At 39.4% G+C, this 144179-nt stretch overlaps 4 protein-coding genes across 4 annotated transcripts; 1 reads left to right on the top strand and 3 right to left on the bottom strand.

The window, feature by feature from the left end:
• Window positions 1-50843: 50843 nt before the first annotated feature.
• Window positions 50844-60197, bottom strand: LOC128541067 (legumain-like). Its single transcript, XM_053511169.1, has 14 exons — window positions 60185-60197; window positions 59546-59627; window positions 59329-59426; window positions 58058-58139; window positions 57901-57986; window positions 56772-56847; window positions 56570-56632; window positions 54791-54854; window positions 54574-54692; window positions 54052-54165; window positions 53536-53745; window positions 52854-53009; window positions 51137-51204; window positions 50844-51028 (listed from the first exon to the last, which is right to left on the bottom strand). Exons 2-14 carry the CDS (start codon window positions 59621-59623, stop codon window positions 50983-50985), a joined length of 1260 nt encoding a protein of 419 aa, XP_053367144.1. The 5' UTR covers window positions 59624-59627; window positions 60185-60197; the 3' UTR covers window positions 50844-50982.
• A 1316-nt stretch (window positions 60198-61513) lies between these two features.
• LOC128541071 (legumain-like) lies at window positions 61514-72441 on the top strand. The gene is made up of 14 exons (XM_053511172.1): window positions 61514-61577; window positions 64035-64116; window positions 64205-64302; window positions 64734-64815; window positions 64905-64990; window positions 66270-66345; window positions 66515-66577; window positions 67532-67595; window positions 67694-67812; window positions 67908-68021; window positions 68333-68542; window positions 69232-69387; window positions 72209-72276; window positions 72387-72441. The coding sequence occupies exons 2-14, from the start codon at window positions 64039-64041 to the stop codon at window positions 72430-72432; spliced, it is 1260 nt and encodes a 419-aa protein (XP_053367147.1). The 5' UTR covers window positions 61514-61577; window positions 64035-64038; the 3' UTR covers window positions 72433-72441.
• A 1300-nt stretch (window positions 72442-73741) lies between these two features.
• LOC128540868 (legumain-like) lies at window positions 73742-86121 on the bottom strand. The gene is made up of 10 exons (XM_053510853.1): window positions 86047-86121; window positions 85736-85833; window positions 80480-80561; window positions 80307-80392; window positions 77801-77876; window positions 77049-77111; window positions 76351-76417; window positions 76131-76249; window positions 75934-76035; window positions 73742-73879 (listed from the first exon to the last, which is right to left on the bottom strand). The coding sequence occupies exons 1-10, from the start codon at window positions 86119-86121 to the stop codon at window positions 73742-73744; spliced, it is 906 nt and encodes a 301-aa protein (XP_053366828.1).
• Window positions 86122-95170: 9049 nt separating this feature from the next.
• Window positions 95171-119139, bottom strand: LOC128541068 (legumain-like). Its single transcript, XM_053511170.1, has 12 exons — window positions 119063-119139; window positions 118064-118154; window positions 117768-117865; window positions 107569-107650; window positions 107388-107473; window positions 105719-105794; window positions 104876-104938; window positions 104467-104533; window positions 104247-104365; window positions 104041-104151; window positions 102426-102468; window positions 95171-97546 (listed from the first exon to the last, which is right to left on the bottom strand). Exons 2-12 carry the CDS (start codon window positions 118148-118150, stop codon window positions 97512-97514), a joined length of 867 nt encoding a protein of 288 aa, XP_053367145.1. The 5' UTR covers window positions 118151-118154; window positions 119063-119139; the 3' UTR covers window positions 95171-97511.
• Between the last annotated feature and the right edge of the window lie 25040 nt (window positions 119140-144179).

Genomic DNA, 144179 nt, shown 5'->3' with positions numbered 1-144179 from the left:
CTTAATTTACATTTTTCTCCTAATTATATGTCCACAAATACTTTGACAACATACACTTATCAACTTATCCACAAAGACTTATCAACACAAACTCTCAGTGCACGCACACACAATTTCTCCACGCAAAAACAACGCGAGTAGCCTATATACAGTACTGTACGTGTATTTGTCTTTGGTGCATTTCTGGCCGAGAATGTCTGCATTTTTATTGATAAATCGCGCGCGATTAGCAGCCTTTTGATCAAAACTCTGCCTTTTGTAAAGTGGAAGTACGAGCCGTTGGTTTCCACACAGCGATGAACAGCTTTATTTATAAGACATGTTGACATATTCACAAATCAGGACATTCGCATAGTTAACACTATCAGATTATAAGTTAGCCTACTATCAGGTGATTAAATTATTTAATTTAAGACCATTTAAACCGAGGCAATGCCATCTCTTTAATTGTTTTGTCCCTGTTAAGACATTACTATCACAAAAACAGCCTTTTTCCATCTTAGAAATACTACTTTAATCACTTTAATATTACTTCTGGTAATTCCCAGAATTTTAAAATCTACCAAAGGGGGCAGGGCATTTTCATATTTGGCTCCAAAGCTTTGGAATAGCCTTCCAGACACTCTTCAGGGAGCAGACACGGTTTCCCAATTCAAAAGTAGACTCAAGACGCATCTCTTTAATCTGGCATATGCGTAACTCATCCCATAACCTCATACTCCAGTACACCTATCCTGAATGGCAACTACGCTAATTCTCTTCATCTTTTCTGTATTTTTCTACCCATCCCGAGGCATCTGGAGATTGTGCCAGCTTTAGTAGACAAAGGCCAACCCTGCGAGGTTTCTAAGGCATCTTGAGAAGGACCTGCTCCAGCTAGATTCTGCTTTATGATGGCTGGAGCTACACATCCTGCTCCTGTGCTTCCAGTGATCCAGACCCCATCTGCCCTCTGCACCTACTGCTGAACTGAATCTACACAACTTCTGTTATATTGAACTTTCACCTGCACAACACACATGATGATATTTCTATCTGTTATCACCCAGATGAGGATGGGTTCCCTGTTGAGTCTGGTTCCTCTCAAGGTTTCTTCCTATTGCCATCTCACTGTCGCCGTCACCCTTGGCTTGCTCATCAGAGACATTTCATTCATCATTCATTCATTTCATTATTATCTAGACACATTTTTCTCACACATACACACTTCCAAATATTTTCTTTTCTTTTCTTTTCTAGAAAAAATAAAATAAAATTCTTAAATTTTTTTTTGTGAAGCTGCTTTGAGACAATGACCATTGTCAAAAGCGCTATATAAATAAAATTGAATTGAATTGAATTGAAAGACATTACAAAAACTACTACTGTACTTTTCAGCAGCTCATAAACCTTGTCTTGGGTGATGTTTCCAATTGTGCTGTCCTGGACGATGTCATTGTCTATTCCGATACCTGGGAACATCACCTGCAGACACTAGAATGTGTGTTTAGACGACTTTCAGAAGCTTTACTAGTTCTTAACTTGGATAAATGTAAATTTGGGAAAGGTGTGGTAACCTACCTTGGTAAGGTAGTTGGGAAGGGTGTAGTGAAACCTGTGGATGCTAAGGTCTAATCCATTAAGCAATTTTCCATCCCAAAGACGCGTCGTGAGTTGCGACGGTTCTTGGGTATGGCTGGATATTATTTTTGTTTCTGTAAAAAAATTTCTGATGTGGTCGTGCCTCTCACTAACCTACTCCGCAAGAATGTAATTTTTCAGAGTGTCAGTGTGCCTTTGACTTAGTCAAGCTCCTGCTATCCAGCTTTCCAGTGCTTGCTGCTCCTAATGTAAGTAAACCTTTTAAACTAGAAGTGGATGCTAGTGTTACTGGGGCTGGGGCAGTGTTACTTCAGGAGGATAATCATGGAATCGATCACCCAATTTGTTATTTCTCCAAGACGTTTTTAAAACATCAACTTAACTATAGCACATTCGAAAAAGAAGCACTAGCATTATTAATGGCTATACAGCACTTTGAAGTTTACATTGGTGATAGTTCAGGGGGTATTCCCGAAAGCTTGGTTAACTTACCATTTGGTTAATCTTAACCTCTGTGTTGATTAACCCCAAACCCGCATACCGTGAGTATGTTGGTTCCAAAACACCTGAGAAGAGTAAGTTTAATCAACCCTCTACTGGTTACCCAGAGTTAGTGTGCCTGCACGGTGCATTTATAAAGACATTTTCAATAGATCACCAATTTCACGAGTCAAAATGGAAAAAAAGAGCGGCATACTTTACAGAGGTTTTAATTCAGGCATGTGAGGAATTCAAGCCAATAATAATGAAAAAAAAGCAACACGGCTGCATCGGCTAAAGAAAGAGAGTCGGCTTGGCAAAAAATAATAAACAGAGTAAATGCAGAAACACAAAAACGTTCTGCAAAGAGGTAATATTTGATTACATAATCACTGAACTATTTATTAAACATGATTTAGTATATTCTTTTTGTCATGTAGATAATAGAAAGAAGGCCTGAGCCCATCTACAGTAACTGGCGGGGGCCCATCACCACCCCATCTGAGAAGCGGCTCTGTCCCTTAAAAAAGGGCGACCAGTGACACTAACATAAACAAGTTTACCACTATGATTTATTTTCATTATACGACTTAATAAATTACTATCTCTGTCACTTAAAGGCTTTTAAACATGCTTTATGTTTTTATGCAGGCTTACTTTATTTAACTGCATATGATGTTTGGGCTACTGTGATCTTAGTTGTATTACTTTGGCATGTTTTTTCCTGCATTATTGTTTTTTTCTTTGATAATCTTGAGAATTCTATGGGTTGTATTTTCTTATAGATACTAACTGGACGCTACAGAAAGAACAGTCTGGCACAGTTGTGTTTTGTTGTCAGGTACCTTTACTTGCATTTATTTATTTATTTATTTATTTTTTGCCAGATAACGCATACTTGCATATTTTCACTGAAGGATGAAGATGTAGAGACTACATCTGCTGTGACAGAAGTGGACAATGCTGTTAAATCCACTAAGGTAGGATGCATACTATTATAATGCAGCGCCCCCTTTTTACATTAGAGTAACAAACTGTCATTGTTCTTTCACTGTACATACCTGGGGATTTACCCACGGATGAAGGTCCTTTAACCTCAATGCACGATCTAATCAATGTAAGAATTTGTGTGCAGTTGTCCATATATTAATTTTATTGTCTGAGAGAATTTTATTTATTTAATTATATAATAAATCCTAGTTTCCTTCCTAGTTGCCAGCAAAGGAGCTGTATAAGATCCATCTTCAAAAACAAATAAGAAAAAATTACATGAAGATGGACCTTAAATGGAAGAGAAAAGGCTATCCATTAAAAAAGCAACATTAGAAATTGAATTCCTGGATTGTCGCCTTAAGGTGAAAACTTGTGCGTATATTAATCTATTGCGTGTTAAAAGTGTTGTGTTTTCATGTTTTTCAGGAAAAAAAATGAACTGTGCAGCAGACCAGTGCAAACAATTTATTAAAAGTAATTTTGACAAATCCTGTCTTCCATCTCTGTTGTGTGCAAAAATCTCTAGAGGTTCCTCTGGGCCATCTTCTTTTATACAAGGATGGTGGCTCTCTTCTCTTATAGTGGCAATGTGGTGAAGCACAACACAAGCCACTATGATGTCACATGCCCTCTCTGGACTGACCCGGGGCCCACGCAGACACTGAAACCTAGACTTGAGGATCCCTACGGTCATCTCCACCTCGGCCCGTGTTCGGCTGTGAGCCAGGTTAAAGCGTGTCTGTAGTCCAGGTTCAGGGTAGGGTGTCATTAAACAGGGCAGACAAGGGTATCCTCTGTCCCCCAGCAAGTAACCATTGTACTGTCCTGTAATGATTCAAGTGTACAATACTAATATATATTTAAAACATTGTATAGAGCAAAACATACCCTGCTGAAATGTCTGGCATAATGATGACTTGTGGAGAATTCTGGCATCATGCACAGATCCTGGCCATTTTGCATCATCATTAGTAATGATGTGAGTTGCCTAAAATATTAAAAAAAGTAATGAGTTTAATGATTTTAACAAGGCAAAAAATTAAGCACACAAAATTAGGTTGTTACCTGAACATTGCTACTATGAAAAGATTTCTAACATAGTCTCCCTCATTTATTGAAGAAGCTTTAATAGGAATGTGGGTGCCATCAATGCACCCAATTACATTTGGAAACCCTGGAATAGGTTACAACCCGCGACATGTTGGTCGCGCTGTGTGTGTGTGTGTGTGTGTGTGTGTGTTTATGCTTCTGTGCTTCGTAGTGTGTGTATATTGCAGTGGTTCTCAAACATTTTCTGTCGTTCCCCACTTAAGGCGGTGGGCGAATTTTCAAGCCCCACTTGTCAACAAAATGATAACGAAAACGGCCAAGTGTACTATTTATTAAAAAATCTATTTCTAAACCAGTAAGATCAAATAACACCAAGTTCAAAACAGATAAAATACACGTGCAATTGTTATAACAGACTTACCTTGTCACTTATCTAGAGCTTTCTTTTAAAGAAGTCGAGTGGCTTATTAACGTGACTGGGGTGTGTGTGTTGTCTCTAAGTGTCTTCCTACTTTGTCTCATGCTGTCTGCTGCCAGCGGTTTAAGACACAAAACACACACGGGTCTCTCCTCTGCCCTCACCATCCCCACCATGAATCCAAGTGCAACATAGGCTGCTTCATGTTTTCCTTTCAGCTGGATTTTTGGTTGATTAGGCTGTTGGTGCTAAATCACCTGCTTTTTTGTGGTCCATGTAACAATTGTATCCATTGATGTTATTACGCTCACTACAGTACGCTACTGTGTTATGGTCTAAAATGCCCCCCTCCCCCGATCCCCCCCCCCCGCCACAGATTGCTCCGCCACAGACATAATCTCTTCATCGCATAATCTTCATCGCAAAAAGCCGCACAGCAACAAAAAGCGTAGAACGATATTGATCTTCCCTTTTGTTCAGCGCCTGAAGGATCAAAAAGCAACACTGGTTTGCCACACTGGAAATTTGAAATGCCAGACTAGTACTGCCTAAAAAAAATTGAGAAACATCAGCATAAACATTGGAATAAATGAAATGACATATATAATACCGAATGTTTCCTTATATATTGTTCCTCTGCAATTAACATGCCGACGTTAAACCGTTATTGTTGCACTATGGTTCCACTTTTTCTCTGATGTTATTTTAATTTACTTGTATTAATGATCCATTTCTTTGTGTGTCATTATTTAGTTTCGAGTGTCCGATAAAGAAAATAAAGATTAAATAAATCAATAAAGAAAAGGATAAATTAGAATAGGTACTTTCCTATTATTTTCCACTAATTCCCTCCCGTTTATTGCGCCCCACCTGTCATGTCTGTATTCACCACTAGTGGGGCGCCACACACTTTGAGAACCACTGGTATATTGTGTCCAGGTTGCGCGCTGCTCCTAATTCCGCTCCAGGTATTCCGACTGCCACTACATCAGCGGCTGCCTGACCTTCTACACGTGCGCTTCCGCCCTGAATGACGTAATCAATGAGCGGACCACATGTACGCCGGAGAGAAAGGCGGGAACAGAGAGGCGTGTAGGCGAGGTGTTGATTGTTTGATTGTTGGAGAGAGAGAGAGAGAGAGTGAGTGAGTGAGTGTGTTTGTTTGTTTGTTTGTAATTTTTGCGTTTTTTTTTTTATTTTTATATATCAGCTTGTGTACCCTGGTTTTGACTTTATTGCAACCCTTTGACTTCGATTATTGCTGTGTCCCTTTTCGTTTGTTTGCTTGGTTTTTTTTGTATATATATATATATATTTTTGTAAATAATTTTACTTTATGATTGTGTATGCACCAGTAGTAGGAGTGTGGTCGCCATTTGTTTTGGGAAAAAGGGAATTTATCCACTGTTTTGGGTTTAGGGAGATAGGCGAGTTATCTGTATTTTTGTTTGTGTTTTGTTTAGGTAAACAAGCTTGTAAAATACAGATATCCTTTTTGTTTATTATTTTGGCCTGGGTCCACCCTGAAGCTGATTCTGGTGTTGTGTCAGTATTTTTGTTTGCTCTGTGTAAAGCCAGCTTTTGCCAGCTGAAGTGCCTGTCTATTTCTTTCTGGTATATTACACAATTCTATTCCACCTTTTTCACACAGTTTAAAATAGAACCCCCAACCTATCATTTGCTGTACGGCCCAACCCTAGACTGGGACGTAACAACCCGCATTCCACTGCCTTGGCATATAAAGATGGCACGTGCCATCTATAGTAACTTTTTAGATCACTTCGCAAGGTGACTGCTCCGCAAGTTTAAAATGAACACCGCATCATTTTATGAGAAGCAGTAGGAAGGTAGGAACAACTAATAACGTTGTCGCTAATTGATTAAACAATATTCTATCATTCTGTATAGTTCTATATTTTTACAATGTTTTAATCTCTGCACTATGTTTGATATTGTAGGAATCTTTGGAAAACAGCTCTGCACCCTCAACCATTAACAGAAAGGAAAAAAAGAAGAAAAGCTCCCGCTGCTGCCAAAAAGAAGTGCTTAGTGCAGAAAAAAGCGGTAACAGGCTTGCGAGTGTGAAACTGAGAAAATGACTAAAAGGTTTGGGGTTGTCCAGTTACTGTTACTATTAAGACTATTTTTATTTTTAAGATACTTAACCACACTCAGATTTGTATTAACACATACAGTATACTTTATCCTATTATAGGCAGCTACCCTGCATAGAGAAGCAGTTAAAAAAAACACAGACTGTGGTGGACTTAAGGCCTGAGCTGGAGAAGCGTGACGCTGAGATTGAGGCGTTCAAACAGCAGCTGCGTGTCTGCAAGGCAGCACATGTTCAACAGATACATGCCCTTCGGAGTGAATTTCGAGACTGCAAAGAGGCACATGCAGTTCTGCAAGCCACCCATAAACAACTTGTTGAGACCCACACTGGTGTCTTTAGTACACGGGTGAACTGTGCACACACCCCAACCCCAGACTTCCTTACACCGACCAGGAGTACTGCTAGTGGGTATGCAGAGAGCGGGGAAACGATGTCTCCAGCCACAGCTTCCATTACAGGCGACCACCCAGAACTTCCTTTTACTCCTCCCACTACGGAGCTTCTCGAGTCGCTGATGATTCAGAGTCAAAGGCGGCCAGATCGGCTTGGTTGCTTGTTGTTCCGCACTGTGGTACCGCAGGATGTCTATGAAAACTGGGTGTCCACAACAAACTGGGATAGTTCCAGAGGCAAACGTGGACTGCCAGTAAACTTGAGACATTTTCTGATGACGACAATGGCCTAGAAGTTTCCCTTCCTGACTAGTGGTGACAGCAAGTGGGTCAAGGACAGTTAACGAATTTTTATGCTCACCGAGGGTCTTTGTCGCACATAGACGTTTACACTACTAAACGCTTACACTACACTACTAAATTTAGCTTTAGCTATATTTTACCTCATTTCTTCATTTCTAACATTTTATTTTAACATGGTTGGTACTGTATGTGTGTAAAACAGATTTATTCTAATTTTTTATTCTAATGGTTTGCTCTATTTGTTTTTAGTTATTTCTATATTTAAATTTAAATGCCCTAAACTGTTAAAATTTAACTCTTGTAAAAAAACATTTTTATTATTTTTACAAATCCTTGTGTTGTTGTTTGTGCTGTTCTTTAATAATACCAATAATCAGATGCAAACGGAGTCTGTCTGAACGAAAATCAACCAGGGCTTTTTAACTCATCATTATGTGGATATTTTTCATGTTTGTTGGATAAAGCACGCAGATGTGGAAATTATCATCATGTGTAGTAATTATTTAATACAGCATATTATGACTTTATGCTCTACTTACAGTTAAATAAAATGCCTTAATTGTAGCTGCTTCGCAAAAGTTTGCAAAATGCCTATTTGCGCCACTTGGTGGGTATTTCACAAACTACATTGAAATGCAACAGATTTTTTTTTGTTCGCTGACGTTTGGCTGTGGCGGTGAGCGCGACAGTAATAACCATTTCGATTGAGTAACCACTAATTTACCTTATGCCGATGAAAATAAAATAACGATTAAGTACATTTAAATTTAACTGATAATATACTGAGACTCCTGTATATTAAAATTTGTATTCTAATGTATACTTTCTGTACATTTGTACAATAATTATTTCGAGCATATTTTTTAAAAAATATACCAAAAATACATTTAAAAAAAAGTTTAAATAAGTATACTTTGGAAACTAGACCAACATTTCACTTAAAGTATATTTTCTTATGATATATTTTTGGAAAGTGTACTATAATACAACTATTTTAATGTATATTTAAAGTTTAATTACAAAATTTGGTAAAAGCATGATGTTAGTATACTTTTTTATATATTAACTGATGGTACAACTTTTTGTTAGTATATGTGCAATGTATTATTGAAGATTTTAATATATTTGGAATCCACTAAAGTGTATTTTTTTCACTGGGCACATCACACTATATAGGGCTAATGTCAGTTTGGGCTCTAAATATTTGTTGAGTGCGTTAGTGTGTGGGGGGGAGGTGTGTGTGTGTGAGAGAGACGTGTGGATGTGTCAGTCTGTGTGTGTGCAAGCAGTGTGCAAGCAGTGTTGGGGGACTTTGCTTTTGTAAAGTAACTAATTACATTTCAAAATTGTCATAAAGTAATTCAATTCAATTTTATTTGTATAGCTCTTAACAACTGTAATTGTCACATAGCAAATTTAAACAATCAAAAGAATTACAGTATTGCAGTACAGTATATTTCTATTTTTGTACATCATATTTCTATTTTTATTTTTAGTTCTATTTTTCCTAGCACATTTCTATTTTTATTTTTAGTTCTATTTTTTTCTAGTTTAATTTAATTATTTTATTTAATTTCTATCGTATTTCTTTTATTCATATTTATTTCTTATTTGTAAACTTGAATTTTCTTTTAGGGTCAATGGCAGTCGTATAATGCATTTCACTACATTTCGTACTGTGTATGTTTGTGTATGTGACAAATAAAATTTGAATTTGAATTATTTAATCAGTTACATTACAGTGTTACTTTCTAATAAAAGTAACTAGTTTAAGTACTTTCCTGTTGCAGAAAATGAAAACTCCTTTGTGATTCCTCATGCATGTTGTTTTAGTCAAGACCTTTATAATTATTCTACCATCATCACTCAGTGAAGTTTGGCCCATAATCTGTTAACTACTAATACCCCCATCTCACCTACTGATACCCCTATCTCACCTACTAATACCCCTATCTCACCTACTAATCCCCCAATCTTACCTACTGATACCCCTGTCTTACCTACTGATACCCCATCTCACCTACTGATACCCCCATCTCACCTACTACTACCCCCATTTCACCTACTGATACCCCATCTCACCTACTAATACCCCCATTTCACCTACTAATACCCCCATCTCACCTACTAATACCCCCATCTCACCTACTAATACCCCCATCTCACCTACTGATCCCCCATCACACCTACTAATACCCCGATCTCACCTACTGGTACCCCATCACACCTACTGATCCCCCCATCTCACCTACTAATAGCCCTATCTCACCTACTAATACCCCCATCTCACCTACTAATACCCCTATCTCACCTACTAATCCCCCATCTCACCTACTAATACCCCATCTCACCTACTAATACCCCTATTTCACCTAATAATACCCCATCTCACCTACTAATACCCCCATCTCACCTACTGTTCCCCCCATCTCACCTACTTTTCCCCCCATCTCACCTACTGATACCCAATCTCACCTACTGATACCCCCATCTCACCTACTAATACCCCCATCTCACCTACTGATCCCCCATCTCACCTACTAATACCCCCATCTCACCTACTGTTCCCCCCATCTCACCTACTAATACCCCATCTCACCTACTGTTCCCCCATCTCACCTACTTATTCCCCCATCTTACCTACTAATACCCCGATCTCACCTACTAATACCCCCATCTCACCTACTAATACCCCCATCTCACCTACTGATCCCCCATATCACCTACTAATACCCCCATCTCACCTACTAATACCCCATCTCACCTACTGTTCCCCCATCTCACCTACTTATTCCCCCATCACACCTACTAATACCCCCATCTCACCTACTAATACCCCATTTCACCTACTAATACCCCGATCTCACCTACTGTTCCCCCCATCTCACCTACTAATACCCCTATCTCACCTACTAATACCCCCATCTCACCTACTAATACCCCATCTCACCTACTAATACCCCTATCTCACCTACTAATCCCCCATCTCACCTACTTATTCCCCCATCTCACCTACTAATACCCCGATCTCACCTACTAATACCCCCATCTCACCTACTGATCCCCCATATCACCTACTAATACCCCCATCTCACCTACTAATACCCCATCTCACCTACTGTTCCCCCATCTCATCTACTTATTCCCCCATCACACCTACTAATACCCCCATCTCACCTACTAATACCCCATTTCACCTACTAATACCCCGATCTCACCTACTGTTCCCCCCATCTCACCTACTAATACCCCTATCTCACCTACTAATACCCCCATCTCACCTACTAATACCCCATCTCACCTACTAATACCCCTATCTCACCTACTAATACCCCATCTCACCTACTAATACCCCTATTTCACCTACTAATACCCCATCTCACCTACTAATACCCCCATCTCACCTACTGTTCCCCCCATCTCACCTACTAATACCCCCATCTCACCTACTTTTCCCCCCATCTCACCTACTTTTCCCCCCATCTCACCTACTGATACCCAATCTCACCTACTGATACCCCCATCTCACCTACTAATACCCCCATCTCACCTACTAATACCCCCATCTCACCTACTGTTCCCCCCATCTCACCTACTAATACCCCCATCTCACCTACTGTTCCCCCATCTCACCTACTTATTCCCCCATCACACCTACTAATACCCCGATCTCACCTACTAATACCCCCATCTCACCTACTGATCCCCCATATCACCTACTAATACCCCCATCTCACCTACTAATACCCCATCTCACCTACTGTTCCCCCATCTCACCTACTTATTCCCCCATCACACCTACTAATACCCCCATCTCACCTACTAATACCCCATTTCACCTACTAATACCCCGATCTCACCTACTGTTCCCCCATCTCACCTACTAATACCCCCATCTCACCTACTAATACCCCATCTCACCTACTGTTCCCCCATCTCACCTACTTATTCCCCCATCACACCTACTAATACCCCCATCTCACCTACTAATACCCCATTTCACCTACTAATACCCCGATCTCACCTACTGTTCCCCCCATCTCACCTACTAATACCCCTATCTCACCTACTAATACCCCCATCTCACCTACTAATACCCCATCTCACCTACTAATACCCCCATCTCACCTACTAATACCCCCATCTCACCTACTAATACCCCCATCTCACCTACTGTTCCCCCCATCTCACCTACTAATACCCCATCTCACCTACTGTTCCCCCATCTCACCTACTTATTCCCCCATCTCACCTACTAATACCCCGATCTCACCTACTAATACCCCCATCTCACCTACTAATACCCCCATCTCATCTACTGATCCCCCATCTCACCTACTAATACCCCCATCTCACCTACTGTTCCCCCCATCTCACCTACTAATACCCCATCTCACCTACTGTTCCCCCATCTCACCTACTTATTCCACCATCTCACCTACTAATACCCCGATCTCACCTACTAATACCCCCATCTCACCTACTAATACCCCCATCTCACCTACTGATCCCCCATATCACCTACTAATACCCCCATCTCACCTACTAATACCCCATCTCACCTACTGTTCCCCCATCTCATCTACTTATTCCCCCATCACACCTACTAATACCCCCATCTCACCTACTAATACCCCATTTCACCTACTAATACCCCGATCTCACCTACTGTTCCCCCCATCTCACCTACTAATACCCCTATCTCACCTACTAATACCCCTATCTCACCTACTAATACCCCCATCTCACCTACTAATACCCCATCTCACCTACTAATACCCCGATCTCACCTACTAATCCCCCATCTCACCTACTTATTCCCCCATCTCACCTACTAATACCCCGATCTCACCTACTAATACCCCCATCTCACCTACTAATACCCCCATCTCACCTACTGATCCCCCATATCACCTACTAATACCCCCATCTCACCTACTAATACCCCATCTCACCTACTGTTCCCCCATCTCATCTACTTATTCCCCCATCACACCTACTAATACCCCCATCTCACCTACTAATACCCCATTTCACCTACTAATACCCCGATCTCACCTACTGTTCCCCCCATCTCACCTACTAATACCCCTATCTCACCTACTAATACCCCCATCTCACCTACTAATACCCCATCTCACCTACTAATACCCCTATCTCACCTACTAATACCCCATCTCACCTACTAATACCCCTATTTCACCTACTAATACCCCATCTCACCTACTAATACCCCCATCTCACCTACTGTTCCCCCCATCTCACCTACTAATACCCCCATCTCACCTACTTTTCCCCCCATCTCACCTACTTTTACCCCCATCTCACCTACTGATACCCAATCTCACCTACTGATACCCCCATCTCACCTACTAATACCCCCATCTCACCTACTAATACCCCCATCTCACCTACTGTTCCCCCCATCTCACCTACTAATACCCCATCTCACCTACTGTTCCCCCATCTCACCTACTTATTCCCCCATCACACCTACTAATACCCCGATCTCACCTACTAATACCCCCATCTCACCTACTGATCCCCCATATCACCTACTAATACCCCCATCTCACCTACTAATACCCCATCTCACCTACTGTTCCCCCATCTCACCTACTGTTCCCCCATCTCACCTACTTATTCCCCCATCACACCTACTAATACCCCCATCTCACCTACTAATACCCCATTTCACCTACTAATACCCCGATCTCACCTACTGTTCCCCCATCTCACCTACTAATACCCCCATCTCACCTACTAATACCCCATCTCACCTACTGTTCCCCCATCTCACCTACTTATTCCCCCATCACACCTACTAATACCCCCATCTCACCTACTAATACCCCATTTCACCTACTAATACCCCGATCTCACCTACTGTTCCCCCCATCTCACCTACTAATACCCCTATCTCACCTACTAATACCCCCATCTCACCTACTAATACCCCATCTCACCTACTAATACCCCCATCTCACCTACTAATACCCCCATCTCACCTACTAATACCCCCATCTCACCTACTGTTCCCCCCATCTCACCTACTAATACCCCATCTCACCTACTGTTCCCCCATCTCACCTACTTATTCCCCCATCTCACCTACTAATACCCCGATCTCACCTACTAATACCCCCATCTCACCTACTAATACCCCCATCTCACCTACTGATCCCCCATATCACCTACTAATACCCCCATCTCACCTACTAATACCCCATCTCACCTACTGTTCCCCCATCTCACCTACTTATTCCCCCATCACACCTACTAATACCCCCATCTCACCTACTAATACCCCATTTCACCTACTAATACCCCGATCTCACCTACTGTTCCCCCCATCTCACCTACTAATACCCCTATCTCACCTACTAATACCCCCATCTCACCTACTAATACCCCTATCTCACCTACTAATCCCCCATCTCACCTACTTATTCCCCCATCTCACCTACTAATACCCCGATCTCACCTACTAATACCCCCATCTCACCTACTAATACCCCCATCTCACCTACTGATCCCCCATATCACCTACTAATACCCCCATCTCACCTACTAATACCCCATCTCACCTACTGTTCCCCCATCTCATCTACTTATTCCCCCATCACACCTACTAATACCCCCATCTCACCTACTAATACCCCATTTCACCTACTAATACCCCGATCTCACCTACTGTTCCCCCCATCTCACCTACTAATACCCCTATCTCACCTACTAATACCCCCATCTCACCTACTAATACCCCATCTCACCTACTAATACCCCTATCTCACCTACTAATACCCCATTTCACCTACTAATACCCCTATTTCACCTACTAATACCCCTATTTCACCTACTAATACCCCATCTCACCTACTAATACCCCCATCTCACCTACTGTTCCCCCCATCTCACCTACTAATACCCCCATCTCACCTACTTTTCCCCCCATCTCACCTACTTTTCCCCCCATCTCACCTACTGATACCCAATCTCACCTACTGATACCCCCATCTCACCTACTAATACCCCCATCTCACCTACTAATACCCCCATCTCACCTACTGTTCCCCCCATCTCACCTACTAATACCCCATCTCACCTACTGTTCCCCCATCTCACCTACTTATTCCCCCATCACACCTACTAATACCCCGATCTCACCTACTAATACCCCCATCTCACCTACTGATCCCCCATATCACCTACTAATACCCCCATCTCACCTACTAATACCCCATCTCACCTACTGTTCCCCCATCTCACCTACTTATTCCCCCATCACACCTACTAATACCCCCATCTCACCTACTAATACCCCATTTCACCTACTTATACCCCGATCTCACCTACTGTTCCCCCATCTCACCTACTAATACCCCCATCTCACCTACTAATACCCCATCTCACCTACTGTTCCCCCATCTTACCTACTTATTCCCCCATCACACCTACTAATACCCCCATCTCACCTACTAATACCCCATTTCACCTACTAATACCCCGATCTCACCTACTGTTCCCCCCATCTCACCTACTAATACCCCTATCTCACCTACTAATACCCCCATCTCACCTACTAATACCCCATCTCACCTACTAATACCCCTATCTCACCTACTAATCCCCCATCTCACCTACTAATACCCCATCTCACCTACTAATACCCCTATTTCACCTACTAATACCCCATCTCACCTACTGTTCCCCCCATCTCACCTACTAATACCCCCATCTCACCTACTTTTCCCCCCATCTCACCTACTTTTCCCCCCATCTCACCTACTGATACCCCCATCTCACCTACTAATACCCCCATCTCACCTACTAATACCCCCATCTCACCTACTGTTCCCCCCATCTCACCTACTAATACCCCATCTCACCTACTGTTCCCCCATCTCACCTACTTATTCCCCCATCACACCTACTAATACCCCGATCTCACCTACTAATACCCCCATCTCACCTACTAATACCCCCATCTCACCTACTGATCCCCCATATCACCTACTAATACCCCCATCTCACCTACTAATACCCCCATCTCACCTACTGTTCCCCCCATCTCACCTACTAATACCCCATCTCACCTACTGTTCCCCCATCTCACCTACTTATTCCCCCATCACACCTACTAATACCCCCATCTCACCTACTAATACCCCATTTCACCTACTAATACCCCGATCTCACCTACTGTTCTCCCCATCTCACCTACTAATACCCCTATCTCACCTACTAATACCCCCATCTCACCTACTAATACCCCCATCTCACCTACACGGTTTTGCGCAGTGGCCGTAAATACGGTTCATCATGATTCACTGCGAGTTTGGGCGCTGGGATTAGGTTTCCATATTTCCGCGTGTCGGTCAAACCGCATAGGTGAGATAGGGGTATAACAGCAGGAATAACAGATGGGGGGGGTATCAGGGCGGGGCTTGTTGGACTACTTACATACACGCACACACACACACACACTAATGGATTGGGAATGACTGCTGTCTGGCTCACGGATCACATGAATTGTTTGAATAACGGATTACATTTTTGAAAAAGTAAATATATTTACTGAGTGTTGAATGGTGACCTAATGCGTTACCTCAACAAATTGTTAAAAACTTGTTAACGCACTTAACAAATATATATGATTTAATAACCAGGTTACACCAAAAAGGGGAACTTTAATCTAGCCTCTGGTGCTGCGCTAACCACTCTGAACAAGGAAAGACACCAATGGTAAACAGAAACCTGAAGTGTATTAAACAATAAATAAACAAAAGAGGTGCACCAAAACCAACAAAATTAATGATAATAATATTTACAAAATATATACAAAACAGCGATGGAGTGTTAGTGAGTGAAGTGATTGTCCAAAGTCCGGGTTATAGTAATGTATGTGAGTGTGCGGTGGGAGAGCTGGATCGGCCTCACCGGAAGTGTTGGTAAAAATCCGAGAGCACGAATCAGGACATTAGCATAGTTAACACTATCAGATCATAAGGTAGCCTACGTACTATCAGGTAATTAAATTAATTTAAGACCATTTAAACCGAGGCATTGCCATGTCTTTCATTGTTTTGTCCCTGTTAAGACATTACAAAAAACTATATAAGGAACTTACTATGAATTACAAAGCACGATTTTGGGGATTTCATTTCATCCTTATGAAAATAATATGAAGCACATATACACACATTCATCATGAAAGATATATTGTAAAACAAATTTATGTTTGCTTTTGCATTGGAAACAATATTGTTTTAGGCTAACTAATTATACACAATTCTTTGTTGTACTTGGTCTGGCTTTTAGATAAAGTCCTTCCATGCGCCATCTGGCGGATATTCAGTGAAGCACAACACATTTATTTAAATTCCCAAATGTTGCTTGCGGCAAAGCGCGGCACGCCGCGCCTAATTGCGGCATCTCGCAGGAAAACGCATGCAGTCTTAATGGCCAGGTCTGTATACTTCATATATACAGTTTTTCTCCACTGCTTTTAGTTATTTCTCACAACAGAACTGCATTTCTTAAAACTACTCGTTCCACCATCAGTTTTGTACATCAAATTGCAATTGCTTTCGGACAACATGCAAATGGTTCTGTACATCTGTCAGCTGTTTTTTTGCTGTGCAAAATAACTTGTCCTGGTTCTCAGCTGAAATGCCACCACCACCAAACCAATTAGTCTTTTTTTCAGGTTTGAAGTCTGTACTACCAAAATGAGTAAACATGTTCTCAGAATTGTATGACAGATTTCTACAAATTGTGAGTACATGTTTGTTAAGAAATATGTCCAGAATTGAGAAATTGAGCCAAAGAGCTACAACTCCAGTTTGTACAGGTATGTTGTATACCCACTATACAGTAAAAATAACTTCTACACATTTGATATTGGTGGAATTTCATAGATCTTTACATTTGATGTATAGTAGCTGTAAACAATGAAGACAAATACTGTAATTTATGCACACTGTGTTTTTTTTCCTGATATATAGCGCATAATGAAAATGGAATCAAGAGAACCACCTTACAACTTCATATACTTGGATGAGGCTGTCTTCAACCTGGCCAAAGGCAGAAGGTGTGGTAGAAATCTAATCGGCCAGAGAGCTACTGTTGATGTCCCATGTCAAACTTCAAATTCAAATTTTATTTGTCACATACACAAACATACACAGTATGAAATGTAGTGAAATGCATTATATGACTGCCATTGACCCTAAAAGAGAATTAAAGTTTACAAATAAAAAATAAATATGAATAAAAGAAATACGATAGAAATTAAATAAAAAAAATTAAATTAAACTAGGAAAAATAGAACTAAAATAAAAATAGAAATGTGCTAGGAAAGATAGAACTAAAAATAAAAATAGAAATATGATGTACAAAAATAGAAATATACTGTACAAATTGAAATATACTGTACCGGGTGTGCAAATATGCATAGAACAAAGTGTCTTTGTGCAGAGGTTATTAAAGTGTCTTTGTGCACTGGTCCAGGATGTAAACGTAAACATGTAGTGTAGTTGTGAAGGTAGGTGTGCAAAGTTATTAAAGTGTCTTTGTGCAATGGTCCAGGATGTAAACGTACAACATGTAGTGTAGATATGAAGGAAGGTGAGCGTGTAATTGTCCATAGTGTTCATGGATGTAAAAAGATTGATAGATTTGATCAATTATGAAAAGATTGTGTTAGTTCTGCATAGTGGTGTGGTTGTGGTTGAGAGACCTTATGAGAAGCTCCTCCTCAGTCTCTCTGTGTTGGCCTTCAAGGAGCGGAATCGCTTCCCAGACCGCAACAGAGTAAACAGTCCGTTATTGGGGTGGCTGAGGTCTTTCACGATCTTCCTGGCCTTGGTCAAGCACCGCTTGCTGTAGATCGAGTGCAGGTCAGGGAGCTCGATGCGGATGATGCGCTCAGCTGATCGCACCACCCTCTGTAGAGCTCGTCTGTCCTGCATGGTGCTGTTCCCGAACCAGGTCGTGATATTTCCCGTCAGGATGCTCTCTATGGTGCAGGAGTAGAAATTCCTGAGCACCTTGGAGGGCAGTCTAAAGTCTCTCAAGCGTCTAAGGTGGTAGAGACGCTGCCGGGCCTTTTTTACCACGGTGTTGATGTGACAGGACCATGCTAGGTCCTGCGTGATGTGAACACCGAGGTATCTGAAGCTGTCCACTCTCTCCACTGGGCTCTCGTTGATGACGGGGGTCTGGTAGTTCCTTACCTGCTTTGTACTGAAGTCCGCTATCAGCTCCTTTGTCTTACTGACGTTCAGGAGGAGATTGTTTCTCTGGCACCAGTTCTCCAGATTTCCAACCTCCTCCAGGTAGGCCGTCTCATTGTTGTTCGTGATCAGGCCCACCACAACAGTGTCGTCAGCAAACTTGATGATGGTGGTGGAGCTGGTAGTGGCCACGCAGTAGTGGGTGTACAGAGAGTACAGCAGGGGGCTCAGAACACAACCCTGGTGTTGTTGTGTGAGTGCCTCATGCAGCTCGCATAAGGCAGTGTCCGTGTCCGCTTGTGGTGGAATATAAACGGCGCTGATTATGACCGATGTAAACTCCCGAGGAAGGTAAAAAGGACGACACATGATGGACAGTAGTTCCAGATTTGGTGTGCAGGAGCGTGTGAGAGGAACAATGCTCACGCTGTTGCACCAGCTGCTGTTCACCATTAAACACACGGCGCCTCCCCTTGACTTCCCCGAGTCCCGCGTCCTGTCCATGCAGTGAACCAAGAACAACTCGGCCGGCTGGATGGCGTGGTCCGGCACCGCTGGGTTCAGCCATGTCTCGGTGAAGCAGAGGAGATTGCAGTCCGAATGTCTCTCTGGAACTTTATCCTGGCCCTGAGGTCATCGAGCTTGTTTTCCAGTGACTGGACGTTGGCGAGCAGGATGCTAGGCAGAGGTGTGCGGTGTGCACGGGCTCTCAGCCTGTTCCTGACGCCGGCTCGTTTCCCTCGGGGCCGCCGCTTCGCGTCGCGTCCTTTGTTGTCCCTCAGGATCTCACTCGGCCAGCTCGGATCCGGAGTTAAAAACGTTGAATTGTGCGTACATTGTACACCAATAGAAACAAGAGTGTCTCTATCATAACTAATGTACCCCATGGTGGTAATTTTGCCGGTTTTAAAACGCTGTAAACTAACTTAAAGAACAAAAACAAAGAAAAGGTGGTCGGAGCAGTCGTGACGGCAGCCGACCTCACCGGCGCCATCTTGATGTCCAACTTACATTGATCAGCAATATAAACAACACAACTATATGGCTAGACAATGGAATAAACTGTGTGGGAGCCAATAATGTCAAACATTTATCTGCTTGATAACTGAGGATGGGTTCCCTGATGAGTCTGGTTCTTCTCAGGGTTTCTTTCTATTACCATCTCAGGGAGGTTTTCCTTGCCACTGTCACCCTCGGCTTGCTTATCAGGGACAATCTGATCATTTTTTGCATTTCAGCTCAATTTTGTAAAGGCTGTGAATGAACATGTGCTTTCTCAATTTTTTTTAACTCATTTGCAAAAATCTCAAGTAAACTTTTTTCATGTTGTCATTATGGGGTGTTGTGTGTAGAAAAAAATAATTTAATCCATTTTAGAATAAGGTTGTGACATAACTAAATGTGAAAAAATTTAATACTTTCCGGATGCACCATACATACAGAAGACAGGAATAATTGGATATTGCTAATTTACTATTTTAATTTTCTGCTGTGTTTTTAGCCTCTGTTTACATCTCCCCATGAGCTAATTCCATGTTAGCATTAAGCAAACCTCACGATACCATTAGTGTGATAAAGAGGGTTCATCCAGATGCTGTTTTTATCCCTGCAGGTGTCACACACACCCGTTCCGCGACCGGCACTAGGACCCGGAAGTAGTACGGTCGCGAAACAGGAAGCATAAAAGGAGCCAAGATGGCGCCTCACACTCGCTCAGTCATTGAGTTTCGCCCATGTTGGTCCAGATTGTCCGTCAGCCAAATCGTGAGTACTCACTTTCTTGGGTTTGCTTTCTGATCCGAGTGTGTGTTTATAGGACGCGGGTTAAATTTGTGTTTTTCCCTTGCTCCCCTTGTGTGAGAGTCCTTAGATAAAATCGCGTGGTTATCCTGCCTATTCGCTTACTTCCGCGTTTGGGTTTACCATCCACGCTACAAAGGGCTAACTGCTAGTGCTAAAGTCTTCCGATCATCCAGGTTAGTTCGTGACAGAATGACTGAGCCACAAGCGGTAAACCCAGCGGATTATGCGCGCATCTGCGACGTGGTAGATCAGCACGCCGCGCTGATCAATCAGCTGAACGGAGAGCTGGCTACTCTGCGCCGGAGCGTCCAAGACGTCGCGGCCTTGCGCCGCGAGGTGGCGGAGCTTCGGCGGGAGAACGCAGCTCTTCGCGAGGCGGTTGCTAGCGCGGCTACCCGGCCTCCCGTCGCGGCGGCCGCAGCTCCGCCCCCCCCCCCTTCTCCACCCTCTGATGTTTTCCTTGCTTTACCGGACAAGTGGGATGGCACAGACGGGAGATGCAGTGTGTTTCTAACTGCCCTCGATCTCGTGTTTGAGTTTAATGCCACCAAATACTCCACGGATCGAATGCGCATTGCTCTCCTCGTCTCACTGCTATCAGGGCAGGCAGCTGAGTGGGCCACGGCAGTTCTTCGTTCCGATTCAGATACCGCCCATTCATACAATGAGTTCACTCGCCAGTTAAAGCTTACTTTTGAACACCCTGCGGGCGAGGTGGAGACCGACACGAAACTGTACCATCTGCGGCAGGGTGGATTGTCCGTGAGCCGTTACACCGCGGATTTCCGTACTCTGGCAATGCAAACCTCCTGGGGAGACGCCGCGCTCCGGACATCTTACTACGAGGGACTGGCTCATAGGATTAAAGACGAGCTAGCCGGACGAGAGCTCCCCGCCACACTGGAGGGATTGATTCAGCTCGCCCTCCGGATCGACCAGCGCCTACTCTCTCGCCCGAAGCCAGCCCCCAGAACCCTGCTGCCAACACCCACCTTCGCCCACGCCACTGCACGACCACCGACCACCTTCACTTACACCACCCACGGGGATGTCGGATCTCCACCTCCTGCCGTGGTTGACACCGGAGCCGGGGAACCCATGCAAGTAGGACGCGCCTCCCTAACCGTGGCCGAGCGTGAACGCCGTTTTCGGGAGGGACTGTGCGCCTATTGTGGGTCGGCGGCGCACCACCGAGCAATCTGTCCTCTTCGCCCGGGAAACGCGCAGGCCCGGTGAGGAGGGAGAAAGACTCACCGGGCCTCCTCCAACTCTCCTCCACGACCACTGACACCATCCCTCGTCTCACGGTTAAGGTAATCCTCCAATTTGGTCACAAACGGGTCAGAAGTACCGCGTTCATCGATTCTGGTGCCGCTGGTAACTTCATTGACTCTACTTATGCCAAAGAAATGGGGGTAAAGACCGAGGCGTTATCCCAGCCCGTTCGGATCACCTCCGTAGACGGTCGCCCCCTTTCCTCCAGTCCCATCACCACTCAGACTCAGCCTATCACCCTAATCATCGACCGACACCAGGAGCAAGTCCAGTTTCATCTCACCTCCATCTCGTCACCTCCTCTCATCCTCGGACACCCTTGGCTACTTCAACACGACCCCCTCATCTCCTGGACACAGAACCGGATCTTACAATGGGGGCCGACCTGCACCGAACTGTGCTTACAGGCATCGGCTGGGACATGTTCTAGGGAGTCCGAGGCCCCCGACGTCGACATCAACGCCATCCCCACCACCTACCGGGACCTGGCTGAAGTGTTCTGCAAGAAGCGCGCCACACACCTACCTCCTCACCGCTCCTACGACCTCGCCATAGACCTTCAGCCGGGCGCCGTTCCCCCCCGCGGCCATCTTTACTCTTTATCTTCCACCGAGACGCAGGCGATGGAGGAGTATGTAGCCAATGCACTGCGTCAGGGTACCATCCGACCCTCCTCCTCGCCTGCTGCCGCGGGTTTTTTCTTCGTGAAGAAAAAAGGCGGGGAACTTCGCCCCTGTGTCGACTATCGGGGGCTCAACAACATCACCATAAAGAATCGTTATCCCTTGCCTCTTACCAACTCAGCCCTGGACGCCCTCTCTGGTGCCACCATTTTCACTAAGTTGGACCTTCGGAGCGCCTACAACTTGGTGCGCATCAGAGAGGGTGATGAGTGGAAGACGGCCTTTATCACCCCCAACGGACACTACGAGAGCTTGGTGATCCCTTTCGGCCTCTGCAACGCCCCCGCCGCCTTCCAACACTTCATCAACGATGTCCTCCGGGACATGTTGGGGCGGTGGGTGTTTGTCTACTTGGATGACATCCTAATCTATTCACGCACCGTCGACGAGCACGTCCAACACGTCAGGGCAGTTCTTAAGAGATTGCTCGCTCACCAGCTGTACTGTAAGTTGGAGAAGTGCGCTTTTCACGAGCGCTCCACCACGTTCCTGGGTTTCGTCATCTCGCCCCAGGGTGTGGCCATGGACCCGCAGAAACTGGAGGCCGTGCGTCATTGGCCCCTACCCAAGACCCTCAAGCAGCTTCAACGGTTTCTCGGGTTTGCGAACTTCTACCGTCGCTTCATCCGGGACTACAGTACAGTTGCAGCACCCCTAACTGCCCTGACCCGTCCATCTTCCCATCACTTCACCCTCAACGCCACCGCCATCTCTGCTTTCCAGAAACTCTGCCACCGATTCACCACCGCACCAATTCTTCTCCATCCAGATGCCAGCCAACCCTTCGTTGTTGAGGTGGACGCCTCGGATGTGGGCGCCGGGGCTGTTCTCTCGCAGCGAGGTCCAGACCAGAAACTACACCCATGTAGTTTCTTCTCCAAAAAGTTTGACCCCACTCAGCAGCGATACGGGGTAGGGGACCGCGAGCTGTTGGCCATAAAGTGGGAAGGTGACAGTGTAATTTTTTTTTGTAATAAAATTATATAATTATGGCACCTTTCATGAGGACATTTCATCATAAGTAGAGTTATAATAAACTCCATAATAAAATTCAATAAAACATTATAGAATAAAATCTGTAGAATATTTCCTGTTACACAGAGAACAGTAGTTGACCAATTATAAAACACTATGCATAAAACCTGTGGAGACCAGAGGGTAAAATAACTCATTCTCACTCATTGGCAAACCGCTTTATTCTGTGTACAGGGTCACGGGGGGCTGGAGCCTACCCCAAGAGACTTAGGGCACGAGGCGGCGTACACCCAGGTCAGGTGCCAACACATCGTAGGGCACACATACACATACACACACTCACATTCTCATTTACACACTATAAGCAATTTGGGCCAGGCAATTAGCCTAATCTACCTGTCTTTTGGACTGTGGGAGGAAACCGGAGTACCCAGATGAAACCCACCAAGTACGGGGAGAACATGCAAAGTGGACGCACTCAGACCCAGAGGTGGGACTCGAACCCGGAACTTGGAGGTTCCGTTGTTAAAATATTTTAACATGACACAGACATTTTTGTGCAGTGAAATATACTTTATTTGTGTCTTCAACAAAACCTCAGTTTTTTCAGGCAAAACACATAGTGAACTATATAAAATATAACTGTTGTCTAAACAAAGACAGACATTTACAGTTATTACTGAAATATAGTATATGGATTTCAAACCTGTTGATGTCTATAGATATATGATTCTATATACTGATTATAATGCTTGAAATCTTTAAGGATACAGATGATAACCTGCATACAGATTAAGAGTTAATTAAACGCAATATAAGTTTAGAGATCAGGCAAGAATCAGGCGATCAACAAGGTTTAATCGACAAGGTGACAGCAAGATAAGAAAACCAGAACAGGACCAGAAGCAGGTAAACAAATTTAGGAATTCAGTTTTGCTAATGACTGGAAGCAAATTTATCCAGTTTACTTTCACATAACACTACAATTAACCTCACTCCCCAAAAGTGAAATTCCTACTCCTTTACTGCCCACAGTTAATCCAGTGCCTAGAAGCTTTAGTTCTGTTTTTTCAAGACTAAAACTGGCACCAGTATCAACTCCCAGGCCCAGCTTCACTCCAATTGGACCTGCTTCAGCTGACACACTTCCAACCTCAGCTCGAGCCATGGCTCCTGCTGTCAGAATGTTAGCTTCGGCTCCAGCAGAAACATTTGGACCTTTAGCTTCAGCTGAGAAGATGCTCCACTCCACTCCAGCTTGTCCTACGCCAGCCGCGGCTGTGGCTCCAGCTTTGGGAACACGCTTTCCGGGTTCGTCTTCAAAAGCATAAGCATAGGTATTTGTGCCGGCGTACAGTCCTTCGGTATATGCTTCTCCTGGTCTGTCATAGTTATCGATCACATCCAGAATACCTTGACCAGTAGGGAGTGGATTTAAAAATAAAAATCATAAATAAATAAAATTACTTTACATCACAATGAAGAATTTAACCGTATCTTTACCTTCACCCTTTTCCTAAGTAATTTTGAAAGAGGGAAAAAAAGACTGTTGTGGGGCCACATGTCTAGAATGTAAGTGAGAACATTTACATTTAGGCATTTAGCAGACGCTCTTATCCAGAGCGACTTACATTTTTTTTAAATCTCATTATACACCTGAGTAGTTGAGGGTTAAGGGCCTTGTATATATATATATATATATATTACCCCACTGTATATATTACCCCACTCAAATTATATTTTACTACAGTATATGCTATTGAGTAATTAATTAATATGTTTCTGTGATGTAATGTAATAATAATATAAAAATTCAAATACTGAAAGTATGCAATTCAGTGTAAATAAGATTCAATTGAATATTGTGTAAAAATACAATATTTTGGAAAAATAAATGTAGTATTAGTTTAGTTCTGTATCTTAACTTTATTGTATAAAAATCTTTACAGAAATTCTAATTATTTGAAAATAGGTTTTACTAATTATTTGAAAAAAAAATAATCAAGTTTACACTCACATAACATAACAATACATTTACCCTCATTCCCAACAACTTAAATTCCAATTTCTTTACTTTCAATGGCTCCTTCAGTGCTTAGAACATTTAATTCTACTTTGCCAAGATTAAAACTGATACCACTATCAGCTCCCAGGCCCAGCTTTACTCTGACTGAAACAGTAAAAGCTGATACAGTTCCAACCTTACCTTGAGCCACGACTCCTGCTTTTGGACCTCTATTTTTCTTTTCTAGGTCTGTCATAGTTATCGATCACGTCCAGGATGCCCTGTGGTGTAGGGAGTGGAGGTAAAAATCATGAATACATAAAATTTACATTTTACATTACAACGAAGAATTTATCCATGTCTCTAGTTTTTTCTAATCATAACAAACTATAATTTAAAAAGAGAAAACAAATCAAACAAACAAAAACAAACAAAAACAAACAAAAAAAACACTGGTGAGGGGTCGTGTGTCTAGAATGTAAGTAGGAACAGGAACTAACTTGTTTAATGGTCATTCCTAACATGAGAATGTAAATGTTAGCAAATGGTATATATCTATAATCTGGTAAAAGACACAATATATAATTTACTGGTAAAAGACACATATACACATCAGTTTTAAAACAGTATTGTAATGATGCGGGTCTCACGAGGGGGAAGATCCGCATGGAAATACTCTGCAAATATAAATAAAATTGAATTGAACCATTCCCATTTTTAAATACACTACCGTTTAAAAGTTTTAGATCAGTTGCAAATTTCTTTGTTTTTGTTTAGTGATTTATTTTCTACATTCTACAACAATACTGGGGATTTCAAAACTATAAAATAACACATATGAAATAAGAAATTACGTAACAACAAGAAAAACAACAGTTAGTTGTTATTTTAAGACACAAAGGTCAGCCTTTCTGTAACAATTCTTGCAAGAACAGTATTGTCAAGTGCATTCGCAAAATCCGTCGAGCACCATAATGAAACTGGCTCTCATGAAGGCCGTCCAAGGAGGGCGAGACCAAAACCTACCTCTGCCACAGACGAGAAGTTCATTTAGAGTTATCAGCCTGAAAAATGACCAATTAACAGCAGCTTAGATTAGAGGCGTTATGAAGTCTTTACAGAGCAGAAGTAGCAGAAACATCTCACCATTAACTGTTCAAAGGAGATTAATGCATTTTTTGGACGCCTTCAGCATTCCTTTACAATGTAGAAAGAAATAAACATCAGGAACCATCATGGAGTTAGAGTGTTCTAAAACTTTTGAACTGTAGTGTATATATTAATTTTCAGAAGCTTTTCTGTTATGTGGGTTAAACAACGTAATTGTACTATAATCCAGGCTATAATTACCACTAACTACAACTATTCACTTTTTCAGATTTAGTTATTAAAAAGTAATTATATATATTTTGCACAAAATAAATAATTAAACTGATTTTTAAAAACCTAATTGTTGTAGGTAGTAGCAGTAATACACCAGATATTAGATACTAAATATGCAATAGGATTTATACATGTATCTCACAAACAAAAAACTATTGAAAATTAATTATATATATACAATATATAAAAAATAATATATATAATAAAAAAGTATTAATTTAAAAAAGTGAATGGTTTACTTAGTTGTAACGATGCGGCTCGCGCAAAAGGCAGAGCCGCTCTTAAACTGTTCAGAACGGGCAGATTCGCAGGTTGCTACCATGCGGGGTTCTGAACAGGCAAAGACGCGGCCATTTATGCACACGGCTGCCAGGCAACGCCGCCGTCAGGCAATTAGCCTGAATGAGCCGCACCTGGCAGCATGTCTATATAAGGGCCCTGATACCTCCGCACTTCGTGCGAATATTCTGTTACGTGGTGCGGTATGGAGAGCCGCACCACGAGATGTTATATTGGGTTATAAGAGCCCTGACGCGGGCTTAGAGACGATGCAGGAAATAGTTGAGGGTCAAGCGAGAGTGCTTGATAGGCACGAGGAAGCACTAACCACGTTGATTTCGGAGATGCGTGGGATTAATAAGCGCCTCGAGTTAATTTTTGGGCAGCTCGAGGCGCGCGCCACTTCCGGGTTTCCATCTGGCCGCGAGTCGATTCCGGAGTCGACTCGCGCCCCCGGATCAGTGGCTCAACCACCCCATCTGGTGGCCGAGACTCGACTCCCTTCACCACAGCCGTACGCGGGCGAGTCAGGGAGGTGCAATGCCTTCATCCTGCAGTGCTCACTCATATTCGAGCTGCAACCTTCCCAATTTCCATCAGAACGGGCGAAGGTTGCATTTATGGTGTCTCTGCTCACAGGCAGAGCACTAGAGTGGGCTACTGCAGTGTGGCAGCACCTCCTCTCTGAACACGCCACCCTAAGTGCCTTTGTTGAGGCACTTAGGGCCACTTTCCACCATCCGCATACGGCGAGTAGTATAGTGTCGCCCCTCCTTTCTATTCGTCAAGAGGGGCGATCGGTAGCTGACTACACAGTCGAGTTTCGTACCCGGGCCGCCAGCTCGGGGTGGAATGACGCAGCCCTTATGGCTGCGTATACCCAAGGGCTCTCCGAGCAACTAAAGGATGAGCTAGCCTTACGTGATCCTCCACAGGATCTGGAGGAATTTTATAGGCTAGCCATCCGGGTGAATAACCGCATGCGTGAGCGTCAGGCCGGATGTTCCGGTGGCTCCAGGCGGGGAACATCTCCTCCACCCCACGAAAGCCGCTCTAAGCGCCGAACCGGTGACTCCCCCGGCTATAGGCGCAAAGCCTCACCTCCGCTCATGGAGACAGAGCCTGAGGCTTCATATCCCATCCCTGATTTTGAGCCTGAAGAACTAGAGCTGGAAGATATGGGAGAGCCCATGCAGATAGGCGTTGCCAGGCTTGCCCCTCAGCGTAGCAGCCCATGGGGCTCCCAGGTGGCAAGTGATGCCCGTGGCGCAGCAAGCCACAGACAGGGTCACCCCAGGAGGGGGGGGTCTGGTAGGACCCAAAAGTCAAGACTCCGTCATGCAGGGCTCTTCCTTCCAGCCACGCTCTCAGGGACCGGAATCCGGAGAGCCCGAACAGAGGCGCTCATCGATTCGGGAGCCACAGGAAATTTTATTGACGGGAGGCTAGCCGCAGCTTGGGGCATTCCAGTCCGCCCGCTCCCTTCTGCCATCCCGTTGGTCTCCCTGGCTGGCCAGCCAATTAAGTCGGGGTGCGTGACGCAAAGGACCGCCCCAATCATACTACGTCTCGGACGTCACTCCGAGCAAATTTCTTTTCTGGTAACCCGGGTGCCAGAACAGAGAGTAGTACTGGGCCTCCCCTGGCTTCAACATCACAACCCTCGCATTGACTGGTCGACCCGCTCTGTTATGAGCTGGGGATGTCAGTGCGCCCAAAGCTGCCTTAAGGGCACCCAAACCCCAGTTCCAGCGCCCCCTGCCCCAGTAGCCCCTACTACTGCCCCTCAAGGCTACTGGGATGTTAAACCGCATCATAGGCCCGTACCAAGCCGGCGTACATCACGCACCATATTCCCCCCCATATACCCACCCAAGGTGACCGAGCAGCGGAGCTCCAGACTTGGTGTTAAGAGCCTGGGCGATCGAGCCCTCCGCGCTCAGGATAAACTGGACCCCAAACCTACTAAAGAGTTTTGTGGGGTCCAGATTGACTCTCGGACGTCGGGAGCCGTCCGTAGAGGGGGGGGGTACTGTAACGATGCGGCTCGCGCAAAAGGCAGAGCCGCTCTTAAACTGTTCAGAACGGGCAGATTCGCAGGTTGCTACCATGCGGGGTTCTGAACAGGCAAAGACGCGGCCATTTATGCACACGGCTGCCAGGCAACGCCGCCGTCAGGCAATTAGCCTGAATGAGCCGCACCTGGCAGCATGTCTATATAAGGGCCCTGATACCTCCGCACTTCGTGCGAATATTAGGTAGCACCGGTAAGGTATCAGGGCCAAGACAGACAAAGAAAGAAAGAAAGAAAGAAAAAGAAAAGCGCGCAAGTAAAGACAGAGGCAAAGCCCCAGCCTCTGCCTCCTTAAGACGCCGGCGAGAGGGCAAGAGAGAGAGAGAGCGTCACGCAGCCGTGTAGCGTGCGCTCTTGGGTAAAGTATAAAGTGTGCATAAAACACAACCCCTCTCTCCTCATAAATCCTTGGTAAGGGCGAACGCCCCGAGGGGATATAGTTTTTGTTTTGTTTTCCAGAGCCCCGTCCATTCTCACGTAGACGGCGGAGCTCTGTTTATTTTGTGTTATTAGTTTTCATTTGTTTCATTTTAAGTTCTCTTAATTAATAATCCCACGCTATCTCCAAACGGGAAGGTCTTCCGTGCGTATCACAAGCACTCTCACAGCCTCCTATTTCACTGATTTCCTCTAAAGCCCTGCGTCAGGGCTCTTATAACCCAATATAACATCTCATGGTGCGGCTCTCCATACCGCACCACGTAACATTAGTAGCAATATTACTGGATTAAAGGACAATTGGTTTTAAATGTGTAACCCACATAATGGAAAAATCTATTGAAAATTAATTCTATTTTTTGTTTAAAAATTTATTTAAAAAATATCAAACTTAATTTTAAAAGGTCAATGGTTGTAGTTAGTAGCAATAATAGACTGGATTAGAGTACAATTGGTTTTAATTGTAAAACGTCTGTAGCAAAAAAGTTATTGAATTTGGTTGATTTAATCATGTAATTTTTTTCAACTTATAATATACTTTATCAAAGTGCATTTGTATTCATACATAACTTTACAAATAAATACATTTGTTCAATAATAAAAACACACCTTGACTTTTATTAAAACAAATTATCTGTGTAATCATGTATTTAAATAATTCATTTAGTCTGTGTAATAATTTAATTGAAGCAATCATCAATCAATTAAACAAACAAATAAATAAACAAATAATTCATACTATAGCCTACTGTAATACTGCAGTTTGTTTGACAAGGTATTTTTCTCGGAGACTTTTACAGAAGAACACACACACACACACACACACGCACACACAATTTTCAATAGCTTTTTTGTTGGATTATACAAAAAAATAATTGTACTTTATTATTACAACCACTCTATTATGGGCCCTAACTACTGTACAACCATTACCGTTTTTCAAATTTTGTTTATTACATTATTATTATTATTATTATTATTATTATTTTAAATATCATTGATTTTCAATAGCTTTTTCGTATTGTGGGCTACACATGTAAAACTACAGTAATTGTGCTACTGTATAATCTAGTCTATTATGGCTACTAACTACAACCATTCACTTATAAATTTAATTTGATACATTTTTAAAAATTATGTTTGCATGAAAAATATCATACATTTTCAGTCGTTTTTTTTTTCATTATGTGGGTTCTACAGTACATTTAATATCAATTATACCATAATCCAGTCTATAATCTTTTACACGAGCGAGGTACTGCGGCACTGACTGGTTTATACAGTTAGAACTCCGAGAGAGAACTGTTTAACAGGCCCGTAGCCAGCCTAGTGCAAGGGGGGGTTCTTTTTTTTAAAAAAGTGGACCTTTTTTCTTAGTACTTTGTATTTGACCATTTACTCATTTTGTATTTCATTTTGAGGATGAAATACTGCATTTTAGTGACATGTGCTGGATTAGCTTGTCTGCTGGTATCATAATGTGCATGCTTTTGATGCACCAAAAATATTTACTACAATGTTGTCAAATTGCTTATCAAGATCACGTGCGACTTTTTCACTTCAAAAACACACCCACACACACACACACACACACACACAGTGTTCAAAAGTTTAAAAACCACACTAACAACAGAATACATTTAAGAAATTTTTACTGGAATATTATTAAACTACAAATTCAACTTCTCTCATCAACACGCTCTCTCATTTCTTTGTCTTTGCCTCTTCACTTTATTGAACTTATATAAAATATATTTAATATTCAACGAATTGTTATTTATATAGTCTATTAATTAGGCGAAATATAATAAAATATGTTAAATTCAACCTTTAAAATCCCAGTCATATAGCATAATTCAATCTTTATTGGCATGTCGAGCATTTACAGTAGGCTATCATTTACATTCAGAACGTAAAGTAAAGAGATCGACATGAGGAATATAAACAAATATAAAAATATTACCAATAATTATCTAATAATAATAATATACAAATATTACGGGGAAAGACGATCAGTTAATGTACTTACAAGACTGTGGGATGGATAAAAACTATTTTTTGTGGGCTTATTTTATTTTATGTTTTATGTAACAATTATTCATGATAAACTTCATTCGAATGCTGTCTACACCGCGTATAGACACTAGAGAGCATCGCCTATGGTTAATAGAATAATTTAATAAATTTACTAATTTAATAGAATAAATTTATTAATTTAAAATAAAATGTTAATAAATCCTAACATTATGCATGGTCAAGCAGGCTTTCTTTTTTTTTTTTTTTGATAGATTAACATTATTTAACATAATAAATTCACAGATCCATCAGATAGGCTACTGTCTGTTAATGTTTATTTAAGATGTTACAGACTTGTCATAGCCATTCAGACTGCTCAAGAAAAGGCACAAGAGAACTATTCTGTGTGTGATGTGGGGTTGACGATTAGCTACCACTTAACTAGCGTTAGCAATTTGATCTTGAGGTAGTAACAGACTTACTCTGTTTGACTCTGTCTTTTTGAACATATGTTCAATATTCTGCGATAATGACGCTGCTGCCTGCTTTCTCTTCCGTCTCTCCTGCTCTTTCTGACCCATATTATACACCGCCGGATGCCGCCGCACAGATTTAAAAAACGTCAGTTGCTGCGCAGATTTGTCACGTCGCGTTTTTTTTTTTTTTTTGTAAATTGTTTTGTAATAAAGTGTTATTTTAAATAATGCCCAACAATTTTAATCTGTCTCAAAAAAATTTAAAAAAAATAATAATAATAATAACAAAAAATTCTGGACCTTTGGCAGTGGGGGGTGGGTCGTTCGAACCACCCGAACCCCCCCTGGCTACGGGCCTGTTTAACCAGATCCAGATGTGCAGTAACAGATAACTGAGTGTGCAGGTGTAGAAACTCATGTGCGCCGCGTTTACTTTCAGTGTGCTTACTCTGGGAATCCTCGACTCTGATTTCTCCTCAGAAACAACTACACGTTCGGAGAGAGAGAGAGAGAGAAAGCGCGCGTGTCCTCGCTGCGCGTTGGCTTTTTACCCCTTGCGGATGTTAAACTTGGGCTCGCGGATGATCCTCCTCTGGTCTGGAAGCGGACCGACTATCGCGCTCGTGTCGTGTGTGTATAATAAACATACACTACAGTTCAAAAGTTTTAGAACACTCTAACTCCATGATGGTTCCTGATGTTTATTTCTTTCTACATTGTAAAGGAATGCTGAAGGCGTCCAAAAAATGCATTCATCTCCTTTGAACAGTTAATAATGAGATGTTTCTGCTACTTCTGCTCTGTAAAGACTTTATAACGCCTCTAATCTGAGGTGCTGTTAATTGGTAATTTTTCAGGCTGATAACTCTAAATGAACTTCTCGTCTGTGGCAGAGGTAGGTTTTGATCTCGCCCTCCTTGGACGGCCTTCATGAGAGCCAGTTTCGTTATGGTGCTCGACGGATTTTGCGAATGCACTTGACAATACTGTTCTTGCAAGAACTATTACAGAAAGGCCGACCTCTGTGTCTTAAAATAACAACTAACTCTTGTTTTTCTTGTTGTTACGTAATTACCCAATTCCATATGTGTTATTTTATGGTTTAAAAAATATTATAACATAATAAATAATAAAACAGTTAAAGATACAGATGAAAATTCACATGCAGGGTAAGAGTTAATTAAACGCTTATTTGTTTAAGGATTAGATCAGAATCCTGGTCAGAAATCAGGCAAGAGTCAGATAATCAACAAGTTTTAATAGACAAGACAACAGTAGGCTGAAAAAATCAGAACAGGATGAGAAGCCAGTAAAGAAAACTGAAATTCTTTTTGCTAAGGACTGGAAGAAAATAGTTTCACATACTGTAACATTACGTTTAGGCTCACACTAAAATCCTTCTCCTTCACTTCCCACAGTTATTTCAGTGCCTAGAATCTTTAGTTCTGTATTTTTTTTTTTAGGAATAAACTGACACCACTATCAACTCTCAGGCCCAGCTTTACTCTAACTGGACCTGCGTCAGCCGAGACACTTCCAACCTTTAATATAATTAAAGTATAAATATTTTTGCTTAAATATGATGTTGTTGTTGTAAAGCTATAAAACTGAGACAAGTGAGACAATGTAAATTGATCTAGTCTTACCTCTGTCTCTCGTGTGACTGCTTCAGCTTGCTGTTAGTCTGAGTGAGTGTCCAGCGCCGGAGCATCAGTTTTATACTGTAGTGAGAAAACTTTCAGTTCCAGGTTTAACTGAGGGTCATCCAGGGTGTTTTGAGAAAATGCTATCTTTTGCACATTCTTGACACCAGTGCATCATCACTCACTCACTCATTCTTAGGGCTTAGGGCACAAGGTGGGGTATACCCTGGGCAGGGTGTCAATCCATCGCAGGGCACACACACACACACTCATTCTCACACTATAGGCAATTTGGAAACACCAGTTAGCCTAATCTTCATGTTTTTGGACTGTGGGAGGAAAATAGAGGACCTGGAGGAAATCCACCAAACACAGGGAGACTCCATGCACACAGAGACGGTAATTGAGCCTGGCAGGGGTTTGAACCCAGACCCTGAAGGTGCAAGGCAACAGTACTAACCACTACACCACCATGCTGCCCCAGTGCATCATATACAGCACAAACAGATAAACAAAACAGAATTCCTTATAATACTACAGCATGAAAAACTCAACATCTGCTGTAGATACTTTATATGATTGTAAATGCAAACAGCTTTAGTGTAATACATGCTGCAATTTTCTTACTTCTGTCTGGAAATAACCATCCACAATCCAGCAGGATCACCCCATTAATAATAATAATAAAAATGGGGGACAGACAGTGATGGCTCAATAGTTAAGGCTACAGTTTACTGTTTAGAACGCTGTGGATTCAGCTCAGGGTGACCTACAATAAATCAGAAGAAGAATGACAACTGATTCATTTCAGCATTCTTTAGTTTGTGTTAATTATTTCAAGGTTAGTTAATTCGTAGCATAAACCTCTTTAAATATACAGGCTTATAACATAATACCCATAAAATAATAATAATAATAATAATGCTAAATATGTTGTTAGACATTTACTTTGCAAAAAACTAATTATTGATCTTTGAGGACAGCTAATGAAAGGACAGGGTGGAGACAAAGCATGAAACAGAACCCTATGCACATGACCATATAAACCAGCACACAGTGTGGAAGCAGTGCAGTTTAAGTTTGAACTGTTTTTGACCTTCAATGACCCCTAGGAGGAGTGTATATATATATATATATATTTATATATAGTACACAAATGACATAAGCTGGTGCTAGATTTACAGGAGGTAGTGAGCTAAACTATTAGTATCTATCTTTTTTTCCACTGTGGCCTGACTTTTTTCCCAGTAACAGCATCATGCAGTCGTGCTAGCACTTAACTGGTGAAAGTTTAAGAAAAACCAAGAAGTGAGTAATAATGCTTCAGTACTCTGTAAGTTAGGGGATATAAAAATGACCATGGCCCGGTTTCTCGAAAGCTTCTTATCGCTAAGTATTTCTTAAGTTGCACCTTAACCTCCCTCTTAAGTTATGGCGCTTTTCCCGAAATTTTCTTACGCTAAGTATCTCTTAGGTAAGTCACACGTTCGTAAGGTTGGTCTGGACCAACCTTAACTCACTCTTAGCGTAGTTTCAGCTCCAGACGCTAGTCGCCGCCACTGAGCAGCAGTTTTTATAAATCAGCGGCGTATGGAAGCACATTATGGCACGTTATCAAAGTCATATTAATGATGTAATATACTTTAGACCTGTTTAAAAATTTTATTTTATTTTATATCAGAACTAATAGAGTGACTTTTAATTAGCCTATTTCATAATGTGACTAATGCATTAAAATTGGCAATCACTTTTAAATATTGAACAGGTGGCAAACAATTTGTAGCGATACAGCGTGTTGTTGTGCTAAACTGAAGACGGTGCCGTCAATTTTTCCTTTAGACAAAACTTTAGCCCTTTTTATATTTTGCCTGAGGTGAATATATATATTAAAAAAAAAAAAAAAGTTTCGCCTTTCAAGCCAACAGATTATGGAGCTTCTTGACCTGCCCAGACCTGCGCTTGCCAGGCCAACGCGTCGTACTTACGCTCCACGTCCCGATGTCCAGCTGCTCGCTGCTTTGTGTTTAAAATATGTTTCATTGACATTAGCCATTATCCATAACTGGATGGACTTTTCTTTTGACACATTTTATTTTATGATGAAATTTGATTGAGTTAAATGAGAAAATAAACATGGGAGTTTTAAACCCCGCATCTTTTCATTTTTCTGAGTGATTGTAATGCTGTATACCCCTATCTCACCTGCGCGGTCTCGCGCTGTGGCCGTAAGTAGGGTTGATCATGATTCAGAGCGGGCAATCGCGGCAGCTCACGGTGCATCTCACTGTGAGTCAAAGCACATACTGTAGGTGAGATAGGGGTATTAGACACCGTGAGCTGCCTCGAGTGCCCGTCCGACGTTCTGCGAAGATCTGCAAGGTCCGCAAGCCTTCGCATGTTAAACATGTTTATTTTTTTTGCGTGGTAAAATGGAAACGTAATCACGGCACCAAAACTCGCACTGAATCATGATGAACTGTACTTACAGCGGCCGCGGGAAACCGTGTAGGTGAGATACTGTAGGGGTATTAAACCTCCACTCTGTCATCTCATCGTATTCATTCCATACGTGCGCTATACAACCCCAACCACTGACATGCTTCACGTTGTTTCTAAAGCTGGTGAAGAGTGTTGTCAGCTGTTTGTCAATCAACTATGATTGTATACTCAGTTAGTTTCACCGCCGAAAATATTAGCAACAGTTTGGTGATTTAATTTATATATTTGTCTATTATCCCATGCTATTGATAAGTTAACCCATGTCAAAATAAAAGCTATTAAAAGAATTTAGTGTCATGTTTAATTTGCATAGAAAGTGCCGTCTATCTTAACGCTGTCATGCAAAAGGAGTGAAAAATCGATTCCTGAGCAACTGATGTCAGATAATTCAGGACCTTCACTGTAGACAGCGCCTTGTAACGTCGGACGTAAGAGGCAGCGACTTAAGAAGACTCCTAAGGGACAGTTCAAGAATTACACTTAGGAAAGTTATCATTTAACGTAAGATATATTTTAAGAGTCTTCTTAGCGTGCGAATAGTGTGCGTTATCGAGAAACCGGGCCCATGTTAGTTTGACTTCAGAGTCGTTAATGCTCATATACGATAATATGTAGCTTTAACCCATCATTAGAATTCAAGAAACAATCTTTTACACTCTTTGGTGGAATATAACCTTATTAATATATTTTATTTTTTTATCATATAACTAGATATTTAGTCAAATTTATTTATAACATTTTATTCTTATTGTCTTTATAAGACTCTTATTTTTTTTTTTAAACCAAACTCTGCTGTGAAGGATTAGGGTCAGAGGGGTGATGGTTTGCCCTTTGGAGCTACTGGAGGAGCGTGAACAAGCTGTTGGAGGAGACTGTAGTCCTTAATGGCCTGGGTGACTATACCTGGGTAACTTTAGGAGTGATATTTTCAGACCACCAAAATATTGCAATGTGTTTTTAAGTGAATTTTCCACATTTTTAACCTCCCTGTGTACCCTTTCTCCCAATATTATTCTACTGGGTGATTCTAACACTCATGTGTATAGGATCAATAATGCACTTAGAATCTACCCTGTGTCATGTCTTGATGGGTTTAGGCCCCAATAATTTGTTGGCGTCTAAGACAATACTATTATTTACCAAATCAATCAGTCTTCTATGATTGAAATACTGAAGGAAATATTTAATTTAGAATTTCAAAGAAATCTAAAATGAATAAAGACTGCTCTCCCCACCTGCTTCTCACTTTCCCACAATCTTGTAATAAGGATGAGACTGATAATGCAGACAACTGGGGAAAATAGAGACAAAACAGGAACCAAAGCAATATGCACATGGCCATATCAAGAAATGCAGAATGCAGAAGCAGTGCAATTTCTGCTGACATCAGTGATATGTGTGCTGAAAAAAACAGCATTTACTGGCACACACAGACAGTTGAGAGGGGAAATATGGGAGGGGTTTCTGTGTTTGGGGATTTAACAACTAACCAACCTAGGATTTAGTTTTACCCTTAGAATTTTAGGTTAACATTCTACATATAAAAATCAGACTGCTGATCAGACCTGTGTTAATGTCCTAAGATTTATTGGTTTATATAATTAAGAAAAATATATGTACTGTAACACTCTTATTCTACTGCAGATGTATAAAACATAGACATGAGGATAAGTTTTTTTTCTTCTTCTGAGATTTATGATAAATGAAATGCTCAGACAAAGATACAACATATAGAACTTTCAGATAAAAATTTGCAAAATATATTTTTGTAGGTTGCCAGATGGCAGATATAGATGGAAGTACACAACAATGTATATAAAGTTTAGAGCTTTCATACACATCTAGTTTATAAGACAGAAACAAAATTAGAGAACAAGCAATTGTTAGTCAATTGGCAATCAACTGATCTGGACTAGGACCAGACCAAAAACCAAAAAATCTAAAACTTAACTTAAAAGTTGCAGCTAATATTTTTTATTATTATAATTATAGCAAAATTATGATTGTATAATTTATTCGAATTACATGTAGTCTAATTCCATATCAAGAATTGTTTTTGTTAAACAACAATTCTAAAACACACCCATGCTGTAAGTATTAGTTTTATTGTCCAGCCTTGTCACAAAATTTTACGAACCTATATTTCACTCTTTGTCAGTACAGGTGTTGCTCCATATAACCAAGTTTCTACACTACTGTATAATCATCACTTTTTGTGGAGAACCTTAGAAACTTACCAAGTTTCTCCCCATCTAACACCTTGATGTTCCTTCTAAGGTGGAGACAAAATTGTGGAGCACAACAAAGTTGTGGAGGTGAGTATGTGCATGTGTGTGTGTGTGTGTGTGTGTGTGCGTGCACGTGTGCATGTATATACATGAATATACAAAAAGGGGCTGTATATATAACCACTTCTGGAGCCTACTGCCTGACGCTGTGAATCTGTGTTAAGGCCTCCATTCCCAGCCGAGAATGCTGCCCAGCCATCGATCGTCAAGAGGGACTTCTGCCTGAGGCCATACCCAGTAGAGAGCCCCTGAGGCACGCAGGAGCCACTGCCCACGCAGGCTCATTCTGCCCGCTGCTTTTGTTTATGCCCCCTGACCTGCCTACAGCATAACCAGAAAGGTCAGCCCCATAACCTAGAACAGCCAATTCTCCCAGGTCTCAACACAGAGTCTGCAGATCTCCCTGATCTCTAACCTCTAGGCAGGAACGCTGATTAAATTAATTCATGCCTACAATGCCTCGAGAGAGGGAATATTTTATATTAGTTCATATACCGTCTTCCTATTTCAGTTTCTCCCATTAGGGGTTGCCACACCAGACCATTTGTCTCCATCTAACTCTGTCTACCACATCTTCTCTTGTCACTCCAACAGGTTTGACTATCATCCTGTAAACTTTCCCTTTCATTTGTGTCGATACCTTTCTGTCACAGATCACCCCTGCTACTCTCCTCCACCCATTCCACCCTGCCTGCACTTTTTTTCACTTCTCTACCACACTTCCCATGGTCTAAGAGCCAATCTCTTTTGCAGTCCCACCTTCACCTTAAACCAGTTGGTCATTCCTTCTGACTAATTCTTCTATATTCTATATAGTCTATATTCTTCTATAATTCTTCGTTAACATTTTCAAAGCAAACATGGCACCTGGGGTGCTCTTTTTTGTCATGAAGCCTTACTCACAGTTCATATATTATCCATGTTGTAAAATATATTTAAATTAAATTTTTATTTGACACATACACAGTCATACACAGTACGATATGCAGTGAAATGCTTATACGGCCGCTTGTGACCTCAAAAACTAAATTTGCAATAAGAAATAAATTAGGGAACGGAATAAGAAAAAGAATAAAATATAAAATTTAGCTGCAGAGAAAAACAGAACAACAAAATATAAAATATGGGATATAAAAATATTTTTTAAAATGTAGCTGATATATAATAATAATAATAATGATGATGATGATAATAATAATAAATATACACTGATGGCTGTACAAATATGATAAATGTGGAAAATGTGCAATGTATATGAAAAATATGAATAATCTGCAATGTGCAAAAATGAGCAAAATAAAATGAATGGAAACGTCCAGAAATGTCCAGAAAGTAAAATGATTAAGTGATGAATACCACAACCAAGAAGATAGGCAGATCTTCTGGGCAGCAGGAAAGAAAATAGAGAAAACATGAATGCAAACCTAGGACGCTAGGCAGAATGGCCCTGAGAACGAGCCCACAGACTGGTGCTAGGGTGACATCATCCTTGTAGTTGGCAATCCATAGGTGAATCCATGATATCTTCATTTGAGTCAGGGGCAGAGCAATGATATCATATTTAAATTCAGGAAGTGGCACCATGACAACATCCAAACGTCAGGTGGCTGAGTGTTAACATCATAAACGAGGTCAAAAGCTAGCATATTGCTGTCCTCATCCAAGTTTGGAATATAGGCCCATCCAATTCAGGCACTCATTGACTCTGGCTCCGATCGGAACTTGATCAGCGCAACTACAGTGAAGGCATGCAAAATCCCTTGTGTACCGCTAGACACTCCGCTTGCCGTTCAGGCCTTGGATGGGAGCCGGCTTCCACCCATCACACGTAAAACCCCTCTGTTAACTTTAAGGACATCAGGGAACCACTCTGAGGAGATCTGCTTCTTTGTCATTGACAAATCACACGCTGCTTTGGTCCTCGGACTCCCCTGGCTAGCCCTCCATGGTCCCCAGATCGACTGGAACAAGCATGTCATCACAGGTTGGAGTCCTTCATGCTCCACGACATGCCTGCACTCAGCACTCTCTCTGGCTCCTATCCTGGTCACGCCCGATAAAACCCTGGACATCGCCAACGTTCCCACCGAATACCATGATCTCGGGCAGGTCTTCAATAAGACCCGAGCCATGTTGCTTCCGCCGCATCGAATATACGACTGTCGTATTGATCTTCTCCCAGGCACCTCATCCCCGAAAGGCAGACTTTACTCTCTGCACACCAAAAAAGAGAGGCCATGAATAAGTACATCACAGATTACCTCGCCGCTGGAATTATTCGTCCATCCTCCTCGCCCGCTGGGGCAGGATTTTTCTTCGTCAAGAAAAAAGCCAAGTCCCTTCTTCCATGCATTGATTACAGAGGGCTTAATGAGATAATTGTCAGGAACCGCTACCCGTTACCCCTTATGGCCACCGCCTTTGAACTTCTCCAGGGAGCGGACATCTTCACCAAACTCGACCTACGAAATGCTTATCACCTCGTCCACATCCAGGAGGGCAACGAGTGGAAAACCGCCTTCAACACACCCACCGGGCACTACGAATATTTGGTGGTTCCATTCGGAGTGACCAACGCTCCTGCCGTATTCCAGGCCCTCGTTAATGACGTCCTCCGCTACTTCTTGAACTCGTTCGTGTTCGTGTACTTGGACGACATTTTAATTTTCTCTCGAGGTCTGGAGGAGCACGGGCACTACATTTGCCAAGTTCTGCAGAGGCTCTTAGAGAACAATCTCTTTGTTAGAGCCGAAAAGTGTGAGTTCCATACAACTTCCACAACATTCCTAGGATTTGTTATCTCTCCCTCCAGACTGGAAATGGAGCCCGCCAAGGTCCAGGCCGTCTACAACTGGCCCACGCCAGCCTCTCGACGTGACCTCTAACGGTTCCTGGTGTACGCAAACTTCTATTCTTTCGGGGTTACAGTTACGTTGCCACCCCCCTCACCTTCCTGACTTCCTCCAAGACGGGATTCTACTGGAACGAAGAGGCAGACAAGGCCTTCTTGGACCTCAAGAAGCGGTTTACCTAAGCCCCCATACTCACCATACCCGACCCATCTTGCCAGTTTTTGGTAGAAGTGGACGCCTCCAACACTAGCGTTGGGGGAATCCTCTCCCAAAGATCCCCACGAGACAACAAGCTGCACCCCTGCTCATTCTATCTCTGGCTGAGAGGAATTACGATGTAGGCGACCTGAGAGCTCCTGGCCATCATGGTAGCGCTGGAGGAGTGGAGACATTGGCTGGAGGGGACCGAGCTCCCTTTCATAGTGTGGACCGATCATAGGAACTTACTGTAGAGTCCCTGCACACCGCCAAAAAACTCAATGCCCGTCAAGCTTCATGGTCGTTGTTCTTCTCTAGGTTCAATTTTACCCTGTCCTACCGCCCAGGTTCTAAGAACACTAAGCCTGATGCCCTCTCACGTCAGTTCTCCCCCCCACAGGATCCCACACCATGCAACTCCATTCTGCCATCTCATTGTCTCGTTGCTGCCTTAGAGCTAGACATCGAGACCAAAGTCAAGCAGGTATTGAGTGGGGTCATGGATCCAAGCTGTCCTGTCACCCAGGCTCTGCCTGAACACTCTTTATCATTCAACAGCACTTCTAGTGGCCCACGATGGGGAAGAATGTTTCCAGCTTTGTGGCAGCCTCCGACTTTTGCACATGCTGTAAACCCAACAACCGTCCTCTGGCTGACCTCCTCAGGTCCTTACCCATATCTCACCGTTCCTGGTCGCAGATTTTGCTGGATTTTGTAACAGGGCTACCCTCATCTGATGGAAATACTTGTATCATCGTTGACCGCTTCTCCAAATCCTTTCACCTGGTTCTGCTCCCTAAGCTTCCATCCGCCAAAAAGACTGCAGAGCAGTTGATCCTTCATGTTTTTAATCTTCACGTCCTCCCCACTGACATAGTTTCAGATCGTGGCCCTCAATTCACCTTACACTTTTGGGGGGCCTTTTGTAAACTCATCGGAGCCTCTCCTAGCCTATCTTCTGTTAAAAAGGGTTTTCATCCCCTATCCAACAGCCAAACACAACGAAAAAAACAAGCAATCGAAGTCGCCCTCCGCTGTATGACTACTCGTGATGCTACCACCTGGAGTAAGTTTCTCCCGTGGGTCGAGTATGCTCACAACTCCCTACCATCTGCTTTCACAGGTCTCTCTCCGTTCCAGTGCTGTCTGGGCTACCAACCACCACTGCTTCCTACTCAAGAGGAGGAGGTAGAGGTCCCCTCGGCGCAACATTTTGTCCGCCGCTGCAGATGTACATGGTTATGGAGCCTTATTATGATTGGAGCTACACATCCTGCTCCTGTGCTCCCAGTGATCCAGACCCCATCTGCCCTCTGCACCTAATGACTCATATGCTGAACTATGCTTTATGTTAATTTAAAGAATTTCTGTTATATTGTACTGTACTTTCAGCTGCATAACACACATGGTGTTATATCATCTCTATCTGTTATCACCCAAATGAGGATGGGTTCCCTGTTGAGTCTGGTTCCTCTCAAGGTTTCTTCCTATTGCCATCTCAGGGAGTTTTTCCTTGCCACTGTCGCCGTCACCCTTGGCTTGCTCATCAGAAAAATTTCATTCATTCATCTCGTTATTATCTAGACACATTTTTCTCACACATACACAATTTATTATTATTATTAATATTTTATTATCATTAATATATATATATATATATATATATATATATATATATATATATATTTTAATTTCTTTCATCTTTGTGAAGCTGCTTTGAGACAATGACCATTGTTAAAAGCGCTATATAAATAAAATTGAATTGAATTGAATTGAATTACGAGCCAGACGATCCCTGCTTATACAAGAGACAGGCGGACCGCCATCGCTCCAAGACCCCCAGGTATCACATAGGAGACAGAGTCATGCTCGCCACCAGAAACATCCCCCTTAAGACACTTTCACGCAAGCTCTCTCCCTGTTTCATCGGACCCTTCAAAATAAACAGGATAATCAACCCATGCGCTGTCCGTCTCCTACTCCCATCATCTACTGTATGTGACGCATCCATCCCACCTTATATGTGGCCCAGCTACGACGCATCGTAAACTGTCCCATTTTCTTTCCCACGCTGTCAGGCTTTCATCATGTTGTCATGTTTTCCTACGCTGTCATCGCCCCTCCTGGACTGCCCCGCCGGCACACCGGTTTCTCATCTGGCGCTGATTTCATCCAGCCTATAAGGAAGCGTTTCTGTTTATGGTTTTTCACGTTGCCGATTTCGCTGTGTTTCTCGTCAAAAAGCCTCTCGCCTCACAATTTGGATTTTTCACCACGATTGGATTTGACGGCTTTGAACTCTCACTTTTGTTTCTCGACCACGCCTTTGCTTCGCGTTTGTTTTGGCTCAACGCCCTCGCTGACGGATCACACGGCTTTGAACTCTCGCTTTCACTTCCTCGACTATGGCTCAGCTTCACGTTCTGGCACAACGACATCACGGACGGACCTCACGGCTCGGATCTAACACTTCTGCCTTCACGACCACGGCTCTGTTTTACGTCCTGGTGGCAATGCGACGCTACAGATCTCGCATCTCGGCTCCAGCGCCTCCGCTCTCATTACACCAACACCACAGAAGAACTGGAAGGCTCATGACCCGCACCTCCATCTGCACAGCCCACGATCCGCGCGCACTCGACACCTTCCTAAAACAGGATAATACAGGATGTTGCAATACACTGCTTGATGTACTTCTAACACTCACCATTCTCCTCTTATTTACTGGTATTTAATTAAATACTTTGTGTCAGTGATGGGAATGTAAAGGGCAATTTTTATTTAAAAAAATAGAGGATGAAATTAACTATTAAGAAAAAAGGTGTGAGATTCGGATTCATTGTTTGTGTGATGCGACTTGTTGCTGCTACTGCACTGCGTATTGTACAAGAGGAAGTAAAGAAAACATATTTATGTTTTACAAAAGTTTTTTTTACTGCAGTAGTTGGGCTGAGGCAGTTCCTTTTCTTAAACACGACTTCATCAGTTAGTGTACCAGAGCCAACTGGTGTAGGTGAGGTTACAGAGGTCATCTCCATGTTACAAGTTACATGTACAGTAAGTTCTTGGAATGCTTGTCTCAGCCAAATAACAGTTCACTTAATGCAATGTCAATTGCACAATAGCTCTTTCTGGCTATACACACATTAAATACATATGCAATATAAATAAGAATGCAAATAATGTTTCTCATAATTATTGTAAGTGAAAACCATTAATATGTACAATGCTTATTTGAAGTGAGCATTTCAAAAGATTCCTTTCACACAGTAATATTTCCTATTTCTCACCACATCTGAAAAAAAATGTAATTAGATAAAAAAAAAGGAAATGCAATAAATAGTACTCATTTTTATTTTTTCTATCATTATCATTAATAACTGAAAACATTATATGTAAATTATAAAATTACACATTTGTTGACTTAAAATAATTTATTATTCCACCACCTCCCACACTGTGATACTTCATGTACTCACCAACCAAACAACCAACAACAACCCAGGAGGCACCGCCTGTTCCATACAGTATGCTTCTACTGAGGCACTTACTGAGAAACAGAGAAGCAGGAACATGACCCACCCAAAGTGGGCCTCATTTCTGGTCAGTCACATAAATTCTTGTAAACCAAAGTTAAATTTACTTTTAAAGCACATTCAAGAACATTTGCTTTTGAAAAGACAACCACCCTGAGTCTTTAAACTCAATTTGCTAACTGTAAGTTAAAGCTGATCACCGTCCTGGACTCTATGGGTTCCAAAGTTCAGAAATATACTGTGGTGTTAGGTTATCCAGGATTTTGAAGGCTATAAACATGACCTTGGACCTGACCATGAACTGCACAAGGAGCCAGTGTAAGGATGCCAGGAATGGGATTATGTGTTCCTGCTCACATCTTGACTTTAAACAGCACCTCAGTTACAGTACAGAATTGATGTGTTTATGCAGTTTAAATCCAGTAAAACACCCAGGTTTCCAACAGTTAGTTTAACACACAAATTATAGGAACATGTCTCTATTAAAGGTTCAGCACAGGCTCCACTGGTACCAAATACCAGCACTTCAGTTTTATTCCCATTAAGACTTTGACATTCACAAGACAGTCCCCCAATGGATTTTAACTGTTTGTGTCCCTCTGTTTAATGGATCCTAATGTCAGTAATTAAAGTCAAGATAACAAAGGCCTGAGAATAAACCCTCATTGGTTTGAGCAAGACACAGCAGCTGAGGAAGACACAGAGTCACCAAGCTCAAAAATGTAATCAGGTATTATCTGAAACAGTCCAGGACAGAACCAGTAATGTCCACTCTGCTGCAGACGATAAATGCCAGTGGAATGATCTGCAATATTAAATGCAGCTGTGAAACATTAAAGCAGAAAAAAAGTGAAATTTCTTGAGTAAGTAGTTATTAAAAAATCATTAAAATCTTTTAAGAGGACAGATTCAGTACTGTGAAGAGATTTAAAACCGGACTGAAATTCCTCATGAATACTGTGTGCATTTAAAACGCCTGTATCTGTACAGAAACATGTTTTAGCCAGTAGTTTTAAAAGTAAAAAGCAATTCAATAATTGATGTGATATTAGACAGAATAAAGGGATTCAATTCAATAAAATATTATTTGTATAGCGCTTTTAACATTTGGCATTGTCCTAAGCAGCTTTACACAATCAAAGGAATTATTTAAGTTTGTATGGAGATTAGTTTTTTTTTTTTTTACTTTTCTTTTTTAAATAAATGGCATGCACCACTGTATGTTAAAAATTCAATGGTACAACATGATCAATCTAATATTTAACATTGGAACCATTTAAATCATCTAATCCAACAGTGTCAAAAATCTCTTTAAAAAGAAGAGGACAGATAACTTAAGATAACAGAAACATGGGATACAGCCAATGATCTTTAAAAAAAAAAAAAAAAAGGTAAGAAAAACCACCCCAAACTGGTTAAAAGCAGCAGGCTATGAATCACTGATGGATTGAAATATTATGATAAGTAACACTGAACAAAGATGTTAACCCCTCAACATAAAAAAACATATCTAAAAATAGTTCAGGGGCATTATTAAACTCCTGTTACTGCTGTACCTTTTACAATAAAGGTAAAGGAAGTGCACATTCATATGCATCATTTGTTTTTCTTTGCTTCTAATTTTGACATGTGGCATGGCCATTGTCTTTTAAAAAATTAAAAGTTCAGTAAAAATGTTTATAAAAAACACATAAAATGCAGAAATCTAAACAGGATGACAATATATGACCTCCTGCATCACTTTCTTTTTAAACTGGCATCTCATTTCTGGTAATTATAAATTTATAGCTTGACCTAACTATCCCATTATGGTCCCCTTATGTTGCTTCATAACCACATTTTCAAAAAAAAAAAAAAAAAAATACACCAAATTAGTAAAACAACAGACAAAAAAAATGTTTGGGGCTACACACCAGTGAAACAGTGTTCCATATAACATCTACAAAATTGCTAAAAATCATAAAACATAACTGACAAGAAATAACAAATGAATGTTTTAAATGCCTGGACAGTGATGTTAAGGTTAATTATTATAAAAGGTATTATAAAAGGTATTATTAGGCTGGTGGGTAACACAGAATGTTTTTGACCTGTTGCTCATTATCTAATTAATTTCCCAGCATCCCTTTCGTTGATGTGTGTGTGGGTTAAAATTCACGAAAAAGCTAAGATAAATAGGTCAGTCCCGCCTCTTCCTGTTCCTGTTTGCTTGCTACATTACCTGAGCAACAGGAAGTCTGTTACAATGTCTTTTAACTCTAATAAATAAACCTTTGTTACTGTGTGACCTACTTGTATCTTAATAACTTAACAAGGATTTTGAAAATGTTATTCAAATTATGAAAATAAATGCAACATATTTTATAGTTATCAAGAAATGAGCCTAAATAGTCCACTGGCCCGTGTTTATGGACCCCATGCGAGATCCACACTGCATTCTTAAAGCATTCTACATCCCTTTTTTTATTAATCTTGTTAATTATATTGTCAGGGGAAAAAAAAACTAAAAAAAAAAACATTGTGGGATGTGTAGGACCCCCCCACGGGGGTTTCGGTCATCCACCCCACCTCAGACAAAGTGAGGAAGAGCTAGACTTCTTCTATCACCTGCCTTTCTGCTCAATACAAGCCTTGAAGCCTCATATTTAACTGTCAGATCATCGAATAAGAATTTCTTCAGGACACTCTGGTTTCCTTAAAATCTAAAGACGTAAATTGGCGTTTCCAAATTTTCCTTTTTACTAATATTATTCTGTGTGTGTGTGTGTGTGTGTGTGTGAGACCTGAGTTTCATAGGTTTGGCTACAGGGTTTGACCCTTGACTAAATAAGCGTTATAACTGAATGAACGAATAAATGAATAAATAAAAATAATTGAGTATCAGAACAGTAAATGAGCTGCATGTGCACGTACTGTAATGATTATGTAACTAAAACCCGGGCAGTTGTGCCCTCTGGTGGTCAGCAGTGTTACTGCAGCACATTCCTATACAGTCATGTACAATGTAATGGAAACAGTTCTGTTGTTTAACAGTTTACTGAAAACAAGCTAAAATTAATCAAAGGTCTTATTGTTAGTACTAGTACACATGAAGAGACAATATTAATTATTATGGAACTCCAAAGTGTTTAAATTTACATAAATAAATAGGACATGATGAAATAAATAACTCTATGAATAAATAAGACACATATATGTAATATAAGAATAATATTGTGAAATAATGGAACATATTTTGAAAAAAAGCTTATTATTGTGAAATATATTGCACTCTGCTATATAAATTTACTTATTATTATGAAATAATATTTCATGGTCATTATTTTTCCCAATAACAGATTCAGAATAAAGAGATAAACAGAATAATTCATACTGTTTTTATTTCAAAATGTCATTTTTACGAAGTCAGTTTTTATTTAAAAATCCCGTTTTTCACGATGGCCTATTTATTTTATAATGCGACTTTTCAGCAAAATGAGTCGTTCTGTCAATCAGCGCCTGTAGGTTGGACCTGTGCGCCTATTGGCTGATCCTTTACCATCGATTAGTTTCCCTGAATACCTGCTCCGCAGACCGCTGCTACAGCTAGCAATAACCTGCTAGGCTCAGTGGCGGACTGGATGTCTGGAGCACCGGGCGTTCTCCGGGTGGGCCGCTGGTCAATGTGGTGGCCCAGTCAGTACGTAAATTTATTTTAAAAATGACGCCAACCCCCCCGGAACGCCCTATTGTTTTACCCTTTTCTTTACTTTTACTGTATGTTTTGTATTATAATTTTGTGACACTAAAAAGGCTGATAAAGGTTTTGTGCTGAACGCTATTGTTGGCCTCTGAGCTCTTTTTTTCTGGCTATCCGTCCCAAAGCGGCACAGTTTGTGTGCATGTGAATGTATTGTAATCCTATTCCATACGTGTTCTGAAACCACGCCCCCTTTCACTGTTAATTTACAGAGGGAGAGATATGGATCATTTCTCAATACAGCAAAGAATTTATAATTGCCATGGATTATTATTTTTTTTTTTAAAGAGAAAAGGTGGAGCTGAAAATTTATGCGACAAGAAGAAAAAGCTTTAAAAGTAGATGCTGTGAAATTCTTCAAATTAACAGATTCTGCCTTTGGCGTAAGGGGGAAATTACAGTTCCACAGGCTCTGACAGCTCTAACATTACGGTCAGGGACAGAGAGTCTGGATCCAGCAGGGTCAGGGTCAGTGATGATGATGACCAGCACCTCTCCCCTTCTGTACCCGACACCTCTCCCCTTCTATATTAACTGGAATAAAATCAGAGGCAGCATTAGCTCGGGCTAGTAAACTAGTTACTCCTTTTAATTATTATTGTAGACAATATTAATTTAAAATAGGGCTAAGAAAATATTATTTTAAAATAATATTGACTAAAATAACAATTACTAGCATGAGCTGATGCTGCTACTGATTTTATTCCAGATTAATATTTAGGTAGATCAGGGGAGAGGTGTTGGTCTTCATCAGCAGGCACTGGTTCATCATCAGACCTGCTGCACTTACAGCTTACACTGATAAGTGGTGTATTTTACACTGACTGCATAAAGATGATCCCTCAAAGATATTGTCTTTATAGTTTTTTATGTTTCCTTTGTTTCACAAATATGACCCAATATACTGTTTAAAAGTTTTAGAACACTTGCAAATTTCTTTGTTTTTGTTAAGTGATTTATTTTCTACATTCTACAACAATACTGGGGATTTCAAAACTATAAAATAACACATATGGGATTAGGTAATTACGTAACAACAAGAAAAACTGCAGTTAGTTGTTATTTTAAGACACAGAGGTCGGCCTTTCTGTAATAGTTAAGTGCATTTGCAAAATCCGTCAAGCACCATAACGAAACTGGCTCTCATGAAGGCCGTCCCAGGAGGGCGAGACCAAAACCTACCTCTGTCTCAGACGAGAAGTTCATTTAGAGTTATCAGCTTGAAAAATGACCAATTAACAGCACCTGAGATTAGAGGCGTTATGAAGTCTTTACAGAGCAGAAGTAGCAGAAACATCTCACCATTAACTGTTCAAAGGAGATTAATGCATTTTTTGGACGCCTTCAGCATTCCTTTACAATGTAGAAAGAAATAAATCTGTATTGCGTTATATTTTTATACTAGTAAGTTGCGTGCTCAAAAGTCAAAAGTCACGGCAGATGGTGGACTGGTGTGAACTTCAGGCAGTTCTGCTAATTTTAGCAGATCAGATAGAGAGGGATAATTTACCAGTAGACACTGTACTGCCACCTACTGCATAGAATACGTATTGCACTATTAGACCTAACCCGATACTTAATGCGCTATTACTTACGACTGAATAAAGGACCAACCAATCACACAGCTGGCTCCGCCCTATCGCTCCGGATTGACGGAACGACAATTTCTGCTGAAAAGTCGCATTATAAAATAAATAGGCCATTGTAAAAAATGGGATTTTAAAATAAAAACTGACTTTAAAAAAATGACATTTTAAAATAAAAACAGCATGAATTAAATAAAATGCCTCTGCAATAATCTCTGTTATTGGGAAAAATAATGATCATGAAATATTATTTTATAATAATACGTTTTTTTTCCTTAATATGTTTAATTATTTCACAATATCACTCTCATATGTGTCTTATTTATTAATAGAGTGATTTATCCCATCATGTCCTTTTTATTTATTTAATTTTGAACACTTTTGAGTTCCATAGATTATACACTAAAAAGATACAATACTTTTTAAAATCTTAAGTCAGAATATATGCAGAAATCTATGCAGCAGCATGCTGTTTACACAGATTTAACAAACAAACTTTTGATTCTCAGTAACTCTTTATTATGTAATTTATGATTTATGATACATTTCGTTTCACCTGTAAGAAATGTTAAAAAAAAAAAATAGCAAAAATAAACATGTTGCTGGTAAAAGATGATCTAAATGACCTCCGCAGGACTGTGATGTTACAGCATGTGTGAGGTCTTCAGAAGGTAATCTCCTGGCTCGTATGAGTGATGGCTTCAGTGATGCTGATGGAACAAACAAATGAAGAAAATTAGAAATAATAGATTAATTATTTAAAAAGAGATTTACATTTATTTAAATTAAATACTGAACAAGTCAAACTGATGACACACCTGTCGAGCTCCAACCCAGACTCACAGAGATTCACTAAAACCTGCAGGTGTGAGTGAGTGACAACAAACTGCAGAGAGAGAGAGGGAGAGGGAGAGGGAGAGTTAGTGTGGTATGTACAACTAAACTTTAAGGTTAATGATATTGGTTAATAAAGTAATAAAGTATAAGTTGCTTGTTGATTTTGTTTTTTTTATTTGTTTTGCTTGAGTTTTAAACATTTCATATTTATTATTGTTTCTGTAGCTCTACATCGCCGCTCTTTAGCTCAGTTTAGCAGCTCATATCTACAAAAAAAATAAAGACATAAATAACGGCATAACTTTATAAAGAACAACAGGAATTAAATCAAAACATTTAAAAAGGTGATTAATATATTTAACCTTTGTTTATTAGTTTTTTATTTAATTATTAAGTTTAATCTTAGGAATAATATTTCATTTAAAAAATACATTACTGTATTTTATAATTTCCCACTTACATACTGTATAAGCATTTTTCTCAATTTTTTTATGTAATAAAAATAATAATGCTGATTTGCACCACATGGTGAGATCATGATTATTATGATGCTCACTGACTGTTCAGAGAAAATTCAAGTTCTGGAGAAGGAAAAAACATGAACTGATATCATGTTTAGTGTCAAAAGAAACACAACATGAAAGGACGATGTGAGTTGAAACATCATCACACTTTAAACACTTTTCACATTTATTCTAGTGAGTCATCACCATCTGGGCATGACAAATTTTTGAAGCTAGTCTTGAAGTTTTGACAATATCTTTTCATTTTTGGATCTCTTCATATTGTAGTTTAAGCAAAAACAGTGACTTTAAACACGTGTGTCAGCCCTGATTATCACATACTTTTTACTTTTTGACATTCTGGGGAACAAAGTTTCCTAATATCAAGAGAGTACAGATAATATACCTGGGAAAATAACCTGAATCTAAACATGGCTTCCCAGATATGACATTTTAATTAAAAAATATTGTATTTTAACGTTAATTATTAGTCAAAATCACTTCATCACAAATTTTGTTGTATATCACGCAAAAAAATAAATAAAAAATAAAAATAAAATAACAAAGTGTATTCAGTAAGGACACTATATGAATTGGCAGAATGATCGTAAAGACGTGAACAAAACACACCAGGGTTCATCAGTCGTTTATTAATTTTACCACAAAAACATAATTTAGGCAGTAAGTTTATGTATGTAAATATTGTATACTGTGTACGTTTATGTTTTGTTCACTTAGTTTATTGTTTCACAAAATTAAAGCCTCAATTTGGTTGTTAATTTTAATTATAAATAATAATGTTTTAATAATAATGTTAGGAGAACACCGCGCAGTGGAACATTAAGATTAATGTTGTCTGAAATAATCTGAAGCATTCTTACTTTTCAAGTCATGTTAGTCAAACAAACGCGCACGCACACACACACACACACACACACACACATACACCTCAAGTGTAAATATTAAAACACTGTTATTATTTATTCACTGTTATTAAATATTAAAAAACATTGTTTATACTTGTTTGTTAATTTTACATTGATTTGGTGATGGAAAAATATGATAGATTTCTATATTCTATATTTACAGATTTATTGTTTGAAATAATCTTTAGCATTCTTACTCCATCACATTTATAGTCACACACACACACACACACACACACACAGTACATATTGTATATATATGTACATACCGGCTCCTTTTCCCAGTCGAAGAGATTAGTCCTGAAATGTTCGGCCACGGCTTTGAGCTCGTACGTGTGAGACACTTCACGTGTTTCAGTCAGAGCTCCTAAAGCGTTTGTGCGCTCAGCGATCTTCTGCAGCGCTTCATCCACCGTCTTCCTTTTCTACAAATGTGATCATAATACACACACTTCATCTAAAGTCACTGCTTCTAAAATGTACAGATGTCTTGGTAAAATGTAATTCATCAGAAAATGGCAACGGTTTTTGACATAAAAAAAACAATAATTTTTATCTAATGGGGCGGGGCTTATCACTTAATAATGTTTTAATAATAGTAATTCTTGCAAAGCAGCTTTACAGAATAAAAAAACCCATATGATGGGCGGAGTTAACACATGACCCAGAGAAGTACTGGGTGTTGTGTCACACCTGAATCTTGTTTCCTTCAATAATAAACACTACTGAACTTGTTATAGGAAAATAATCAACAATATAAACCACTCTGTCATTCAGAACTACTTAAATTTACTTTAAGAGTTACATAAAGTACAGCATTCATTACTTCTACATTACAGAGTTATGTTCAGGAATAAGACTCAGGATGTGGATACAGTGAGTGTTTTTATTTTATTCTGAAATAAAAACTGTATATACAGTAAAGCAGTACAGTAGGAGAGGTTTACTCACACTTATCAGATCATCATATTGTCTTTGCAGGTCCTGTCTTTTCTCCAGGTCCTGTTCATTTTTAATCTTGTTTTTATGGATTTTCAGTGGAATTTGTGTAATCTCTACTACATCAGACACGTGGACGTTCAGGAGATGAGACGTGTCGGTCTCACAGACAGAGGACGAGGAGTCTCCAAAAAATTCACTCAACATCACCTTCATCATTCTCTACATAACGTCAAGTAATGAAGAATAAATACAGCATTACACTCAAGTAAACACTAAGAGTTTAAATATCTAGTATATTTAGTATTTATACATAATACAACTATTGCCAGTGTTTATGATTTGTTTTGTTATGGAACAAAACCTACATATGTACTGTATAATACTCCCAATGTTTGTAATGTTTTATTATTATTATTATTATTATTATTATTATTATTATATAATCTTACTACTACTAATAATAATAATAATAAAAGAACAACAACAAGAAACCTTTAAAATGCTACATTGTTGTATGTACAGTACCTTGTCGCCATAGTTACATGGTGTCATAGTCACTCCTGCCTTCTTCGCATCCTTACTCACGTTTCTCTCCAGGTAGGAAAACTGATCTCCAAGTGAAGTCGACGTGAATTTTACCTTTAAAGTGAAGTGAAAAAGAACAGAAAAAAGAGGTTGCCCAATTCGAAACCTTGTAATAATGTAACAAAAAAAAAGGAAAAGAATGTTATAAAAATACCATAAAGTATTAATGTATTTTCACTGATTCTCTCTGTACCCTGGCCTGGACCCAATCCCTTAGTCTCATTCACACACTACGAGCAATTTGGAAACTCCAATTAGCCTACTCATGTCTTTGAACTGTGGGAGGAAACCGGAGTCCACTGAGGGAACTCGCCATGTACAGGGAGAACATGCAAACTCCACACACTGAGGCAGGAGTCAAAACCTCAACCCTTTGAGTGCAAGACCACAGTGTGTAACTGCTACATGACCATTCCACCTATTAAAGTATTCATTCCTGACTTTAACAGTTTAAACACTCACCGTGTCCATGTGCTGCAGCCAGTTAAAGCTGAAGAGATCAGAGAGAAAAATATTTCTTTTCTTGTCGAAGAAACAGGCATAGGTATACTCATCAGGCTTGCAGGATGAAACGGCGTACACTGAAACACACACGTTTAACGCCGTTTTAGTCACGTGAGCAGATCGAACCTGAACATGTCAGAACTACGAGTTTACAGTAAGTAGATTTCACACTGACCGTTCCTCTCAGACAGCTGATCCAGCATCGATCCAGAAAGACACGCTTCCAAATAAATCACCATCTGCAAACATGGAGCAGGTTGTACAGAACATCAGCACACACACACACACACACACACACACACGCAAATTAGAAATCTTTTTATGTATTAGAAATATTAACATTTTCTTGGTTTATAAACAGTGTTGGGGGACGTTACTGTTTAAAGTAACTAATTACATTACAAAATTACTGTCTTTAAAAAGTAATCAGTTACATTACAGCGTTACATTCTGATAAAAGTAACTAGTTCAGTACTTTTCCACTGCAGAAAATGAAAACTCATTTGTGATTCCTCATGCATGTTGTTTTAGTCAAGACCTTTATAATTATTCTACCATCATCACTCAGTGAAGTTTGAAGTTTGGCCCATAATCCGTAACAGCAGGAATACCTGGGGGGGAGGGGGGGGTATTTAGTTAATATAACTAAATAAGTACTTGGCAGACCTAACGCGTTAGATTACTCATTACATCAAAAAAGTAATCCAAGTACTCTAATGCAATACTTTGTAATGCATTACACCCAACACTGTTTATATATGAAAGAGGGAAATGTTTATGGAATGGGTCCATCCAACTCCCAGACATGAGTAACGCGGTTTGCGAGTGTTCCAGGAGTGCAAGGGGGCCAGGGGTAGCTCAATGGTTAAGGCATTAGCCTACGGTTCGGAAGGTCCTAGGTTCAAACCCCACAACCACCAAGTTGCCACTGTTGGGCCCTTAAACAAGGTCCTTAACCCTCAATGCTCAGGTGTGTAATGAGATAAAAATTGTAAGTCGCTCTGGATGAGAGCATCTGCCAAATGCCTAAATGTTCCACAAGTCGAGCAAAGATTTTTAATAAATTTGTACTATACGAACAAGTCTTAGTTTACGAGCTTCGAGTATCATGTATCACACATGCGCTTCTTGTTTTGACGCCGAGCGTCACGTGATCACAACTGAGAGAACGTTTTCTCTCTCTCTTGCGCTGTGGAATTGTGGGTAATTGTCTGCCCTGCTGGGTCTTAGTGCGCGTCTCTTACTGGTATAATCAACATCCGTGCACACGTGTACTGTTTACTACAGTATAACACTGTGACCACGTGTGTGTGTGTGTGTAAAACATATTTTATTTTGTGTCTGTATGTGTGACAGACACAGACGTACTCTCTCTGCTCTAACCAGAAACACTGCTGTGTCACGATTCTTTTTAAAGGTAAAGTGCAGGTTCATTTGTTTTATTTATACTTTACAGCAGTGATTCCAATTTATATTTCCAATAAAACAGTGACCCTTAACCCTCAACTGCTCAGATGTATAATGAGATGAAAATGTAAGTCGCTCTGGATAAGATGCCTGAAGACATTTACATATTGCCCTGTACCAGGAACATTTGTTAATTTGTTGATTAATTTTCTATAACAGAGGCCTCTTTCCCACCTTGACCACAAAAGGGCACACACACATTTCCTCCCTGAAATTTTTGCTCTATCAAAGGGTTTTAACAACGAATTAGAGTGTGTTGCCCTTGATTTGCCCCTTTGCCCCTGTGAGCCCTGCCTTGTAGGAGTGTTATGGGTAGCTCAGTGGTTAAGCCCTTCGCCTACTGATTGGAAGGTCATGGGTTCAAATCCCAGCACCACTGAGTTATTGCCCTTAACCGTATACAGCTAAAATGTTTAAAAAAGCAGTAAATGTATAAGGTTGGATCAGAGCGTCTGGCGTATGAGAGCCAGAGCATGTACGTATGTACCTTTGAAAATTTGTGACTCTCTGACATCGCCTTCACTGTGTTAATAAGATCATGTGCATAAAGCTGGAACAGGAAAGAAAAGATTATTAAATTTAATGATATCAGCAGTATTTGATTATAAGCATCTAAAGAGTTTATACTGTTAGTTAATGTGAAATCAAAACAGCTTAGCACATTAATGTTACAAATCTATTAACCTTACTGTAGAATTAGGAAAGTGAAAGATTCCTTTATTTCCATGATCTGATAAATAAATGAAGATAGAATCGTTTTCACCACTAAAAGAGAAAAAATATAAAAATATTAAATATAAATATTAAAAATATGCAATAATTTTTTTGACAAAAACTGTTGGTAATTGATTGAGGTTACAAAGTTTGGAGAATGTACATGAGATCTTTTTCCTTTAGATTCCAAACTTCACTGCTTTCATCCCAGTGCAGACAATCACAGCCCTACCAACCTTCAAACATTTAGTTTTAGAGGTTCCCATGTTAATGTCTAAGAATACTGCTGTGTTATAACTAAAACATTTACAAAAAGAGCATTTTTTTTTCTGATTCAACTAGCAACTAGCATAAACAAACTAACCGCTGCGGGTGAGCTCGCTAACCGTAGCTTTTCGTGTTGCAGGGGGACATTAAAAGCTAAACAACCTTATATACAATTAAATGCAAAAGATACAACACATAGCCAATGGTAGTGAAGTTTTGAGTAGACCTGTAATGTACAACCCAACTATATTTTAAAATCCCCAAAAAAATTATGCAACTTGGCAAAAGAAAAATGCAACAAGGCTTTCCTTCTTTGACACTTTTGTTATCTCATCAAATGATATAAATGTATATAACCGCATTGCTATTGATAGTGTTCCTATCCAATGATTCTCCTCTGAGCATGGGACAGTGGGATTCCTGCCTCAATATGCCTCTATTTTTACAAAAAATCCAGTTTTATTAATATAAACGTGCGAGTTATGTCTAATTTGTTGTTATAGAAAATTCATGAATTCAAATTTTATTTGTCACATACACAGTCATACATAGTACGATATGCAGTGAGATGCTTATACGACCGCAACTAACCTTAAAAAATAAAATATTTTACATAAGTATTAAATATTGTTAAAAGAAATACATTAGAAAATAAAATTAATTAGCAAAATATACTGAACAAATAAGAACAAAATATCAATATAGCAAATATAGAAATATAGATATAATAATATAATATAATAAATATAATTAATCAGAACCTTCTGATGAGAATTCAACAATGTTTAAGAAAGTTAAATAAAGAATGCAGTAAAAGGTCACTTTTTTTTTTTGTACCTTTGTATGACTTTTTTTGGTCCTGTTTTCTTGACAGCAGCCGAATTTCCACTCAGTACAGCCAGAAAGTTTTCAGCTGAAACCTCCTGATAATCAACAAATTATAATTCAACTTGTATTATTGATTAAATAATTTATTGATTACAGAACACTTCACCTCTCCAGTGTAGTCCTTTAGAACCCCGGGGTAAACATTCGGGCCGTCTGGGACGTTGATTAATTCTCCAGGAGTTGGATTTCTGTACAGAAATATAAGACAGATAAGTAATATAATAATTCTTATACCTGTATACAGTGGTCCCTTGGCATATGAATGCCCTGCCTTAAAAATGTTCACATTAAGAGAATTTGCCTCTCTATAAAAAGCATTTTGGCATACGAGCAACTAAACCGAGACGAACTGAACGCCAATTAGTTGCGTGTACGTCCAGGAACCATATGAAACTGTGTTGTCTTAATGAAAAGCCAAGCGAATTTAAAAGTTTACAGGTTTTTTTTTTTTTTTTTTTGCAATTTGTGTTAAATTTTTTGTGAGATGTAGCACCACGGGTCCCAAGGATGTTATCAAGGACGGTAGGAAGAAGAAAAGGGAGCCGCTTTCAGTTTAATTTTTAAAGCAGCCGGTGCCGAGAGGAATCATAAATTAAAGTTAAGTGAGGTTTAATGTCTATTTATTTCTTATTGCACTTCAGTCTTAACATATCCCTTTTGTAAGCTGGGATATGTGAAGAATAAAGAATTTAATGTATGTGTGACGAATAAAGGCTTAACTAACTAACTATACTGTTGGAAATTGGTAATATTGATAATACTTTTGATTAGCTGGATTATCTGCCTTTACATTTTTTCCTTTGGTTTGCAATATGAAATTTCTGGATCTTTGCAACAGAATACATTTGTACGTCACGAGACTGTTCATACAGTAAGATGTCCTTATAAAAACAGAGAAATAATGAATGGCAATTACTTGATTGTTCTATTTGTTTAAACCTCTGCAATGCAAAATTAATAAATTTAATTTAAACATTTGAACACTTTGAAAATAAGTAATAATTTACAAAACACACTAAAACACTGCATTGTTTCCTAACAGACAAAAAAATAGTCATGAGAACAGTTTAGCCCGTCGCACCTGCATTAAACTACACCTTGCTTGGGTCTCGTTGCTACTAGTGCCAAAACAAGAGAAAAAACAAAAATTATGATTGTGCCTGGTCCATAAGGTAAAAGAAATTGAAGGTATAAAATTAAAATAGATATAAAATATTTATATATTTTTATATAGATATAAATTTATTGCATCCTCATTCAGATTGAAGCTACTCCTACTAATCAACTACTAAAAAACTAATTGTTTTTTTGCAGTTTAATCTGTGAGATGTTTCTCACTCTTTGTAAAGGCCCACTCCTACTCCACTCTATACTCACTGTGGATTATATGCAACATCATCATACATCATCACCACAATCTGCTCGTCAGGAACACCACTGTGGTGTGCGACCTGGTAGGCGTGGCACACGTTGGCCTGAAACAACAAAAAACTGTACCTAAAAAAAAGCTAAAAAATGTATCATATAACATACTGTCATTATGGGTGAACATCATGTAACACAAAATTTAACCCAATGTGTTTAATATTCACACCTGAACATCGTAGTCCTCCCAACCATTAGAACCTCCAGCAAGGAGAACCCAGTGTTTGCCCTGACTGGCCGTGTCCATGTTCCTACAAAGCAGAAAAGTACAAATCAGGTGTCACTGGCGATCTGAGGGGATACACAAAACTAAAAGTTATAAATTACAATGAATGTCAAAGCATCATAATTGTAAGATTCATAAGATGTCACACTTGTTACATTAGAAGACTTTAATTGAACAGGAGTAAGGAGTCTCCAGTGTCAGCGCTTTGTAACAGCCAACTTTGGGGTTTCTTTTTGGTTCCTCAGTAACATGACATATGCTTTATTATTATTATTTTTAGTTTTTTAGTATTAACTTTAAGAGAGAATAAAAGACAACTGTTTATAGATGTTAAAACATCAGGATCTAACTTGTTTCATGGATGTTCTACAGCGTTAACATAAACTTGAAATTCTTAAAATGTATGTAATAGAGTGAAAAAAAGGTGGAAAAGAGGAATAAAACACACACTTTTTATGATACACTGCCTACACACACACCCACACACACACGCTTTATTACTTATAAATTACATCAGTAATTTTGGTTTGGTTTTTTGCATTATTGGTGTTGAATAAAGAGTAGAAGTGTGTCGACTCTTACCTGAGTTCTCTCCTGTGAGTGGCTTCAGCTCAGCGTTAGTTTGAGTGAGTGTCTGAAACGGAGCGTCTGGAGTTTTATATCCAGCGAACAATCCACTTTCACTTCCTGTCCTGAGCATCTTACACATGTATAAACCATATACATTTTGTTTTTCACTTTTCTGTCAGTGTAGTAAATGCTACATGTAATAAAAGTGACGTTCAGACAAAGATATAATATCCACCCCAGCTCCTGCCCCCTGCTCTGGAAAGATTTATTTTCAAGCTCAAGCTTATTTGACTCTTTTACTTTCTAAATCTCTTTCAGTGTCATGTGTCGCTCTTATGGTACGGTTCAGTCTTTCCAAAGAAAACACTCTGAATAATAACAGGAAGTCAAAGTAGCTGCAGTTATACATTTTAAAACATCTGCTGATCTCCTTCACTTGAAAACCAGAAATAAATAATAAAGAATTTTTCTAGTTCAGGTACTAAACTGTTTGACAATCCCATCAATTGAAATTGGTCTCTCCTTAATGATGTAATGTCGACACACACCTGAGAGGCCCAGAGCACCAAACCACCAGAGAATCGGCTTTAGATTTTTAATTTCGAGAGTTCGGGTTTAGTACAAGGGGTGTTCAACTCAAACCGAGACTTATGACAATTTCTGGTAAATCAAGGTGTTAAAGTGATTAACATTAACAAAAGACTTGAAGCACAGTACGATGAATGAAGGATACAAAAGGCCGTACATCCCGAATGATGATCCCGATGAGGTTCTGCAGTTTTTCCTAACATTCAGCAAGTGGAACGCCTGATCCTTGAAAACCGATGGATAATAAATCATAAATAACAAAAACCTACTCCTAGTTCTTCATTTTCTTCTTATTATAATGGAAGAATTGACTATTTCTATAGAAACACTGAATCGTTCTATACGAACGACACTTGATACTGAAAGAGATTAAGAAAATAAAAGAGTCAAAGAAGGTTGAGTTTGAAAATAAAACTTTTCAGATGGGGTGGGGGGGGTAGGGGGGTCAAGAGGGTGGACATGCTATACATTATATCTTTGTCTCTACCTCACATTTATTATAAGTAGCATTTACTTTAAAGAAACGACAGTTAATTAAAAGTCTTAGAATGTTTGTATTGTATACAATTTACACAAATATACTGTATAGAATACAGGGAGTTTAATAATACAGTATCATTACACATGTCCAGTGTAATTCCAGTGCCGTATTTAATGACCCACTGTGTTTCCAGGTTAAAATAAAACCTGCTGATAGCTGATGCTCAGGACAGGAAGTGAAAGTGGATTGTTCGCTGGATATAAAACTCCAGACGCTCCGTTTCAGACACTCACTCAAACTAACGCTGAGCTGAAGCCCTCACAGGAGAGAACTCAGGTAAGAGTCGACACACTTCTACTCTTTATTCAACACCAATAATTGTTGGTTTTAGAATCAACAAAATAAGTTTAATATTTACAACTTATTGATGGAATATCTTAATAAAAAAATAATAAATAACACTCCAAGTTAGTGTCACAGTGGATTATGGGTTAGTCTCATCACCTCACACCTCCATGGTAAAAGTTTGATTCTTGCTTTTGCTCCGTGTGTGTGTGTGGAGTTCGCAGGTTCGTTCACATATTCTTGATGCTTGGTGGGTTTCCTCCAGGTACTCCAGTTTCCTCCACACTCACATGTGCTGCAGATTGATTGGCATTTCCGAGTTGCCTGTAGTGTGTGTATCTGAGTTCCCTGAGCTCCAGAGTACCCTGTGATCCTACATAGGATAAGCAATCAAAAATGTTAGATGCAACCTCTCTTTAATGTTCCTTCTTAATTGTAAACTAAAGTGGCAAAACAAGTATGTAAACCTTTTGCAATTTCATGGTTTTGTGCATTAAATTGTCATGAAATGTGATCTGATCTTAGCTTATGTGAGCCACGCCTCGCCAAAAGAGCTTTCAGAGGATCTAGGATCAAGAATTGTTGATTTAAATAAATCTGGAAAGGGTTACAAAGTGATTTCAAAGACTTAGAAATTCAACATTCTACAGTTTAAGACTCAAATAAGCAAATGAAGAAATTTTGAGACTGTGGTTACTCTACCAAGAAGTGAGTGCCCAGTTAAAATGACCTGAAGAGCACAACATCAGTCAATGAGGTAAAGACACAACCCCAAGTGACAGCCAAAGATTTAAGGCATCATTGGAACTGGCTAACATCTGTGTTCATGAGTCTACAGGCTGTAAAACATTGAACAAGTAGCGTACTAAAAAGAACATTGTGCATGCCTGAAGTTTGTGAATGAGCACCCTGACACTTCTCAGCGGTATTGGGAAAATGTTTTGTGGACTGATAAAACGTGTACTGCATATCATCATGAAAACATCATCCCAACCATACAGTATGGTGGAGGAAACATTCTTCAGGATAATGTGAGAATATCTGTACAGTAAATCAGCTGAAACTCTGTAGAAGTTGGGTGATGACAATGACCCAAAACACCAGAGCAAGTCCACAACAGAACAACTTCGGAAAAACAAAATCCTCCATTTGGAACGGCTGAGTCAGAGTTTAGATCCGAACCCAATAGAAATGCTGTGGAATGACCCGAAGAGAGACACACACGTTAGACGTCCAAAGTATATGATGGAGCTAATGCAGTTCTGCCAAGAAGAATGGGCTAAAATTCCTCCTGAACTATGTGCAGGTCTGATCCACAGCTACAGGAAGCTCATTGTAGATGCAAAGCAGATTAACAGAATCAAAAAATATATATAAAAGTGTGTATGAAATGTGAGAAAATGTGGATGAATTAAAAAAATTAGATCGTCCCTGATGAACAAGCTGAGGACGATGGTGCTGAGGGAAAAACTCCCTGAGATGGTAATAGGAAGAAACCTTGAGAGGAACCAGACTCAACAGGGAACCCATCCTCATTTGAGTGATAACAGATAGCAGGGATTGATCTGCACTCATACTGTGTGTTAGGAGGCTGGAGGTTCAGTATAACAGAAGATGTGTTTAAGTTCATATGGAATCCAGTTCGTTATTGGAGCCTCAGGTAGACTGTAGAATATTCCAGTGGTGAACTATCGAGCCACTGCAGTCACAACTCTAGCTGTCTGCATCAGCCGAGCCCAGGACCATCTTCATGTTAAAGTGGAACCGTCACCAGTAACCCCACACACCCCAGGCAGACCCCACGGGGCATCCATGTGACGAGATCTCCAACCAGAAGCAGGGCATCAGGACGAGTCAGACAGGTCCAGAGGGCAGGGGGGTTGGCGGGCTGGATCTCTGGCAGTTCAGGAGCAACATGTATAGATCGACAGAGGGAGAGACAGCGAGAGAAGAGAGATAACAGTTAAGTATGTTCACAGTCATTTAATGTATAAGGTGAATGTATATTTAGTGCAGAGTGCATGCAGGGACTCCAGCAGGACTAGACATAACTAAAAGGGAGAGCCAGAAGGAAACACAGACATGAGGGGGAACAGATGTAAAGCAACCAGTCACTTCATTGTCTACTTGTCAATATGCTTGGCTTAGATGAAGATCAAATCACATTTAATAAAAATTTATGCGGTAAACCATGAAATTCCAAAAGGTGCACATACTTTTTTTTATGCCACTGTAAAAAAAAAAAAAAAAAACAGCAGCTTATCACATTTGTATCAGTGCACAGTTTATTACTCTCGTTAATAAAATTAATATAACCTTGCACTATCATCAGAAACTCTGTTATTATGCTTTAGGCTTAGTTATTAAGTTTTATTTCATTCATAATTTTATATAGTTTTGTTAATATCATTACTGGTGACACCCGAGTTTCAGTTTTCTGCTTTGTAGGAACATGGATACGGCCAGTCAGGGCAAACACTGGGTTCTCATGGCCGCAGGTTCTAACGGTTGGAAAGACTACAGCGTCCAGGTGTGAATACTAAACACACTGAGTTTAATTTAGTGTTAAATGACGTTTAACATAAAATTCATAAAATGAAGTATTGTTTCTGTTTCAGGCCAACGTGTGCCACGCCTACCAGGTCGTGCACCACAGCGGCGTTCCTGATGAGCAGATCGTGGTGATGATGTATGATGATGTCGCTTATAATCCAAAGTGAGTGGGCGGGGCCAAGGAGTTAACAACAACTCTCAAATTAGACTACACAAAAATGCAAAACATACTTCATTGCAGTGACGCAAAATATGTTTATGTTTCTTAAAACATGAAATAAATTTTTGAGGTGTCTGTTTCTGGTTCTGATGAAGACCTAAATACTAAGAGCTAAATGTATGTTAATGCAGGTCCTATGAGCTAAACTGTTGTTTTGCTTTAAATTATTATTTTACCCTTTCAGGTAACAGTACAGTGTTTTAGTGTATCAATGATTCACCCTTTCAGAGTGACATCAAAAAAATGAGAAATCAAGTATTTTACTGATTTTGTACTTTTTTAGGTTTAAACAAACACATCAAACAAACAATTGGCATTAATTATTTCTTAATTTTTGTTATTATATTACTTGTATGTCTTTTATTTCTGCACAGAAATCCCATTCCTGGAAATGTAATCAACGTCCCAGACGGCCCGAATGTTTACCCCGGGGTTCTGAAGGACTACACTGGAGAGGTGAAGTGTCCTGTAATAAATAAATAAATAAATAAATACACTGATTACGGTATATTTGTTAAGTCTAATTATAAACTGTTCATTATCAGGAGGTTTCAGCTGAAAACTTTCTGGCTGTACTGAGTGGAGATTCGGCTGCTGTCAAGAAAACAGGACCAAAAAAAGTCATACAAAGGTACAAAAAAAAAAACATCTCTGTTACCTTTATTCACCAGTTCAGTGTTTATATCAGGTGACCTTTTACTGCATACGTTATTAAACTTCCTTAAACATGGTTGCATTCTGGATTCTGGTCAGAAAGTGTTGATTCATTTTCGATAACAGCAGCTCAGACAGCAGTGCAGCTACAAATCACAGGTTTATAATAATGAAACTCTTCTACTTAAAGAGTTCCTCATGTCATGCTCAAACCATTCAATGTATAAGATTCCATTACCAACACAATTTAAGTGAATAATGGTGAAATATTTGTTATGTGACCGATATAAATTGATGTTGCATTTTGCTTTGCATCCTCGATTTAGATATGGTACAATTATATTCTGCCCAATCAGCTTCAGAGAGTAATTAGTGCACGTAGTGGTCAAAAATGGGAACTGCAACGAGCAATAACAGAGGCACGAATCGCATTACTTTATTTAAGGTTAATAACAGAGTTGGCTGAATGAGCATATTTAATATCACTTTACTGCTCCAAAACTATTGTTTTATGACAAATAATCAGAATTAAATCGAATAAAGTGCAGACTGTGTGAATGATGTACAGAACATTTTCTACTGTTACACTCAAAATAGAAATAATTAAAATTGAAGGCAGAAAATTCCACCCAAGTAAAATTAGTCAGTTAAACAAAAATAAGCAATGACAAATGATAAACCAAATGTTGTTAGATTTAAAATGAAGGTTGACTAGATGGTGTGTCCGCCGCTCCTCTGCACACTTGCTGAACAGCTGTGCTATGAGAGAGACAAACACACACACACAAACACAAAACACATGGTGGTGTCTGAACGCTATTTCTGGTTTATTCACCCAAAAAAGTTTTATATACAGTAAGCACTAATTTCCTGAATCTGCTACATCAAAGTAATTTGCATCTTATATAGAAATACTGTATTGTACAGCTTGTGTACAACAAACCACTGATACTCAACTGTTCCCATGACGTCACATCCACTGTTTTATTGCACATATAGTGTGTTTTTGAGTGAGTAGTATTAGCAGTGTTCTCTGACATCAAAACAATGATCTTATACACCAAATCTGTGAATGTTAATAGGTTGGTGCTTTTTTTGTTTTTAATGCTAGTTGTTATTGTAGTCATGAATTACGGTGCTTAAAAAGACAAAAAGCTTATTTACACTCTCCAAAGTTTGAAACCTTATAAAGTAAGTATTATAGTCATTGATTGTTGATAATTTGTCAATATTTATTATTTTTTTCATTGTTTTAGTGGTGAAAATGATTCTATCTTCGTCTACTTATCAGACCACGGAAATAAAGGAATCTTCCACTTTCCTAATTCTACGGTAATTTTAATAGGTTTTCCAGGTCACATAAGATTATATTCAACTTTATTATCATTGTGCAAAATTCATGTACAATACCAGTGAAATTCATAATTAAAAACTTTTACATCGTTGAATGTTTTGCACACAGTGTATCGTTGTTCTGTTTTTTTATTTTATCCTGTTCCAGCTTTATGCACATGATCTCATCAAGACAGTGAAGGCGATGTCGGAGAGTCGCAAATTTTCAAAAGTATGTATTATAACTACTAATGTAACTTTCAGCACATCTGTAACTCTGTAAGATCTGTTACGGCAAATCTTAGTCGAGTCAGTCCAAATTTTAAGATCACTCTATTTAACAACAATAACAGCAACAACAAAACTTCAGATCAAAAGTGACGGTCAAAATCTATAGATATATGAATCAGAGCATGAGGTCTTGATGGTCATGAAGGTCTTACACAAACGGATAATTATAAAATAACACAGCTCAGACCTCACACACACACACACACACACACACACACCTGGCAAACTGTAAGGTTTCATTAGGACTGAATAGTTAATGTACATAAACATCATCTTCTCTAAATGGGACGTACCACAGCGATTTATTAATAAGTTTTCAATTTAATTGTATTTTTTGATATTGCTTTTTTCTTTTTAAAGGATTATATGTCATAATTCATAGTACAAATTATATATAGTTATATTTTAACAATAATTTAAATCATGGTCAGATCAGGTTATATTAGCACCAAACCTCACAACGCTACACCGTCACTACAATAACTTTTCCTTTTTTCCTTAAAATTTGTGTGTAATTTATTATAAAACTTTTTTTTTTCATATCAAAAACTCTTTACACCATGATTAACAAGACAGAGGCAGAAATGTGTCTCTATTCTTTCATATCCTTCTGCCTCCTTACTTTTGGAGTTCCATTTATCTTCTACAATAAAAACAAAACTCTGCAAGTAGAATTCATTCAAATTGAATCTCAAGCTTCTGCTCTTTTATCTGTTCCAGTGTTTACTTGTTGTCGTGTCCTCGGTGGCCGTGTGTGTAGGCCGGTGTTGTTCCATACACATTTTCCCTCCATGTCACTAACATTTAAAATCTGTGCAAATGTTCATATTTCGAATCATTTGCGTGTGTGTGTGTGTGTGTGTGATGTTCTGTACAACCTGCTCCATGTTTGCAGATGGTGATTTATTTGGAAGCGTGTCTTTCTGGATCGATGCTGGATCAGCTGTCTGAGAGGAACGGTCAGTGTGAAATCTACTTACTGTAAACTCGTAGTTCTGACATGTTCAGGTTCGATCTGCTCACGTGACTGAAACGGCGTTAAACGTGTGTGTTTCAGTGTACGCCGTTTCATCCTGCAAGCCTGATGAGTATACCTATGCCTGTTTCTTCGACAAGAAAAGAAATACCTTTCTCTCTGATCTCTTCAGCTTTAACTGGCTGCAGCACATGGACACGGTGAGTGTTTATACTGTTAAAGTCAGGAATTAATACTTTAATGTAGGATGTTTACACAACTATCAGTTTATGTTCATCTTCACTTCACTTTAAAGGTAAAACTCACGTCGACTTCACTTGGAGATCAGTTTTTCTACCTGGAGAGAAACGTGAGTAAGGATGCGAAGAAGGCAGGAGTGACTATGACACCATGTAACTATGGCGACAAGGTACTGTACATACAACAATGTAGCATTTTAAAGGTTTCTTGTTGTTGTTCTTTTATAATTATTATTATTAGTAGTAGTAAGATTATATAATAATAATAATAATAATAATAATAATAATAATAATAATAAAACATTCCAAACATTGGGAGTATTATACAGTACATATGTAGGTTTTGTTCCATAACAAAACAAATCATAAACACTGGCAAAAGTTTATAATGTATAAATACTAAATATACTAGATATTTAAACTCTTAGTGTTTACTTGAGTGTAATGCTGTATTTATTCTTCATTACTTGATGTTATGTAGAGAATGATGAAGGTGATGTTGAGTGAATTTTTTGGAGACTCCTCGTCCTCTGTCTGTGAGACCGACACGTCTTATCTCCTGAACGTCCACGTGTCTGATGTAGTAGAGATTACACAAATCCCACTGAAAATCCAAGAAAATGAGATTAAAAATGAACAGGACCCGGAGAAAAGACAGGACCTGCAAAGACAATATGATGATCTGATAAGTGTGAGTAAACCTCTCCTACTGTACTGCTTTATATACAGTCTTTATTTCAGAATAAAATAAAAACACTCACTGTATCCACATCCTGAGTCTTATTTATCAACATAACACTAAGTAATAAACACTGTATGTAGCTGTTATACTAAAATACTGGGTGGTTTGATGAAGCAGAGTTACTGTAAGACGTACAAAATGTATTATTTTCCTATAGAAGTACGCCCCCTAGTGTTTCATTCCTCTTCAACCACAGCAATCCCTCAATATTATCATTTTTTATTTAGTAAAGACTGACACACCCATATTTTATGTGTTGCTAGTTACATGGTTTAAATGTCCTAATAAGTCTTCATTTGAAATTAATATGATTTTGTGCAGCAGGTTGTGTAAATGATTATAAGCAGCATCGGTCTGTATAACAGGAAAGTGTAATAAGATCAGCAGTGTTTATTATCAGAGGAAACAGGGGTCAGATGTGACACAACACCCAATAGTTCTCTGTGTCACGTCTTAACTCCGCCCATCATATGATATACCCCACCCTCAAGTGATACAGACATGTTAGATTGATATTTCAGTAATAAAATAAAAAAATGTTAAGTTGAATTAAATATTATTATGTAACACAGCAAGGCATTTTTATTTTAGAAACAGTGACTTTAGATGAAGTGTGTGTATTATGATCACATTTGTAGAAGAGGAAGACGGTGGATGAAGCGCTGCAGAAGATTGCTGAGCGCACAAACGCTTTAGGAGCTCTGACTGAAACACGTGAAGTGTCTCACACGTACGAGCTCAAAGCCGTGGCCGAACATTTCAGGACTTATCTCTTCGACTGGGAAAAGGAGCCGGTATGTACATATATATATATATATACAATATGTACTGTGTGTGTGTGTGTGTGTGTGTGTGTGTTTGACTATAAAATGACTATAAATGTGATGGAGTAAGAATGCTAAAGATTATTTCAAAGAATCTATAACCTATAATATTTTTCCATCACCAAATCAATGTAAAAGTATAAACAATGTTTTAATATTTACACTTGAGGCATTCAATCAGTTCCTCCCCTTGTTTTTTTTCAACAATACAACATTCTTAATGGTTTTCAAGTTGTTACTGCATTCACTCAAATTTTGGCAGGTATAGTGAGACTGTGGCTCTGCGTGATGGGGGTAAAACAAACACGTTATATTTCTAACAATTGTAGTTTTCATAAATGTGTTGTGTCGTACAGAGCAAGTGTAAATTCTTTTGATAAAGTTCATTGAAATTGTTGTAGTTTACATAGTGTAGCTCACTGTTGCCCAGAGTTGAAGTTTTTTAGTTTTTTTAAATACTGTAAACAGTATGTCGGCCTCTGAGTGGTGCAGTGAAGTGCCGCCCTATCATCCGGAGATCGCTGGTTCGATTCCCGGGTGATGCTGTAACCTCTCACAGCCGGAGGTCTAGAGAGAGCTGATTGGCCGAGCTCTCTCAGAGGGGAGGGATGAGAGGTACTCGCGCTCCCACATTAATCATGGCTCAACAGCCAATCAGGGGCGTCTGTGAGCTCACGCAAGCGGAAGGAGCGGTTAGCGCTTTCCTCTGAGTGTGTTACTCCGCCCCCAACGGTGCGTGAGCGAGCAGTTATTAAAGATGCGGTTGGCTGGTGTCACATGGTTCGGAGGAAACAACTCTTCGTCCCTCCCAACTGAGTGGTAGTATTAGCTTTAATGTGGGAGCCCCCTAGTGATGAGGAAGAATTGGACATGACTAAATTAGGGAGGAATCGGGGGGTGTGTGTGTATATATATATATATATATATATATATATATATATATATATATATATATATATATACAGTTGTATATACAGTATATACAGTTAATTCTGCCTCCCACAGACTGGTTATGTGCTCTTGTGGTACACATATTAATTTAAGAGGGTGCTCCTAACAACAATGTGGTATGTGTATAAAAGCCACCTGTCCACAAAATCTCTATCTTCCATTGGCACCATCGGCAAGACCAAAGAGCTGTCAAAACAAGTCAGGAACAAGATTTTAGACCTGCACATGGCTGGAATGGCCTACAATACCATCAGCTAGAAGCTTGGTGAGATGCAGACAACTGCTGGAGCGATTATTTACAAATGTAAGACATACAAAGTAACCATTAATGACCCTATATGCAAGATTTCACCTCATGGAGTAAGAATAAGCATGAGAAAAATGCGGGACCAGCCCAGGACTACACAGGAGGAGCTTGTGAATGATCTCAAGGCAGTTGGGAGCTCAGTCACCAAACAAACCATTGGTAACACAACACGCCTGCATGGATTGAAATCCTTCAGCGCAGCAAGGCTTCCCCTCCTCGAGAAGACACATGTACAGACCCGTCTGAGGTTTGCCAATGAACAAAGAAAGATTGGGATAAACTGCTGTGGTCAGTTGAGATCAAATTTGAGCTCTTTGTCATCAAGTCGACTTGCTGTTTTTAGAGGAAGAAAAATGCTGACTATGACACTAAGAACACCACAGTCCCTACAGTCAAGCACAAAAACATTATGCTTTGGAGCTGTTTCTCTGCTAACGGTACAGATTTACTTTGCTGCACTGAGGGGCGAATGGATGAGGCCATGTGTTGTAAAATTCTGGATGAGAACCTCCTGAAGATGGGTTGTGGTCTTCCAACATGAAAATGACCCCAAACATACTGCCAAGGAGTGGCTCAAGAATAAGCACATTAAGGTCATAGAGTGGTCCAGCCAGTCTTTAGACCTTAATCCAATAGAAAATTCACGGAGAGGGCTGTAACTTTAAGTTGCCAAGCAACAGGCAAGAAACCTTAAACATTTAGAGAAAATCTGTAAAGAATAGTGGATCAAAATGCATCCCAAGATGTCTGCAAATCTGGTAAACAACTACAAGAAACGTCTTCCCACTGTGCTTTCCAGCGAGGGTTTCTCTACCAAGTACTACGTTTTGCTTGCGGATCAAATACTTATTTTCCTCATTGAAATGCAACTTAATTCATAACATTTGTATCATGTGCTTTTTCTGGATTTTTGGTTAATATTCTGTCTCAATCCTTTACCATAAACCTATGATAAAAATTATAGACCCTTCATTTCATTGTAAGTAAAATCTGTAGGGGATCAAATACTTATTTTCCCCCCTTGTATATATACAGTATGTCATTGCCAATAACTCCTAGTCTTTCCCAGGATCCACAGAGACGGCATCTTAAAATATACAAAATATTATCTGCCAAAAAGTGACCTTTTAAATTTAACTTAAACGTGTAATAAGTGATAACTGATAGTAATATAAGGATATATAATTTACTAGATTATGCAATAAGTTATTTAGAAGTTGTTTGCATAAAAAAACAATAATGTTCAAATGTAAACTGAGCCAAAGGACAGAGCTGTAGAGCTACAAAAACAAATTCAAAGTTTGAAACCAAATAAAAAGAAATACCAACCCAGACAAAAGAGTCCATTTAAATTTGATTCAAGTTCAGCAAGCAGCTCCCACTTTATTACTTTATTTTATTAACACTAATTATTATTCTTAAAGTTTATGCTTATTGGTATATGAATGAGCTTTAAGAAAGAAATGAATATTTAGTTGTGCAGATCTTACTAACTCTCTCTCCCTCTCTCTCTCTCTCTCTCTCTCTCTGCAGTTTGTTGTCACTCGTTCACACCTGCAGGTTTTAGTGAATCTGTGCGAGTCTGGGTTGGAGGTTGAGAGGTACAGTATGTGCAGAGTTTTCACTTTGTAAATATACAGTATATCCACTCATTTCATTTCTAATGTCATTGCTAATTTAAATACTTTTTCTTTTTCTTTGTTTCCATCAGCATCACTGAAGCCATCACTCACGTGAGCCAGGAGACACGTTTCTGAAGAAACCACACTTTTAATAATGTTGTTTAGATCATGGCTTTAACAGCTTAACTCCATGATCTAAAAAGTTTATTCACTTTTTGTAATTTTTAAAAATATATATATTTATGAAGCAAAAAGTATCATACTGTATTTGGGATGAAAATAAAATGGATCTTTATTTTTGACTGTAATTAATATTTAGTAATCACAAAACCTTTCAAAGACCAGAAATGATTTGCACATACAGTACTCTGATCAGCCATAAAATTAAAAGCACTAACAGGTGAAGTGAATAACATTGATTACCTCCTCATATTGACACGTCAGTAGATATATTAAGCAAGTAAACAGTCAGTTCTTAAAGATGATGTGATAGAAAGAGGAACAATGGGCAATAAGGAGAGACTTTAACAAGGGTGTCATAGTGATGGTTAAAACGCTGGAATAGTGCATCTAACTGAGAATTAACCAATGTGTCTTCATTCTACATCATTGCCGTTCATTTGTACAATTACATTTAAATAATAAAATGAACAGAAGTACTGCAAAACCTGACATATGTACTAAAATGCAATTGAAACATACACAACACTTAAGTACAAATCCCATAAGACCAACTTGCATTAATCATCAAAAATATAAAAAAATTCCATTGCTGCAGTAAATCTACAGGATGTGCTAACTATTGTGTTCCTATAATTACATGTAAAAAAATCAATAGGAGTAATTTTTTTTTGTTTTTTATTATCAATATTACACAGTTATTTGGTCAAAATTAGATCTAATAATCAACTCGAAATTTTGGAATTTTTCTTTTTCACAAGTTTGTTCATCCACAGATAAACTCCAGCTTAAAAAATATGTACTGTACACTATTTATTATTATTATTATTTTTTACATTCACAGTATATTGTCTTAGGTTACTACAATGTGCTCTCACTGGACAGTAAACTGGTAACACATTTACAGTATTAGATAACATTATGTACATTTTGTCCTGTTACACTGCGGCCAAAACCAACAAAAAGTGTCTATAGATTTTAGGCAGCTTTGATGTGCACTGATATAAATTATACATATATATATAATTTATATCAGACCTGTCAATGATGCGTTTAGTTTGTTTTAACAGGTTTAAAGTTACTTTAATGATAGTCTGGACCTCATATGAAGCCTTGTAAGACACTTCTCTTACACATACTTTGCACACTTAATAATAATAATAATAATAATAATAACAAGGATTGAAACCTTAAATAATAGTTAAACAAAAAAAATCAATAAAAAAGCCAGATTTAACACCAGTATTAATCTCTATGCCCAGCTTCACTCCAACCTGATCTGCTGCAGCTGATACACATCCCAGGTCAACTCGATCCATGACTGCTGCTTCGAGAACGCTATCCTCAACCCCGGCAAAAGCATTTGGACTTTATATTTGGACAATGGTAAATGACAGCAGCTCTGACACCAGTACGCCAACAAATCACAGGTTTATATTGTTGCACTTGTTCTAATACTTCATCACTTTATAGTGACAGCTCATTCACAGGGATATATATGTACAGCAGATGGGTCTCATTAATAATTTAAAAACACATACATTTTGAGATGATAAAGTGCCATGTGAGGTCCCTTCTTCCTGACAGAAGGTTCAGAAGCCCCAGGTTTAAACCCCAGCACCACCAAATTGCCCCTGTTGGGCCCTTGAGCAAGGCCCTTAACTTTTAACTGCTCAGATGTATAACGCAATAACAGATGTATAATGAGATAACAATGTAATTATACACTATATAAGTGTGTCATATGTGTGTGCGAGATGCAGTAGTAAGAATAAACCCCAATCAGAGCTGAATAGGGGCATCGCATTCAGCATCAGGGCTTCCATACAAACCTGTTTAGGTGCCTTAGGCAGCACACATGGTGTTACAGTTTCATGATTAAAAAAGTTTTGTTCAATAAGGTTTAATAAATTTGCACAAGTATTGTTTAGTGTTAATTAATTTGATATTTTACTAGAAGCTTCTGTAAAGATTTGACAGCAATGCTATGATGTTAGGGTTGTTGTAAATCAGGCGAATGACTTGACTTGTCATATGTCCCGCCTCACCATAGGAGACGTTGTGTCTCATTCTGTACACCTAGATAACCTCTCTCCAGAACCTTCAGAAAGTGCTTTCAACAGATGCTGCATCCTGAAGCTGAAGCATCATCTGCAACAGGGAAACAGGAAACTAATGATGCAATCGGCAGCAAAGAGAATCTGTGAGGTGTCTTAGAGCTTGTGGTCACCCACAAAGGCAGACGATCTGCACAGGTTGTTATTTTAATATAAGCTTCCTTTTATGGTCATGATCTTCAGCAACAGCAAAGAAACTAAAGTCTGCAACTCCGTTATTGAAACTAACACAATATAAAAGCTGTTAATGTCATGGTGTAAGAACAGGAGCCACAGGGCCGTGGTATAAAAGGAGCTCTGTTGTAATGAGGTTTTATTCTAAAGCTTTTGGGTACACAAGTCCTTACACACGTTTGTTTTGTGTAGAACCATTATTAAATGTTTAGTAATCCATCTCTATCTTATATTGATTTTATTTGCTTAAGTTGTAACTGCTTGCATATAAATGTTAATATAAGGACTACCTCCAATTGTGAGCTACGTACGCTAACTTCTGCGACTCAGAGGCAAAGGAAGAAACAACCTTAAGAACTTATTCTAAAGTGAGACAAAAATGATCTTTTTACAGACTTTGACACCTACAGTAGCTGATAACTAAACCACAGTGGTGTCATATTCGTCACAGGCTACAGTTCAGGTGATTTTATAAGGTTTCAATTGCATGAATACAATCCAGGTATAAATATTGTGAAACATTAACTGAAATGATTAAGCACATGTGGCCGTCAGGGCGTGGTCGAGCGCCAGATGGTGAGAGGTGGGTGAAACCAACAGGTAACATTTAGTGCTTTCCACCTGTGGCTTGTTATGGATTTTTATTTTTGTGTGTGTGTGTGTGTGTGTGTGTGTGTGTGTAATGTTGTAAAAGAAACATCACTAATGTTGATTATTGTGAACTTAAAGTACCTTTCACATCATTCGAACCTCCTTTCGGATTTTTCACCAGCATTTTCGACAATGGAGAATCACACTGAAACGAAAAAGAAAAGCAGAATGAGGCTGTAGTGTAACTTTTGTATTCCCAACAAGTGTGTGTGTGTGAGAGAGAGATGGAAATTAAGACATGTGTCATGATGCGTTTGTTTTTTTGTGCATTATTTATAGAAAACAAAGAAATTTTATGTCTCATATTGTATAAAATTTTCTGTCTTCTGTATTGTATGTCTTACAAACTTCGTGTTTTTTTAATAAAATCCCACACAGCTGACATTCACTTCATCTTTCTCTTGTGTTTGAAAATAAACCACACATACACAGTCATGCTGCAATGGGGCTATTATAGCACATAATTCACTCAACATTTAAATTAAGAATGTTCTTATTTATTTTTTTTACATACCATGTCACCATAGTAACATGGTGTCTCTTTTCCCATACACTCTTTGACATTTTTCATCAAGTAGGAAAACTGATCTCGAAATGAAGTCCTGTCGAGGTTTACCTTTAAAATTAAGAAAACAAAATGGAAAAACAAACTTAGAAATATGTAGATTTTCGTGTATTGTTATACATGTGTTCAGTAAATGTAACACTAACTGTCTTGGTGTGCTGTAGCCAGTGAAAGGTGAAGTAGTCTGTAAGAAAGACATTTCTTTTCTTATCATGGCAATAAGTATAGCTACATTCATCAGGCCTGCACGATGCAACTGCGTACACTGAAAGAAAAGGTTAAAGGACTTTTAGACATAGGAGGAAAATGTACATAAACATGACATACAGTTTCTTTAGCTTTTCTGAGAATGCAAATCCTACTAACCGTTGTTCATGTCTCTCAGCTCTTCAAACATGGATCCAGAATGACACGCCTGCATATAAATGACCATCTGCACACATCAACTAGGAATTAGCTAAATTCTCATTGTGAGCTTGGCAAACACACACACACACGCGCGCACACACACACACACACACACACACACACACACACACACACACACACACACACAAAACCACTTCCAAGCACAGCTCATAGCATAACCAAACTGAATTGACACATTATGAGAACTAAAAATACATGGGAGGTTGTAGAAATAAAACAGAAAAAGTCCCTAAAAGTATCTGTGATCTAATATTGATTTACTCACTCACTCAACTTGTATACCGCTTTATTCCTGTATTCAGGGTCGCGGGGACCTGGAGCCTGTCCAAGGAGGCTTAGGGCACAAGGCAGGGTACATCCTGTACACACACACACTACGGGCAATTTGAGAACACCAATTAGCCTAACCTACATATCTTTGGACTGTGGGAGGAAACCGGAATACCCAGAGGAAACCCACCAAGCACGGGGAGAACATGCAAACTCCATGCACACAGAGATGGGAATCGAACCCGGACCCTGGAGGTGCAAGGCGACAGTGCTAACCACTACAGCACCGTGCCGCCAATATTGATTTAAGCATTTTAAAAAAAAAGTTGATATGGAATGGAAAAAGTAAAAGTTGTAAAATCTACCTTTGAAAATTTCCTGTTCCTCGACATGGCATGTATTGTGTCAGTGAGATCGCGTGCAGAAAGCTGTAATAGAGAACATCACATTATTACATTACCTGACCTCAGTGTTATAAAGTTCTGAGTATCTAGTATGTTGTTGTTATTTCCAGTTTCTTCACATTCAATCTAACTAATTGGGTAAAATATTTTAATAATGGATAAGTGTTTTTATAACCTGTTGCTGAGTGACAGCTGTAATCAGATTTGGTGACACAAGTCAAGTTTTTAACTCATTCAGATTGTTAAACTCACCTGCCACCAAAGGTATTGGATTTTTTTTCAACACATTGTGAAAAAAGTTTTAATTTCTATCTATATCACTACCTTTGGGAAATGTTTTTGTGTTTTTGGGACATGTGGTTGTGTTTTGTAGGCGTCTCCCAAATACCATCATTGTAAATGTAAATATTGTCACTGAACTTAATATTAGTGTAAAATATATTGGCTACAACATTCACACTGTGGCACGGGACATCTGGCTGGTCAGAGAAAAATAAAAATGCACTTAAGGTCTGAATCACACATGACCACGGCACACCTCTGTTTTACTGACTCTCTGCCTGAGCTTGTGTATCTCTCCTGTAAATTATAAATAGGGCTTAAGGTGTGAGGTTATGTTTGAGTTCTGGCTAAATACATTTTCTGAATTAAATCCTAATTACAAGCAGTCAACTCTAAAAACAATGCAGTAAGAGGAGATTTACTAAACTTACATTGGAATTAGGAAATGAAAAAGAACCCACAAGTCCATGGCTCGTTAAGTAAATGAAGATAGAGTCATTTTCACCACTGAAAGAGAAGAGAATGGAAATAATAAATATTGATATTGAACATATACAGTATATTTACAGTGTGTGTGTGTGTGTGTGTGTGGTGTGCGTGTGTGTGTGTGCCTTTTTTCTGAGGAGCCTTACTAATAAGTGGCACTTATAAGCCTGTGAGTTCTTTTTAAATTGTGCATGTTGAAATGCTCCTACGTTCACTATTAAATATATAGCCATGAGTTCAACTGCTGTTTTTTTTTATTATTTTACCATAGATGCACAGTGGCTTAATGGTGAGCACTGTGGCCTAGCACCTCCAGGGTCCGGGTTCATTTCCTGCCTCTGCTCTGTGGGTTTGCTCCAAAAAACTCTTCTTACAATGGCTGGAAGTGGGTGGGACATAGTGTATTAGGCAGTAAGTGAACATTGTGTCCCTTAAGTTGATGTGTTGGAAGCAGACAAATAGTCAAGTGTAAAGATTTGAGCGACTTTGACAAGGGACAAATTGTGATGTCTAGACGACTGGGCCAGAGCATTTTAAAAACTGCAGGTTTTATGGGATGTTTCCAGTCTCCAGTGGTCAGGACATACAAAATGAAGGAAAACTGGTGAACCACCAAGGTCTGGTCGGGCCACCAAGTCTCATTGATGCATATTAGGAGCGAAGGCGAGCCTGTGATGTCTGATCCAATAGAAGAGCTAAAATTGTTCATGCTGCCTTAGGTGTAATAGAGTCAGAACACACAATGGATCACAGTTTGGTGAATATGGAGCTGCGCAGCTGCAGACCAGCCAAGTAAATGAAGATAGAGTCATTTTCACCACTGAAAGAGAACAGAATGAAAATAATAAATGTCACCATACGACAACACATATATCCAAGTGTGTGTGTGTGTGTGTGTGTGTGTGTGTGTGTGATATACTGTACGTGACTTTTTTCTGAGTAGCCCTACTGATAACTGGCACTATTAAAACTGCACAGCTGTTTAGTCCTTTAAGTTCTCTTCACATTGTGCATGTTAAAATGCTCGTACCTTTACTATTAAATATATAGCCAGAGTTTTTTTTTCCTTTTTTTAAAAATCACAGCTTAATGGTTAGCGCTGTGGCCTAACACCTCCAGGGTCCGGGTTCAATTCCTGCCTTGGCTCTCATGGAATTTGTATGTTCTCCCTGTGTTTAGTTGGTTTCCTTCAAGAGATTCTTCTTACAGTGGTGGCTGGAAGTGGGTGGGAGTAGTAGGCAGCAAGTAAACATTTTGTCCCTTAAGTTGATGTGTTGGAAGCAGAAAAAAATAAGTCAAATGTAAGGATTTAAGTGATTTTGACAAGGGCCAAATTGTGATGTCTAGACGACTGGGCTAGTACAACTCCAAAATTGCAGATGTTATGGGAAATTATGGGATGTTATTGCAGAAATTATGGGATGTTCTCAGTCTGCAGTGATCAGGACATACCAAAAGTGCTCCAAGAAAGGAAAACTGGTGAACCAGCAATAGGGTCATGGGCCACCAAGTCTTACTGATGCATAAAAGAGTGAAGAATGTTCATGCTCCCTTCGGTGTAATAGAGTCAGAACACACAGTGGACCACAGTTCGGTGAATATGGAGCTGCGCAGCTGCAGACCAGCCAGAATGCCCATGCATCATGAGTGTATGCATCACATACCGAGGGAATAGATGACACTAGGGTGCACTACGGGAGGAACGCGAGCCAGCAGAGGCAGTTTGATGCTCTGAGAGATGCTCTGTCCTTTGATCCTGCCATCCATGTTAATGTTACTTTCACATTGACCACATATCTCAACATTATTGCTAACCAAGTTACACCCGTTCATGGAAACAGAATTCCCTGATTACAGTCCTCTCTTTCAGCAGGATAACGTACCCTGACACACTGCCAAAATCATTCAAGAACGGTTAGAGGAACACAACAGTTAGTTTGTGCTGGTTTTGGCTTCCAAATTTTTAAGATCTCAATGTAATCAAGCATCTGTGGGATGTGCTGGTAAAATAACTCTGATCGATGGAAGCCCCATCTTGCCATTTACATTATTTAAAGGATCTGATGGTGTGGCGCCAGGCTGGTTTGGTGGCAAAAGCAGGATCTACTCAATATTTGGTAGGTGGTCATATTATTATGGCTAATTAGCGTGTGTTCAAGGTAAGTGAATGAAAATGGTTGAAAATCCCAAACATTGTGCAAAGATTTTAGGAAATGACCCAAACACACTTTAGGTACGGTAGTAGTCTGAAGAGGTAAAAAAAAAAATTCAGCTTGATTTTATTTTTCTAGTTTGTATTTTTTTTTAAGAGAAAAAAATATTTTTCATTTTACAAATTTGTGTTATATTTTATAGTAGATATTTTTTTAACAGAAGACCACGTTTTGAAACAAGCTGAACAGTAAGTATATAAAGAAGAAACTGGCCTGAGAGGTGAATACTGTACTGTACCTTTGTATAACTTTTTTTGGGCCTTTTTTCTTGACAGCTGCTGAATCTCCACGTAGTACAGCCAGAAAGTTTTTAGCTGATACATCCTGATAATGCACAATGTAAAACAGGTTGATTTCAAAATAAACACAACTAAAACAAACAAACAAACCAAAAAACTATAACCTGAGTACCTCTCCAGTGTAGTCCTTCGGAACTTCAGTGTAAACATTTGTACCATTTGGTACATTAATAATTTCACCTTTAAAAGGATTCCTGCAGAAAAATATAATATTTTCACAAATTAATACTTACTCATTAGATAATTATATGGGTAGTGACACATCTGTAGTGACTGTTACTGACTATGTGAAATTTATTTCAGGTTCATCAGAAACTGAAAACATTTCTACATACATTACTTCGAAAGGTTTGTGCCCTTTCACATTTTTTTTTTTTTTTGCATATTTTTCACACTTGTTCCACAAATGTTTCAGATCCACAGCACTGTGGTGTAGCGGTGAGCACTGTGGCCTTGCGTCTCTTACTGGTTTTTGTTTAAATCATTACAGTTTACTGGGCTTTATAGGATTTTTGTACATACTGTACACAGAGTGCATCACACAAAATCAATATTACTTTTGTAATTTAATTAGAAAAATCAAACTATAATGTAGTCTACATTATATGTTTTAATTTCCCAATTTTAATGTCCCAACATATTAGAGTATTTTCTAAAATCAATGTAAAAATGATTTACAGTACAGAATTTCTAAAATAAAAAAAATATTTTGGTTGAGACTAAATTAACATGAATTACTGCGTTAATGCCAAATTCCATGGAGGTAATTAGGAACTGCTGAGAAATTATTAAAAACCAGAGCGCTTTGATATCATCCTTCAGTTTGTCTGTGTTTTTGGGTCAGGTGTTTCATCTTCCTCTTGACATTAGTCCAAGAATTCTCTTAAGGGTCCCTGTCAAGCCAGTTGGTTGTCTAATTAAGCACAGTAATATAAAGCAAAGAAAACTAGTTAGTGGTAGTTTCTCCACTATGGGGCAGGTGCTAATTCCTGCTGGAAAAGGTAATCACATCTCCATAAAGCTTGTCAGCAGACAAAAGCATAAAGTGCTCTAAAATCTCCTGGTAGATGTCTGACCAGTAGGTGGCATGGCTCCCCAAATCATCAAAAACTGTGGAAACACTTGGATTCTGTGTCTCTCCACTCTAAGATCTTGATTTCCAAATTAAATGCAAAATTTACTTTTATATAAAAATAGGACTTAGCACTAACACAGTCCTTTTTTTCCTTAACCCAGGTTAGATGTTTCTGACATTGTCTCTTCAGGAGTGGCTTGATAGTAGGATTGCAACCATTGTAGCCAATATCCTTATGCAGCTGTGCATGGTGGCTCTTGATGCACTGACTCCAGCCTCACTCTACTCCTTGTGAAGCTCTCCCAATTTGTTTTGTTTTTCAGTCTTCTTAAAGCTCTGGTCATCCTTGTCACTAATGCACCTTTTTCTACTACACTTTTCCTTTCTAGGCAACTTTCCATTAATATGCTTCAATGCAGCACCTTCCCCCATGTGTACTGAATTAGACTGAGAGATACATTATACAGTGGTGTGAAAAACTATTTGCCCCCTTCCTGATTTCTTATTCTTTTGCATGTTTGTCACACAAAATGTTACTGATCATCAAACACATTTAACTATTAGTCAAAGATAACATAATTGAACACAAAATGCAGTTTTTAAATAATGGTTTTTATTATTTAGGGAGAAAAAGAATCCAAACCTACATGGCCCTGTGTGAAAAAGTGATTGCCCCCCTTGTTAAAAAATAACTTAACTGTGGTTTATCACACCTGAGTTCAATTTCTGTAGTCACCCCCAGGCCTGATTACTGCCACACCTGTTTCAATCAAGAAATCACTTAAATAGGAGCTACCTGACACAGAGAAGTAGACCAAAAGCACCTTAAAAGCTAGACATCATGCCAAGATCCAAAGAAATTCAGGAACAAATGAGAACAAAAGTAATTGAGATCTATCAGTCTGGTAAAGGGTATAAAGCCATTTCTAAAGCTTTGGGACTCCAGTGAACCACAGTGAGAACCATTATCCACAAATGGCAAAAACATGGAACAGTGGTGAACCTTCCCAGAAGTGGCCGGCCGACCAAAATTACCCCAAGAGCGCAGAGACAACTCATCCGAGAGGCCACAAAAGACCCCAGGACAACATTTAAAGAACTGCAGGCCTCACTTGCCTCAATTAAGATCAGTGTTTACGACTCCACCATAAGAAAGAGACTGGGCAAAAACGGCCTGCATGGCAGATTTCCAAGGCGCGAACCACTTTTAAGCAAAAAGAACATTAAGGCTCGTCTCAATTTTGCTAAAAAACATCTCAATGATTGCCAAGACTTTTGGGAAAATACCTTGTGGACCGACGAGACAAAAGTTGAACTTTTTGGAAGGTGCGTGTCTCGTTACATCTGGCATAAAAGTAACACAGCATTTCAGAAAAAGAACATCATACCAACAGTAAAATATGGTGGTGGTAGTGTGATGGTCTGGGGTTGTTTTGCTGCTTCAGGACCTGGAAGGTTTGCTGTGACAGATGGAACCATGAATTCTACTGTCTACCAAAAAATCCTGAAGGAGAATGTCCGGCCATCTGTTCGTCAACTCAAGCTGAAGTGATCTTGGGTGCTGCAGCAGGACAATGACCCAAAACACACCAGCAAATCCACCTCTGAATGGCTGAAGAAAACAAAATGAAGACTTTGGAGTGGCCTAGTCAAAGTCCTGCCCTGAATCCTATTGAGATGTTGTGGCATGACCTTAAAAAGGCGGTTCATGCTAGAAAACCCTCAAATAAAGCTGAATTACAACAATTCTGCAAAGATGAGTGGGCCAAAATTCCTCCAGAGCGCTGTAAATGACTCGTTGCAAGTTATCGCAAATGCTTGATTGCAGTTATTGCTGCTAAGGGTGGCCCAACCAGTTATAAGGTTCAGGGGGCAATTAATTTTTCACACAGGGCCATGTAGGTTTGGATTTTTTTTCTCCCTAAATAATAAAAACCATCATTTAAAAACTGCATTTTGTGTTTACTTGTGTTATCTTTGACTAATAGTTAAATGTGTTTGATGATCAGAAACATTTTGTGTGACAAACATGCAAAAGAATAAGAAATCAGGAAGGGGGCAAATAGTTTTTCACACCACTGTATGTAGAGTCTTCTTTGTCTTTGGGCTGTTCCCTTTCAGGGGTCGCCACAGCGAATCATCTGCCTTCTGTAAGGGTCCACCACTAGAGGTCACTGTTTTTCATTTTGTAGTTTTTGTTGGCTGACTCAGTTTCCCAGCAGGCACCTCGGTCAGGTGATGCGAGTGCACACCTGAACCGAGGTAGCCATCAATCCATCTCTATAAATAGCTGTTTAGACTGGGAAACTGGGTCTAGCATTTTTGGTATCACCACTGTCACTTGTGTGGGCATTTTGTTTTAGTTTGTTTTTGTTTAGTTTATTTTGTTAGTGTTAGTGGAGCTGATTCAGTCCTGTCTTAAATGTATGTAAGTACTGTGGTTGTTGTCCTCCTGTGTTCTTGTGTGTTTAGCTAGAGTCAGGTAAGTAGTTAGGTGTGTGTGGCTAGGAGCATGTTTAGCTAAAATCTATGTTGAGTTACAGTAACTAGCATGCTTCTAGTTATAGCCCCTTTGTGTCTCTAGCTATCCTGTGTTTCCCACCTCCCTAGTTGCCCAGTGCGCCTAGCTTTAAAGTGCCGCCCCTCCTAGCTTTGGAGTACCGACTAGCTTGTTAGTGCTGCCTCGATTAGCCACTGAGTATCCTCTGTCTGTGTTTCTGTGCCCCCATTTCCTAGTGTGTGTTAAGCTATTAGGTAAGTGTAGCTTAGTGAATGTTGGGGCTAAAGACATGCTTAGCTAGGTATATGTGTAGCTAACTGCCATGGTTAAGCACAGCTTAACCATGTTTGGCTAAAATCCATGCCTAGATGATTGCCATGTCTTTAGCCCTCGTCCCGTCTCTCTCTTGGTCTCTCGTTTCTAGTCTCTACGTGTCTCTCTCTCGTGTCTCCCTCCAGTCTCTACGTGTCTCTCTCTCGTGTCTCCCTCCAGTCTCTACGTCTCTCTCTCTCGTGTCTCCCTCCAGTCTCTACGTCTCTCTCTCTCGTGTCTCCCTCCAGTCTCTACGTCTCTCTCTCTCGTGTCTCCCTCCAGTCTCTACGTCTCTCTCTCTCGTGTCTCCCTCCAGTCTCTACGTGTCTCTCTCTCGTGTCTCCCTCCAGTCTCTACGTGTCTCTCTCTCGTGTCTCCCTCCAGTCTCTACGTGTCTCTCTCTCGTGTCTCCCTCCAGTCTCTACGTGTCTCTCTCTCGTGTCTCCCTCCAGTCTCTACGTGTCTCTCTCTCGTGTCTCCCTCCAGTCTCTACGTGTCTCTCTCTCGTGTCTCCCTCCAGTCTCTACGTGTCTCTCTCTCGTGTCTCCCTCCAGTCTCTACGCGTCTCTCTCTCGTGTCTCCCTCCAGTCTCTACGCGTGCCTCCCTCCAGTCTCTACGCGTGCCTCCCTCCAGTCTCTACGCGTGCCTCCCTCCAGTCTCTACGCGTGCCTCCCTCCAGTCTCTACGCGTGCCTCCCTCCAGTCTCTACGCGTGCCTCCCTCTAGTCTCTACGCGTGCCTCCCTCTGGTGTCCAGTTTCAGCTCCACGCATAGTTTGTGTGTCCTGTTATGTGTTTGTCCTCCTCCTGCCTGTGTCTCGCCACAGGACGTGTGTTTGTCCTCCAGTCTGTGTCTTGCCAGAGAGCCCCTGTTAGCACAGAGTTAAGTATTGTTTGAGTTTGTTTGTTCCTTTGTTTGTGTCTTTATTTATATATTTATACTTTGTGTTTAACCATCATTAAAAGACTTTTTTTTTTTTTTTTTTTTTTTTTTTGATTACACAACCTCTATGCCTGCTCCTTCCGCCCATGGCGTTCAACACCTGCCACTACACCCCGTTCGTGACACCTTCATCTAACCCTATCCTCTGCATCCTCTTCTCTCACACCAACTAACTTCATGTCCTCTCTCACTGCATCCATAAATCTACATTATATGTAGAGTAATTTATTCAAATTTTAAATGAAACATTCTAATATTTTGAGAAACTGAATGTTTTCTTTTTGTCAGCTTTGAGAAGTTTATTATTCTGCATTATTTTGGAGAAGATTTGACCCACTCTTCTTCACAACACTGCTTCAGTTTATTGTTGTTTCAGGGCATTTAATTAAGGAAATAAAAAAAACATAGAATTGAAAAAGGGTGCTATTTCTTATTACCATGACTGTACATAACTTCCAAACCTTGGCACTGACCCAACAGAATGAGGATGTACTGTATGTGAAAAATGTTATCTTCTCCTTCTAATCTCAAACACTCACTCTTCATTATAAGCGATATCATCATACATCATCACCACAATCTGTTCATCTGGAATCCCGTTCTTGTGGAAAACCTGGTAAGCGTGACACACATTGGCCTGTAACAGAATACTTTAATTTAGATTTATACTGAACTATAAACACACACACACACACACACACACACACGCACGCGCGCGCGCGTAGGCATGCAAGCGCACACACAAAGATATTTCTAAAAAGGCAAAAAGAATTAATAATGTTATGTTTTGTAATATTACAAAGTAATTTACAATATTTGTTACTTGTAAGCAGCTATATTTAATTCTCACCTGGTGATTATAGTCTTTCCAGCCTTTAGAACCCGCTGCCAGGAGAACCCATGTTTTACTGCTGTTACTTTTCATGTCGACCTCCATAATTCTACAAAATAAAAAGTCTCAGTGGACCAACAAAACTAAACATTTAAAAAATACAGTTCCTATAGTAACGGCTCATTTCCAAGGATGTGTACAGGGCACACTCCACTAACAAAAAATAGATTAAAAGACACGTCATAGTGGAAAATGTTTTTTTTTACAGGAGAAGTTTGGGTAACATTTATGGATGGAGTCTTCAGTCTCATCATTCTGTATTAGTCAGAGATAAAAACTTTACATTTAGGCTTTTGTTCAGGACGAAGGCGTTTACACAGACAAGTTTACATTACATTTCTCACCAACACAAGACAAAAAGCAGTGTTTCTTTTTTTTTTTTTTTTTTTTTTACTTTAAGGGCACTTTCACATAGGCACCTTTGCCTGTAAGGGTTAACCCCTAGAGGGCGACAAACGCCCAGACTTGTTTCGTGTTTTAGTTGTGAACTACATATTCCAGAATGCACCTCGGTCAGGTGATAGAGCTCATCTGAACCGAGGTGACTAATTAAGTTGATTATTATAAATAGGCACTTTATGTTCGAGTGGGTGTTTAGCATTTGTTAATATGCTAATTTTGGTTATGGTTGGTAAGATTAAATGTTATATTAAAGTTTTCATGGTGCTCTAGGAAAAGAGCTTTTGTTTGGTTCGACTTTAATATATCAATAAAGAAAACTATCTTGAACTCCTTCTGCTCCTTTGCATTTATGCCACACACACGCCGACAACCACATCGTGATACCCATCATTTTTTAATTCTATTTTACAAAGGGAAAATACAAATGGAATAATTTTATTTGGTTTATTTATTTTTAAATAAAATCTAAAATTAAAACATTGTAGAGTAATTAAAAACAGTGTAGAGTGATTAATAACAATACAATGCATGTTATGATAAGAAAAATCTCATTCCAGGGATTAAAAACGGAAAGAAGATGCCTGAAGCAAGATCCAAGATCCTCCTCAGTTTGCTGAAACCATGCACAGTGAGGGGGGGTGCATTTTAGATTTTCCGAGTGTAAAGGTGAAAACAGCTGATTCACACCTAAGAAGGGTGTATAATTTGCATTTGAATGTGTCTGACATTGCAAAGCGCACACAGTAACACTGCAAGTACAACAACCTAAAGTAAATAGGAATAAGAGGCCCTGATTATACTGCATAAATATTATTTAGTACAAAAAAAATTCCCTCGCGCTCTCGAAAACTTTATGCGTGCGGTTGAGCGCTGATTAGACTATGTAGGAAATTAAAGGGGAGAATTATTAAGCCGGATCAAACTTTTAAAAAATATTAATTAAATGTGTGCTGAAAAAAATGTCACCAAAAATGTAACGGATGAGGACTCATGTCCATCAATCTGATATACAGTATGCTGGAGAAATTTCCAGGTGGGAAGACACTGCTTTGTGTAGTTAACATCAAAGACAAAAATAAAATAAATAAAATAAACATCAACAACTTCCACCAAAGAGTCTGGAATGCAGAGTACGGGATGCGTTACACATCCGTGATATATTATACTATAACCATATTATACCAAAGATAGAAGTGTATTTTTTTTTTTAATGTTCTATTCTGAAAGTCTATTTTCCTAGTTATTTCTATATTAAAATTTTGATGTCTGTTTTTCCTGACGCATTCATAATCATTAGTCTACTTCTGCCGGTGCGGTGTTTCTTACCCTCACCCCCGTTCAAACGGATTATTCAGAGAAAGGCTCGCCCGCGAGAGGTTGTGCGAGCGAGGTCCACTTCAAAGCAAACATATGTTATAAATATGTAATAAAACTCGGCAAAGTGAAGGAGCGCACACACCAGTACCCCAGAAAAACAACAGAGCACAAATATATACTTGCTGATTAAATGCTGCATTTTATAAAAGTTAAAGCGTGCATGATGTGAGCAGCTTTAATTATTAATAATTAAATAATTATTCAATGGTGGAAATAAACAGCAAAAAGCAAGATGATTATTATTTTTTTGATTATTTTTTCGAGGTGTCAAGTAACGAAGTACAAATACTTCGTTACCTTACTTAAGTAGAAATTTTGGGTATCCATACTTTACTTGAGTAATTATTTTTCAGCCGACTTTTTACTTCTACTCCTTACATTTTCACGCAATTATCTGTACTTTCTACTCCTTACATTTTAAAAATATCCTCATTACTCCTATTTTATTTCAGCTTGTCATTCAAAAACAAAACAAAAAAAAAACATCCAGATAAACCGCGCCATCCGGATGGAGCGAATTTGATTGTTGTTGGATGAGAAGTATAAACATACCATTCCGACACCCTATTGGTTTGTACACGATCCATCGCACCTGCACATGACGTCACATCACACACTCCAGCAAGGACGTTTGAATAAAATAAAATTTTTGGTTGATAACATTGTGATAAGTAGACGAAGAGACTCAAGATTCGAGCGAAATGTCACAACCAAACACCAGCAAGGAAGGTAACAGCGCCAGGAAGCTAAAAGGAATTTTATATATATATATATATATATATATATATATATATATAATTTTTTTTTTTTTTGATGATTTACTTGGATTAATCCTTCATTCTGACAGCACTAATGTTTATTGTAGACAACCATACAAGGGTAATTGTTACTAAGCCTGCCCTGGGTGCACTAATTTTCCTGTATGTTGCCCTCACAGATTCCTACAGCTTGGATGTACATTTACATTCCAATAAAGGTTACCGATGACACGCCTCTAAAGTTTGACTTTTTGCACCATTAAAATACTTATAGGCAACTAGTTATCATATCTTCTTCTCCATAAAACATGTTAATGCTCAGTAGTACACATATATGGTTCTTTAATGTATTTGCATTGTACTAAAATGCATTCTTTTTCAATTGCCATATACAGAATCCCAAATCACTATGGCCGTTAAAAAATACAAGAAAAAAACAACAACACATTTTTCTTTTGTTTATGAGGTGTTAGTGCAGTATATAGACCCGTGGCACAGCCTAAGCTTTTATCCTTAATGATTTCTCCCCCTCACGTTACTTTTACTTTTATACTTTAAGTAGTTTTAAAACCAGTACTTTTACACTTTTACTTGAGTAAAAAGCTTGAGTTGATACTTCAACTTCTAAAGAAGTCCTTTTAAACCCTAGTATCTATACTTCTACTCAAGTAATGAATGTAAATACTTTTGACACTACTGATTATTATTATCATGTTCTTTTGCTGTTTCAGTTAAATGATTATTTGAAACTGAAGCGCCTCGTGTAGATTCATGCCACGAGTCATTTGATCATACAAAGATTATTATGTTGTGCTCGGACCACTGAGCTTCTGCGGATTCCAAAACTGACATTTTTACCGTTAAAAATAAAAATGTTTTTACAAGCACTTGGGCTGTTGTTTGTGCTGTTGTCTTTAATAATAACAATAGACAGATAGAAACAGAGAGTCTGTCTAAATAAAAATAATTTGCAGCCATTTTGCAAAATGTCCCTTTGCGCCACCTGGCGGTCATTTTACAAATTACTTTGAGTTGCGACTGATTTATTTTGGCTGTTGCCGTTTGGCCGCGACAGAGTAAGCAGCAGTCATAGACATTCCCCTTAAGTAACCACTGTAGGTCAGAGGATGAGATCAGTGCATGCTCTACACATCACACAGGAATGTCAGAGGAGAAAAACGCCACCGATGTCACGTCCAATTCTGTTTCCGACTGTGATTGGCTCCCATATCTGATTTATCATTTCCAAGAACAACTTTTCCAGCCGATTCGGGCGTGGTTTGTGAGTGGGGAACGCTGGTGTTCTCAGTGATAAAAATTAACCACACTTTGGGTTCAAGTGCTCTCTGAAACAATCCCGGGGCCTGGATGTGAAAACGCTCTTAGACTCTTTATTGTTGGAAAATTGTTGTAATATTGAAGGCATGTATCTGAGGACACATTATGAAAATCTTGACTTTTTTTATTGTTTACAAAAACCTTATTAGGATTTTAAAAAATTATTTTCAAGCAAAAATATAAAACTGAAAAAAATTCATTAGCGGTTACCCTGACACTGGCGACATTAATTTAACTTTATCACTCTTTTTTTCAATGTTTACTTTTGCAGCATCACACTGTGTCTGTCTTTTCATTTTTTTTTTTTTATATTTTGGTTTTCAATATATCCGTTGTTTTTGTGGCAGTTACTTAAGGGGTTGGGTTGACAGCTTCACGGCAGAATGTCATTCACGCACTACAGGGAATTTGGGAAAGGGAATTAGCCTAACCGGCATGTCTTTGGACTGTGGAAGGAAACCTGAGCACCCGGAGGAAACACATCAAGCATGGGGAGAACATGCAAACTCATGTTAGCAACAGTGCTAAAATAAGCTACCATACTGCCTTCACTTTCATTACACATTGTTGATGGTTTTTTTTAGGACAAGTGACCAATCTAACATCCAAATTGTTCGTTTTTATTTAATGTATTAATACATTATAAAGATTAAAAAACTGAGTTTTTCTTTCTTGAATAAGAATATTAGTGCTACATTTAAAAAGAAATGTACTGATTCTTACCAGTTCTTTGTCCTTTGACTTTCTTCAGTTCAGTGTGGGTTAAACAAATGTCTTGAAGGTGTGTGTTGGGGCATTTATAAACAGGTGTGTGTTGGGGCATTTATAACTTTCGCTTTTCTTTTTATTTCATTCAAGTGATTTATAGGAAGACGGTCACTGAAAAGGGGAATTTCAGATAAAACACTAATTACTTTACACACACTAACACACACACACCCTCTTCTTGTTATGGTCGGTTGTTTTTCAGTCATCTGTTTATTAAATTCCCCTAAGTCTCCAGTGGGTGTGCTCTGTGTACATTTGGATGACAACAAAAGAATCTGTGTAATGCATTATCATGAACACTCCAAATAAATAATGAAATTAATTTAAATAAAAATCACAGGACAAAAGATATAAGTAAGGATAATGTTTATAGAGCGTACTCTGCCATCCAACAGCTCTTGTTATCAAGCTCTGAGTGAATCATTTGGGAATATTGTAGGAAATATTTACAACTAGATATTAGTTTATACTATGGTCATGTTCATCCTGAGCACTTCTATTGAAGTACCTCTCAACACTGTACCTCTCAACATATAAGAAGATTTGAAATTACTGGAATTGAATTAAGTACTGTCCAACACATTATAAAAACCTGTAAGCCTTGTGCAGAATGAAGTAACTCAATTAAAATGAAAGTAGAAACAAGTACACAGCTTTTCTTGCTGGCTAACTCAGTAGGACTTGTCTCGATCCACTAAGGAGTGGTCGCTGTATGATCTTACACACAGTATACACAATATTTGCACGAATGTCTTCAAGATATACTACCTTTCTAACCTTTGACGGATAGTGTGTGTGCATATCTTCAACACAGAAATGTTGTGTCATGATTCCGCGGCTGGCGTGAGTGTGGCATAACTTGCAGAGGCATGATGTTTCTCAAGTTCTCTTTATTTAATATAGTTATTTACAGAAAACAAAACAAAAGCTCTTCTCTTAGAGTACTCATAAACTTGGCTACTTTACTTTCACAAACCTAACGATTCTTGTTCCAACAATAACAAACACAACAACAACAAAAGCTAGACACCTGACTGAACTTCAGTCAGGCTATTTATACAGAACTTAATTACCTGCCTCGGTGCAGGTGGGTGCTTCCTTCACCTGACCGAGGTGCATTCTGGGACATAAAGTTCCCAAACTAAACTAAACACAACTAAAAATAAAAACAGGTTTGGGCGTTTGTCGCCCTCTAGGGGTTAACCCTTACAGTACCCCCCCCTTAAATAAACGCTCCTCCGAAGCGTCATAGGAGGCCCAGGCCTCCCGCCCCAATGCCCCGAGTCTTGCCCCCTAAACCAGAGGCGGTTGCCCTTTTTTCCTAGGCAGTGCTGTCTTGCCTACTACGTCCTCTGCGCCGGGTTGAGAAGTGGGTATGAAGTCCTCAGGCTGAGGGTCCAGCGCAATGTTTGCTGAGCTTGGAGGCTGCGGAGCTGGCGCGGTGTTCGTGCAGCTTGGGGGCCTTTTCAAGGGGAAAAGGCGAGGAGTAGGGAAAGGGGTAGAAAATAGAATTGGGATTGGGCCTTAGATATCAAAAGTTACCATTCGCTGTAAGTAGTTATTTTAACACAATTACATTTAGTTTTCTACTGGAATTTTAAGAATCTCTAGTTTTAAGTTTGTTTTTCAGAAATTCAGACATTTGGCCAGACACTGAATACAATATGTTTGTTATCTGTGTGTGTGTGTGTGTGTGTGTGTGTGTGCGCGCTTTAACATCCTTGTGTTACCACATGTACTGTAGGACAAAAGCTAAAACGGTGCACCGAATCATCAACCAGTGGCCGCTCCTCACTGGATCAAGACCACTCCTACTAAGTTAGCCAGCAAGAAAAGCTGTGTATTTGTTTCTACATTCATTTTTAGTTGATCGCTTAGTTTACCTTGACCTTAATCATATTGTCTAAAGGAGTTGTTATATGGCTTTATGGCAGAATGGGTCATTGACATTGCCTAATGTTACATTATAGTGTGCTGTAAACTGAACACATGCACTGATATAAATTAAAGTGAAAGCTTGAGTATTGCATCCATTCAAATGGTAGAGTCAGAATTTGGCGTAAACAGAATGAGAACATGGATCCATCATGCCTTGTTACCACTGTGCAGGCTGGTGGTGGTGGTGTAATGGTGTGGGGGATGTTTTCTTGGCACACTTTAGGCCCCTTAGTGCCAATTGGGCATGGTTTAAATGCCACGGGCTACCTGAGCATTGTTTCTGACCATGTCCATCCCTTTATGACCACCATGTACCCATCCTCTGATGGCTACTTCCAGCAGGATAATGCACCATGTCACGAAGCTCGAATCATTTCAAATTGGTTTCTTGAACATGACAATGAGTTCACTGTACTAAAATGGCCCCCACAGTCACCAGATCTCAACCCAATAGAGCATCTTTGGGATGTGGTGGAACGGGAGCTTCGTGCCCTGGATGTTCATCCCACAAATCTCCATCAACTGCAAGATGCTATCCTATCAATATGGGCCAACATTTCTAAAAAAAAGCTTTCAGCACCTTGTTGAATCAATGCCACGTAGAATTAAGGCAGTTCTGAAGGCGAAAGGGGGTCAAACACTGTATTAGTGTGGTGTTCCTAATAATCCTTTAGGTGAGAGTATATTTTATGTGTTGCTAGTTACATGTTTTCATTTGGTCTATAAGTCTTTGTTTAAAGTTTAAATGATTTTGTGCAGCAGATTGTGTAAATGATTATGAACAGCATTGGTCTGTATAACAGAAAAGTGTTTACCAGTGGCATAACACAGCATGGCATTTTTATTTTAGAAACATGCCATTTTAGATTAAGCGTCTGTATCATGATCACATTTGTAGAAGAGGAAGACAGTGGATGAAGCGCTGCAGAAGATTGCTGAGCGCACAAACGCTTTAGGAGCTCTGACTGAAACACGTGAAGTGTCTCACACGTACGAGCTCAAAGTCGCGGCTGAACATTTCAGGACTAATCTCTTCAACTGGGAAAAGAAACTGGTATGAACATAATATGATAAAAAAAAAATATATATATATATATATATATATATATATATATATATAATGTACTGTGTGTGTTTGTGTGTGTGTGTGTGTGTGTGTGTGTGTGTGTATGTGTGCTTTACTAAATGACTTTAAACAAAATTGAGTAAGAATGCCAAAGATTATTTACAATAAATCTGTAAATACAGAATATAGAAATCTATAATATTTTTTAATTCAGTATTATTCCAGAAACAAATCAAACATTCAGTTTAAATAAAGCTCTAATTAGACATAGTTGTTTTAAAATGTATAAACAAGTATAAACAATGTTCTAATACATAACTGTTCTAGTGTTATGTTCAATCACATCCTCACCATCCATTTTTTAACAATACAACATTCTTACTGGTTTTCAAGTTCTTACTGCGTTCACTCAAATTTTGTCAGACATAGTGAGACTGTGGCTCGGTGTGATGGGGGTAAAACAAACACTTTACTATTGTTACAATTGTAGTTTTCATAAATGTGTCTTACACAGCAAATGTAAAATCTTATAATAAAAGTTCAGGCATTGAAGTTTCAGTAGTTGCCCAGTTTTTTTTTTTTTTTTACTTCTAGTCTATTTCCCAGGATCCATAGAGAAAGTAGATACAAAATATACAAGAAGTTATATGCCAAAAAAGGTAGCCTTTTAAATTGATTTAACTTAAACATGTGTAATGAGTGATAACTGATGTTTGAAAAAAAAACACTAATTAGTTAGCAATGTAAACTGATCCAACAGACTGTGGAGCTACAAACACCAATTAAAAGTTTGAAACTAAATAAAAAGAAATTCTAAATCAGACAAAAGAATCTATTTTACTCTGATTCGAATTCAACAAGCAGATCCTACTTTATTACTTTATTTTAGTAACACTACTTAAAGTTTATGCTTATTGGTATACGAATGAGCTTTACAATAAAGAATGAATATTTAGTTGTGCAGATCTTACTACTCTCTCTCTCTCTCTCTCTCTCTCTCTCTCTGCAGTTTGTTGTCACTCGTTCACACCAGCAGGTTTAAGTGAATCTGTGTGAGTCTGGGTTGGAGGTTGAGAGGTACAGTATGTGCAGAGTTTTCACTTTGTAAATATACAGTATATCCACTCATTTCATTTCTAATGTCATTGCTAATTTAAATACTTTTCCTTTTTCTTTGTTTCCATCAGCATCACTGAAGCCATCACTCACGTGAGCCAGGAGACACGTTTCTGAACGAACAACATTTACTTTCAATAATGCTGAGATGTTGTTTAAATCATGGTTTTAACAGCAATTTTTCACTTTTTCTACTTTTTTAAATTATGAAGCAAAAAGTATCATACTGAATTAGGGATGAAAATTAAAAGAATCTTTATTTTTTACTTTAATCAACATTTAGTAATCCCGAAAACTTTCAAAGACCATAATTAAAAAGGAAAAGCAGCAAAGGCTTACTTCTTAAAACAATAAATGTAAACTGTGCTAACTCAATGATTTGCACATACAGTACTCTGATCAGCCATAAAATTAAAAGCACTTACAGGTGAAGTGAATAACATAGATTAACTCCTCATATTGACACGTCAGTAGATATATCAAGTAAACAGTCAGTTCTCAAAGTCGATGTGAGTAAAAATGAGCGAGCATAAGGAGAGACTTTAACAAGGACCACATAGTGATGGTTAAAAGCTGGGATAGTGCATCTTACTGAAAATTAATTAATGTGTCGTCATTTCACATAATTGCAGTTAATTTGTAAAATTAAATTTGAATAATAAAATGAAGAGAATGAAGAGTACTGCAAAACCTGATATGTGAAATTGGAACATACAAAACACTTAAGTACAAATCCCACAAGACGAACTTGCATTAATCATCAATATATAATAAAATTCCCTTGCTGCAGTAAATCCACAGGATGTGCTAACTCTTGTGTTCCTAAAAATACATATAAAAAAAAATCAATAAGGGTATTTTTCTAATTATCACAGCAGTTATTTGGTCAAAATTACTACTTAAATTTTTGGAATCTTTCTTTTTCACAAGTGCGTTCATTTATTCACAAATAAACTCCAGCTTGGGGCAAACAGAAATGCAGTGAATTAGTTATGTTGACATGCCTGACACCCTTTTAAAACATGTTTGAGTTCATATTTAAAATGTCCCCATACTGAATCCTGTTTGAGTTCACGACTCAGAGAGTTCCACAGGTTAGAGCCCTGGACAGAGACAGATGACTGTCTAAAAGATGTTGTTCTTAGAGGCACCTTGACATTTCCACTTGAGGCTTCTTGTGTAATAGAGCCCACTACTCTGAGAGCGACAATAAACTCATCAAAAACAGGAGGGGCTCGCTTATACAGACATTTACACATTAATTTTAAATTACAGAACTTTATATAATTTTCAAAACTTTTCTTAACATTCACATTCACAGTATATTGTCTCATGTTACTACAATGTGCTCTCACTGGACAGTAAACTGGTAACACATTTACAGTATAAGATAACACTATGTACATTTTGTCCTGTTACACTGCGGCCAAAACCAACAAAAATATCAACTACAACAAGGGGTCTATGGATTTTAAGCAGCTTTCATGTGCACTGATATAAATTAGAAACCTTGAGTATTGCATCCATTACACATTGTAAATTCTTTTGAGAACACATCATTTTATACAACCCGTATGTTGTTGGTGAAAAAGTTAGGTTGGACATTTACCTGAGACCTGTCAATTATGCTTTTAGTTAGGTTTAACAGGTTTAGCAGGTTTAACAGGTTAAACTTTAGTATGAACCTCATAGGAAGCCTTGTAAGACCCATACACATACTTTAAACACTTAACAATGATAATAATAATAATAAGAAGAATTAAAAACTTCAATAATAGTTAAACAATAAAAAAATATTCTTAACAAAAGCTATAATATAAAATTTAATATGTGATTAGCAGTGATCTGACATGCTTACTAAATCACTCCTGAAAGGGAAATTCCCTATTTGTCGCCCAGTGTCACTCCAGTCCCTAGAAACTTTAGTTCAGGCCAAATCTAACACCAGTATCAATCTCAATGCCCAGCTTCACTCCACACTGACCCGCTGCAGCTGATACACTTTCCAGGGGTAGCTAAGTGGTTAAGGTGTTGATCCATGGTTCAGAAGGTCCCAGGTTCAAACCCCAGCACCATCAAATTGCCCCTGTTGGACCCTTGAGCAAAACCCCATAACCTTCAACTGCTCGGATGTATAATGAGATAACAATGTAATTTATAATAATGTAATTATATATTCTATAAGTGGCTGCCATACAAACTTGTTTAGGTGCGTTAGGCAGCACACATGGTGTTACAGGTTCATGGTTGAAATATGCAGTTTATTTTTTCAATAAAGTTTAATAAATTTGGAGTTTTTGGCAAATTGCTGCAGTATAAGATGTATCTGCTGTTATAGAAAAATAATAAACTTCACCAGGGGTAACAGTCACTCTTCACCACCCGGCACTCTGTATGCGACTGTAGAATGACAGCAACAAGTAGTGTACAGTATTTATTTTATATTCTACTAATAGAAGCTGTTCAGTAATTTAGTAAACTAATAAGCTTGCAATAAGCAATGCTGTGATGTTAGGGTTGTTGTAAATCAGGCTAATGTCTTGACTTGTCATATGTCCCACCACGTTGTGTCTCATTCTGTACACCTGGATAAACGCATCGCCAGCGGGAAGCTTTCAAGCAGGAAAGAAACCTCTCTCCAGAACCTTCAGAAAGTGCTTTCAACAGATGCTGCATCCTGAAGCTGGAGCATCATCTGTAACAGGGAAACAGGAAACTGGTGATGCAATCGGCAGCAAAGAGAATCTGTGAGGTGTCTCACACCTTGTGGTCACCCACAAAGGCAGACGATCTGCACAGGTTGTTATTTTAATATAAGCTTCCTTTTATGGTCATGATCTTCAGCAACAGCAAAGAAACTAAAGTCTGCAACTCCGTTATTGAAACTAACACAATATAAAAGCTGTTAATGTCATGGTGTAAGAACAGGAGCCACAGGGCCGTGGTATTAAAGGAGCTCTGGTGTAATGAGGTTTTATTCTCAAGCTTTTTGGTACACAAGTCCTTTAACACGTTTGTTTTGTGTAGAACCATTATTGAATGTTTAGTAATCCATCTCTATCTTATATTGATTTTATTTGCTTAAGTTGTAACTGCTTGCATATAAATGTTAATATAAGGACTACCTCCAATTGTGAGCTACGTACGCTAACTTCTGCGACTCAGAGGCAAAGGAAGAACCTTAAGAACTTATTCTAAAGTGAGACAAAAATGATCTTTTTACAGACTTTGACACCTACAGTAGCTGATAACTAAACCACAGTGGTGTCATATTCGTCACAGGCTACAGTTCAGGTGATTTTATGAGGTTTCAACTGCATGAATACAATCCAGGTATAAATATTGTGAAACATTAACTGAAATTATTAAGCACATGTGGCAGTGAGGGCGTGGTCGAGCGCCAGATGGTGAGAGGTGGGTGAAACCAACAGGTAACACTTAGTGCTTTCCACCTGTGGCTTGTTATGGATTTATAGGTCTTGTGTTGACAAGAGAGAGAGAGAGAGAGAGAGAGAGAGACCTGTGAGTAAGTGAACCAGCACGCTGAGCAAAGAATAAGTGAGTGTGAGGTTTCCTGAGTGCATGTGAGCCTGTGTGTGTGTGTGTGTGTGTGTGTGTGTGTGTGTGTGTGTGTGTGTGTGTTAAATCAAGCAACACTATTTGGAAGTATTAGAATAAAACCTGCTAGACTCCCTAAGGTGCAGAGGTGGAAGGTGGAAAGTAACAAATTACATTTAATCTTGTTAATGTAATTAATTAGTTTTTTTGTGTGTGTACTTCTACTTTTTAAAGTAGTTTTTAAATATATAAAATAATTCAAAAGTTGCAACGGCAAAGGGAAAAAAAATTCACCCCGGAAACCACTGCACTGATTGATTGAGAACAAACGCATTAAATTTACAAGAACAATGTAGACGGACAAAAGAGATGCCAGTGACGAGACCCAGCTGAAAGCGAAATGCCATCAAATTCTTATGATCAAACTCCTGGTCATTGTAACGGCCACTACTATGTTATATATCACATTATGTATCTATGTTGCCCTTTAAAGAGTTGCCGCCCCTCCCCCAGTGTGTGTGTGAGACTTATCAGCTCTTGAGATCAAGTATACTATCTTATAATATATTCACTCGAAACGCATGTTATATCGTTAAGTTTTAATTGTTTTCCAGCACACCGCTTTTAACCGGCATTAGTATCACTAGCCCATGTAGGTTGTGTCTCTGCCCCTGTGTGCAGGTGAGGAGACATTGGAGCTGCACTCGGTGGACTTGGAGCTGGAGGCCGTGGAGAAGCTGATCCGCGACCTACAGGTGAAGCTGGCCCGGCTACAGCAGCAAAAAGCCACGCTGGAATTGTCGCGGACCGACGCTCACCTGTCCCAGGTAAATTCTCGGCGTGAGAATTCTCCTACAATCTCTACCCCATGTGTGTCTCTGCCCAGGTCCAACGCACCGAGGACGCAGCCATCGCAGCTTTCCTTCACCCCGGCGCCGGGATACCACGAGGCCTGGATACTGTAGCAGCGAAAGACGCGTGCCAAGCCCCGGGCGAGGACCTCTCCTCCTCCGCCACAACCAGTCTTCGAAATCTCGACCCGAAACCGCGTCGCTCCTCTCCGTGAGACGGCACACGACGCGCTGGTCATCTGAGATTCCATCGTCCGGCACGTGCGTGCTACCACGGCTAAAGGTAAGGCGTACACTTGCTGTTTACCTGGTGCACGTGTTCTTGATGTTGCTGCACAGGTGGCTGCGACCCTGTAGAAGAACATTCAAGCTGTGGTTCTTCATGCTGGCACGAACGACACCAGGCTGAGGCCGACAAAGATCCTAAAGAAGGACTTCAGGAGCCTGGTCGAGAAGGTCCGCAGCACATCACCCACGACAAAGATCGTCGTATCTGGACCACTTCCGACATTTCAGCGAGGAATCAAGAGGTTTAGTAGATTATTTTCCTTTAATGAATGGTTACAATCTTGGTGTCAACAACAGAGATACTAAATCTTAGAAATATTGCCAAACTTAGGAGCATCTTATCCCTATCTGATGCAGAAAAGCTACTGTAGTTCATGCATTCATGACCTCCAGACTGGACTATTGTAATGCATTACTAGGTGGTTGTCCTGCATCCTCAATAAACAAGCTTCAGTTAGTCCAAAATGCAGCTGCCAGGGTTCTCACTAGATCCAGAAAATATGATCATATAACCCCAATATTATCATCCCTGCACTGGCTACCTGTTCAGTTTAGAATTAATTACAAAATAGTACTACTTACATACAAGGCTTTAAATGGTTTAGCTCCCACATACCTAACCAGTCTTCTGATACGCTATAATCCACCACGCTCCTTAAGATCACAAAACTCCGGACTTCTGGTAATTCCCAGAATTTTAAAATCTACAAAAGGGGGCAGGGCATTCTCATATCTAGCTCCAAAACTTTGGAATAGCCTTCCAGACAGTGTTCGGGGCTCAGACACAGTTTCCCAGTTTAAAAGTAGACTCAAGACGCATCTCTTTAATCTGGCATACGCGTAACTCATCCCATAACTTCATACTCCAGTACATCTATCCTGAATGGCAACTACGCTAATTCTTTCCATCTGTTCTGTACTTTTCTACTCATCTCGAGGCATCTGGAGATTGTGCCAGCTTCAGTAGACAAAGGCCAACCCTGTGAGGATCCTGAGGCATCCAGAGAAGCACCAGCTCCAGCTGGATTCTGCTTTATGATGGTTGGAGCTACACATCCTGCTCCTGTGCTCCCAGTGATCCTGACCCCATCTGCTCTCTGCACCTACTGACTCATCCCTGTGCTGGATCACCAGCTTTCTGACAGACAGGCAGCAGCTAGTGAGACTGGGGGAATTCATGTCCAACAGCCACACCACCAATACTGGAGCCCCTCAGGGATGCGTTCTCTCCCCACTGCTTTTCTCCCTGTACACCAATGACTGCACCTCTACAGACCCCACTGTCAAGCTCCTGAAATTTGCAGATGACACCACAATCATCGGCCTCATTCAGGACGGTGACGAGTCTGCTTACAGAAGTGAGGTTAAGCAGCTGGCTGTCTGGTGCAGTCTCAACAACCTGGAGCTGAACACGCTCAAAACAGTGAAGATGATCGTGGACTTCAGGAGGAACCCACCTGCACTTCCCCCACTCACCATCATGAACAGCACTGTGACAGCAGTAGAGTCATTCCGGTTCCTGGGCACGACCATCTCTCAGGACCTGAAGTGGGACATTCACATTGACTCTATTGTTAAAAAGGCCCACCAGAGGTTGTATTTCCTTCGCCAGCTAAAGAAATTCAACCTGCCACAGGAGCTGCTCACACAGTTCTACTCAGCCGTCATTGAATCCGTCCTGTGCACTTCAATAACTGTCTGGTTTGGCTCAGCTACAAAAACAGACATCAGAAGACTACAAAGGACGGTTCGGACTGCTGAAAGAATTATTGGCACTTCCCTGCCCACGCCACAAGAACTGTACACATCCAGAGTGAGGAAAAGGGCTCGGAATATCACTTTGGACCCCTCACACCCAGGCCACCTTTTATTTGAACTTTTGCCGTCGGGTCGACGCTATAGAGCACCTAACACTAGGACAGTCAGGCACAAAAACAGTTTTTTTCCCCAGGCAATCTCCCTCATGAACAGTTAAACATCAACTGTCAATAAATATATGTGCAATATTGTGTACAGTATCACAGTGCAATATACTGTATAATACCACAGATTTCAGATATTTATATAACTTATTTAAAAAGTATCTCACACCCTACTCCATTTGATGTCAAATGTTTTTTTTTTTTTTTTTTTTTTGTCGTGCTGTTTTTGTCTTGTCATTTGTTTTCTGTTCTGGAAGCTCTGTCACTAAAACAAATTCCTTTTACGTGTAAGCGTACTTGGCAATAAAACTCTTTCTGATTCTGATTCTGAACTGGACTTCATGTTAATTTAAAGAATTTCTGTTATATTGTACTTTTAGCTGCATAACACACATGATGTTATATCATCTCTATCTGTTATTACCCAGATGAGGATGGGTTCCCTGTTGAGTCTGGTTCCTCTCAAGGTTTCTTCCTATTGCCATCTCAGGAAGCTTTTCCTTGCCACCGTCGCCGTCACCCTTGGCTTGCTCAGAGACATTTCATTCATTCATCTCGTTATTATCTAGACACATTTTTCTCACACATACACAAATTATTATTATCATTATTATTATTTTTTTTTAATGAATTTCTTTAATTTTTTGTGAAGCTGCTTTGAGACAATGACCATTGTTAAAAGCGCTATATAAATAAAATTGAATTGAATTGAATTAAATTGAGAGAACTGATTAGAAGCTTTACTAATTTTTAGTAAATTTTTTACTGAGCTACTTTTAACTTTTACTTGAGTAGATTTTTATAAAGCCAACTTTAATTGTATTTAAGTGTAATTTTACTGAAGTAACAGTACTTGTACAAACTTTAATTACTCTTTGCGCCTCTGCTAACGTGTATAAAACTGTGTGAAATGTTGTAAAAGTAACATCACTAAGGTTGATTATTGTGAACTTACCTTTCACATCATTCCCCAGGATTTGAGACAATGGAGAATCACACTGAAAAAAAAAAGAAAATCAGAAGGAGGCTATAGTATAAATTTTGTGTGTGTGTGTAGAGCAGAGAGAAAGAGTGTATGCGTGTCTGTAAAGGCGAAAGTTGAAGGGGTCTGTCTGTGTGTGTGTGTGTGTAGGTGTGTGTGTGTGGGGGGGGGGGGGGGGGGGGATGGTGTCCAATGATGCGTGCACACACAGACACAAAGAGCAGCTGATATAGAGAGAGAAAATCGATCTTCAGCGTCTCTAATGAGACTTTCTTTTGCTTTACACGCGCGCTGTACACACAAAAATCTCACACATCTTGTATTTAAAAATAAACCACACATCATTGCACATGGAAATTGATGCGATGGGAGCTATTATACCACAAAATTCACTAAACATTTAAATCAAGCATTGTAGCCGCGCAGGAACACTCTACTCTAGGTAGCACCCATACACCCTGGGCCAAAGACAAAGAAAGAAAGAAAGAAAGAGAGAAAGAAAGAAAGAAAGAAAGAAAGAAAGAAAGAAAGAAAAAGATAAAAAGACAGACAGACAAGCATGCAAAAAGTGGTGAGACCTAGCCTCTGCCTCCCTAAGACGCTGGCCAGAGAGAGAGAGAGAAAGCAAGAGACAGAGACACGCATCAGTTTAGCGTGCACTCTCACCTTAAAGTAGAGGAACACTAACTTTCTCTTATACAGTGGAACCTTGGATTACGAGCGTAATTTGTTCCGGAAGCGGGATCATATTCCAAAACACTCATATTTCATTAACACAAGATATATAATAAAAATAAAACAAATTAACCCGCACTTTACCTTTGAAAAGAACTGTGACAAAGCATAGAGAAAGAGTGTGTGTTTGTGTGTCTGTAAAGGCGAAAGTAGGAGGGGTCTGTCTGTGTGTGTGTGGGGGGGGGCATGGTGTCCAATGACGCGTGCACACACAGACACAAAGAGCAGCTGATACATTGAGAGAAAATGGATCTTCTTTAGCTTTACATGCGCACTGTACACACACGCATACAGACACAAAATGAAATATGTTTCACACACACGCGTGGTCACAGTGTTATAGTAAACAGTACACACGTGCATAGATGTTGATTATACAAGTAAGAGACGTGAACTAAGACCCAGCAGGGGAGACGATTACCCACAATTCCGCAATGCAAGAGAGAGAAAAACCATTGACTCAGTTGTGATCACGTGATGCTTGACATCAAAACAAGAAGGGCACACATAATACATGATACTCGGGGCTCGTAAACCAAGACTTGTTCACCTTCCAAGTCAAAATTTATTATAAATCTTTGCAGACCACGTTACTCACAATCCAAGGTTTCACTGTAAATTCTTGGTAAGGGCGAACACCCCGAGAGGATAAGGTTTTTGATTTTTAGTTCTTGTGTAGACAGAGCTCCCGTGTCATAAACACTCTCATAGCCTCCTGTTTAATTTACCCCCTCTGAAGCCCTGCGTCAGGGCTCTTAGAAACATCCCGGGGTGCAGCTTTCCGAACCGCACCACATAACAAGTATGTTCTTATTTATTTAGTTATTTAGTTATTTAGTTATTTATTACATACCATGTTACCATAGTTACATGGTGTCTGAGTCTTTTCTTTTCCCATACACTCTTTGACATTTTTCATCAAGTAGGAAAACTGATCTCGAAATGAAGTCCTGTCGAGGTTTACCTTTAAGATAAAAAAAACAAAATGGAAAAAAAATCTTAGAAATCTGTAGATTTTCGTGTATTGTTATACATGTGTTCAGTAAATATAACACTAACTGTCTTGGTGTGCTGTAGCCAGTGAAAGGTGAAGTAGTCTGTAAGAAAGACATTTCTTTGCTTATCACGGCAATAAGCATAGCTACATTCATCAGGCCTGCACGATGCAACTGCGTACACTGAAAGAAAAGGTTAAAGGACTTTCAGACATAGGAGGAAAATGTACATAAACATGACATACAGTTTCTTTAGCTTTTCTGAGAATGCAAATCCTACTAACCGTTGTTCATGTCTCTCAGCTCTTCAAACATGGATCCAGAATGACACGCCTGCATATAAATGACCATCTGCAATCATCAACCAGGAATTAGCAAAATTTTGATTGTGAACTTGGCAAACACACACACACACACACACACACACACACACACACAAGCGTAACTTATAGTCTTATCAAATTAACATTGCTAAATATACAAGATGGGAAGGTGTAAATGAGCTGTTACACAGAAACCATAATGTATTAGAATGAGAGCATTTAAACCTGCACTACTGTTAATGCTTCTACTGACAAACAGGAGACGGAATTCAACAGCCGTACGGCATAATCTGTGACATATGTCATCCAATATTGATTTAAATATTAAAAGGTGATATGGAATGGAAAAAGTAAAAGTTGTAAAATCTACCTTTGAAAATTTCCTGTTCCTCGACATGGCATGTATTGTGTCAGTGAGATTGCGTGCAGAAAGCTGTAATAGAGAACATCACATTATTACATTACCTGACCTCAGTGTTATAAAGTTCTGAATATCTACTGTAGTATGTTGTTATTTCCAGTTTCTTCAAATTCGATGGATAAGTGTTTTTATAACTTGTTGCTGAGTGACAGCTGTAATCAGATTTGGTGACACAAGTCAAGTTTTTAACTCATTCAGATTGTTAAACTCACCTGCCACCAAAGGTATTGGATTTTTCTTCAACACATTGTGAAAGAAGTTTTCATTTCCATCTATATCACTACCTTTGGGAAATGTTTTGGTGTTTTTGGGACATGTGGTTGTGTTTTGGTGTTTTTGGGACATGTGGTTGTGTTTTGGTGTTTTTGGGACATGTGGTTGTGTTTTGGTGTGTTGGGGACATGTGGTTGTGTTTTGGTGTGTTTTTGGGGACATGTGGTTGTGTTTTGCAGGCATCCGCCAAATACCTTAATTGTAAATGTAAATATTGTCACTAAACTTAATATTAGTGTAAAATATATTGGTTACAACATTCACACTGTGGCACGGGACATCTGGCTGGTCAGAGAAAAATAAAAATGCACTTAAGGTCTGAATCTCACATGACCACGGCACACCTCTGTTTTACTGACTCTCTGCCTGAGCTTGTGTATCTCTCCTGTAAATTATAAATAGGGCTTAAGGTGTGAGGTTATGTTTGAGTTCTGGCTAAATACATTTTCTGAATTAAATCTTAATTACAAGCAGTCAACTCTAAAAACAATGCAGTAAGAGGAGATTTACTAAACTTACATTGGAATTAGGAAATGAAAAAGAACCCACAAGTCCATGGCTCGTTAAGTAAATGAAGATAGAGTCATTTTCACCACTGAAAGAGAAGAGAATGGAAATAATAAATATTGATATTGAACATATACAGTATATTTACAGTGTGTGTGTGTGTGTGTGTGTGGTGTGCGTGTGTGTGTGTGCCTTTTTTCTGAGGAGCCTTACTAATAAGTGGCACTTATAAGCCTGTGAGTTCTTTTTAAATTGTGCATGTTGAAATGCTCCTACGTTCACTATTAAATATATAGCCATGAGTTCAACTGCTGTTTTTTTTTATTATTTTACCATAGATGCACAGTGGCTTAATGGTGAGCACTGTGGCCTAGCACCTCCAGGGTCCGGGTTCATTTCCTGCCTCTGCTCTGTGGGTTTGCTCCAAAAAACTCTTCTTACAATGGCTGGAAGTGGGTGGGACATAGTGTATTAGGCAGTAAGTGAACATTGTGTCCCTTAAGTTGATGTGTTGGAAGCAGACAAATAGTCAAGTGTAAAGATTTGAGCGACTTTGACAAGGGACAAATTGTGATGTCTAGACGACTGGGCCAGAGCATTTTAAAAACTGCAGGTTTTATGGGATGTTTCCAGTCTCCAGTGGTCAGGACATACAAAATGAAGGAAAACTGGTGAACCACCAAGGTCTGGTCGGGCCACCAAGTCTCATTGATGCATATTAGGAGCGAAGGCGAGCCTGTGATGTCTGATCCAATAGAAGAGCTAAAATTGTTCATGCTGCCTTAGGTGTAATAGAGTCAGAACACACAATGGATCACAGTTTGGTGAATATGGAGCTGCGCAGCTGCAGACCAGCCAGAGTGCCCATGCATCTGAGCCTCAAAACTAGACCACAGAGCAATGGAAGGAGCTGGCCTGGTCTGATTACTCACAATTTCTTTGACATCATGTTAACATCAGAGTGTAGGGAATGGATGGCACTAGGATACACTACAGGAGAAAGACAAGCCAGCGGAGGCAGCGTGATGCTCTGGGGAACGTTCTGTCCTTTGATCCTTTGATGTGGATGTTACTTTTACATGTACATTACCACCTATCCTATTATTATTGCTGACCCTAACCCCAACCCTAGGGTATTACTAACACCACTGATATCAGTCCTCTCTTTTAGCAGGATAACAAACCCTGACACACTGCCAAAATTATGCAAGAACAGTTTGAGGAACACAACAGTGAGTTTTGCAGATCTTAATGTAATCAAGCATCTGTGGGATGTGCTGGTAAAATAACTCTGATCGATGGAAGCCCCACCTTGCAATTTACATTATTTAAAGGATCTGCTACTAATGGTGTGGCGCCAGATACCAGAACACACTTTCAGAAGTCTACTGGAGTTCATGCATCATCAAATCAAGGCTGTTTAGGTGGCAAAAGCGGGATCTACTCAATATTTGGTAGGTGGTCATAATATTGTGTGTGTGTGTGTGTGTGTGTTCTACAAAATGTTCAGGTTAGGTGATTTAAATGGGTATTTTTTTTTAAAGAGACAAAATTATTTTTCATTTTACAAATTTGTCTTATATTTCATGTTAGATATTTTGCAACAAAAGACCACTTCTTGAAACAAGCTAAAGAATATATAAAGAAGAAACTGGCCTGAGAGGTGAATACCGTACTGTACCTTTGTATGACCTTTTTTGGTCCTGTTTTCTTGACAGCTGCTGAATCTCCACGTAGTACAGCCAGAAAGTTTTCAGCTGAAACCTCCTGATAATGCACAATGTAAAACAGGTTGATTTTAAAATAAACATAATTAATACAAAACAAACAAACAAGCCAAACAAAAAGTATAATCTGAGTACCTCTCCAGTGTAGTCCTTCGGAACTCCAGTGTAAACATTTGTACCATTTGGTACATTAATAATTTTACCTTTAAAAGGATTCCTGCAGAAATGTATAATATATACAAATATAAGATTTAATATTTTTACAAATGCATACTTACTCATTAGATAATTATATCGGTAGTGACACGTTTGTAGTGACTGTTACTGACTACAGTATATGGAATTCCTTCCAGATTCTTCAGATTTTCTTGTGTTGTGCAAAAAACCTACCAGTATGTGGAATGGTTCAGATAAATTGCCTCTACTGTAGGTGTAAACTAATGTGTGAATGTGTGTACATGTTGCCCTCTGATGGACTGTGGTCCGTTCTTCGTACGTCGCTTGACACATCCGAGATGAACTGGACGATACTGGACGGCTGCAGAGACGCTGCTTTTTTCCGAGCTCCGCCAGACTGACCAATTTTTCAACTTTTTCGCCCCCTTACGAAGAGTAACATACAGTGGTGTGAAAAATTATTTGCCCCCTTCCTGATTTCTTATTCTTTTCCATGTTTGTCACACAAAATGTTTCTGATCATCAAACACATTTAACTATTAGTCGAAGATAACACAAGTAAACACAAAATGCAGTTTTTAAATTATGGTTTTTATTATTTAGGGAGAAAAAAAATCCAAACCTACATGGCCCTGTGTGAAAAAGTAATTGCCCCCTGAACCTAATAACTGGTTGGGCCACCCTTAGCAGCAATAACTGCAATAAAGCATTTGAGATAACTTGTAACGAGTCTTTGACAGCGCTCTGGAGGAATTTTGGCCCACTCATCTTTGCAGAAGTGTTGTAATTCAGCTTTATTTGAGGTTTTTTTTTAGCATGAACCGCCTTTTTAAGGTCATGCCACAACATCTCAATAGGATTCAGGTCAGGACTTTGACTAGGCCACTCCAAAGTCTTCATTTTGTTTTTCTTCAGCCATTCAGAGGTGGATTTGCTGGTGTGTTTTGGGTCATTGTCCTGCTGCAGCACCCAAGATCGCTTTAGCTTGAGTTGACGAACAGATGGCCGGACATTCTCCTTCAGGATTTTTTGGTAGACAGTAGAATTCATAGTTCTATCTATCACAGCAAGCCTTCCAGGTCCTGAAGCAGCAAAACAACCCCAGACCATCACACTACCACCACCATATTTTACTGTTGGTATGATGTTCTTTTTCTGAAATGCTGTGTTACTTTTACGCCAGATGTAACGGGACACGCACCTTCCAAAAAGTTCAACTTTTGTCTCGTCGGTCCACAAGGTATTTTCCCAAAAGTCTTGCCAATCATTGAGATGTTTTTTAGCAAAATTGAGACGAGCCTTAATGTTCTTTTTGCTTAACACTAGAACTACCAGAGAGGGGTCATTTGGCCCTATCCCCCTAGCTCCACCAGAGAGGGGCCATTTGGCCCGGTTGTTTTTACCTAATATCCTTAATCACGTGTGAACAGTTGCCTTTGTTCTGTAAATGTGGCAATTACTTACAGAGCGACGTACAAGGTGCTATTGACTTTACAATCAGGGATCACAGTCATCTAGGAGCAATATGTAAGGGGCCATACCAAGGGTACAATTGGTGTAGAAAAAATGTATTCAAAGATTCCAAAGTTCAAAGCGTTTATTTTCTTAAACAAAAAACATACAACATAAATTCAAATTCTATTTGTCACATTCACATACATACACGATACGGCATGAAGTGAAATGTATTGCACGATCGCCCAACAAATTGACACAATAAGAAAACACAATAAAATAGAATAAAAGAAAAGCATAGAAGAGGCATACTAAAGACAAATGGTATGTAAATTCCACTCATTTATCTCCACGTAGCCTTCTCCCAGCATAAAAACTACTACCACTATTAGAAAAATATATATATTTACATAAGTGTGCAACATCTGGTGTTTGTGTATGTGTGTGTGTGTGTGTGTGGGTGACCAGTATTTTAGCAGTTCATTGGTGTGATCTATTGGCACATATCTGGCACTGCCACTCAGTTTCCTTTTTGCATTTTCCACATGTGTACTTGTAGCAGGCTACACAGCGTAAGGTTGCATTATTTTTCTTGCACTGGAAGGTCACCTGACACTTGGCCCTTTTCCCTGGGTGTGGTGTGGCAGGTTGTTGCCAAAGCAGCTGCTCCTTGTCCACCATCCTTTCTTGCATAAACTGCTCAGCAAGCTCAGTTGCAAGCTGCGCCAGGAAATTTTCGGGCCATCGTGCTCTTGACGTGCGAGATCCCCAATGTTGCCGACCATGCATCATCCAGCGACGGAATTCTGATCACCCTCCTCCAGAGAAGGATGGAGATGAACGCCATCAGTTCATAGACAGACATGTCCCAATCTGCTTCCATCCTGCGGCCATACTCAACTGTACATTTTCTTATAGTGTGAAGTAGAGATCGACCGATATGGGTTTTTTTATAACCGATGCCGATGCCGATGTTTAGAGGTCAGGGTCAGCCGATGGCCGATATGTGCTGCCGATTTTTAGGGCCGATATCTTGAAGTTTTCCCTTTCATTTGCATGCTAAAAGGTCACACTAATAACGAGTGGATGCAAATTTAAATAACAGTAACATCTTTACATTATTGAATTAAATTACATTAAATTAACTTTCAAATTAAATTAGAAAGTCAAAAGTACAGATAAATAAAACAAATACCTATTTAAAAAATATATTTTTACATTTTGTCCCAAAACAGGGACATTTAAGGAGGATGTAACATACTTTATTGGTATTCTTATTAAATCACTCACCATTTTAAATCTAATGATGAAAAAGAGATTAAAGAAAAGAAAAGTGTCCTTTAAACATATTAATTTTAGAGTCATGCTAATAATCATGAAAATAATTTAAATGAGACATTTCTAGTGTTCTTTGTGACACAGATTTCTACACTGTATTTCCATTTTTTCTTAAATAAATCTGTTAATAGCTGTCCTCTCTAACGTACAGTTAAGTAGCTTTAAATATGAAAATATTAAATTAATTTAACTTACCGATGGCCAAATGAAGTCTATGCCCGAAGCACTGGAACCTAGTCCAGTGATTAACCCCCCCGCTTTGGCGATGTTCGTGCCGTTGTCTGTTGCGACTGCGACCAAACCATCCTTACAGAGGTCCCATGCAGTCAGTGCCTCTCTTAAACCCGCGGCTACAGTATGTTCTCTCCGGTGTGATCGTCAGGGAAATACCATGTTTGCAGGCAACGGCTTTTCAGTTCAAACTCATTGTGCGCGGTTAGGCTAATATATGTCTCAGTCGTCCTGCTTGACCAAAGGTCCGTGGGAGTTAAAAAGAATTTCACTGCAGTTATTTCAAGTTGAACGTCGCTACGTCACTTACTGAGACTTACAAACACATCTGTAATAATGTGTTATTTTCTTCTGCTCACACTGTTGTGCTTTGTTTGGTCTTTTTACTACTCTTGGCTTTTACCGCGACTTTAGTTTTGCCAATTTTTCTGCTTAGTGTCCGATATCCTGAAACCAAAATATCCAAATAACAGAGCTTGCATTTTTTCTGGGCACAAGTTCAGCGTCGGTCTCTTCTGTATCCATTTTCTTCCGTCTCCACACTGCGCTGCGGAAAGTCACGTGACCACCAGCATGCACGCTACACAAGACTGACTGGTTATTTTTTATTTTTGACATAAGAAATGGCCATGCAGCTCTTAGAATGAATGTCTTGTTACGTCCGCGAACGCATTTGTTTATTTAATATAATCGCAACATTTGCTGTAATGTAATCGCATAGGCTGACATTGCGATATGATTAATCGTGCAGCACTACTAGCAACCAGCAACATTTGTGTTTGGTATAAATGACACACAACATCTGAAGTGCATTCTAGTGCATTGAAGTTTTGGCTTGGGGTCCTTCACACGCGGCAGCAGCACATTTCACCGCATCAATAACATGGGACTGCCCGCGGATGTGCCTGACTTTAAATCGGCGCTACTAAACAAGGATATCGGCCGATGCCGATATATTAAAAAATGACAAATATCGGCGCGATATATCGGCCGACCGATATATCGGTCGACCTCTAGTGTGAAGGATGTCCCAACTCACCAAAAACAAAAAGCTCTGCAAGCGATTTTTGATGGTTCTTCTGACTTCTCCTGTTGGCTCTCCATCACATGTATATGTTTCTAGTTGGCCATGAGGGAGCGGCCCCCCTACTTCTTCCTCAACCCACACTGTGCCATCTTTTGCCGTCTCATAGCTGGAATTCTTCTGTGTGGTCTGTGTCTCCAGCCGACTTTTCTTCCTAAGAGGAGTTCTACTTTCTAACCCGGGACACATCTCATCACCTGAAGACATGTCAGAGTCCGAACTCTCTTGCAAGTGAATGGATACTTCCCCACCATCCGAGTCACAAGAGTCCATGTTTTGCAGCAGAGCCAAAGCCTCAGCAGCAGTGTAATCTCTTGGCATCTTGTTCGTACCGATAAGTTCTTGAAGATTGTGAATGCATGTAGTAAACTATCCCTTTTATTCCCAAGTTTAGCTTGTCATCAGTAAAAAGCCCTACCCACAGTCATCCAAACCACAGCCATGTGTGAGGTACTTTAGAGTACACTTCTTGGGGGGAAGGGGAGTGACACATTACAATGGGCCACCCATTGTTTTGCAGCAGAGCCAAAGCCTCAGCAGCAGTGTAATGTCTTGGCATCTTTGCAGCTTGTTCGTACCGATAAGTTCTCAAAGATTGTGAATGCATGTAGTAAACTATCCCTTTTATTCCCAAGTTTAGCTTGTCATCAGTAAACAGCCCTACCCACAGTCATCCAAACCACAGGCATGTGTGAGGTTCTTTAGAGTACACTTCTTGGGGGGAAGGAGTGTGACACATTACATGTCCAAACATCTCAAGGGCCCCAAAATCACCTTGGGCCACAAAGCGTTAACCACATAAGGCATATTTTAGGTTTCAGACATTTAAACACACATATGTACTGGTAAAACAACACATGTTGAGCTTGTAAAATACACAAAGATGTCTATGGAAGCAACAATAACAACCCATTCAAATCTAATTTGCTCATGTGTTTTATTCATAACAGATACACATAGTGTAAGTAACTATAAAGTTCACTCTATTCTTCACACATATTTAAGATAAAATAAAATGAAATGATGGATGAAGTGTGTAAGCATATAGTGTTTCACCTTTTATGTTTGTTAATTCAATACTGCTGAATATACCTGATCTTCCTGAAAAATAAAAACTTTGTTTTATATTCATATTATGTTTATTTGTGATGTGTATCTATTCGAATAACAAAGATAAATTGACACAGATTTTTATCTTTGCTCATTCTGCTCTTTGCTTTATTTTATACTTTGTTACCTCAAAGGCTTTCTTTTTATATAAAAAAGTCTAATTAGTTTGTGTGTACGTCTCAGACAACTTGCAAAATAGTGAAATCAATGAGAAAGAATCATGATGTAATCCTGATATTTACACACACACATATATATCTTTGACCTTAATTATGTACATTTAAATTATATATGGTATGTGGTTTATTTTGATAGGTTAACTGTTTTTGTGGCGTTTAGTGCTCCTCAGCGTGTTCAGAGAGAGAGAGATCACATCACACATACGCTTCTTCCACTCAACTCTTTAGGTGGATTTTTCCCTGGTTTTTGTTCTCCTCTTCGATTTAAATATGGATTCCCAGTGTCCTTCAAAGCTTTTCTTACTCTGCCCTTCCATTTGTGGGGGGAAGGGGAGTGACACATTCCAATCGGCCACCCATTTACAAATGAATGGGAGTCAATTGTCAGTGATTAAGTTGTTAGTTTAAAACCAAGGGGCCATTTGGCCTACCTCTGGTAGGGCTGGAGGGGTCAGAAAAACCTGGTAGTTCTAGTGTTAAAAGTGGTTTGCGCCTTGGAAATCTGCCATGCAGGCCGTTTTTGCCCAGTCTCTTTCTTATGGTGGAGTCATGAACATTGACCTTAATTGAGGCAAGTGAGGCCTGCAGTTCTTTAGATGTTGTCCTGGGGTCTTTTGTGGCCTCTCGGATGAGTTGTCTCTGCGCTCTTGGGGTAATTTTGGTTGGCCGGCCACTCCTGGGAAGGTTCACCACTGTTCCATGTTTTTGCCATTTGTGGATAATGGCTCTCACTGTGGTTCGCTGGAGTCCCAAAGCTTTGGAAATGGCTTTATAACCTTTACCAGACTGATAGATCTCAATTACTTTTGTTCTCATTTGTTCCTGAATTTCTTGGCATGATGTCTCGCTTTTGAGGTGCTTTTGGTCTACTTCTCTGTGTCAGGTAGCTCCTATTTAAGTGATTTCTTGATTGAAACAGGTGTGGCAGTAATCAGGCCTGGGGGTGACTACAGAAATTGAACTCAGGTGTGATTAACCACAGTTAAGTTATTTTTTAACAAGGGGGGCAATCACTTTTTCACACAGGGCCATGTAGATTTGGAGTTTTTTTTCTCCCTTAATAACGTAAACCTTCATTTAAAAACTGCATTTTGTGTTCAATTATGTTATCTTTGACTAATAGTTAATGGTTTTTGATCAGCAGAAACATTTAAGTGTGACAAACATGCAAAAGAATAAGAAATCAGGAAGGGGGCAAATATTTTTTCACACCACTGTATAACGGATAAGTATTTCATACTACCTTATAATATATTCACTCGAAACGCGTGTTATATCGTTTTCGTATAAGTTTATATCGTATAAGTTTTAATTGTTTTGCAGCACACCGCTTCAGCCCGTTAGCCCGGCTATCACTAGTTTGTTTACGCTCTTTCACACCAGTTATTTCTATTTTTAGACACCATGTCGGTTGTGTCTCTACCTCTGTGTGCAGGTGAGGATACATTGGAGCTGCACTCGGTGGACTTGGAGATGGAGGCCGTGGAGAAGCTGATCCGCGACCTACAGGTGAAGCTGGCCCAGCTACAGCAGCGGAAAGCCACGCTGGAATCGTCGCGGACCGACGCTCACCTATCCCAGGTAAATTCTCCGCATCGAGGCTCATCTCTGTCACCGGCACCAGCGCCAGATGGTCCGATCCACTAGCAGGGTAGAGGGTTCCCACTCTTTCTTGCCAACCATTGTCCTGCCAGAACCTGAACCCATGCAGGTGGGACGCCTCCATCTAACGCCTCAGGAGAAACAATTGCGTCTGACCAGGGGCCTGTGCCTCTATTGTGGAAAACCAGGCCACTTTGCCGCAGCCTTGCCCAGCAAAAGCCAAGGCTCACCAGTGAAGCGGGGGATCCTGGTGAGCCCTATTCCTTTTTTACAATCCCCCTCCTCTCACACCCTTTTATCTGTTTTGGTCCAGTGCAGGGGGGCCTCAGAGTCATGCTTGGCCTTGGTCGATTTAGGGGCTGAGGTTAATTTTATGGACAGCTCAATAGCTGCACGATTGGGCATTCCAGCCATTTCCCTGCCTGAACCTATTCCTGCCCGATCCCTAAACGGGACTTTAATTACTAATGTCTCTCATCAGACTCCCAAGGTCAGCCTAGTGATCTCAGGCAATCACAGAGAGGAGACCACGTTGTACTTTCTGGAGTCTCCCAGTGCTCCTATAGTGTTGGGACACCCCTGGTTGGTACAACATGGCCCTCACGTTGATTGGTCTAGAAATTCTGTCGTGTCTTGAAGCCAAAATTGTCTTGCTTCTTGTCTTGGTCCTGCCCCTTTTTCTGGTTCTGTTTGTCCTGTGTTTCAGGTGGAGGCTGCTGATCTGTCTAGGGTTCCGGCGGAGTACCAAGACCTGCGCCTGGTATTCAGCAAGTCCCGGGCCATGTCCTTGCCTCCTCACCGCCCTTACGACTGTGCCATTGAGCTCCTCCCAGGCACCTCTCTGCCCAAGGGTCACTTATATTTCCTTACAGGTCCAGAAAGAGAGGCCATGAACACATATATATATATATATATATTACTTATTTGAGTCCCTCAAAGCCGGCCTCATCCGTCCCTCCTCCTCTCCTGCGGGTGCAGGGCTCTTCTTCGTCAGGAAGAGGGATGGCTCCCTGCGTCCTTGTTTTGATTATCAATTAACTTGTTTCAATTAACATCAGCTATTATGGCTGAACTGCCTCCCACCCTACACACTGTATAAATGCAGATCATTTACTGCTTTCTGTTTCACCCAAATGAGGATGGGTTCCCTGTTGAGTCTGGTTCCTCTCAAGGTTTCTTCCTATTACCATCTCAGGGAGTTTTTCCTTGCCACTGTCGCCCTCGGCTTGCTCACCAGGGACAAACTGACCATTTTGATTCATACAAATTCACATTTCATACAAACTTAAATAATTATTTTGACTATGTAAAGCTGCTTTGCGGCAATGAAAATTGCTAAAAGCACTATACAAATAAAATTGAATTGAATTGAATTGAATTATCGTGGGTTGAATGACATTACTGTTAAGAACAGGTACCTCCTCCCTCTTATGTCTTCAGCTTTGAAACTGTTGCAGGGAGCCAAGGTCTTTACCAAGCTTGACCTGCGCAACGCTTACCACCTTATCCGTATTCAGGAGGGAGATAAGTGAAAGACAGCATTCAACACACCCACATAACACTTTGAATACTGAGTCCTTGGGATTCGCCAACTTTTATCGGCGGCTTCATCCAGAACTTCAGTCAAATGGCTGCACCCTTAACAGCGCTCACCTCTCCTAAGGTATAGTTCAAATGGGGTAATAAGGCCCAGGAGGCCTTTGATAAATTAAAGTCCCGGTTTGTCTCTGCTCCTATCTTGTCTACTCCAGATCCTGAACGACAGTTTATTGTTGAGGTGGACGCTTTCGATGTTGGTGTAGGTGCAGTCCTGTCACAACGCTCTCTTCGGGATGGGAAGGTGCATCCGTGCGCCTTCTTCTCCCACCGCCTGAGCCCCACTGAGCGGAACTACGACATAGGTAATCGGGAGCTGTTGGCAGTCAGACTGGCTTTGGGTGAGTGGCGTCACTGGCTGGAGGGCGCAGTTCAACCATTCATGGTCTGGACTGACCACAAAAATCTAGAGTACATCAATTCGGCCAGGAGACTAAATTTCAGACAGGCCCGCTGGTCCCTTTTCTTTAGCCGATTTAACTTTACCCTCTCAGAACACAAAGCCAGACTCCCATTCTCGCCTGTTTGAGACCACCGAGCGGAAGGCCTCTACTGACACCATCCTGCCCAAAGGCATGGTGGTGGCCCCACTCTTATGGGATGTAGAGAGGGAGGTTCAGGAGGCCCTGAGTAAGTGCCGCATACCCAGAGGGGTTCCAGCGGGCAAACTGTATGTCCCCTTGATACTGCGATCTAAGGTCATTCAGTGGGGTCACTCATCCAGACTAGTTTGTCACCCAGGAGTTGAAGGAGACCTGCACTTGTGTCCGTTCTAATTTCCCTGACGTATCAAATATTATATTAGAACATAAATGCATAGGTTAATGGTTTACAAATTATATGAGACAATAAAATAAGCTATATAAAAATAAATATGTTGTATATAAAAAATAGAAATATTAATATTTATTTCAATTACAAAATGTGTACTTTTATTTTGTTTATTTTTTAATAAAATTATAAAATAATTTTCTTTTCCCACGTGAGTCAGTCCGTGTCAGTCGTGCTCTTTAACCAATCAAATGTGACCTCGCCATTTCAACCAATCATAACTCGTCAGGAGCCTAAATCCTGTTTACATGAAATAAACCAGCTCCCGAGCAGGTTCAAGCTTACTGACATGTTGCTATGACAACAAATGTGAGATGCGCATCGAAGAACAAAACAATCCAAGATCAGGACAAATCCACACCAATCAAATCCAGTTAACTGAGTTAGCGACGTACGAAGAACAGACCCCTGGTGTCCCATCTGGGGTGAATTTAGTTTCTATAAAACAAACACAACCCCAGGTGACATAATTCACAACAGATTTCCATTTACATCATCCAGGCATTCTTTAAAAGCAAAGTCCATTTGCAGTTGCATTTCCCATGTCTTACAAGTTATGATCCTATCATAGCAAAATCAAATACCAAGTTTGCTTTTTCACTTCTCTGCGTCGCGTATGTAGTCTGCCAAAACTCACACGCAATGAAACATTCTAATATTTTCAAATACTGGATTTTTTTTCTGTCAGCTTTGCGGAGTTTATTATTTTCCTTCTAATCTCAAACACTCACTCTTCATTATAAGCGATATCATCATACATCATCACCACAATCTGTTCATCTGGAATCCCGTTCTTGTGGAAAACCTGGTAAGCGTGACACACATTGGCCTGAAACAGAAACATTACATTTGGATTTATACTGAACTATAAACACACACTGGCACACGCAGGCATGCAAGGACACACACACAAAGATATTTCTAGAAAGGCAAAAAGAATTAATAATATATTATATTTTGTAATATTACCAAATATTTTACAATATTTATGTTACTTGTAAGCAGCTACTGTATATTTAATTCTCACCTGGTCATTATAGTCTTTCCAGTCTTTAGAACCCGCTGCGAGGAGAACCCATGTTTTACTGCTGTTACTTTTCGAGTCGACTCCCATAATTCTACAAAACAAAAAGTCTCAGTGGACCAACAAAACTAAACAATTAAAAATACAGTTCCTATAGTAACGGCTCATTTCCAAGGACGTGTACAGTGCACACTCCACTAACAAAAAATAGATTAAAAGACACGTCATAGTGGAAAATATTTTATTAATAAGAAGAATTTCAGGTTACAATTATGGAATTCTGTATTAGTTCTGTATTTATTCTGAATTAGTCAGAGATAAAAACTTTACATTTAGGCTTTTCTTCAGGACAGAGTCGTTTACACAGACAAGACAAGTTTACATTACATTTCTCACCAACACAAGACAAAAAGTTTCACTTTTTTTTTACTTTAAGGGCACTTTCACATAGGCGCCTTTGTTTTGTAGGAACGACTGTCCGCCCCTCCCCACACATTTACAGTATTATTTTTTTAGTTACGTCTCAGATACAGCAGGTGGCAGTATGCACTTGAGTTTTGCGAACCACTATTAAACACAAGCGAAGAAGAAAACAAGAAAGTCAATCTTTAGCTTTAATAAATATTTGCCTAATATTATTAATATTTTGGAATAAATGACAAAAGTAACGCTTTTGCATGCTTTAATACTGTATCAGCTATGGCAGATGTGAAAACGCTCTTAGACAGTGTGTAAAGTGAGACTGGTAAAATAATAGATGTTTATAACTGCTCTTACATACAGTAAGTGAGAACGAAAACGTATCGTTTCACAAACATCAAATGTGACATAAAACAGATTAAAAAAAATATGATGTGATTTATAAATCAGTAAGAAATTGACCAATCTAACACCCAAATTGTTATTTTTATTTAATTTCATTAATACATTATAAGGCTTAAAAAAGAAAAAAATCTTGAATATTAGTGGTACATTTTAAAAAAAAAGTGTACTGATTCTTACCAGTTCTTTGTCCTGACTTTCCTCAGTTCAGTGTGCGTTAAACAAACGTCTTGCAGGTGTGTGTTGGGGCATTTATAACTTTCGCTTTTCTTTTCATTTCATTCAAGTTATTTATAGGAAGACGGTCACTGAAAAGGGGAATTTCAGATAAAACACCAATCACTTTATACACACAATAACACACACTAGTGATGGGAAGTTTGAATCATTTTTTTGGACTCGGTTCTATGAATCACGTTCATCAAAATGAACGAATCTTTTTTCGAGTCATTTAGTTCATTTTGTTCTTTTATTGGCTATAGTTCCAGTAATGAAAACATTACAATGCAGCTAAGGACATATTATAATAAACAGAATGAGCAGCTCACCATCATATCTTCCAGTCTGAGTCGTTCGTTCTTTTAAATCTTTTGCACCACATAGCGTCTATGGTAGTCACATGACAAAAGAACGAACAACTCTGAGTAGAAAAGTCATTTGGAAAGAATCGCTCAATTCTGTTTTCTGTACATAACATACAGGGGGTTTGCGATGAGTTGTGCCTGCGCACCCAGTAGGAAATTAACGAATCACTCTCCGAGATACTCATTATTCTGAGTCACGTTAAAGATTCGTTCAAAAAGAACGAATCGTTCATGAACGACCCATCACTTCTACACACCCTCTTCTTCTTACGGTTGGGTGTTTTTCAGTAATCTGTTTATCAAATTCCCCAGATTCTCCAGTGGGTGTGCTCAGTGTACATTTACTGTAGATGATAACGCATTATCCAGAGTATTTTGATATTATGATTTTATTATCATTTAATTCAAATAAAAATCACAGAACAAAAGCTATGGTGATATCATTTATAGAGCGTACTCTGCACTCCAACAGCTCTAAGTGAATCACTTGGGAATATTGTAATAAATATTTACAACTAGATATTAGATCATACTATGGTCATGTTCATCCTGAGCACTTCTATTCAGTTTCACTTTAGTCTCATGTGTTACAGCTTTGTTTATTTGTGTTTGTAATGCTGTGTGATTTTACTATTTATGTGATTTTAATCTAGGGTTATATCTGTTACTGCCCATGTGAAGTTTCTCTCATTACTGTACCTCAACATTTAAGGAGATTTAAAATTATCGTAATCGGATTTAAAACTGTCCAACACATTATTAAAACCTGTAACACTTACACTTACAAAAAAATACACAGCTTTTCTTGCTCAGTAGGTCTCGATCCAGTGTGGAGCGGCCACTTTTTACAATCTTACACACAATATTTGCACAATGTTTTCAAGGCATACTAGTCAATTCACTCACTCTCACTCACTTATCTTCTATCCTGCTTTATCCTGTATTCAGGGTCGTGGGGACCTGGAGCCCCAGGAGACTTAGGGCACGAGGCAGGGTACACCCTGGACAGGGTGCCAATCCATTGCAGGGTACACACACATATTTACACACTACGGGCAATTTGGGAATGCCAATTAGCCTAACCTGCATGTCTTTGGGTTGTGGGAGAAAACCAGAGTACCCGGAGGAAACCCACCAAGCACAGGGAGAACATGCAAACTCCATGCACACAGAGACGGGAATCGAGCCCGGACCCTGGAGGTGCAAGGCGACAGCGCTAACCACTACACCACCATATGTGTGGTAGCTCTTGAAGCACTGGCTCCAGCTGCAATCCACTCCTTGTGCATTTGGTGCAAAAAATGCATCACCCATCAGAACTGTAATAAAACTGCATAGCAAAGCTGGATATAAGCTTCCAAACTTAGATCTCAAAAGTTACCATTTTCATTTATTTAAGTTGCGTTAAGTAGTTATTTTAACACAAATATATTTAGTTTTCTACTGGAATTTTAAGAATCTCCATTTTAAGTTGGCCAGACACTGAAGATGTTTGTTATCTGTGTGAGTGTGTGTGAGTGTGTGTGTTTTAAACATCCATTCTGGAGGTTATTGAGGCTATTTGATGTTGGTTGTTTCTCTCTTTGTTAACCATAAAGGAGAAATAGAACCTCATGATCTCTAAGCTGATTCCTGGCTGACGATGCTACATGTGACGGCGCTGCTGTTTTGCTTTTAGCTACTTTCTGTTTTGCTTTTAGCTACTTTCTGTTTTGCTTTTAGCTACTTTCTGTTTGTTTATTGACATTTTTTTGTTTGGCTTATAGACATTTCCTTTGTTTTCCAATATCCATTCCCTATTTTGCTGTTAGAAATGTTTTTTCGTTTTTGCCTACAGACGTTTTGCTCTGTGGTGGTTACAGACATTTGGACCGCGTTGCTTATGGTGTGGCTGCTGTTCGGGGTAGCAGCCCTAGCCTTGTGCTCTTGTCAGACTATTCTTAAATTTCAAGTTTATTTTTTTGCGTTATTTTTATTTTTTTGTAGTTTCTTTTTTTTTGTCTCTTTACATTTTGTTGGGTTTAGTAAGCATTGATAAATTTGTTTGTTTGTATTTATTTATTTATTTTGTTTATGGGCATGGCTATCTGCCCTTGTAACATGTTTTTGTGGAAAGCCTGAGTTCTGGAGTTAGTCCATCCAGTGTTTGTACCATTAGTTTGATTTGTTTATTTTTCTTTATTCATTGTAAATTGCTTTCGTATGTTTCAGGGGTTATTGTTTGTTTCTTTCTCTCTTTTTTATTTTTTAAATTTTTGTTGTTTTATTGAGAGCCAGTGGGGACTTTGGGGGTGGAGCAGGGAAGGCTAACTGCTCTTTCTTCAAAGGGTTGTGTTCCAAAGGTTGCTGTGTGCGTTGGCACAAATTCTGGGCTTGCGTTCCCTGTTCCCGCCAAGTTTGGTCCCAGGGAATGTTCCTAATTCTCTGTGTCTGTCTTAGAGGACGGACCATTTTATTAATGTTATCTTAATCAAGCATATTTTTGTATTGTTGCTCACGTCTTAATGCATTTTGTTTCCTTTGCCTCGTGTTGGTAAAACGTCTCCGTGTCCTCTTTTGGTATTTCCCGGCTCCTCACCAGGGTGGTGAAATCGGATCCTACAGGAGTGCCACACTAGCAGGAAAAGCTGTGTACTTGTTTCTACTTTCATTTTTATCGAATAACTTTATTTACCTTGACCTTTATTTTTTCTTGTCCAGATGAGTTGTTATATGGCTTTATTGCAAGAATTGGTCATTAATGTTGCCTAATGTTACTACAGTGATCTCTTACTGAACACTTGCACTCCACATGCACTGATATAAATTAAAGTAAAAGCTTGTGTATTGCATCCAATAAACAGTGAGAAGCCTTTTGAGAAAATTTCATCTTAAAAGAAAATGTTTACTCACAGGCACGATGTATAATGTGTGCAAACATTAAGACTTTTAATATAAAAGATAACAAAATATAGACCAGTAATAACATGAGAATTTGAGTTAATGCTATAAATGAACATTAGGCATAATTACATTATCAGTCTTATTTCAAACACAGAGTATATTTATCCATTTTATCTTCACCAAAATTTTTATTTAAACTCAGACCCAAAAAGAGCAATTCCTATTTCACTCCCTAGTGTCACTCCAGTCCCTAGAATCTTTGCTTCTATTTTAGTAGGGCTAACTTTAAGACCAGTATCAACTTCCAGTCCCAGCTTTACTCCAACTGGACCTGCTGCAGCCGATACACTTCCAACCTCAGCTTGAGCCATGGCTTCTGCTTCCAGCCCCTTAGCCTCAGCCTTAGCAGATGCATTAGGACCTTTAGCTTCAACTGAGAAGACACTCCACTGTGCTCCAGCTCGTCCTACACCAGCCTCGGCTATGGCACCAGCTTTAGGAATGCGCTTTCCGGGTTCATTTTCAAAAGCATGAGCGTAGGTGTCCGTGTCAGCATACAGTGCCCTTAATAGATATGTACTACTACACTGTAATATTCCTCTAACATAAGGATGTATTTCCTAATAACTAAATCCAGTTCTTTATCTGGAAATATGAGCAAGTGAGAGAAAGGAGAGAGAAAAAAATGATCTAGGGGCATATCACATTTTAGACATATTTAATTCGAGGTTTTGTACTGTGTTTGATGTTAACCTACGAAACTGCCTTATTAGAAGCGGAATGAGAACATTTTGGTGAAGAGACTCAAGCTCATCGCCTGACAATCTTTCAGACTGATATTTACTATAAACTTCCTAATAGTAGTTTCACTACAAGAAGGAGAAAAACAGCTCATTCTCGAGGCCGATGAGGTCACCTCTCAAGTCATATTTAAGACAAAAGTTAACAAGACAGTCTCTCAAGTCAATCCCAAGACCATGAGGACGCCACTCCAACCACACCCAAGTTTGAGGCTGATGAACTGACCTCTCAGGTTGCCAAGACCTCTCATTTCAGTTTATTACCATTCCAGACAAAGGCAAGGATAAAAATGTGTCACCTCTTGACCTTATTGACGATGTCATCACTCGCCACGCCACTTGGTGGGTCATTCGGAGAACTATCCAGTCTAGCATACTTCCAAAGTATGTATATGTACTGTATGTATAAGTATTGTAATAGAACATTTGTAGGCAGTTTAACAACATAAAAAATTATCTCTATTATTCGGACAGTTCTCATTCTTAAAATAAAGTATTAATCCTAAATGACAGTGAATATAAAATATCAGAAATTGTGACAAACTGAATTTAAATATATTTGGCTATGGTGGATGTAAATTCCCGACTTCAGCTGTATACTTGTATCTGTACAGTATAAAATGTTTTGTATAACTGTATTTACCGCACCACAGAAGAGAAACCAGGTACGAAGTTATATAGTTGTACTAATAGTGGTGGACATTAGTGGTTTATGTTGTATATACTGTACAGGGCTGAGTTTTAATGGAAGCAATCGTATAGGGTTCTTTTTTCCTCTGACTTGTTAACCTGCTAATTAATGAATCATTAATGCACACTGTAAAATACATTTGAGACCTTGAGTGTACTTATGTTCAAAATTAAACATCTGTAAGTGTTGTATGTACATATTTTACATAGAATAATTATTTTTTTTGTTATTATTTTGTCACCTGAAAGTAAATAGAATGTTTATAGAAGTGTTAATTAGGTTCCAATACACACACACAAAAAAATGAACAAACAAACATAGAATTGGAGGTGGTGTGTGTGTGGAGTTTGTGTGGAATATTCTCCCTGTGCTTGGTGGGTTGGTGGATGTGCAGAGCTGGCTGATTGGCGTTTCCAAATTGCCTGTAATGTATGTGCCTTGCAATGGACTGACACTCCCTACAATATGACCAGGCTCTCGTAATGTCAGTTGGGTGTGATGAACGCCTTCTTCCACTCATCGCCCTCTCTGATACACACCGAATTGTAGGCGCTCCGGAGGTCCAACTTTGTAGAAGATGGTGGCACCAGAGAGGGCTTCCAGGGCTGAGTTGGTGAGTGGCAGCAGGTGTTGATTTTTTATAGTATTCCTGTTTAGCCCCCGATAGTCGACACACGAGCGAAGTTCGCTCCCTTTCTTCTTTACGAAGAAGAACCCCGCGGCTGCTGGTGAGGAGGAGGGCCGCATAGTACCATGGCGCAGGGCGTTGGCGACGTACTTGGCGACGTACAGGGCGTTGGCGACGCTTGTGTCTCGGTGGCCGACAGGGAGTAGAGGTGGCCGCGGGGGGGGACAGAGCCCGGCTGAAGTTCTATCGCCAGGTCGTATGAGCGATGAGGTGGCTCTTCTTTTGCAGAATACTTCAGCCAGGTCCCGATATTCTGATGGAATGGTGTCGGTGTCGACGTCGGGGACCTCGGACTCCTTGGAACACATCCCAGCTGGTGCCCGGAGGCAAAGTTCGGTGCAGGTCGGCCCCCACTGGAGGATCCGGTTTTGTGCCCACAAGATGAGAGGGTCATGCTGTAGCAACCAGGAATAGCCGAGTATTACGGGAGGCAATGCGATGAGTGTGAGGAAAAACTGTAGCTGTTCCTGATGTTGGTCAATAGTGAAGGTGAGAAGTTGGGTCTGGTGAGTGATAGGGCTAGACGAAAGGGGCCGACCGTCGACGGATGTGATGTGAAGAGGCTGGGATAACGCCTCGGTTTTCACCCCCATTTCTGTCTATAACATGCCAATTAAAATTAGGTAAAGCCTACCCATTGCATCACATGATGAATTACTTACTAAAATTAAGTAACATTATGTTTATGCAATGAGTAGGCTTTACCTATTTTAAATTAGCATGTTATAGCTAATTTATTTTGGTACTTTTTACAAAAAAATATGGGGTAAAATGTACCCTAACAAACTGAATGCAAATTGTTACCTTACATTTTTTGGGTAGATTCTATAGGTAGTTTATGACTAACTAGCCATAATTTAGTCAGAAAAGTTTAATTTCATTTAAAAAGTTTACCCGACACAGTAGATTATGATTATATATATATATTTTATTAAATAATCAAATAACAAAGAAACGAGGTACAAAACTATCTTTTATAAAAATACCAGAATAAGAGAATAACACTGAATAACCATACTTAGACTTGTGTAACTGTCCCCAACATAAAGCAACGAAGCACTCTATTCCATTCAGTGTGGAGTTTAGCTGAGTTTACCTAAACAGTCAAAGGCAGACAAATGCACCTCATGCAGACAAATGAGTCCAATTCATACAGACAGGAAAATCCAAATCCTACGGACAGACATATGCACACTTTTATAAACATTTCAAATTGTCATTGAACATAGGATTATAACAATTCTTTATTATTAACACATATATGACATTGACTTAATCATAGCTCATAAAAGCACATCTTAAAGTCAGTTATATTCATGTTACAAAAGGAAAATGTTGTGTGACTGTCCTAATTTTAAGTAGTTTGTATCATTTTAATGAAGAAATGGATTGAAGACATAATTTAGAAAACAAGTGTTCTAGATTTCAACACTATGTTAAACTCAATATCAACAACACCACTGTTAGCATCATATACTGGACAATTGTAGTTTTTATTTATGCAAGCTTGCTGAAGTAAAAATTTGACTACAATTAAGTTAATATGTCTATCATTTTTCCAACACAAAAATAACATTTGTTTGAGTGACAAACATTCTTAAACAAAACTTTAATATCAGGCAAGTGTATATTTTAAATGCTGTAGCTAAAGCTTAACTCCAAACTTCTTCTTTTACCAGCAAAAAACACAAATACTTATATTTAAACGTTAGCTTTCTGTAATTAAAGTTATTTCTATCTTTTTCGTTAACTTTATCTGTTAGCCTAGACTTTGGATAAGGCAGCCAGTAGCTAGCTACTGTATAAGAGTTGGCTATCTTACTAGCTAATGTTTCAGTAACTTAAAACAGATTGTGCTTTATTACTTTACAGGCATAAAATACGAGACAGTATTATATTACTGGTAAAACGTTTGAAATCGTGTTTTTTTTTCCCGTACTTATACCTAACTAATGCAGGGAAAAATACTTTTTCTCCTGTACATTAACATTAGCTAAGCTAGCTTGTTATGAAAAATGTTTGCCTAAAGAAAGCTACAAATGTGAACTCCTCATCGAACATGACCACAAATCTTATGAAAGATAAGAATAAATGTTACCCTTTGCTTTCATGATATGATAAATAGACAGCATATTACAAAGATATCTTACCTTCAGCCCAGAAGCTTGACAAATGAACATGTGCCTCAAATAGCTCATGCTTACAACAGATCCAATGTTTTGGGGTATATATTACAATGTTTTTTAAAGTTGCAGTTATTACTATAAATAATTAGGTAGTGTGGGTGAATTTTACTCATTATTATATAATTAAACTTGATGACAAAAATAATAGGTAAATGGTAGACTATTTGCAACGGTAGTATTTACCACCCACCAAAATCATTTTTTACAGTGTAGGCTCCAGGCCCCTGTGACCCTGAATACAGGATAAAGTGATATAGAAGATGAGTGTGTGAGTGTACATCACTATTTTGTAACTTCTGAATAACACTATGAATATTAATGTGGACAATATCAAACCCTCGCTATGTGCACTTAACTGTACACTAAATATGGGCTTTATGTAATGAACAACTCACTCTGTGTTAATGCGTTCCATCAGCACACTGTACACCAGTGCAATGCTTTACATCAGTTTCACAAATGGACATCAGAAAAGTGTCTCTGAGTGCATGGAGCTGTCCTGTAGCCCTTTCAGTGATGTGATTAAGTAAAGAGATTAGGCTTGTCTCCTTACACACTCACAAAAAATAAATAAATTACAAATTGATTTACTGTAAATGGGGAAAAGCAGTGAACAGGAAAATCCCTGAGGACAGGAAATGGCACAAACAGCTACGGCCAAAGGAACCGCTCCAGTTAGAGAAATAATGATGATAAGCGGATATTTGGAGAGCTGAGCTAAACTAAATGATTTAATTTGGGGAATTTGCATCACAGTAGATATGAGATGGAGATAACCACTGGAAAGGAACTTTACCAGCTTTTAGTTTCTTTTCTTCACATAATTAATATGTGACATTTTCAGTCTATGGTTTAATAACCATTTGCTGACAAATGAAGGTCAGCACACTTCTCCCTTAATCAGGAAGTCATTGATAAGAGTTTGATGTTCCTCCAGGGACTTCAGACATTTACATTTTAAACGAGAGTCGTGCTTCAGTTACATTGTGTTCACTACAATTACTAGGGGTGTCAGTAATTTTGGCACACATACACTTCACCATAATAATAGATATTATTGAAAGCTATAGTTTATAATCAGAAGTTGATTAAATAATAAATATATTATAATATGATATGAAAAAATATTTAATAAATGAGAAGTAAAAGTATACAGGCGTATGGCTGACTGAGGCCCCCTGCTGGTGAGACCCTAGGCTGCAGACTATGGATCAAAGGCAGCCCTGATTTTCACAAGATTTTCTAACATAATTTACTTCCTCCATGTTTGGCTAAAATCAGAATATGCACAGTAAATAATAACCTGTAATATAGGATGAGTTCATGCTGAGCTGTTAGATAATAATGTACAATGTGTAGTATGTGTGTTTTTACTGTTGTATCATGTCGTCCAGTAGAGGGCACTGCAGCACTGCATTGAGTGTAAGAAATAATTAGTCAGCTGGTCCTTTAGTGCATTTTTGTATTAGATGTCAAGTAAAGTAATTGGAGCATGTGAATATTATTTTATTTTCATACAGTAATGCCACTTTTTCATCACATTATGGATTTCTCTAGCTGTGTGGTGAAGTCTACAGTTGTTTCCACAAACTTTGTATGTGCACAAGACTTTTGAACAGTACTATAAGTAGGTTTTATTGAGCTTGCTGGAGAATGAGGTAACTTTGTCACACTGTGTCCTTTTCTATTTTTATGCAAACCCCAGAAGCGTACATTAGGTTTTTTCTTTCGATCTGAAAACCGGTCTGTCTTGTAATATATTTCTTCCTTTACAGCCATGCATATATTCTCCTGTAATGTTATTTACTTATTAATTTTTAAGTTATATATGGAAATACTGAATTACTTTGCACATAATTATGCAGACATGATAAACATATATAACAAAATTAGTACAGCATATGATATGGTGCCTAAGACTCAAACCTCTGGAGCATAATATGATTTCAAAAGTATGATGATTCAAAGCTATAGGAATTTTATTAGAGCAATCAAGATTTAACAAAAGGCCTCTAGTGACGAGTTGAGGAATTGCAGCTGCGAAGCAATGATCGCACCGGCGCCACCTGATCTCAGAATAAGAGCACTATGACATCAGCACTATGACATCATCAGCTTTAATTAAAAGAACAGTACGGCCCTTTACATCACACCAACATTATTAGAGCATCAGCGCTATGATGTCATAGTGCTTGGGCCTAAATAATAATAACCTCGACATTACAAAAACAACCATTCTTATTAATAATTAGTAATAATACAATCTTAACATAAAATCAGCCACAAAGAAAGAAAGTGTGTGTGTGTGTGTGTGTGTGTGAGAGAGAGAGAGAGAGAGAGAGAGAGAGAGAGGTGTGTGTATGTAGTAAAAGTTGAGTAAAAACAATCTTAAATTTTCTCACTGCAGTCTGTTCATTTATACCAAATAATTACTGTTAATTACTAAAATTAGTAGAATTTTTGTTCATTCAGATTTTTCACCACTTTGTTTATTATTTTCCGTTAGATTCACAATAACCTTTTCCACGATCGATAATGTATTAGTAATCTAACTAATAAATTGTTACAATACAGCGCTGTTTCATTTCAAACGGTGTCAGAAGGTGTTGATTAGTTTTCTCCGAGATTAATGCTGCTGCAAATCTCAAATTATAAGAACAACTGCATTATTATAGACCTATTATTGCCACAGCTCATTGGTTGAGACATCAGTGGACTCTTTGCCAAAAATAAACAGATTAATGAACATTCCTTTTAATGTCTACACTATGGAAGGAGTCTCCAGTTTCAGCGCTTTCAAACAGTCAGACATAAACTGTAATTATAGGTTTGAGAATTAGGGAGCTTATACTTCTTCCCATAGTTTGTCCTATTAAGCGATAAATACGTTCTTAGTAATATTTAAATAAATATCACAAAATCTAAAACAAAAGTGTATATATTTTACCCTTTCACTTTTCACACAGAAGAACACACGTCGTTAAACTTCCACCAGGAATCACTGAACAACATGCTTGTTGAATAAAGCCTTAAAGCCTGGAGCCCTAAAGAGTTAAACACAAATCTGCAGGCATCCTGCAAAACCAGCTGTGTCCAGCAGAGGTCATAATAACCTGATCTATAAATTGTCATTGTCTCGCTGTCTACTTTATCCTGTATAAAGAGTCGCGGGGGGCCTGGAATCTATTACTGGAGGTGTGGAGAAAAATTATTGAACTATAATTGAAGTTGAGTGGAAGGTACCAAATACCCAGAAGGCCTTAGTTCAAGAGGCCTTAATCCTCGCAGCACTTGTTCAAAGAGACGCCTGCACGACAAATTGAGGAAGTGAGAAAAACATGCAGGCAGAAGGCAGGAGTTAGGTAATAGAGCAATGAGAGAAGAAAAGTACATCAGGAAAAATAATAACCTGTAATCTGTAATAATAATAATAATAATAATAATATTTACTACGTTTACGCTTAAGATGATTAACGATGGTTGGGTAATGTAAATTAAAGAAAATATGCATAGTGTGACCCAAGAACAACTCGTACACACAGGGTGCAAGAAATTAAGGAACTTTATTGGAATGGAAAATACAGAAAGTGCAGGCAGTGATCCAAAATATAAAAATAAACTTTCGGTTCTGCTTTAATTGGGACAAAGTGCAAAAAAGACAGACTTCTGCTTTGAAAAACAGATAAACAAGATCAGATTTATCAAATTGTTAAGAAAAATATAAGAAGTATATCAGGTAAATTGTTGAAGTAAATCACTGATCTTCAGCTGTATCATCATCATCCTCGCCCATCAGAGCTCGAATCAGACGCAAATTGTGACGATTAATATAATTAGTTAAATATATTTAAACAATATAATTATTTAAATAGAACACTTACACATCTTGATGAGGAAAATTCAGAAAAATTGATTGCGGCTTCAACAAAACCTCAAGTCACCCGCGGTGGTCAATGGTCCGGTCAAGAAAAAGGAACAAACCAAATTTGCTCCAAAAAAGGGAAAGCATAAGACTTCTTAGGCCCAGACTTAAATAAATATGAAAAAAAAGAAAAAGAGAGATTACGCAATTGGGAGGCGCTACATCAACCTAACCTAGGCAAAATTGGCTTACATCTCATAAATATTAAGTGATTTCTTGACTTAAGGAGGAGCAAACAATGATGTAAGTGTTAAATGAAGGTATATAAACCATGTAAAATTAGGGAAGTTAGAGGAGGTGAGAGATAGACCGCTTCGCAGTTTTTTTTTGCTATTTCAGTGCTTGAGTAGTTATTGATTTTGTGTTGGAAAATTGGCATAGTACACAGCAAATTTGCCACGACAGAGGCTTAGGGCACGAGGCAGAAGAAGTTTAATCTGCATGTCTGTGGGAGGAAACCGGAGTACCCGGTGGAAACCCACCAAGCACGCGGAGAACATGAAAACTCCAGGCACACGGACCCCGAGATGGGAATCTAACCCGGAACCTGGAGGTGCGAGGAGAGCGTGCAAATGACTGGGACACCGTGCCTTCAAGGAACCATACAGCACATCTACATCCTGGGGTTTTATCCTCATCATGCTCAGGCAACATGACAGTCTGTCCTCTTTACTTGTAACAAAAAATTAAACCACAATATACGTATTAGAGGTTTAAACAGTTCATTAAAACTGCATGTGTTTGTCTAGTAAATTATTTTAGATATTTTTTTATAAATCTCTTACCAAGCTCTACTTTCACATTACAAAGTTCTCCATCACAGCACAAAGTAATGATTATTCTACAATTATTTTAATGAGGAAATGTATTTAATGATCAGCAGTGCTGCATTAAATAAAGTTGGGAAGGTTTTCTTTCATTTGTTTTAATGGTTTTAATGTTTTTTTTTTTTTTTCAACCTGACGATTATAAAGAGCACTAGGGTTGGGGGAAGTACAGCGAAATTAGAGAATTACAGTCTTAAAAACAGTTTAAAGTCTGTTACCTGACAAGCATTGATTAAAGCAGTTGAGGATCCAAGTGAGGCTTCACTTCCCTGAACAGGAAACGACAAACACACAAACACCATCTGGACGTCAACTAACAAAAACACGGGAAATACAACACGTGCCAGACAAAGTGACACAGGAAGGAAGAGCTCAAACAGTGTGTTTATTAATTAGTATTAATAGAAGAAAAACCTCTAGCGTCTGACGGGCGGTGTAGTCCAGACGTGAATCAAAACGTGTGTTGTGAGTGTCGTAGCGCTGAAATCTGCCGGAGCAGCTCGTCGTCTTCCTTCACCAAGAAAGAATCGTAAACTCCTCTGTCCTGAAGTCGTAAGAGAACCTCTGAGGGTTACACCGTGCTGACACTGGAGACTCCTTCCATACTGTAGATGTTACAGAAACACCTCTTTTATCATATCACTGCATTTATCATCATTTTAGCAGAATTCTTTATACTCTTTATACACGTGTAGCGTATGCTGCACACGTCCCTGGGAGTGAGGCGTTACTAAAGAAACAATAATGTATTAATATAATTCGCACACAGAACACATCACTGATCTGTCTGAGATAATAATAATGATAATAAAAAGGATGATGATGATAATAATAATAGTAATAATAATAATAAATTTCATTCATCAAACACATTCAAATCTCAAACAAACAAGTAAAAAGAAAAGCAAAAGTATTGGTGAAGTTAAAAATGTACTTTTTAAAGTTTAATCTGAACTTAAACTCGGGTTCATCAGTGTTGTATGATTTACACTCGATCTCCTTCACGCTCTGTATTTTCTCACTCTGTGTCCATGTTGACTCTGATCACTTCCTCCACCCTCCTGCTCTGCTTCCTGACTTAAAAGTGATAAATGATTGTTCTAAATTCGACAATGTATTTGATATATATATATATTTTTTTACTGTTCTGTAAGAGAACCTGGTTCTCCATCGTGCAGTTCTCAGACTAACCCACGCTCCTTAGGACGACCTGATAGCTTTCCGCCCCAAACTGAGCTCTTTGTGCGCCGAGTTAATTGTAAGTCTGAGAGAAGGGAGCGGCGCGGCCTGTGTGCTGGCCTGAAACAGCATTTTCTCCCGTAGCGCGACGAGAGGGACGAGACGAGCACAAAGACGCACTCATTCGGCCTCAATGGCAGCTTTTGTATCCACGGCAGCAGGGAAACATCCCGAACCCGGGGGTGATGCGCTCGGCATGCCGACCTGCTGGCACTTTTCTCACGGGGACGAGAAAAGCACACGCTGTTCTGGCTCAGTGCGGACTCAGCACGAGTCTCGTGTAAGCTACCTGAACGGGAGTTCCTGTTTAAACTGAAACCGAGCTGCAGGAAGAGTTATGCAGTTCAAAGTCGGAATCTCGCCTCGAGGTTTTCTCAGAGTTTCCACACATCTCGTTTTCCAGGATGTGACCTGGCTCTCGGAGGTTTACCCAGCGTAAACCTGGCACATCACCACGTTCCTGCTCGGGCTCTGAGCCCTGCTTGGGAGAAAGGCTTATTGATGATCAGAACGATGAATGTAAAGCTTTAAGACTTCACACAGTTTACATAAACCATGTTTAACTACAGCATGTCCCTCTAAGGTTCAGGTCTCCACCTAATACAAAGTTTTTATCGGTAAGTTCTGGTGCTTCCAGAAACTGGTATTTCCAATGGGGTTTTGTTTTTTGTCTGTTTGTTGATTTAATTGTTTCTCTACTTCAGTACTTCAATGTCTGTTCGTATCATCTCCGTTTGTTTACATTCATTGTAAAGTGCTCTGGAAAGGCGCTATATAAAAATTATTTATATATTATAATTATATATATTTATATATATAATTATATTATATAACAGTTAATATATAGACTAGTAGTTACCATGAGGCACGATTGATTCTTACCATGGCTAGAAACAACTGCTCCTCCCTCATTAATAATAAATATTACGAATATTTCAGAAGGAATGTCAAGCACGACAAGCACAACGCTCTCGTCTGCCTTCCTACTGTATCAGCTCTGACTGTGTAGGGCAGAGGATGAGAATTGAGCATGCAACACACACATGGAGATTAATCAATGTACTATTGGATTCCATATCTGATTTGATCCATGCCCGAGTCCTTTAATGTACTTATACCTTCAGTTAACACTCCTGTGATGTGTGTGTGTGTGTGTGTGTGTGTGTGTGTGTTCAGCTCAGAGGCATGGATAAAGTAAAGTTTGGTTGTCTTTATAAACCACGAACCCACTGACGTACAGCAATGCTAATTCATCTTAACCCTGATGAATTAAACCCCAGATCCGAACTCTGGAGCTGCAACCTCTTGAACTCACACCCTGAGACACCACGGCCGTTTGTCTTCCTCATTTATTCATGTATGTAACAGTTAAAGCCGCAGCCTTAGTAAACAGCTTCCCATTGTTCCTGCACAGGAAAAAGAAACAATCCAAGCAGCTGTGTGTGTGTGTGTGTGTGTGTGTGTGTGTGTGCTGGTGAGAGTTCCATAGAGATGTGTGTTTGCCTTGGATGAGCTCTTGATGTTAAACCAACTGCAGAGTTTGTGACCCCATGGGGGGGTTGGGGGGGGGGGAGGCAGGGCCGGGCCGAGGAATGCGAGGGGTTGGGAGGCTAAATCGGGCTACCAGGAAGAGAATGTCCAGCACAGATCAGTGTGTGGTAGTGAGACAGTGAGGAGAGACGACTAACAGCTGGAGACAAATCATTCAGCTCAAACACGACCATATTTGGATCAACCGCCTCTATAACATGATTTTGAATGAAGTGATGTATTAAAACTGTATTTATGCACTCAGCAGCACATTGCTTGAAAATGCTTGTTGCATGAAGCAGGAGATCGGAATCATGACCTTTTCGAACTTTGTATGTTTGAAGCTACAAAGTGAGAAAAACAGCACATTGTTTAGCAACAAGCTAGTCAGCTAACTGTCATCATGGGCTACGCGTCTTTTCATCCTCAAAACAGTAAACTGTGTTATAAATGTAACAGGCGAATGTGTGTGTGTGTGTGTGTGTGTGTGTTGACTGACCTAAAGATTATTTAACTGTGTAACGTTACAGCAGGAGGAAAGGCGCGGCCATGTTGATCTGATGTCACTTACTGAAGTCAGACATTGTGAGACGTCCTGAGTTCTGAAGTTCAAAGGGGTTTGTTTGTTTGTGTGTTTGTTTGTTTGTGTTTGTTTGGTTGTTTGTTTTTCTGGTCAGAGTTTGTGTGTTACAATTACTACCTACAGCCGTAGCAACTTTGAGGTTGCCTTTAAGCTCCGCCCACTTTACAACTTTTCAGAATATAAATGTTATAAATGCTTTTAATATTCTCTTTAATTTCGTTATAAACTTGTACACCTTTTTCGCTCAAAATGTGTTTTTTAAAACCAACCTAACGTCCTATCCCTAATCAGAACAATATTAAAGAGAAATTTCCAGACTAAATGTAATATTTGGATTCATGATGCTGTAGATTAGCTTTAAAACTCAGTTTATTACATGAAGCAGTTGATGCGACGTGTAGACAAATTTTAACTCGTAGCCCTTAAAGCTCAGAGCATCTCAGCCATTATTTGTTTTGCTGTTTATTTTAATAAACAAATTTCGGGCTCAGGATTGTGCAGTTCAGTGTCACATATCTTTTTTTTTTTCAGCATAATGTAGGCAATATGATGAACTGAATCCAGTTTTATTTTAACCAACTATACAAACATGACTGAGAAAAAATATAAAAAATGGGTTCCACCAGCAAAGAAATAGCACCAATACTTATGATCACATGTTTTCATTGTTGTTTCTGTAACAATAATAATAATAATAATAATAATAATATGCTCATTCAGAGTTCTACATCATCGTGACATCATTTCCATATTCCTGTAGTAGTAAAATTTACCCTTTATAAAAGTAATAATAACTTTTGTTCTACCTGACATATCTAAAAACCCAACTATAGAGTTTGTCCGAAGTCCGAAGCCTCCCTGTTTACGCTTCCATTTAAGCACTTTTTATTAACATCATTGACTTAGGCTGTGTTTCTGTGTTGACACGGATCAGGCTGGTTTAAAGGCTTTTGGAGGTCTTGCCCAAAAAGCACACAGATCATGTGGTGCACCGTGGGCGGCGATGGTGCAGGTGCTTGGGCCCGATCGTTCAACATTATGTAGGAACACATCTGTAGTAAATGTTGATATTTCTGACAATGTTGACTTGCGTGTTTTTTTTTTTATACCCTTATAATGTCCATAAAATCACATCCTCTTTATTTAATATTTAGATAATCCTTATGATCAACCTTCTGATGACCTTAAATCTGTCAGGGTTTCTCAAAACTATCTCAAAAGTATTAGTTTGTCCTATCACGCTAAGTCAACAGACTTAATCGTAACCTCACTCACGTTTAGAGTTTGTATTTCTTAAGTGACAGCAGACAGTCTCAGGTATCTAATGAAATATCTAACAGCGACATTGTTGTCATAGCTTTCAAAAATCAAACACGTCCCACTAAGTCAATTCCAGAGTTTTCGAGTCGAGGAGAAAAATGTCCTTTAAAGGAAAAACAATGAAGAATTTTCTACAACCAGCTTCTGTACGTCGTCTACATCTGACCTTCTGCTGCGTTCACAGACCAAAGAGGGATGGATAGATAAGTAGCTAGACTTTATTAATCTTTTTTTTTCTATATATATATATATATATATATATATATATATATATTTTTTTTTTCTTCCAATTTTCTCCCTAATTTAGTCGTGGCCAATTCCTCCCCGTCACTAGGGGGCTCCCACATTAAGGCTACTACTACCACTCAGTTGGGAGGGCGAAGACTATCCCGTGTTTCCTCCGAACCGCGCAACGTCAGCCGACCGCATCTTTTCGAACTACCGTTAGGGGCTGAGTAACACACTCGGAGGAAAGCGCTAGCCGCTCCTTCCGCGTGTGCGAGCTCACAGACGCCCCTGATTGGCTGTAGAGCTGTAATTAATGTGGGAGCACTAGGTACCTCTTATCCCGCCCTCCTGAGAGAGCTCGGAAAACTGATTCGAAACAGCGATCTCCGGATGATAGGGTGATCACTTTACCACTGCGCCACTCGGAGGCCAACTTTATTAATCTTTAGTGTAAAATGTATAATATATTTTATTTTCCATCATATTATTTACGCCACAAATCACCCATGATGTGAGGAATCCATCACTCCCAGGCATGCGGCAATAGCTAATTAATCAACAGTACGGTTATGCTGATTACTTTCCTCTATCAGCACTTTTCCTGAGTGATTTATTCCTCTTACACCACAGGACTCTACCTAGTATGTTTACATTTTTTTCAATAAATAATGACACCTTTTTCATTTACAGTACAGTATAGTAGTCCGTAATAACAGTAAACACGTTACGTTTTTTCAATATAAACAATCAGATTTTCATTAGATGATTGTTTTTATTTTCTCATTGAACTCATAAAATACTTCATTAGTTAGTGAATACAAAAGGAGAATCAAATGACTCATGTATATATTGTTTAAATCGATCTAAATCTTAAACCTTAAATTAAAACAAATATTCAGTCTCATAATAAAGATTCACAGATTTCAGCGATTGTATGTTGATCTTGTACAGGCCTCATTTTGCTACTTGGTGCTGCTACCTAGCACACATGCTAATTAGCACTGATTATATGCGACACCTCGCTCACCGTCCCCCACGCAGTGAGGTCATTCATTCAGCTCTAATCACATTAGCAACGTCTCTTTGGGGAGTAACAGTGCTCTCTCTCTCTCTCTCTCATCATGTCTTCACCCAGAAACACACAGGGGGTGTCGACGGACACAAAGCGGCTGTGAGGGGGGGGTGAGATGGCAGGTTTCCATGGTGTGGACTCTAATCTCTCTCTCTTTCTCACACACACACACACACACACACACACACACACACACTTCTGCGGAAATCCTGAGCCCGGGTTCATTCACAAGCTGCAGCTTCCTGATAAACAGCCTCAGCACCAGCCTCGGAGGAACCAGGACACAAATATTCACTCTGTCTTTTATAATTATGTGAATAAATCAAAAGCAAAAAAAACTTTTTATTTTCTTTACACAAACAATCCAAAAGTCTAGCTGTTCTGATTTAATATTTTTAAATATTAAAAACTTAGACAGATGCGTGTGTTTATTTTGCTAATGGACAGAAATCTGCTCTTGTGTATGAAAATTTTTGACACCTATAAGTACAGAGTCAGGTTTCAAATAATTATATATTTTTAAAAAATTCTAGCAATGCTAAGTAATGCTTTAAAGAGTTTCTACCCACTGTGTTTTATCTCCTGCTTTACAACTGTGGAAAAAATTTATTGGCCTACAATTGTATTCAAGTGTGAAGTACCAAATACCCAGAAGGTTTCTGTTCAAGAGGCTTTGATCTGCTCGCTACAATAAATGAGAAGGCGCCTGCACGGCAAATTGGGGAAGGAAACAAAGCAATAAGTAAAAATGATAATACTGGGAAAAATAATGATATTAATAATATTTACTTCTGTTTTTGTTTTAGAGCTGTTTACTCATAACTAACAATAATTAAGCAAAAAAAAAAAAAGAAAAGTATGCGAAGTGTGAGCTGAGAACAACCCCTACACACAGAGAGCAAGAAATAAGGAACTTAAAAGCAGGCAGATCATAACGGAAAAGTGCAAAATGTTCTTTGCCAAAATAAGATTAACAGAGACGCTTAGCAATAGTTAAAACAAATAACTTTTAGTTCTTTTTTTTGTGGACACAGAGCACAGATGGCCAGACTTCCCGTTTTAAAGCTAAAAAAACAAAGGGATCAATAGTTAATAATTAAATCCATTACTATCCCTTACTACACTTTATATTATACTACATAACCAAAATTTATCAATGGCGGTTGTAACTTTTTGAATACTAATTAATTAATTAATATAAGTATAATTACTAATCCATAATGTATACATATATTATAAAACGTCAATGTTTAAAATCATATAGGTTAATAATCAAATTATGATTAAAGAGGAATAGGATTATTTTATGAATCAAAATATTAATGATCAGTCTTTTACATGAGAAAAATTATTATAATAATTATGCAATAATAACAATATTTAAAACAATATAATCTAATGCAATCAAGCTTAGACAAAATTAGAAAATTAATCATATTGACCCTAACTGTACTAAAGTCCAATAATTATTCATTATAATTTTCAGATCATAAAACATTAATAAATGAAGTATAATAAAAATTAACCAATAATTTATTTCAATAACTTTAAGGAAAGTTATTGAATAGGATTAGGAAAATAAGAATGAGATTATTATGCATCTTAGAGAAAGCTCAGACGAAAACCCAAGTCTTTACCAGCAGTGGTCAATAGTCTGGTTAAGAAATTAGGAACAAACCAAACTTTCTCCAAAAAAGGGAAAAATGTAAACAATATCTTTTAGGCCGACCCAGACATAAATAAATATGAGATGGGATGAGAGGGGAAAATTACGCAATGGGGCGGTGCCACATCAATCTGACCTGAACAAAATTAGCTTACAGCTAATAAATATTAAGTAACTATTTGACTTAAGGAGGGGCAAAGAATGAATGAAACCATTGGGGAAGTAAGGGAAGCTTGCAGAATTTTCGTGGGGTGTCTGTTGTCTTCTGGCTGGCCAGTCCAGTGCTGTCCATTTACTTTTGGTTGCAATAAACTTTTTTGCTCTTTCAAAACTTAAGTAGTTGTTGGGTTTTTGTTTGGAAAAACATTTGCCACAACACAGCTCAAACTATAACATAAATATATAAGATATTTAAGAGCTGAAGGCTGTTGTAATAAAGTCAATTAATAAGTATACTAGTAAAAAAAAAAAAGAAGGAGAGAGGAAGGCGTGTTCGAAAGCAGAGAAAGAAGAGGAAAGGTGGTGTGAAAGAAGAGGATGCAGAGGATAGGGTTAGATGGAGCCAAATGATTCGCTGTGGCGACCCCTGAAAGGGAAAAGCCGAAAGACAAAAAAGAAGAAGTAAAAAAAAAACAGTAAGGGGAAATAAATGTTAACAGAGTAATGAAAATAAAAGAGGAATAAAATTAAATGTCAAAGTTCTAGAGTAAAAAGAAGTAATATAAAGGCTGAGTTCTCCTGGTTCAGATCCTATTTGACTGATCATCATCAGTATGTAGATTTAAATAGTAATTATTCTGCATGTTCTCTAGTGGAGTTTGGTGTTCCACAGGGTTCAGTTTTAGGCCCACTGCTTTTTTCCCTTAACATGCTTTCTTTGGGCAACGTAATCCGTAAGCATGGTATTAGTTTTTATTGTTATGCTGATGACACACAGTTATATGTTTCAGCAAAACCAGATGAGAAAAACCAGCTTGCTAAAGTTGAGCAATGCGTAAAGGATATAAGAGATTGGATGCTAATTAACTTCCTTCTGCTTAATCCTGATATGACAGAAGTTCTAGTCATAGGACTGCATGCAGCTAGAAGTAAGATTTTAGATCACACTGTAACTTTAGATGGCCTTCCTGTTCCATCAAGTGCAACAGTAACAGATCTTGGTGTGATTATTGATTCTAGTCTTTTATTTGAAGCTCATGTAGATAATATTACCAGGATAGCATTCTTTCACCTCAAAAATGTTGCCAAATTAAGGAATAAACTGTCACTAAACGATGAAAAACTAGTTCATGCTTTTATCACCTCTAGGTTGGACTATTGTAATCCCTTACTGTCTGATTGTTCAACTAGGTGCATAAACAAGCTTCAGTTAGTTCAAGATATGAGCACATCACACCTATCTTATCTTTACTTCATTGGCTCCCTGTGAAATTTCGCCTTGATTTTAAAATAAAGTGAAACCTCGGATTGCGAGTAACATGGTTAGCGAGTGTTTCGCAAGACAAGCAAAGATATTTAATAAATTTTGACTTGGAAAATGAACAAGTCTTGGTTTACAAGTACAGAGTATCATGTATCACGCATGCGCTTTTTGAGCCAACAGTTTTTCTCTCTCTCGTGCTGTGGATTTGTGAGTAATCGTCTCCCTTGCTTGGTCTTAGTGCCCGTCTCTTACTGGTATAATCAACATCCGTGCACGCATGTACTGTTTACTATAACACTGTGACCACGTATGTGTGCGTAAAACATATTTTCTTTTGTGTTTTTAAGCGCGTGTGTACAGCGTGCGTGTACTATTTTTTATAACACGTGTGTGCATGCGTGTTAAGCAAAAGAAAGTCTTATTAAAAGGGTAAAAAATCCATTTTCTCCCTCAGCATTGTTATGTGTGTGCACGCGCGTAATTTGACAGCGGTTCACTCACACACACGCATACACACCCACCCACGCTTTAGGTGAGAAAGAGAGAGAGAAAGTGTAAACCGGCACGCTGTCAAATTACGTGCGCGCACACACATAACGACAGACCCAAATACACACACACACACACACCCACGCTTAAGGCGAGAGAGAGAGAGAGAAAGAGAGAGAGAGAAAGAGATAGAGTGTAAACCGCCACGCTGTCAAATTACGTGTGCGCACACACATAACGACAGACCCAAACACACACACACAGCGCCTGCGCGCATAAACGTAAACATTTATCTGTCAGGATTTATTTTTACTTATTTTTTAAAGGTAAAGTGCAGGTTAATTTGTTTTATTTTAATTTTATATTTTGTATTAATTATTTTTATGTATTTTTGGGGGGGGGGGCTGTGGAGTGAATAATTTGAGTTTTCGTTATTTCTTATGGAAAATTTTAATTTGGTTTAAGTTTCATTTTTAGTGTTTTGGAATACGAACTGCTTCCAGAACGAATTATGCTTGTAATCCAAGGTTCTACTGTACTACCCTTGACATATAAAGCATTAAATGGTCTCGCGCCGCAGTGTCTGAGTGAACTGCTAGTGTCTTACAATCCGCCACGCCTACTTCGATCAAAGGATGCAGGCTGCTTGTCAGTACCACGTATTATTAAAACTACAGCTGGGGGCGGAGCTTTTTCTTACAAAGCCCCAAAGTTATGGAATAGTCTTCCAAATAGTGTTGGGGACTCAGACACAGTCTCAGTGTTTAAGTCCAGGCTAAAAACCTATTTATTTAGCCAAGCATTTTTATAAATAGATTAGCCTTAGGTAAAGGAGCAGATCTGGGGGACTCATGGACGTAGAGTATTAGGTGAACTGGTATGTTTGGATGCTGTCTTCCTCACTTTCATTGATCACTCAGGTTTGTTGATGGTGAAGTGACTAGAGATCTCGTCGCTTGGATGCCCCGTGTGGTCTGTCTGGGATGCGGTCTGACGGTTCCACTTTACCCTGAAGACAGTTCTGTCCTTGGCTGATACAGACAGCTGTTCTTTGAGGACTCGTGACTTCAGTCTCTCAATAGTCCAATAACGAACTGGACTCCATATGAACTTCTCCACATCTCCTGTTGTACTGAACTTCCAGCCTCCTAACACACAGTATGAGTGCAGATCAATCCCTGCTATCCGCTATCACCCAGATGAGGATGGGTTCCCTGTTGAGTCTGGTTCCTCTCAAGGTTTCTTCCTATTGCCATCTCGGGGAGCACCGTCGCCCTCGGCTTGTTCATCAGGAACGATCTGATCATTTTGATTTACAAATATTTTCTCACATTTTATACACACTTCCATCATTTCTTTTGATTCTGTGAAGCTGCTTTGACGTGCTAGACAAATAAAATGGAACTTAATTTAATTAAATTGTGTGTGTGTGTGTGTGTGTGTAAGGGTTAAGTTGGCACCGCATCCTGTGCCCTGAGTTCCCTGGCACAGACTTCACTGTGTGACATTAACACTCTGTCATTAAACCAGTTCAGGTCACGTACTGGAAACCATTACAGATTCTAAAGTGGTCTGTAATGGAACAAAAAGTTTTTAACGGTTGCACTAATCATGGTTTAAACTTTAACACCTTTAACAGTGTAAAATTAAAGTCTGGGGTTTTAAAAGCGGAATTTTAATGAATATTTATTCCTCTTTGCTGAAGCTCGACTTCAAAAGGGAGAGAAATATAACTGGTGCATTATTAAACTCCAAACTGGTATAGACACAGGTGTGTTTAGTGTCTCAAGTTTAATCAAAGGGAAGAGACGTGTGAAGAAACAAGAGATTATGAGATTGATCTTCTCATGAATCAGTCATGGTGGTGAGGAACGGTGTGTGTGTGTGTGTGTGTGTGTGTGTGTGTGTGTGTGTGTGTGTGTGTGTTATAAGCAGCTGTGGGGAACACAGTGTGTCTACAGTGAGGATTATGTGCAGAAAAGGAAAAAAAGGAATGGTGTGGTGTGATGGAGAGAGAGAGAGAGAGACGTGAGTCACGGTGAAAGAAGTGCAGCTATAAAAACCCCTGGGCATGAGGGAGCGAGGAGGGGAGGGGCAACAGTCAGGACACCAAACAAACAGCGATGACGTGTGTGTGTGTGTGTGTGTGTGTGTGTGTGGACAGCCTGACACGAGTTATTTCCTCTGGCTGTGACTCAGGATAGATTCGAACCCAAACAGCAGCGTCTGGAACAGCAGGCACGGTGGAGGAATGATAAATCTGGATCAATAAGAACTCTCCTCACCGTCTGTGTTTTTCCTCTTTCGTGCCTCTGAGGGTTCCAGTGACTTCTTCTCTCCTTCTGAGGGCTAAATACAGAAACGGAATGAGACAAGGCCAAGTGCAGCTAAATTACAGGATAAAGAGGCTTCAAGAATTTTTATATTTAACACAGCATTATATGTGTGTGTGTGTGTGTGTGTGTGTGTGTTTTTACATTTCCTGCCAACCAAACAGAAAAAAAAAAGAAAGAAAGAATGTAATGATGCGGGTCTCGTGAGGGTCAGATCCGTGAGGAAATGTCAGATCCACGGTCACCCTCATGCGACATTGCGGCTCAGGCGGCATCGCTAGGTGATGCCACCACGGAGGGCAATCTTTGGAGACGTGCCACACCTGGCAGCGAGTCTATTTATGCTCTTTAGCCGGCATGCGATCAGTAGGTAGCAGCAGGCAGCGAGCACGTCGCTCCAGTAACAGGGCCAAAGAAAAGACGAACGCAATCACAAAGAAAAGCCGACGTTAAGAGTGTGAGAGCGAGCAGCACGAGGTGTCGCATTTAAACCAAATCAAAAATGCAACCTAAAGAGATAAACGCACCCAGAGAACCTTGTCTAGAGGGCATTTATTTTCAGTTACCAAAGCTCCGCCCTTAAGAGACAAGAGAGCGCTGTATTTTGTGTTGTTTGTTTACAGTTTTATTTCAGTTGCTTTTTGAGTTTCATGAATAAACCCACGTTATCTCCGAATGAGAAGGTCGTCTCAACACTGCACAACCACTTTCACACACAGCTATTTCACACGCCCGGCATCATGGTGCGACCGTCAAACCCCCGCCACGTAACAAAGGAGGCCAGTCAATGGGGCAGACAGACAGAGAACTTCAGTTTAAGTGCAGGAAAAATG

Source organism: Clarias gariepinus, chromosome 14 (genome assembly GCF_024256425.1).
Source record: "Clarias gariepinus isolate MV-2021 ecotype Netherlands chromosome 14, CGAR_prim_01v2, whole genome shotgun sequence".
Lineage (NCBI taxonomy): Eukaryota > Metazoa > Chordata > Actinopteri > Siluriformes > Clariidae > Clarias > Clarias gariepinus.
Note: the sequence above shows the minus strand (reverse complement) of the source record. Positions and strands in the feature narration are given on the sequence as shown.

What these genes read in the sequence shown, in the direction of transcription:
- LOC128541067 (XM_053511169.1), bottom strand. Translation starts at nt 59,623, where the DNA reads ATGGACACGGCCAGTCAGGGCAAACACTGGGTTCTCCTTGCTGGAGGT. An exon ending in GGGAGGACTACGATGTTCAG is followed by an intron (nt 59,427 to 59,545) that starts GTGTGAATATTA and finishes TTGTTGTTTCAG; the next exon opens with GCCAACGTGTGCCACGCCTA. An exon ending in CCAAAAAAAGTCATACAAAG is followed by an intron (nt 56,848 to 57,900) that starts GTACAAAAAAAA and finishes TTTCTCTTTTAG; the next exon opens with TGGTGAAAACGATTCTATCT.
- LOC128540868 (XM_053510853.1), bottom strand. Translation starts at nt 86,121, where the DNA reads ATGAAAAGTAACAGCAGTAAAACATGGGTTCTCCTGGCAGCGGGTTCT. An exon ending in GGAACAGGAAATTTTCAAAG is followed by an intron (nt 76,418 to 77,048) that starts GTAGATTTTACA and finishes TGATGTGTGCAG; the next exon opens with ATGGTCATTTATATGCAGGC. An exon ending in GGCTACAGCACACCAAGACA is followed by an intron (nt 76,036 to 76,130) that starts GTTAGTGTTACA and finishes TTAATTTTAAAG; the next exon opens with GTAAACCTCGACAGGACTTC.
- LOC128541071 (XM_053511172.1), top strand. Translation starts at nt 64,039, where the DNA reads ATGGATACGGCCAGTCAGGGCAAACACTGGGTTCTCATGGCCGCAGGT. An exon ending in CCAAAAAAAGTCATACAAAG is followed by an intron (nt 64,991 to 66,269) that starts GTACAAAAAAAA and finishes TCATTGTTTTAG; the next exon opens with TGGTGAAAATGATTCTATCT. An exon ending in TCAGCTGTCTGAGAGGAACG is followed by an intron (nt 67,596 to 67,693) that starts GTCAGTGTGAAA and finishes TGTGTGTTTCAG; the next exon opens with TGTACGCCGTTTCATCCTGC.
- LOC128541068 (XM_053511170.1), bottom strand. Translation starts at nt 118,150, where the DNA reads ATGGGAGTCGACTCGAAAAGTAACAGCAGTAAAACATGGGTTCTCCTC. An exon ending in GGAAAGACTATAATGACCAG is followed by an intron (nt 117,866 to 118,063) that starts GTGAGAATTAAA and finishes TTTCTGTTTCAG; the next exon opens with GCCAATGTGTGTCACGCTTA. An exon ending in CATGTAACTATGGTAACATG is followed by an intron (nt 102,469 to 104,040) that starts GTATGTAATAAA and finishes TTTTTTTTTCAG; the next exon opens with TGTGATTCTCCATTGTCTCA.